Genomic DNA, 131031 nt, shown 5'->3' with positions numbered 1-131031 from the left:
TTCAAGCAGAAACACTGAACTAAGGGAACCTTCGTATACAGACAGGGAAAATTATGGCACCCTCACCTACTGCATGGATATTAAGTATGGACATCGAGACAGGTTTGCAAGAAAACAGCACATTTTAACTTGCTTAGAAGGTACAAACCCATGAATGTATTTGTTTAGAAGAAGGAACACAGTAAGTAGTTTTGGGAAGGCGTAGCATTTCTTTTTCTTTTTTTTTTCTCCCCTTGTTAATTACTTCAAGTGTGATCATCCCTCATTACTAAGTATAAAGGAGTTAGGGGAGATAGGTTTTTCAAACAGGCAGAAGAAAAAAAAAATAAAACCAACACAGAACAGAAGCTGGGGTTGCAAGAAAAAGAATAAGAGAGTTAATATTTGTGCCAAAATGACCAGACAAGCCATGACTACAGATCTGTGTCTCTGAGGGAATCTAAACAAACATAAAAATCCCCAGTAGTTTCACAGATCTCACTGTATCCAGTGAAAAAATGCAATGCTTTTCTTTCTTCTTCTTTCTCTCTCTCTCTCTCTCTTTTTTTTTTTTTTTTTTTTTTAAGAAAATCCTGGCCTTCTGTCAAGTCTAGCTGTTGTTTTTGAAACTACTTCTGTTTTGAGATTGATACTAAATCATCAGTGTGATTAAAATCAAAGGATCTGTGTTTTTTTTTCCACACCCTTGCTCATCCTCTCCCCACAAAAGCAGACTATGTCTTACAGACCTGTAAGAGCCACTGTGCCAGGTGCCTGATAGAGCCAAGCCAAATCTTGCCTAGAAGGCACTGCTGGGCTAAAAATCCCTCTGAATTGCTCAGCAGGAGGCTATTAGCATCCTGCTCTGACTCTGCATTTTGACGCATATACATTTGCCACGGTTTCGCCCACCAAATGACTTCTGTCATCCGAAGCATCTGTTGAGTTCAGGCTTTTGCTTAAACACTGTGACAAAGCTCCAGCTGGCACCATGTTTTCCGGCATGCTAACGAGGTTTATTCTGTCAATACCTGTGAATTAAGTAACAGAAGAGTGGGAACCTAATACTAAGCCCCAGACGTCAGGCAAGGGGGGAACTTTGCAGGGCTCTGTGCGGGCAGAAGGAAGCCTCCTTCCTTCAGCAGGAGTTTCCCATTATCCTGGGGAAGAACCACGCTCCTTTGCAGCGTATTTTCTCATCTCTGATCTTTCCACTTCTGATGCCAGGAAAAGCTGTTGTTCCTCCTCCCTCTCCTCCATGCAGCCCATGCCCCACTTTGGCAGCACCGTCTGTTTCCCCAGGTACTGAGAGGAAAATCATCCTGACCTCCTCACAGCCTGAACTGCTGTCACAAACATTTGCAGTTTTCCTACTATACCCTAGTGCTGAAAAGGGAAGCAGAAATCAAAATGCTGGCTTGGAAAAAGATAATATTGCATCACGGGCTTGGTAGTCCATAAAAGACAAAAGCAATTGACCGCCTTTTCTGCAAACATAGTCAAGATAAAGGAGAGATGCCTGGCAAGGAGGTGACCTGAAGTTCAATGTTCAGAGCACAAAGAGACTTCAAACCAGCTTTTGGCATTCTCAGGTGAAGTGAAAGACGTGGTCACGCATTGTAAAACAGGAGGAAAATTGTTCTCCTGACTTTTCCTTCCTTCCACTTTTTTTCAGGCCACAAAAACCCCAGCTAAAAATATTTAACTCTATTTAACTGAAAATAAATAAATCACATTTATTCTCTGGTATTTAAAGCTCAGAAGGAGATGCTTTTCAAAATGTTTATTGGCTTGTGAAAACAGTGGGTTATTTACTGAATCTGTTCTGCACCCTTAATTAGCACAAATGCCAGTAGGGAAACTTCCTGCGTGCTTTCTCCCATGCTGACCTTCTGCTTGAGAAAAATTCCCTAGTGAAAATAAATTTTAATTCCCTCCTTGAAATCAAACATCTGGCTTTCGTTAAGGAGGCACGTAACCCTGTCTTTTGTGATATTTGGATTGCAAGTGCTCTGGGGCAGGGAGTACTTTCTTTGTTATTTGCTGCTGAAACTGATAGGGCTTTCGGTTTACAGATATAATAATGACAATGCTACCACTGAAGGATGATAACATGATTAATATTGGTTTATCATTCAAAATGCCAAGTGCAAATACCAGCTCACATCATATTATATCACCCTTCATCTTTGTAATTAATTTCTAACATACTCAAAAAGGTACTGAATATTGTCCTACTCAAGAGCCAGAGCTCATGAACAGACCTAAATCCTCAAATCCCCATTGGAAGGTGGAAGTCAGCAGTGTGCCAGTCTCCTCGGTCTCCTCAGAAACATAGTACTGCTGATATCAAGTGCATCACTTTAGTGAGAGACACAAAAAATGCACGTGCACTTCTTGAAAGGTGGAAGGCGAATGAGATAGGACTGCATCCAGCACATTTTCATTTAGTTTGATGTTCTTTGCTTCTCAGAGACCTGGTGGGATGGACAGACCAGGGCCCTCTGGCAAAGTCAGAAAAGGCTCTACAATGGCCTACAAAATGTCTATGCCTTAGATGCAAAGGATTTAAGAGGGCAAAAGCTAGGCTAATGGCAACAATAAATACTTGCTTTGCCTGTATGCCTCTGATTCTGATCAAGCAACAAAGAGGAAAAACATTGGAGAGCAACGTGATTCCCTGCTTGCAAAAGATCTGTTTTTGCTAGTCCTTGTTCTTCCAGAAGCAAGAGGGACAAGAATTCCTAACACAACTTTGGGCACTGGAAATGTTCACGCGACAAGTCCCAAGGACTTATAAACAGCAGCAGATGGGCAGGCCCTTAATCAACTGCTTGAGAAAATCACCCTGATGTCACTGCTGGAATCGGATGCCTCTCCCAGGATGTGGTACATATCCTTACCAGCAAGGTGGAAACCTCATGCTGTGGGGACAGGAAAATACCCTCTCTGTGACACGTATATCTTTATGATAAACAAGGGCTCAGTAAAAAAAGCTTTTATCGTATGGTCCACAACTAAAGAATCATTCCCATGTTAAAAATGTCATGGCTGGGGTAGTTTTGCATTCTGATAAGCTGCAGTGAGTGTCAGAAAGCAGTCTAAAACTCAGCGGATTGCCTGGAGTTTTGTTTGACCCAATGGTGATGTAGACCAAGAATAGCAGGCTCTGTGTAATTCTCAGGTCCTTGGGGCAGAAGAAGGAGGAACAGTCAGTACATTTCTGCCTTTACGAAGATGCTGAAACATCTTCCAAGGGAGACACATCAAGAGGAGGTAAAGGCAATATTGATATCCCCTTTCTTTTTTTGATGTGCCAAGTACAAAAATGGAAAGTGTATCTTCTTTTTTAAAAGCAAACATCTGAATTTTGAAGAGTTGTGAGCCAACATTATGCAACAACTTAGTCCCCAACAAAATAGGCTGCTTTTCAGTCTAGAGTTGTCTAAAAATAAATGTGGGAGGACTGTTTTCCCAAAAGGGTAATGGTTATGAACACAACTCAATGTCCACTTACAAAATTCTTTTCTGCATACCTACAAACAGCACTAATTATTATCCAAGCAGAAGGGTTTATTTTAATCTCATTTACTATTAGATCCTCTTCCATCCTTCCCCTTTACATTCCTATCAGTCTGAATAGTAAATATAGATGAATGTAGTAAATACAGATGAATGTTTTTATTTTTTTCCTTGTCATCTTTGCCACTATATACATTTATTTGTGTATACATATCTGTTTATATGCACACAGCAATATATGTGCCACTACATGTATAGATAAAGACATTCACACAGGTACATGCATATGTACGTATGTGTGTATACACATACAGTGACATCCATCACAAGGGCAATTCTACTTGATTCAGCAGTGTTGATATTTAAATTAAAAAGATGGAACTGTATCAGTCTGTTGGAACATTTTTCAACCACGATTACACTCTGTAAGGATTACAATTCATACAGAAAGCAATTGTGACAAGGAAGGACCAGATTTGACAAAGGGGAAAAAAATAAAAGAAATAGAAATGATGGCTTGCATTAGTCTCTGGCAATTGTGTGCAGTCAGTGGGTAGGGGAATGGCTCCCTGCACCTTGGATTCTTGGGCTGGATTTTGTAAACACCCTGTAGAAGCTTTTATCTATCAGTTTAGTTTCAGCCTCTGTCCTTAACAAGTCTTTACTTGCACACCATAAAGGCAAGTCCCATAGCACCTTATTAACTTGTTTATTCTTTCCAGCTCTCTGCATTCAAACTAAATCACATTATGCAATTAGCTGCTATGAAAACAAATGAAACGTATTTTGTTTTTGCATGCTCGAGCATCCATTCAAAATCTGTTCTCCTCAAAAAGCATTTGGTTGATATAGGATCAATCTGATGTCTCAATTGTTTTCCCATCCTGTGAAAAGAAGCTACAGCTGAGGTTATGTTTAAAACCACTGAGATGGTGCAAAAAAATCTGTGACTCAAACAGAAGGTTTTGATGATTTGGACAACCGGATCATCTTTCCCATAGGAGAGAAAGAATTCATTATTTTTAGGAGGTAGGTATGACAGGGGTGGTCTTGACATGCCACAAGGTTTATCCTGTAGGATATTTACATTTTTTTTCTGTTGAAAAGTCTTGCCTCCAAACTCCGGTGTTCAAGTGATTCAATTATTAGCAACTTCGGGCAAAAAAAATAAATTAATCAAAAAGGCAGCACATCTCAGCTATGCTGCATGACTTTTATTTGTATGGGAAAAGGAAAGAGACAGTTACCATGTAAACAAAAGAAAAACAAGAACAAAATCTCACTTGCTCAGCTGAGCTCACCACCAGCTAAACACAATTTAGATCAGCACCAACAGCAGGATCTGCTCCGATAGATTTTACCATAAAAGGAAATTTGGGGGTTTACTGTTATCAGAGGGGCTGAACAAATGATGCAATACCAACAACAAGAAGAAACTCAAACTATTCGAAACTGTTGGTTTTAGCATGCATTTGCTTTCTAAATGTGTAATATGCCCACTGTGGCTGTCATCAGAATGACTCTGAATGATTTATTTTGTGACTTTCTTATAAAAGTCAGTTCATATAAGCCTATTTCCAGCGTTAATGTATTCCCAAAAAATGCAGAATGAGGGCATACGCTGGGTGTACCCCAGGTCATAGGAAAAAATTAACCCAAGAAGTCCAAGAAGGCTTCCTGGTTGTCTCTCTCTTATCAATGTATTTCAAGTAGGCTTACAACTTACCTTTTCAACTTACCTTTTATGTTATTGGAGGCTGAATTCAGTCACAAAAATACCACCGTCCTACAAGTCATGGCAAAAACTATTGATGTTCAGGGGTATGCAGCAGGTTACTTGCCTGAAACCTACTACAGAACTGGGTCTTTGCTTTCTTCTATCAAGCATAGTGCATGCTGGGTGTAAGAAGTTCCCAAATCATGTATACTATATTGGTAACAAAATGTCATCTAGACAAACATTAGAAAAATCCTTAGTCCTCCTTGAAGAGAAGGCAAAATATTTTTGCATGGCACGTGAAGACAGGATTGTTAAAAGGGAGTATTTAAAAACAAACTAAAATTTAAATTATATTACAATTTCAAATTCATTTTCAAATAAGTTCAAAGTAATTCCCACTGAAAATAAGTGGGATAAATTTGAGAAAACACAAGGCTGTCTTTCAGTAAATATTTATGGAAATACAGAAAGAGGAACAGAAACTTGGTCATAAATGTGCCAAGGTGTCATTAACATTTGCTCTCTCTGTATGAGCCATGGGTTCTTCCTCTTGGGGGAATCACAGTGGAAAACTGTAAACAAATTTTTCTGCACAGCATCATAAAATAAATTCCCAGTTCTGTATTCAGTGCTGGGGATATTGCCAGGCAACAGGAAATGATTGCTCTATCTTGAGAGAATGCCGCGAATTTATTATTTTTAGGTCATCCATCAGTGACACAATGAAAAGTTTTGCCTAGGTTTTATTCCAACAAGCCCATACTTGAAAGTAAACAGATGTCCAGAAACTTCAGCAGATTATAAAACAGAAATTAATTGCTGATGTTCATTAAAATCTGTAGCAATGAAGTGATATCAGTATGCAATTTAATGGGAATTAAGAGTTTGTTTATGCCCGTGCAGCATTACCCTTCAAACTGCCTCATTGAGAGCTTCAAGGAGACGTGTAAGGGTCACTTCCATGCCAAAGAGTTCCTGCATGCTCCAGACACACCATCACTGAAGCACTAGCTACAGGAACGTGCACGAGCACAGGCTACGGCACAACTTTCTGGCAGGACCCTGGTCCTGATGGCAGTGAAGCCCCCATAACCCCCAGCAACTTCCTCCAGTAGCTAATAACCATCGCTGCTAAAATAACCCTGCAGTTCTGCTTTCTGGAAGTTCAGCTTCCAGTCCTGGGAACCTGCTAGGGTGTTATTTTATTTTTTTTTTTTTGCTGTCACATTAATTACCTTTTTTGCTTAGCACATTTTCAGAGGAAACGCTCCTAATTTTTTGTTAATCAAAGAGATGATGATGGTGAAAGGATCTGGTCTTTCAGGCAAATAGGAAGGATAAAGCTCTACCAGAAGCTATAAATTCAGTATGGGGTTAATAGAAGGGTTTTATGGACTATTTGCATGCAGGCATATGCTATATGATTGAAAGAGCCCTCTTCAGCTTCAGAATTTTAAAAACCCAGAGCTCTGTGTAAGTTACAATGACAAATGACTTCATTTTCAAACACTTTCTTAAAAATGTAAATGCATTTGTCATCTTTGAACATAAATTTATTAACCATTCGGTGTCATATATGGCATTTTAAAATATTAAACACTTTTACATTCATCCTTTTTAGTGGTGTTTTGTTTTGTTTTGTTTGCCACTGGCTACAAACACGTTTCCAGCCATATTTTTCAGCTTCTCTGGCAGGAGCTAATTTGTCAAGCTCTGGTTAGCTAGAGCACTTGCAACTGCCTTCCCATACCCACCAGTTGCAGCCAACTAACATATGGAGATGCAATTAGGCTGAGCCCAGTTTTTAATTACTGTACACACAAGCAACCTCTGTTGGTACACACTTGGACAGAGGGGCTGGTCTTGGTGAAGGGGGAAATTAGGGAGAGCAAAGACAATGAGAGTGGGAAGGTAGGAGGGAAAGGACAAAGCTGCATGGTGCTTGAAATAGCATTTGCTAATTGCATATAGACTGTAATGCCTCAGAAAGCCCCAATTAAGGCAATGGAAATGCAGAAGCAGTAATGCAGGGATGAATCATCTGACCTAAAATAGAGGGAATGATGAAACATATAAGGGAAGAAAGTGTGTCATTTTAGCTTTAACAGCGAAATAATTCCACCTATAATCTTCCAAAAATGTTTGGCCAACAGAAACCACAAGGCAGGGTTGGTTACTATAGCTTTATCCAGGTACAGTGGAGAATTTACCTGTCAGAAGCTATAGCTGAAAATGGACAGCTCTGCCCTACTGCAGGTATCCGGCACAAAAGCTAGCCACCAAGCCAAGTACCACGCGTGCTGGCCAATCTCCAGTCTGTAGCGACACTGTCCATTACAGAGACAAAATAACCCAAAGATCAATTCATCAACATTAAAAAGTCAAACGTGTCATGAATTATAGAATCCCCTTTCACTTTCTCTCTTCCCGGTCAGCGTTGTACTAATAAATAAAAAAGACCACAAATTAGCTCTCATCCCAGCGTAGGTCTGCAGCAGGTGTGAAGCAATGCAGAAAAAGTTCCCAAGGCAGGGAGCCTGCACGTAGTCCTAAATTTACATCCATGATTTATATGAAAAAATGGCCAGCTGAAGGGGGGAAAGAACAAATCCAGGCAGCCGAGCAGCATGCCGGAGAGAAGAAGACAGCTCCTCTTCCACATCACACCTTCACGCAGATAGCTGGGAACAAACACAGCCCTTCGGCAACCCCAGTGTCCATTGACAAGACACTGCAGGGTCAGATTCCTCAACCACTGACGTCAGGATTTAGGAGTTGCTTTAAATCACCACAGCCAACCGCCTCCTCTAGTCTGGAGACCGCCAAACTAATCTCCTCTGCCAGCATATCAGGTATCCCATATGCTGTCCTGGCAGCAGGGCACCCTCCACCTTTTCCCACTTTAAATACCTCCATCATCCACACAAACGGGAAATCTGTGTTTTCACCTCCAACAGGGAACTTCCCTTTTGTATTTAGAGACAACCTCACTACTACTTTGTGCTACTGCAGAAATATGAGGAGACCATAAAAAGAGAAAGAATGGCCACAGACACTGAAGATGCAACAGTTAGGGCCTCCTGTGCCGCTCTGAGACTCCCAGCATTTTCTGTGCTTTAAATGAGCCACTTGGTAAGTGCCGTCATCTTCTAACGCGGTGTCAGAATATTCCTTTTACCTGCACAAGCCAAAGATTTCTCAGATCAGATACCATAGCTCAAAAAATATCTTCTCATATCTGCAGTACAGACGGTTCAGGCATACAAATAACACAATGTACAAAATTAAAAAACATTTTCAAGCAAAAATATCTCTGCATCTCTTCATCCCCTTTAGCAGGACTTCAGTTCAGTTTCCCAATTTGTGCAAAAAGAGACAGATACTCATGTCACGTGCTAGTGCATGTCGCGTGCACTTGAATGCTGAGCCTTCACTGCAGTCTGCCCAAAAGCAATTGCCTGCTGGGTAGAAGCGCACATTTTCAGCAAAATTGGCTGAATTGTGCAGTGCACGTGCATTTGCACCACCTTACAACCCTATCTCAGTCCGAGGAACTGAGGTCTTCCTTTCCACGTTCCCATCTCACTGGCTGAGTTTGTAACTCCGAGGCCAAGTGAGGCCTGGTGGTGTGAGGCCTGCCACCGAGGTAGCTGTGTAGGGAGCTCCCTTGGGTCTTCAAACTCTGATTAAAACTCTGGGTAGTTTGGCTAGGGCAAAAGTTTGAAAGGTTTTGCTTGTTTCGTTGTCTGTTTTTTAATGCCAGTGACAGCACCAGGGCAGATGTTGTAAGAAGTCATCGGGTGGTGAAGCAGCGCGATGCTTCTACAGAGAGGCAGCCGGCCTCTGTTGTCCATATATAATTGTCTCAGACATAATGAACTGCCACAGGGAAGTGGGGGAAGAGCATCACGTAGGCAGAAAAGCAGGTCATGTGAAAAGGCCTCTTCCAGAGCACCGTTTCCTATTCCCCAGCCCTCCTAGAGATGTCGGGCAGTCAGAACTGTAAAGCAACGTTTACAAATAAATCCCCTTTCTGGTTTCATCACACAAGGAATGTAATTCAATGGCACTGAACTGATGATAAGGAAATCAGCCAGTAGCGTGAACATAAAGACATCAATAATTCAGGATCTTTGCTTATTTCTGCTATGCTGCTTTAACTTTCTACTCAGCGATGAATAAATCAGTACTGCGATGACATCAACAAGGCTGCACCGGGCCATCAAATGCAAAAGCTGACAGACAGCTGTCACAGGGCTGCATTTCTGTCTTCACAGCCCGAAAGAAAGTTTCAGTTCCCGAACTCGTATCACGGTCACATCTTTACTGTGCACAGAAAGGCACTACGCTGAGTCTAAAGTTGTTAGAAATTGTTAAAAAATGTGTATTTTGTAGTCGTAGGAGCAGCAAGTAAACATCCTGTGTGAAATAGCCTAGTGACAAAACAGCTCCCTCAGGTGCAGTGAATGCTTTTAGGCTGCATAAAGTGAAAAATGCCATATAGAAAGAGCACAACTCTTCCGACGCCGTTTGATCGAGCAAACAAATGCAGGCAATTTTTCAGTAAGCCAATAGGTTTGCTTCCTGGTGTTTGTATTTTCTACATAGTGGGAAATTACCGCAAATCATTTCTAACATTCGGATACAGTCCTCTGAAGAGAAAAATAATCTACTCGTAATACCCCACTTTTTTTTTTTTTGGCATCTTAACAATGCACAAACAAAACGCACTAGCTGCAGCTCCGAAAATTGCTATCCATCTCTGCGCAATCTCTCACCCCAGAAGATTGCTGTTTGAGGCCAAACTGCTGCCGAGGAATTAAGGCATCAAGCTGACTTCTTAAATATTCCACCGCATGAGTAGCTCTTTGGTGCTCTCCGATTCACTTATAGACAGACGTAGAGAACCGAGGCTACATTCACTGTGCTCCCTGCCAAGAAATTTAATCCCTAAAGCCACGTTTACAGGAAAACAGGAGGATAAACATCACTATCATGCTAATGCAAGATTTCCCACTGTCAATCCATTTATTTTTTTCCTGAAAGTAAATTTTGCTAAACATACACAAAAGCATGAGCCCTTTTATATATTTATATATATATGTGTATATATATATAACAATCATGAAACACTTCATTTTGCTTAGCTTTTCTTTGTTTGGCATTAGTGTATGGACAGAATTATGGAAAACGCTTGCCATATCGTCTGTCTTTCCATTTGCTCTTTCCTAAATTTCCATTCGTACGCTTTGTCTAAAATAAAGAGCCAGGATGCACACATTCATTAGGAAATCAAAGCTGCTTTACAAAACTGTCTTACACATGTCCACTGTAATCAGAATACTCTGGATTTTATTTTTAGAAGACCTGAGAAGCCAAACTGCAGCCAAAGTTAACCGTAGCTGTGAAAACCGATAACATGAAATCGCTCCCTGTCTGTTGCACCGTGACAAATTTTGTATTTCAGTCGGTCTGGCAGCTTGCTTTTATCAACATACTTTTGAAAGCATCCCTGAATGGCTTACTAGTTGCAAGCGAAGATACATTATTCTTTTAAACAATAAGGGCGGTACCGTGACCAGCTGCCTGCTTAGAGAATGCATGCCTTAATATTTTGTAGCCTGCTATTCTCCGCAGCATTGTTTGACCCACGGAACTATCACCTTTTTAAGTATGCATCTGCTTACCCCTATTGAGCAGCTTTCTGTGGTAACATCTAGCTTGTCGTTATCTGGCAGCTTTTATCTGAAACTGTCCAAGCTGCTAGAATCATGCGGATTCGGAGTGGAAAATATTAACTAGATTCTGCTATTTGCAGAAGCATGAGGGTGACAGCTAAAAAAGCTCAGAACTTGGCACTACGAAACTGCAAAAACAGGGATGAAGAGGGGAGTCTTATGTTATATCGTATTATAGCTATTTTCCTGTTAAAAAATTAAAACTCCAGAGTTTTGTTTGTGTCCCATGCTTTGCATGGGTTATGGAAACACTGTTGTATTTGTAGTATTTGCGTTGCATATCTTACTGCCTGGTTGTCAGTCGGTTCCCATTCTCTGAGTGTCATATTTTTGTGATGAGCAGTGACAGCTCTACCTAGAAGGAATAAAATTTCCTTTTACCTGCTAACAGTCATGATGGGAAGTTTCATATGAACGTGCAAGAACAAAACCAAAGATAAAACACATGTTCTTTTCCATGGACAGCTGTCAGCATTGAGAAACTGGTGACAAATTGTATCTGTGTATTTTGGCAAGTCATACTTTACCTGTGTTTTGGCAGAGTATTTGGGATCAATAAAGCGAGACCTCTGGCATTTCCAGGAGCATTTGCTGCATTCTGCAGGGGCAGAGAGGAACGGGTTCATGCAGCCGTTCTCTGCATGACAGGTGACAGCGCTTCACTTCCCAGAGGTTCTGGGATTGCAGGGGAAGGGTCGGTGTGCTCCAAAGCATTAGCGCCTGCTCCACCACAAAGCCTTGGGGCCAACCGGGGGAGCTGGCACACTTGTTAGAAATTAATTAGCTCCCTCTCCAATATGTCATTGGCAATAATAATTCCAAGGGTTTTGGTGGAAACAACACATCACACGCTGGCCCCCGCAGTACTGTATTTCTGCTCTTCCAGCAGCTAGGAGAGAACTGTAGCGTTTGAGAAGCCACACTGCCTGCAAGGAGAGGATGTGGCATACACATCCACAGCACATTAAGTCCCCAAAGTACAGAACAGACAGAAGACTCAGAAAATTTACCAAAATTAAAAAAAAAAAAAATGGGTATAAAAAATACCCAGCCAAGGTTTCCCCTCCAAAATGAAGGAAAGTTAAACTGCACGACTTTCCTTCTGATGCCCTTCTTTCTTTAACCTCTCTCCTCCTCTTCCCCCAAATCAAGCTTTTCTCTACAAAACTTTATCTCAGCTGCTGATATATGGGTGCCAAAGTGTATGTGAGAAAATTCTAGAACTGTAAAATAAAATAACCTGATGTCATTGGTTTTAAATCAAAGACACAGGGTCCAAACCTTCACTGAAAAAATCTAGGGGTCTACAAATCAAAAATAACTTTGAAACTACAGATCTAGAAAAAGCCTATCTCAAGGACATGATCTTCTTCCAAATATTGTTATATTTTAAATAAGTGTTAACATTACAAAAGCAAACTGTACAGCATACACAATTTGGTCCTGTTGTAAAATACATTTACATCGTAAAAGAGTAGCTTCTTATACATACACATACAATCAAACCAAGTGTTTAAGTTTTCATATACATGCTTTCTCACCAGGTCCATATATAATCATTCATACTTCTTATATAGTTTGCTTTATGTTCATGTTTTGCAGGGGATTGTGTTTTAACAAAATTCCAGTGATTAATCTCGCTGGCAAGAGTGACCAACAGTTAATCTGAGCAGCTACTGGATACTCTGAATGTAAAGGAAACCTTACACTGATCAAACGTGCATCTGGTAATAACAGCTGCAGCCACACATATATAGAGGGAGAATGCTCCATCAAAGCATTTAAAATTAGAAATGTTTTTAAAAAAAAATCATAACCATGCTATTCTTAAGGAATGAGAAAGTATTCAAACAATTGTGAATGAACACATTTGACAAAGTTAACCTACTTAAGAGACAACTCAAACCCCAACTAGCTCTAGCACGTGAATTCCTTGCCTATGTTTCATTGCAATCAGGAAAAATCCGACTTAAGGGAACTGAAGCATCTACGCAATGTTAATAATGTCAACTAGACTCAAATATGAAATGCAGCCAGATTGAGTCTCGTGTCTCTTGAAACCACAAAACCTTTGAGAATTATCTTCAAAATTCTCTCAAATCATCTGCTTAAGGTAAGGACTACAGAGATTAATTGCTCTCTGGTACCAATATTACACAAGCCAGTACACAGGCTCTATTCAAACAGCTGCACTTTCCCTGGAGAAATTGGCAAATTAAGAGTATTGACAGTAGCTGCACAGAAAGGCATATTTCTACATGTACGCCTGTGTGTAGACCTTGAAGAACACGGTCTGTTCAGCAGGTGATTCCAGCGTGGACGTTCCCCATCTGTGACACAGGTCCTGTTGGGAGAACTGGGGATGAGAAGATTACACAAGACCCGTTTGTTTCTGCTTGGCTGATACACCACTGAGTACATATGAAAAAGGTTAGCAGGGCCTTGCGGGACTCATGATCACAGGCTGGTTTCACAAGCGCTCCGCTGGCAGTGGCAGCACATACACTGGTCTATCCTGACAGATAAAGCCCATTTCTGAGTTGCCTGCTCCCAGCAGCACGCCAGGCCCACGTGCCACGCCGGCAGCTGGCACACTCGCGGAACAGACCAGCCTGGGGACGCGATCCTGCCGAAACCAAGCGGCTCGCTCGCTTTTACGGTCCTTGATGGCGCGCTCGGGTTGTTAAATTGTTCATCGCCACGCACGTGGCTGCCGCCGTTACTACCAGCACGCCCGGGGTTTCGCGCTGGCTCACCGCACAGAAGAGACGGTGCCAGGGGAAAATTCAGGGAGGCACTCGCTGCCTTCCAACCCCCTCCACAGGCATTTTGGTGCTCTTCGCCCGCCCAGCAGCTCTCCGCTCTGACAGAACCGCGGGCACAACGCGCCCGCTTTCAACAGGCGCGCGCGGCGGAGCCGTTGATCCCCTCGCGAGCCCACCGCCCTTGCCTCAGTTTCCCTCCCGCGCGCGGGCGGCCGTTAACGGCCGCGGGCACGCGCGCCGCGGGGCGGGGCGGCGTGTGGAGGGGGGGGGGGGGAGGGAGGGGGGGGATCCCCTCGTCCCCGTGCCCGCCTCGCCTCGCCTCGCTCCCCCCCCCCCCCCCCCTCCTTCCACCCCCCCCCCGCCGCTTTCCAGGCTCGGGCGGGCGGACCAATGGGAGCGCCGCGCACGTGACGAGCGCTCCCCGCGATGACCTCATCCCTGGTGTGGGATGACGTCAAATTCAAGATGGATGGAATCACGGCGGCGGCAGCGGCGGCGGCGGCGGGGGAGCCGTGAGCGGGGCCGCCGCGGGGGGCTGAGGCGGGGAGCGGGTGAGTAACGGCCGCGTCTCGCGCCCCCCGGCCCGCAGCGTGAGGGGGACAGGGGAGGGGGGGGAGCCGAGCAGGCGCGGGCGAAGCCCCCCCCCCCTTCCTCCTCCTCCTCCTCCTCCGCCCCCCACGGTGTACCAGAGGCGTCTTTTCCTGACGTAACTCCGAGGCGTTTTTATTTTTTTATTTTTTTAATTTTTTTTTTTAGCCTTTCCCCTCCTTCTCTCTCTCTCTCTCCTTCTCCTTCTTTCCACCCCAGCGGCGGAGCGCGCCTGCGCCGGTTACGAAACGCGTCGTCGCCGCCGCGCCTCGCGGCACGCAGCCGCCACATCGCCCCGCCGCTCTCCCCCCCACCCCCAACCCAACCCCCCCACCTCAACGCCCTCCGGCCCTGCGCTGTGCGCATGCGCCGCGCCCGCGCCCCTCCTCCTCCTCCTCCTCCGGCGGGCGAACCGCGGAACTGCGCCTGCGCGGAGTGGGGGGGGTGGCGCGCGCCTGCGCTGGGCGGTGGGAAGCCCCGCCCCGCCCCCTGCGCGTGGCCGCGGCTGAGGGGGCGGTTGGCGGCCCCGTGAGGGGGGGCGCGGTTGTGAGGGGCGGAGGCGGCCCCGCCGAGTCCCGGCCGCTCGCAGGTGTTAAACGAGGCGGGAGCTGCTCGCCTCAGCCCTCTCCGGTCACGCTGAGCCCTTGAGGAGGGAGAAGTAGTGTGTAGTGGAAAAGCGCCCCGGTTGCCCACCGGTGACATTACGGAAGGCTGTGCCATATCGACCCCGTTAGAGCTGTCCGGGTTCTGCCTCAGTGCCCCTCAAGTTTCAACTCCAAACTCTTCTCACGTACCCAGCCTGGTTTTTGCTCACACAAAATCCCAGAAACGCTTCGTCTAAAGCAGTCGTTTTCATGAGGCAGGACCTCATCACATACTGAGCGAGCGCTTCTCAAGAATTAAATTACATTTATCTAAAAACTGTTTCTAAAAACTTTTTTTTTTTTTTTTGTCTAAAAGCAGTTTTTGCTGTTGGAAGTACAGCAGCACTAATAGGCTGTAGGTACAAGATTATGTTGGACCACACAACCTCAATTTTTTTCAAGTACAGCAACCGTTTAGTCGTTAACAGTTAAGATACCACGAATATTTTTATCCTTAGGATAATGTCAACACAGAAGCAGAGTTTCTTTCCAAACACGTTTTTATACAACCAATTTTTAATTTTTAATACCGAATTGGGAGCAGTAAATCCGTTTTACAGGTAGAGCGGGTACTGCTCTGTATTTGTGTCGCCCGAGCACTGCCAGTTACAGCCCTCTCTTCTGACTTTGCTCAAACGGACGAACCGACTGCCTTGACTAAAATTTTCCACCAGCCCTGTGCTGATGTTCTTGGGGGGGAAAGTTTTGAGCAAACCGTAGCTACTGTTTTTATAAAAACTGTTTGCAGAAAACAAATGATGTGGCCAGCTCTTGAGTGGATGAGGATCTCACATCCTTTTCTGTCTGAAGCTTTTCTTGCACTCGTGGTACAGAGTTGTCCTCTCAGAAGAACCTACCTGTAGAAAATCCACCGAGTGTGGCTGGATTGTGACCGCTGAAAGAATTTACAAATACACGTTCTCAGTAGGGACTTGCAGGGAGGTGTCACAGATGATAGCTTGTGGGGTCCTCAGCTATGACGGCGTGTGTCGGAAGAGGATTTATTGGGGTTTTCTCCAGCTTTGAGCTCCCCAGAGCCTGCTGGAGCTACGATCCCATTGCAGATGAGAACTGAGTGGGTGACTGTGTCTCATTTTCAGTGGTAGTCCTCCTCTGATTTGATCACATTCAGCATTGCCTGTGATCCCAACTGTGGGATCAAAGTCATAATGAGCTGGATGTGTTTTTAAACACCTACAGTGACTTATTATTTAGTATTTATTAGCAATTTAACTTCATGTGAAAAGCAGCAATAGCATATAAGAAGTTCCATGAGTCCTGTTTGCTCTGTACGTTTAATTGTACACAAAGACCATAAGGGAGACCACATGCCCTCACTTTTCCTCCTGTGCAGATCTCCAGAAGCTGGCTGTCTCTAAGACACAAGGGTTCTGAGCTCATCTTTCTCCTGTGTGTGCGATGCCAGAGAATACTGGTGCTCAGAGAATCGGACAGCTGGTGCCATGATCATCTGCATAGGAATGGCCGGCTAAGCTTTCCTTAGGGTTTGAGTGGACAACTTCACGGAAAGCCGTGAGCTGCCATGGTGTACTGAAGCTGTTTATTTTTGAACTTCGGTGACTGTCAAGCAGTCAGCGTTAAAAACATCAAGGAGTTGCCATTTTTAGTTCTCAAGGTTCTGAAAGTTGTTTTGTCTGCACGGCAGTGATAACTCTGGTCTATAAACAAGCGTGGCCTTACTGGGGAGAGGAAGGAGGAGCCGGGGAGAGGAAACGGGGCTGCAACCACCCTATAGCTCGTACTGCGCTCAGAGGTGCTGTGCTGTGAGTCACACGCTACAGTTGCAGCTGCTTCCAGCGCTCATTAAAAGAAATTCTCAGCTTTAGAGCAAGTGAACTGCTTCGTAGTGAACGCTGCTACATTGAATGGTCAGAGATCCTCAGAAAAAGGGGAAAGAAAAAGTCTTGATGCTGCACAATCCTCTGTTGTAAAGGGAAAGATCGGAAGAAGCAGTACTTTAAAATAGACATTCTGTGCAGAGGGAGTCGCTTTCCTCAAATATTTATACTGTAGATTCAATATTATTTAATGTTTAACTTTTCCTTTTTTTCTTTAGCAATAATATTTAAGACAGCAATTCTATTACATCTTTCATTTGGCAGTGAAATAAAACAACAAAAAAGCTGTTGCTGTCGTTCACCAGCTACTTCAGGTGTTACGCTGCTCTCCAATAGTGCAGGTGTGTGTTACGAACAAAACAATAAAGAGCTGAACAACTTCTCTACCTTCCTAAACTCATTCTAACCCCCCCCCCCCCACACACACACACACTACCATCAGCTCTAAAAATCTCGCATTCCATGAAAAAATAGTTTTAAAATCAATCAGTCCTGATTGTCAGCTTTTTTTCGTCTTCCCCTCTTTGCTATGCAAAATCTTCCGTGCAATCTGTAATAAAAAGGCATTAAAAGTCCTTTGCCCAAATAATTTCAAAAATAGATGAGTTGCAAAACTTGTCCTTTCACAGTAATTCATCTACGATCAAATTCCTTTCTTTGGGAAAGGAAGAAATACTTTTTCCCTTTTTCCTCAGAGCACCAGCCTCCGTGCCCGTGGTTTATCGCACATCAGCGCCTAGCAGCGTGAGTAACCCCTGGGTTGTGATTCATTCCCCGTCGTCCCCTCTCTAAGTTGTGGTTAGCTCAGGGGCACCTCTCGCTCTGAGGTCAGCCCAGGTCCCCATCACCCCCCCCCTCATTTCCTTCCAGGAAAGGCAGGCACCGAGCCTGATGCCCCAATAGATTAGGAGCTGGGGAAGTAGCAGTAGCACCCACCAGGTAACAAACGTGAGGGCTGCTTTGGCTCCAGCTGGTTGACTTCCTGGTCTGAATATGTTTGTGAGCATCTTAGGAGGGTTTTGCAGCAATAGTGTCCTTGTCCAGCCAATACGCCTCACAGGAATCCTTTTAAAGTAAGTTAGGAAACACGGGAGGAAAAGCAGCAGAATTACAGCGGTTGCCAACCACTCTTTGCTGCAGCCAGGTCCGTCTGACCCAACTAGAAGGAATTTGTCTTGTGCCAGGACCGAACTCTGGGTGCAGCCCTGCAGCTATTGAGGTCAGCAGCCAAATTGCCCGTAAATTTAGCAAGAAGAGGAGCAGCTCCTTCCTTGTGCGTTCTTCAGAGGTGTAACAAAAAGCTACAGTGTTCTTGGTCGCTAGTGCAAGTGGAGGAGGAGGTTTGCTTAATAAATGAATGAACAAAGCTGAGACGCCCAGCTCCAAGTGCACGGGGACTTGGAGCTGGAGATCTTCCACGTGCTTTTTGTGACCCTGTAAGTCTCCTGCTTGACTCACGTCCAGTTGCTGTTGCCTCCCCACTCTTACAGTGTGCTCTTAGCGATGGCTGCGTGGACTTTTCTTTAGATCCCTCCAGGGGGTAGAAGACACCTGCGCTCCCCAAATCCTGCAAACTGCCGAGTTGCTCACTCGGCGAGTTTTTAGGCTCAGCCCACATTCCAGCTTTTATAAAAGTTCTTTTTTTTGCGTTAAAATTAAGTATGTGACTTTTGCCCCCGTCCCCCTTATTCTTGTGCAAACCTTAGCGTAAAAATTGTGTTGGTAGGAAATCATCTTACGTGGGTATTATTAGCTTCTCTTCCCACCCAAAATTCACCATTCCCATAAAAAAAAAAACTCTATATTAATGGGCATATTGCCATCATTAGGGTTTGTCATTTTCACTATGCCAGCAAACTTAAAAGCAGAACGTAAATACGGTTTTGTTGTGAATTGGGCCAGTTAAACAAAACGAGAGCGGCTCATGTAGCAAAGCAGGTGACTGGAGGATTATCCAGCTTGCTAAGCATTATCTCAGCCTTGCCAATAAAATAATAAACCCAGCCCGCAGCGGGCGCGCAGCCATACACATCTGGTGTGCAGCTCCCCTCCGCTTTCGTGATTTCACGCGTCTCTTATCAAAAAGTCCAATGAAATATTTCTGGGGATCATTCATCAAGTGTTTAAACTGCACGCTCTACCACTGGGTCGCTGGGGCTTGTCCCATTGGAGATTTTAGTGGCAGTGTTACAAAACTCAGAGGAATGAAAACCGAAGGCTTCCTTAGGGAAAAGGATTTGAAAACTTCTTAGTCTCTTGATTTTTATTACAGCAATTTGGATGTCAAGTCACACACTTCTCGGTCGACGTGTTGAGGCCAGGACCAACATTTTATCAAACCGCTTTTCATGTGTTTAAATCTTCCAAGAAGGATGAGAGAAGCTGTTCCTGCCCTCTCCCTTCCATCCAGTGGTTGTGCAATCCCCCCGTGAGCTGGGTCAGTTTTCTGGTCTGACGGGGAGCTGGGGAGCTCGTCCTTCCTTGCAGGGGGAGGAGGCACGCGCTGATCCTCGCCCGAGCAATCCCCGATTAGGCAGGGCTGGGAATGAGGTGAAATCACAGCCTTTGCTGCTCGCTCCTGAGCAGGGGTGTGAAGGGCAAGCGGAGCCTTGTGGTGGTGGTCTGGGGTTTTGTAGAGTGCTGCGGGTCAGGAGGAGCTGTGCTGAGTGTCAGTGGGCAAAACTGCGGGTATGGTCTGCGTGTGGAAAGTGGTTTTTAATTTCTAATTGGATGTCTGGTCTGCGACAGGACAACTGCTGGTTATCTCTCTGTGGTAGAAGGCAAAAGACTGCACAATGTTGGAGAATTTCTTCTTTGCCTGTCGTTAAATTTCTTTGTATGCCTGTGGGTTAAATAGTTGGAAAATAGTATACCGATGTCACACATTAACAAACGCATTACTTATCTGACTTTACGCCCATCGTCATACCAGTAAAGCTCTGCTGCTGCTGACCTACTGGAAGTGAAATGTATTTGTCATCCTGGAGAAAGTTTTCAGCGTTGTCTGCAGTGAAAAACACAGCAATAGCAGCTGAAATCACATTTTACAAAACCCAGAAAGACAAAATCCCCAAACCTGCAGCAGGAGATCGCTCAAATGCGTAGTTAGAAGAAGATGCCAGAAGTGCAAACCACCTTGCTCTCTCTGCAGGTTCAAAGCTTGTGGTTCTGCATCTAAGAAAAGGCATTTGATAAGCTGTGGTCAAGCTCAAATAATAAAATCCAGCACAGGATGCTCGAGCAGAAGTTCAAGCAGTGTCGGTTGCTTCTGCATCTGGACTCTTGATGGAGAAGGAGACTTTTTTTCCCCCGGTGTCTGAAACAGCACAAGAGCAAGCAGAGCCATCGCAGCCCCTGCAGGCGCTTACAGCTGAGCTCTTACAACTTGCCCGCGCTCACCTGGGAACCGCAGGGAGCCCCTGGTGTTTCTCAGCCGGGTCCCCCAGTCCGTGCTCCTCTGGGTTTTGGTGGGTTCCCCCCCACCACGGTTACGTGTGCATTTCCCTGTTAAAACCACCCTTAACCCCCGCTTGTTGCCTGCCCCCTCTGCGTGCACCCCTTCCTCTTCCCTTGCGTTTTCTGGTCCTGCCTGTGGTTTCTCTCAGCCCTGGCGCCTCTTTGCTGCAGCGCTGCATCCCCTTACGTGTCTCAGGGCACAGCCTGTCCCACTGCCACCCCCAACACGCCAGTAACATTCAGCTGACAGCTACGTGGCTGTAACGGGTGTCAGCAGGCAACATCGACATCTTATTTTAGTCGCTTATGTACACGCAGGTGTAAGCTGTTATGTGTAAACTTCTCACAAGTCGGCCTGGTTCTGGTTGTAAAGTTCCAGCGCTGGGGACTTCTTTGCTTCTGAAAGTGATGTTTCAGAGCAGCAAGGCTGATGGAGCGACTTGCTGACAAAGAATGAGCAGTTTCATGGCTTCTCTTGCGGCAGCTCTGAGGCGTCTGACCTCTCAGTGAGCTGATTAATCTTCTAACCTTATAAAAGAGCAAGCTTCTAAAAGGCTGGGTTGATTTTTTTTTTTTCTTTTTCCTGCTTCATTTTAGGGAGCTGAATCAACTTACTTGGAGGTCAAACGGGCAGCAGAGCTGGTAAAAGGAAGAGGAGGGTCCCAGAGGGCTGGGAGCAGGAGGCAGGAGCGTGAGGGACAGAGGAACAGAAGGGGATCTAACACTGCGAGGGCAGGTAGCTGCTGAAGATAATGAACTGCTGAGCCAAAGAGAAAGCTTTTTCATCCTTTGCTTGTGAAGAGCTTTCAAGAGTAGAGCCTTCCTTTTTGCAGAAAGTCATTTTGAAGTAGTAGAGGTGTCTTTTTCTGCCCTTGTTCAATATATATATATATATATACACAATGATAATCATCTGGCCGAACGTGGTACTCCGGTCTCCGAAGCCTGATATCGGTAAGGGGCTGTCGAAGGCTGACAGCACAATTTCTTCCCAACCTCTCAAAGGAAGGCTGCAGCCACTTCTGCTGCACTTACCTCTGCTGGGCCTGGAGTCTCGCTGTCACTGTGCCTCCTGCAGACCCGCAGCTGCTGTAGCAGCTGAACACAGACGGTGGGAGATCTTTCGGTGTGCTCCGTTTCCTTGATGTCACCCCAACACCAGGGAAGAAAATAGGAAGTAGCTTTGTTTCCAGTCAGTAGTGAAGATGGCTGGGAAAAACGGTTGGAGAGAGTAGAAGGTGATTATCTGGAGGCTGACAGGAAAGGGCTTAGGCAAAATAATCTTCAGCTGAGGAATTATAATTCCTCAAAAACCTGGAATCAGATCTAGAGGCTGGCATAGCTCTGTTACCTGCACAATGCTAGGCATGCCGTTTGTATCGGGGTGGAGTGCCAGCAGCCTTACATCAGCTTTAGTGGAAAGTTGTTGTAAGGAGTTCTTGTCTTCCTAAAGCTGCTGCGCTGCCACCGTTTGCTGCCTCTTCGGTTGTGCCAGAGCAATTGTTTCTGAGATGGTGCTTTACTGTGAGCACTGACCGGCATTTGAAAAGAAACATTTGTTTTCTATTTATTGCCTAACCTGGCCTGTGATGCAGGCTGGCAAATATTTGTATGAGTGTGGAGATTTTACGCAGCTGGGCAGCTGAACTCCACCACAGCTGCTCTCTCACTCCCCCTCCTCAAAGGAAAAGGGGGAAAAATACAATGGAAAGAGCTTAAGGGTTGAGATAAGGACAGGGAGATCCCTCAACAATTACCGTCACAGGCAAAACAGAGTCAGCATAGGGAGATCAATATAATTTCATGCCTATCACTAGCAGACTCGAGCAGTGAGAAATTAAAGCACACTAAAAACACCTTCCATCCACCCACCATCTCTTACGTCCTCCCCCCAAGCAGTGCAGGGGATTGGGGAATGGGGGCTGTGGTCAGTCCCTGATGCTTGGTCTCCACCGCTCCCTCAGGGTCCCTCCCTGTCCCTGCTCCCTGTGGGGTCCCTGCCATGGGATGCCGTCCTTCTCGAACTGAGCCTGTGGGGGCTGCCCACAGGCAGCAGCTCCTCAAGCACTGCTCCCACACGGCTCCATCCCACGGGGTCCATCCCCCAGGAGCAAACTGCTCCAGCACGGGTCCCCCATGGGTGGACGGCAGCTCCCCCCAGACCCCCTGCTCCTGCGGGGGCTCTCCATGGGCCGCAGCCTCCTCCAGGCCACATCCACCTGCTCCACGGGGGCTCCTCCACCCATGGGGGGGCTGCAGCATGGAGATCTGCTCCATGTGGGACCCATGGGCTGCAGGGGGACAGCCTGCTCCACCAGGGGCCTCTGCACAGGCTGCAGGGGAACTGCTGCTGCCTGCCTGGAGCACCTCCTGCCCTCCTGCTGCACTCACCTGGGGGCTGCAGGGCTGGGTCTCTCAGTGCTCTCTCTCTCCTCTCCCAGCTGCTGTTGCATGGCATTTTTCCTCTTCCTTATCTCTGCTCTCCCAGAGGCCCACCCAGCATCACCCCCTGGCTCAGCTCTGGCCAGCAGTGGGTCCCTCTTGCAGCTGGCTGGAGCTAGCGCTGCTCTGGCATGGGGCAGCTGCTGGGCTTTGTTCACAGAGGCCACCCCTGCAGCCCCCCTGCTACCAAAACCTTGCCACATAAACCCAAGACAACCAGCACAGCTGCAGAAGGTGTGAACTGTGGTGTGCAGATAGGATGAACCAAAGGGAGCAGGAGTGTTTTGGATCAACTTTATTACTGCCTAGTGTTCATGCAGTGAAACTTTAATACAGCGTACATTTACACTAGTAATCTTTGTGGGGGTTTTGGTTTCTTTTTAAATCTGTCTTAAGGCTTTCTGGTAGTCTGTGTAAATGTGTTGAAATGGTTCTGCATGACCAGTTCTGGTTTTGTTTCTTAATGCATCATGTAACTTGTTTTATTTCTGACTGTTGCATTTAAAGGCTGTTAAGCTGAAAGTCAAGCACTTGAATTGGGCAAGTCCGGGATTAAAGCTGCCTTTGCAGGATTAATTCGGTCCCTCGCTAGTTGTAGATGTCGCAGCCTTGGTTACTCTTAAAGGGACAGAGTTGGGTTACGTCAGAGCTCTGCCTCCTTCAGAGCACACGAGCTGTGCTTGGAGAATGAAACGGGGGATTGTACTAGCATAATTATCTCTGTCTCATGTAATGGAATAAATTGAAGGTGTTCTACGAATAAAAAGGGGAATGCAGGAGGAAAAATGGGGGACTGTTGGGTGCTGCTTGAGATGTGTCACTTTTACCCCCGTCTGTACTAACAGCATGACTGTGTTATGGTGAACAAATGAACACACAGTAATTAATTGCACGTTTATTTTGCAAATGTCTTACGGAAGACACAGGGCCTGGGTAAAGCAGATTAAAATGAAAGATTTGAAAATATTTCAAAACACTTGGCTGTCTCCTTCCCAGAGCATCCTTGAAGTATGGGTTCAGCAGCAGCTTCCAGTGGGTGTCTGTACAGTGATGCGTTTGGTTCAAGTTTCCTTCCTAAATACATCATTCGTTTATTTCTCTACACTATGCTGCAGCTTGTATCACAGATAAATCACTTGAGCATGTAAACTCAGTTTCTTTAAGGTGAAACCAAAGGAAGAGATGCATTCCTGGAGCACATCCTAATAACACTGCAGGTGTTACTGAGTGCACAGGCCTGGAGACCGGACAGTCAGACCCCGGCACTTCAACTGGCAGAGGTGTCCCGAAAGTAGCTCACGCCCCAGACAGTACTTTTACATAAAACATAGAAAGCAGAACAAGACAGATGGGTTTCTCACATTCATAGAAGCCTCACAGTTCTGCTTTTTTAGAGGGAGGTGTGGGGGAATTAAGGATAAGTGACTGTGGATGAAGCAACGCTGCAAGGCACTGAAACTCTCAGTTAAGAGATCTGGTGAGGAAACAGAATTCAGCCGCTGCTGTTGCCATGATGCTGTTCCTTCTTTCGGTAGGCTCAGAGGTAGCTCAGTCCTGTGGCATGACCAGTGCTCTGAGAAACTGTATCCCACGCCCTTGAAGTCATCTCAGTAATACCAGTTCAGACTTGGATCACCTCTTTCTAGCCACTGGTTGTAAGATTTCCCATTCCCGTTTATTAATTACAGGGTTGTGATTTCTTATTTTTTGATGTATTATTTTTTTAGCTTTGCTTGTAAGTTGATGAACGGTTGTGCTGGCTCTGGCTGGGATGGTACCTTTCCCTGCAGCAGCCCACGCAGTGCTGTGCTCTGCACTTGGAGCTGGAACAGCAGCGTTATCACCCCAGTGTTGTGTCTGCTGCTGAGCAGTGCTGGCACCACACCAGGGCTCCCTCCAACCCTCCTAGGGGGTGGGCAAAACGTGAGGAGAGAAACATCACTAGGGCAGCTGACCTAACCCAACCAAAGGGCTATTCCATACCATGTGGTGTCACGCTCAGCAATAAAAGGGAAACAGGAAGAAGAGGGAAGGGGTGGGCTCCCGTGAAAACATCGGTCCTCCTCCCGAACACCGGCTGCGTGCGTTGAGGCCCTGCTGCAAGGACGTGATCAAGCATCGCTCATTTGTGGGAAGTAGAGAGTCATTTCTTTCCTCTGCACTTCCACACAGCCTTCATTTGTTTTGTTTTGATTTGTTTTCTCCTCTCCCTCTCCCTTTTCCGCTTTCCTTTTTTTTTTTTTTTCCTTTAGTTAAATTGATTAGTTAATAATAATCTTTCCTTAATAATTATTGTTTGTTTTGTTTTGTTTTGTTTTTCCCTTTAATTAAATTATCCTTATCTCAACCCGTGAGATGTTCTCTACTTCACTTCTTCCCCTCCTCATCTAAGGAGGGGGAGTGAGAGAGCGGTTGTGGTGTTAAGCTGCCTGGCACGGTAAAACCACCACAGCAGCGAAACCTTTGTGGTATAATAGCATACACCTTATGTAAATATCTTTCAAACAGTTTCTTAAATCAACTGCAAAAAGAATAGAACTGCTTCTAACAGACACATCATTGACTTGTTCTACATCGCCATAGAGGAAGATGGTGTAAAATTCCTACTTACAGGGTAACGAATTATAATAGTAACATCTGGGGATAACTGTTCCTCTAGCATCTAGGTGGTGGGCAGAAACTGCTTTTATGCTGATAAATAAGATGGGGCGTTCAGCTCACTGATAATTTTTAAGCTAGAACAAAGCCCTGCTGGGATGCTTCAAGCAAAATCATGAAATTTCCAAGAAACCAGATTGTGACAGAGCAGCGTAAGAAGTGACACATGTATCGTAGCTAGAAGGGTATGTTAACAGCACTCGCTAAATATAAGTGAACATGATGAATTAATCTAGATTACAGACACTAATCCTGCTTCTGTCTCCCTCCCCAGTATTATTGTCCTTTCCATCCTATTAAAAATAACAAAAACCCTTTAATTTGCTCCGTCAGCAGGAGGCTGTCGGGGTTGCCTAACTTTAGAAGGTGACTTGGCATCATTAAGTGTCCTCATTTCAGCCGGGACGGAGTTAATTTTCTTCATAGCTGCAAGTACAGTGTTTTGGACTTACAGTGGAGACAGGGGCGATAACACGCCGATGTTTTAGCTGTAGCAGAGCAGCACTTGCACAGAGCCAAGGACTTTCCAGTTCCTCGTGCTGCCCTGCCAGTGAGGGGCTGGGGGTGCTGCAGGAGCTGCGGGGGGCACAGCCAGGACAGCTGGCCCGGGCTGGCCCGAGGGATGTCCCACACCACAGGCGTCGTGCTCAGCAATAAAACCGGGGTGTTGGCCGAGGCGGGGGGGCTGCTGCTGTCTGGGGACTGGCTGGGCATCAGCCAGCGTGTGCTGAGCTGCTGTGCTGTGCATCAAGTGCTTTTTACCTTTCTTTTGTTCCTCCATTCCTCTGTTCTTTCATTCTTTCTTCCGTTCTTCCTTTTGTCCTTTCCCTCTCTCGTTCTTTCCTCCGTCTGTTCTCATTAAACTGCCTCAACCCACAAGTTCTTGCACTTTTACTTTTTTTTCGGTTCTCCCCCACCTCTCTGTGGGGGAGTGAGCGAGTGTCTGGGAGGCACCTCGCTGCCTGCTAGGTTAAACCACAGCACTATCTGATTCAGAAGTTCATCGCTGCAGTTGCCAAGGTAGATCTTCATAAAGCTAAAGCTGAGAAAAAGGTGATCAGGGGAAACAATTAAATGGCACTCCTTCATGTGGACGGGTATACTGCAGGTAGAGAATACAGCCCCTTCACACCCCTCTAATCAGTTCAATGTAATAATCTGTGTAAGAGCATTGTACGATCAACTATTAAGGTATGTTTGAAAGTGTTTTTTAACATGAGTTGGTTCTTCTCGTGCCTGTGCATCTGCTGGGGCCAACAATATTAATTCCCGGAGCTGTCCTCCAAACTAGCTGTTTGCTTCAGCAATATTGATGGCCTTTTAGCCTGTTTATGAAGGGCAGACAGATTAGCTATGTTCACATTACCTCCGAGAACTGTTTGCATAAAGCAACCTGCGACTTTTTTCTTGTTGTTCTCTTTCAGAAACATCCGAATCATGGAGGGGCTCTTGCATTACATAAATCCGGCACATGCCATTTCACTTCTGAGTGCACTGAATGAGGAGCGTCTAAAGGGACAGCTGTGTGATGTCGTTCTGATAGTAGGAGACCAGAAATTTCGAGCTCATAAAAACGTTCTGGCTGCCAGCAGTGAGTACTTCCAGACTCTGTTCACAAATAAGGAGAATGAGTCTCAGTCGGTGTTTCAGCTCGACTTTTGCGAACCAGATGCTTTTGATAATGTGTTGAACTACATCTATTCCTCATCCTTGTTCATTGAGAAAGGCAGTCTGGCAGCTGTGCAAGAACTGGGCTACAGCCTTGGGATATCCTTTCTTACAAACATTGTTTCTAAGAGCCCTCAAGCTCCTTTTCCAGCTTGCCCCGTTAAGAAGATACTGTATCAAGACGAAGAGGAAAGTAGTTCTCAGAAGAGAAGTGTCATTGTCTGTCAGAACAGAATTGAAGCACAAGGGAAGAGTATAAATCAAACACAACATGACTTAAGCCATACTTCTAAACCTTTACCCTCTGTTGCTGTCAAAACTAGCATTAGACCGCAAGCAGCAAAACCCACCGAAACCCTTCACAATTTATCACTGACTGAAAGGAGATGGCTGAAAGACAACCCTGTGAGCTACACCAAGCTTCATGAAACTTCTGGAACTGTAGAGGATCAGAGCAGATGTGGCTTGGTGAAAAGGAACACAGTACTGCCTCAAAAGCCCTTAGCAGAGAAAGAAATTGCAAGTGATGAACCTGGAAGCAGCGGCCAGCTCTTGAGAGGAAAGGCTGCAGAGGTGTCATTAAAGAGGCCGCGTCCTCCGGTCTTGTCTCTGCGGGGCTCGTCGGAATCTACGTTTTTGTTGCGAGAGGCAGGAAAAGGAAATGGCCAAGGTGAAGACAGGAATTTGCTATACTACTCCAAGTTAGGGCTGGTAATCCCGTCTAGTGGATCTGGTCCTGAAAACCAAAGTATTGACCGAAGTGGGCCACTTGTAAAAAGCCTCCTTCGAAGGTCACTGTCCATGGACAGTCAGGTTCCTATGTATTCACCTTCTGTTGACCTAAAGCCTTCACAGGTATCATCCTCCTCCTCACCGGGAACTAACGATTCCCAGAAGACGTTTAACGTCGCATCTCAGAAGTCGTGTTTGAAGGAGTCGTCAGAGAAGTTAGTCTTAGACGAAAAGCCACAGGTAATGCACCCACATCGCCTTAGGTCTTTCAGTGCCTCTCAGTCAACCGACAGGGAGGTGGCTTCCCCTCTCACAGAGGTGCGAATAAAAACTGAACCCAGCAGTCCACTTTCAGATCCTTCCGAAATAATTAGAGTCACGGTGGGCGACGCATCAGTGTCTACGAATAAAGACTTTGCTTTCAAAACCGAGGATGATCATAAGGAGCCAAGCAGACTGCCTGCGAAGAGGAGATTTCAAGCGGATAGGAGGCTGCCGTTTAAGAAACTGAAGGTGAATGAGCAAGGTTCCCCTGAGTCAGAAGAAAACTTTGAGGAAGGCTCGAGCCCCACGCACCTTGATGCTGACTTTGCTGATTCCGACGTCAGCAAGGATGAATACAGTGAGATGGAAGAAGCAAGACCAAATAAAAAATTTAAATGCAAGCACTGCCTTAAAATTTTCAGATCAACAGCGGGTCTTCACCGTCACGTTAACATGTATCATAATCCAGAGAAGCCCTATGCTTGTGACATATGCCACAAGAGGTTTCACACCAATTTCAAAGTGTGGACGCACTGCCAGACGCAGCATGGAATCGTGAAGAATCCCTCGCCTGCTTCCAGCTCGCATGCGGTTTTGGATGAAAAATTCCAAAGAAAACTGATCGATATAGTGAGAGAGAGAGAAATTAAGAAAGCTCTCATAGTTAAACTGCGACGCGGCAAGCAGGGTTTTCAGGGACAGTCTGCTTCACAAGCACAACAAGTCATCAAAAGGAATTTAAGGTCGAGAACGAAAGGAGCCTATATCTGTGTCTACTGTGGGAAGGCTTACCGTTTCCTCTCTCAATTCAAACAGCACATAAAAATGCACCCAGGGGAGAAACCAATCGGAGGAAACAAGGCTCCCAAGCAGAAAGACCACGCTCACATTGAAAGTCCGGTGGAGAACAAAGAAGTTTATCAGTGCCGTCTCTGTAACGCTAAGCTGTCTTCGCTTATCGAGCAGGGGAATCACGAGCGACTCTGTAGAAACGCTACTGTCTGTCCGTACTGCAGCCTTAGATTTTCCTCCCCGGAGCTGAAGCATGAGCACGAAAGCAAGTGTGAATACAAGAAGCTCACCTGTCTGGAGTGCATGCGCACCTTTAAGTCGTCCTTCAGCATCTGGCGTCATCAGGTGGAAGTCCACAACCAGAACACCATGTCTCCCACAGAGAACTTTTATTTGCCTATCCTGGATCACAACGGAGAAGTAACGAGCTCGTCGAGGTTGCCTTCCCAGCCGGAGTCCAATAAAGCGAACAATTTTGCCGCAAAGGAGGATGGAGTATTCAGTGACTCGTCAGAACAGATCAACTTCGACTCTGAAGACTCCTCGTGCCTGCCCGAAGACTTAAGCGTTTCCAAGCAGTTTAAAATCCAAATCAAGGAGGAGCCCACGGACGACGTAGAGGAAGAGGCCAGTGAAACGAGCAGAGAACCCAAGGAAGTGGTCTCCAACAAAGACGCCGGCCTGTGGCCCTGTGAGAAGTGCGGGAAGATTTTCACGGTGCGCAAGCAGCTGGAGCGTCACCAAGAGCTCCTGTGCTCCGTCAAGCCGTTCATTTGCCACGTGTGCAACAAGGCCTTCCGAACCAATTTCCGGCTCTGGAGTCACTTCCAGTCCCACATGTCCCAGGCCACAGAGGAGTCCTCGAACAAGGAGCCCGAGATATGCCCGCCCGCTAATTCCCCGTCACCGCCACCTTTACCTCCGCCCCCACCGCTGCCCAAAATCCAGCCTTTGGAGCCCGATAGCCCAACCGGCTTGTCCGAAAGCTCCGCTACTACTGAAAAATTGTTTGTCCCGCAGGAGTCAGACACGCTCTTCTATCATGCTCCACCGCTCTCGGCAATCACGTTCAAAAGACAATACATGTGTAAACTCTGTCACAGGACTTTCAAGACAGCTTTTAGTCTTTGGAGCCATGAACAGACACACAATTAGCTTTAACAGATACCTTAAAGAGCTGGCTCAGTGGAGGCTATTTTCAGGATCTCGGACGTCTGCCATATAAACCAGAAAACGAAGAGGATCAAAGCAATGGCGACAGGAGATTGGGAATTTGTGATGCTGCTTGGATTTGAAGATTAAGGTAAACTAACTTGGTTAGTAGATAGCAAGCCGAGTAATTTAAAATACTGTGGTCTGGGATCTAATAGCAACAGAATATTTTGATTTCATTTAACACTGAAATGCGATCGCATCTGGATTGTATGCATGGATCTTCATCCTGTGATGTTGGTGTGCGCGTGTGTATTATATATAAAGTTATATATTAAATGAAAGAGCAACAACCATGTGGATTCTAACTGTGAGTTTATAGTAGTGAAATACTGTAACCAACTTCACTGATTTTATTTTTATTTTTCATTTTCTCCTTTTAAAGAAACCAACACACAAGCTCCATATAAATAGCTGCCGTGCACGTGCAGTTAGGGAGGAAGTGGATGGAGTGTCTTGCTGTATCGACTTGGGTCTTAGAGATCTTTAGCAATAACAAATAAACCTCAAGTTTCAGTAATCCTGGTATTATTGGATACGAATGTTTGATACTTTAAGGGAAGAGAGAATTGTTTGTTGTTATATGGAACTTGTACAAATTAAAATAGAATCTAAAGTCAGCAATATTAGTACTGAGATTTTATATTTAAAAAAAAAAAAAAACAGCAGCAAGCCTGCTTTCAGCCATTTAATTATAAGTTTCTAAGAAAAATTGGGGGAGGGGGTACATCGCTTTATATAATGTCCCAAAGAATAATTTACTATAGATATTTCGGTAGCTGAAGTTGTATTAACAACCATTATAACTCAAATGGTACTGTTTATAACATGAAGTGAGATTGAATAGATGTCAGACAAGTTTCAAAATTTTGTTTCCACTGTTTGTACAACTGTTTGTAATTCTAACTACAAAGGAATGTATAACTATTAAAGCAAAACAAGAGAGCTCGTTGAGGGATAGAAGAATAGTTGTGTTCCTACACACAGTAATAAGCTTGGCCATGAGTACAAAGATATGTTTTATCAAAAACGAAAAATGTAAATATTTATATAGACACCTGTATAAATGAAGAAGTATGTATTTGAGATTCGTATTAAGCGTACATATCCAGCGCAGAGCAGAGGAGAAGACATCACACTACAATCACTGTATTTTAGGAGTACAATGCATAGAGTATTTCTTTCTGCCGCTTTCTATCATTTGTGGTACTGTGTTGCAGTTTTCTAATTTGTTAAAAATCATGGGTGTAATGGGCTGCAGATGCTTCGTGTGGTTCCATTATTTTACTGCAAATCACAACTGGAGCGTTTAGCGTAAGCAGGATCGTAGAAGCTATAGCACGGGTCCAAAATTACTCTGCAAGTAAAGGAAATACTTACCCAGAAGCAGTGGTAAATTAACAGGGAGAAGATTTTCCGCTAGAATTTACACCTAAAGGAGTGGTGCTGGATTGAAGTGAGCAGCAAGGATATAAGAGACTCAGACAGTGCTTATGGCCCTGACCGACGAGCCCAGGAGGCTGGGAGATGGGGACCGCACCGCACACTACCTAGCCAGAGCCCAGCCCGTGTCCATGGAGAGCAGCAGGAGGCCGGTGCCGATGTCACTGGGAGCAGCAGCGAGGCTTTAATCCTCTCTGGTTCTAATCACGCGTTTGTTTCAGCATCCCAAACTCCAAACGAATTGCACACTGATCCCAGGATCTGAGGATGTACATCCTCGGTTAGGCACGCACAGGGAGAGGTTTTTTCTCCCAAGTGTGCCACTGTTAGTTTTTTTCCTAACAGAATTTTTTAGTGTTTTTTCCTGCAATTTAAGTTTAAAAGTGTTGGCTCAGTATGGACCACTGACTTTGTTCAGCTACCAAAAAAAGGTAATGCCATTTTCAAGCCTCTTCTTTCATTTTTTGATGAAAATCTAAAATTGTTACTATACATGCTAGTAGTAACACTTTATCCTTTTTGTTCGCTTCCAAGCAAACTGCATCTGAATGTGGTAAACTGTAAGAATATCAAATTCTTTACATGAAATTGCAATTGAAACAAAATTCTTACATACTCATTAGGTGGAATAGAAAATGTCACTATCAAATAAGACTAAATTTCCTTCTCACAAGAAAAAAACAATAAATGAAACGCTTAATACACTTAACCTGATTTAACAAAATGGGAAAGACATGAAGACTTGCTGAATACGCTTTAAATGTGCTTAAGAAATCTGTGCATAGAAAATAGCAACATGTCAACTGGTACCTAAGTTCTCACCAATGATTCTTCTTCACATACACTTACAATAGTTTCTATCCAACCTTTTAAAAATCAGTGTGCTTTCTAAGGGAAAGTGGCAACTAGTTCATCAACGCTACAGTCATCTACCTTCCAACTGGGTTCTGCTGTATGGTATGATGATAAATACGGCACATTTAAAATCAAAAGCTCATACAGTGTCTTTCAAGAAACCTTGACCTTCTTCCTAGTACACTATGTATTATATTTAACAAACAAACAAACAAAAATATTTCTGGTCTAAATAGCCTCCTTCTAAGCTTTTCTGCAGAATTTTTTAAGTTTTGTTTTTAACTTTGAGCGTGTTCTGTGTTTTGTTTTGTTTTTTTTTAAATTCGGTTCCTGCTTAGTAAAGGAATTCAGGATCTCTGAAGTTTAAATATGAGATGTTTATATAGTAGTTCTGGTTTTCTATTAGCTTTTTATACAGTATCTTTAAAAGCCCTTGATAGAAGTGTTTATTTTGGAGGATACGGAATAAATATGCTTCCACTTATATAACTTTAATATATGTTTTAAAAGTTAAATTATGGAGAAAAAAAAATGTTAGTTGCTTGTTTATAAATAAAGGTCTTCTGAAGAGTGTCTAGCTTGGCCACAGCCAAAATAAAAGGCAAATTTATTGACACAAAAACCTGTCCTCATCATATTTTGTTTAATTTTGTAACTGTGTACTGAGGTGATGCAAAGTTAGAGCTCTTGTTAAATACAAAAACTGTTGGTTTTTTTTTTTCTTCTTAAAATTTGTGACAGGAATGTGCAGATGTTTTAATATATAGATTAGAATCTTTAATTCTTTCTTTTGGGGTTATTTTTATAATCTGTCCAATGAATCTCAGAGAACTAAACTGCTTCAGTGGAAGTCCAGCGAAAACTTCCATTGCATTTACGAGGAGCAGGGTTGAGCCATGAAATGTATTTTGTTTGGGGACTTCTCTTCCTTTCGGGCACTGTGTTGGCAAAGGTTTAAGCATATGCTTAAGTTCCATGGAGATCAGTCTTAACTTTTTTTTTTAAATACATGCTTAAGGTTTTTCATATTTTGGGACCATGATCACCCACTGAAAGTGAGAAATGGCAGAAAAAAAGACATATGGATACAGTATTTAAGTTCTAGAACCAAAAGTTAAGTTGAATTTTCCCCTACATAAAAACTGCATGCACAGCTAAAGCTTCCGCAGTTTTACAGAAACAAAGGTCATCAACCAGTAATCATTTAGGTGGACTTCTGTAAGGCCTTTGGTGTGATCCCCCACGACATTCTTGCCGCCTCGTTGAAGGGATGTGGGTTTGATGGATGGACTGTTAGACGGAGAGAGAATTGGCTGGAGGGCCACGTCCAAAGAGTTTTAGTCAACAGCTCAGTGTCTGAGTGTAAAGACAAGGGGTGTCCCTCCAGGGTCTGTGCTGGGACTAATACTATTGAATATCTTCATCAGGGACAGTGGGATTAAGCTTGTGGGTGACACGAAGCTACTCAGCTCGTGCATCGGTAGAGCAGAGGGAAGGGATGCCATCCGGAGGGACCCTGGCAGGCTTGAGGTGCGCGCCCCCTCGTGAAGTTCAGCAAGGCCAAGAACAAGGACTGGGTGAGGAATGGACCGAGAGCAGCCCTGCAGAGGACTTGGGGATATGAAAAATGGGATGTGAGCCAGCAATGTGTGCCTGCAGCCCAGAAAACCAGCCCTATCCTGGGCTGCATCAAAAGCAGCGTGGCTAGCAGAGCAAGGGAGGGGATTCTGCCCCTCTGCTCTGCTCTCCTCAGACCCCACTTGAAGTGCTGCCTTCAGCTCTGGGCCCCCAGCACAAGAAGGATGTAGAATTATTAGAAAGAGTCCAGAGGAGGGCCGCAAAGATGCTCAGAGGGATGAAGCTCCTCTCCTGTGAAGACAGGCTGAGGGAGCTGGGGTTGTTCAGCCTGGAGAAGGCTCAGGGGAGACCTTACAGTGGCCTTCCAGTACCTAAAGGGGCCTGCAGGAAGGCTGGGGAGGGGCTCGGTCAGGGAGCACAGTAATAGCACAAGGAGTAATGGCTTTAAATTAAAGGAGGGTAGGTTTAGATTAGGTATAAGAAAGAAATTCTTCACTTTGAGGGTGTTGAGGCGCTGGCACAGGCTGCCCAGAGAAGCTGTGGGTGCCCCATCCCTGGGGGTGCTCAAGGCCAGGCTGGATGGGGCTTTGGGCAGCCTGGCCTGGTGGGAGGTGTCCCTGCCCATGGCAGGGGGTGGAACCAGGTGGTCTTTAAGGTCCCTTCCAACACAAACTGTTCTATGATAATACTGTCTCTACTTCATGTATATATATATATTTTTTTTTCCATAAGGGGGAATGAAACACCCGGACAGTTGACTGAGCAGATAACCTGCTGAAGCAGTGGGTGACACTAGAGTTTGTCTTATGTCCTTCAGAATGGAGATGTAGCCTTATCTGTGAACCAAAACACACAGCCATGACTTGTTCCTGCATTTCCTATTTAGGCAAGCATTCTAGTGGCATCCAGTAGATTTTTTATTATTTTTTTTTTGGTGGTGGTGGTGGTTGGTTTTTTTGTTTGTTTGTTTTTATCCCCCAAGTAGGATGTGCGGGTTTGGTCTGAAGCTACACGTACTCTGTTTTTGTTCCAAGCTTCCAGTGGTAAAACTAGAAGTTCCTCATATGGGACAAGGACAGACTATGCCTAACTTCTTGGCACTAACAGTGAGGGTGCAAATATCTGGCATGAGCCTGTAATCTGGCATGTGCCTATACTGTTCAATAAAATTGTTTACATTTTCCTACCAGAAGATTTAGATAAAAATCAAAGTAAGGTTAGCTTTTTTTAACGTTGCTGTTAATGAATCAGTGTTAATTTTTATTTTTTTTTTTGGTTGAACACAGCCTGATAGTATTTTTTAATGTCATTGATTCTTGTTTATTTAAAATGACTTGTGAAAAATTGTACTATAAGTGTTGTACATAAGGGGACACTATCAAGAGAAAGGTTGTATACTGTAAAAGTGCTTATCTGTATTAACAATACTTGATATGAATAAAATCAGTTTCAAGACATGAATTGACTCACAACACTTGAGCTGCTTAGGCATGAGAATGCCTACTAAAGGCATCCGCAGTTGTTTCAAGGATGCCTGTAAATTGTATCTGAATTCTGTGGGCTGAGCTTATCTTTCATTTTGCTTTTTCTCTAACTGTTCCAGAATAAAGGACCTGATCTGTTTTTTCCTTTTTTGATTTTTCAGTGATACACCGTACCTTCCAAAGATACAAGCTTCCCACTACTGCAGCCACATGTTCAATTAAAACATGTATGTAAAGGCAGAAAGAAAAAAAAAAAAAACTTTTTGCAAAATAACTTCACAAAAGATGTACAAAATATTCATTTTAAAGCTTCTTCTTGACAGTGTCCCTTTTTAAAAAACAGGAAAATGGAATCACTTGTAGTATTTGGGTGCAGGGGAACAGTTTCCTACAGTTTCTACAAGCTGGAATTATCCAATATATTTGCTATAGAATTTTCCAATTCGTTACGTAAAATCACTTGTCATTTTAAAGCATTATAGAGGTAAGACAAAAGAAGCCGGTTTTATAATCCTGTATACCTTACAGTCATTGTATATCAATTCAATACACCAGTGCTGAATTTTAATTAAGAATGGGTTTTTACTTTTTTTAGGACTGAGACTTACTAGCTTAGGGTAACTTTTTTTCTTTAATGTAATGTAAATCCATTGCTGCTTTGTACAACTTTTTCTACTGTGTGTTTTCTTTACTTAGATCTTGACTAAGAAATGTTGGCGTCCAATAAACTTACACTTTGTTTCTTTTGAATTATCGTGTTTTATACTGGATTCTCTTGGCAAATTGAGATGTTATTGTACATGCCATTGTGCCTGTGGGACTGGAATTTTGTTTACAAAAAGACTTCTTTTGATCTAGTTGTTGAATGCAAATGACAGTTTTTACTTTACTAAAATAATGACTTTTTGTGTGCTTTAGTAAGTGTCTCAGCAAACTTTTTGCTGGAAAATACAAGAAAACTGACTGCTGTAGAAAATCTGATGAAAACTTGAGCTGTGCCCAAATTCTGCTTCCTCTGCAATCAATGATTAAAACAACTTTGTGGAAGCAAGGTTACATTGACTGAGTATCTCTTTCATCTAAAGCTGGATTGAACCAGATGTTTGAAAATACACCGTCAGGAACGGTTATGGTGTTTTGCAGTGCTCTCATCAAAAGCTGTTTTGCAGCATATATTTCCATCTCCAAAAGCCTGTGGGTGAGAATGCAGTGTGTGCGTTCTCATGATGCAGAAAATTTCCTCTATCTTTTGGGAAGGGGGTTTCCTAGGTTACTTTCTTGAAAGCAGATAAGTCACCTGTCTGTGAAAACTAGAGCTGTTTTCTGACTTTTCTGCACTCCACATCTGCCATCCTTTTCCATTTTCCATTGGTTGAACCCACCAACCAATTTCAATCACATTTAATAAGAGGAGCCAAGGCCTCAAAGGAATTAATCTCCAACAAGTTTCATAAAAACCGCTGATGTGGAAGCATAGAAGGGCCTTAGTGGGAAGGGTAGATTAGCAGTGAGAGCATGTGCTTAAGTTACCTGTCCTTTTTACACGTGCGTGCGTGTGTGTGGTGTCTTGTTAGAGTGGGGGAGGCCTGAGGTCAGGTGGAACATACTGGCAGAGCTGAAGTACCACCAAGCATCCAAAATGAAGGGTTGAAAGGGTACTCCAAGGTCAAGAGGATTTGTGCCTTTGATAATCCCTAAATCTCTGTGAAAACAGGGACAAAGGGCACCTGGCCTGTCCCTCCATGGAGCATCCCTGCGTGTCAGAAGATAAGCGAGCTGTAGAAAAAGTGGGGAGAGCTGCTCACTGATCCCCTCACAGAGTGGTAAGTCACCACAAGTTTGGCTCCCTCTTTCTGCTTTCAGCACAAGGAAATAACCTCTACTTCTTTCTGCATCCAGTCAAGATCTACATACAGTTTTCCATCTGTTAATTGTTAAAGAGCATTTGCTCGTTAACATTTGCTTAAATATTTAATATCTGATCTAGAGACCATACAATCTGTATTTGACATAAAAAAATTTTGACATTGGAATTTGACATTGAAGGCAAAGCTAGTTGCTGCTAATAAAGGATCTGCTTTACATTACTTCTGCAGTTATGATACAACCTTTAACAATTTCTTAATGTTAGGTCATCCAGGACCTAGGATGGATACAGCTGGATGTCATGGAGTCCTGGCTGCTGTCATTAACTTAAGCTGATGTTTGAGGGCAACATGCATCTCTCCAATGAAGAGAGATCACTGCTTGTTAAACACGAAGCAGTGATGAGGCAGCATGACCTGCTGGGATTACTAGCATCCAGCGACGCTTCTGCTATAAAGAAGAGACCATGCTGAGTTTTGTAAACTCCACAGGCAGGTGGAGCATTCCTTAATGAACGGCTTGGAGCCCCTGGGGTTTGACACCTTCCAACCCTTTTTGGCTGACAAGAAGCTGCATCCGTTCCTCTATGCTATGAAGACTATCAAATAGTTTAGGGGAAGAAAGATGTCCCTGACACAGCTGATCCTGCAAGGGGAAAGCTAAAGCCTTCCTCCTCTTCACTCATCAATCAACTGAGCAGCCAGGTGCCACCAGAAGGAAACTTAAATTTGTTAGCTTGCATTCAGATTACTTGGTTTCATCAGCAGAAATCTGATAGAAGCATGTCACTGATTTTTTTAAAGATAGAAATGTGAAAAAGCAAGCTCACCATGAGTAAGTATAGAGAAAAATCACTGATAATAAAAAATGAGTTTTAAAGTTGTGTAGTTTTTTTAGGAAGTACTAATGCAGCTCAGAAGGCTTGGGAGAAGAATTACATCAAGCCTGAGATGTAATTAACTCTGTGGAGTTTATGGAGATGATCCTAGAATTTATTATGTGCCTCTAACACTTTGTATGGGCACTAGGAGGAGCCAGAAACAAAGGACTGCATGGTACCATCCACCTGAAAAGCCCCACGTGAATGCACCACACAGACAGGGAACCTCTCCCTCTGTATGTATGTGTGTGTGTCTGCATATAAAAATGTGTGTTTAAAATTGACTCTGTTTTGTGGCAGTTTCTGAGTTTGGAGAAAAATTCCTGTTTAGTCAAAGGCACATTATCTATGCTTTCATCTAAAACCTCTCTTCTGCTTCAGTATTTATTCCTTCCACCAACCAGTATGTTTTCTGCCTGACCACTGAGAGGGGAGAGATGATGTGCATCTCCGGATTCTTTAGTCTTGGCCTCCCTCTTGGGACTTCCAAGGATGCCAGCTTGTCCCAATGGTTTCTGCAGCGCAGACAGTTGTCTGAGAAAATACAAGAGGGTTAACTGTGATTTAACACTAATTATGATAACTTACAGTCAATATAATTGAACATAAGGTGAATTCATGACTGAGGAGTTTAAACTTTTTGGCCATAGAATCAGAGAATCACAGGATATCCTGAGTTGGAAGGGACCCACAATGATCATTGGGCTTTAAGTCCTGGCTCCGCACAGCACCACCCAAAAATCAGACCCTATGGCTGAGAGCACTGTCCAAACATTTCTTGAACTCTGTCAGGCTCGGTGCCATGACCACCTCCCTGGGGAGCCTGTCCCAGTGCCCGACCCCCCTCTGGGTGCAGACCCTCTCCCTAACCCCCAGCCTGACCCTCCCCTGTCCCAGCTCCATGCCGTCCCCTCGGGTCCTGTCGCTGTCCCCAGAGAGCAGAGCTCAGCGCCTGCCCCTCCGCTCCCCTCGTGAGGGAGCTGCAGGCCACCATGAGGCCTCCCCTCAGCCTGCTCTGCTCGGGGCTGAGCAAACCAAGGGACCTCAGCCGATCCTCATACATCGTGCCCTCCAGACCCTTCACCATCTTTGTAGCGCTCCTTTGGACACTCTAATAGTTTTATGTCCTTTTAGTGTGGTGCCCAAAACTGCACACAGTACTCAAGGTGAGGCCACAGCAGCGCAGAGCAGCGCAGGACAACCCTTCCCTTTGCCCACACCATAACACCCTGCCTTCTCCCCCGTCCCTCAAGCAGGCCGCTCAAGCACCACACGCTGCTGCCTCTCCATGCCAGCCCCATGGACTGAGGCTTCCTGGCGCTCTCTGCTGGGGAGAATACAGCTGGCTCCAGCAGGTGAACATCAAGGAGGAAAGAAGAAGCTTGTGTCATGTTTTCCTTTCTAAAAGCTCACGGCGCTTTGCTGAACTCTAGTAAATATCTTTTGGAAGGGTTGCTGTAACAGAAAAACAATACTCTCAAACATACTTCTCCTTCTTTTATTGCATTGCCAGATACAAGTAGTAAAAGGAAGGATCAGCAATTCAAGACACGTGTCATTAACCTTTGTCTCTTTCACAAAGTCGTGACCACTCAGGAAGAGATTATTTACCCAGATATTGTAGCATGGGAAGAGCGCAACCCTACAGAAAAAAGAAAGTAGTTACAATACAACAAAATGTTAAGAAACTTCTAAGATTAATCAATAAAATACTGAGATTTCAATGAATACAAATGTGACAGTACCATTATTTGTGTGGTTGTTGTTTTTTTTCCACATTGTTGTTTGTTTGTTTGTTTGTTTTCTTTTTCTGGATGTATTTTTGGTGCGTGAATAGTTTCAGAAGAAACTACAAGTACCCGAGGTGTACCAAGTTCCTTCCAAGGTAGAACTGAAACGTGGCATTATAGTTGTGCTTTATATCCAACTATGTAATTTGAAATTAATTATGATCAGTCAAAATAAAACACTGTGACCAACTTCTTTTGAACCTTAGCCAATTTGTCAACAATCATATTTATGGTGCATGGCTGTTTTTCAAGATTTTTATTTTCAGGACCATGCCTGTGTATTAATAACATATATAATAACAAAGCTATAAGAGCAATTTCCTGATCTAATGAAAAACTCAGCTCCTGGCAGTGTGCCCTCTTAAGCTCTTAGGAGATGTAGACCTTTGGGCAAAGGAGAACTAAACAACCTAAATGAAATGAAGTCTTTCTACTGATGTCACTATGCAAATACTACCTTTTTTTTTTTTTTCCCAACAGAGATTGGTGCTTGGATAGATCAGATGTCTCCTGATTTTGCAAAAGAACCAAAAATAAGAATAATTAGTCAAATTGAAGGTCCAATGATGTCATCGCCTCAGCATTTTTGTATGTAGTTGAACTCCCTTATTAAGAAGATATTCTCTGGTGGGAGGAGCTGTTCCTGATCAAGAGCCTGCGCTGTGCTAGCCTCATTGCCCCATGCTAGCTCCTAGGTATTAAAGCCTGTTTAGTGGCAACTCCTCTGGTCTCAGGCTGCCGACCTACTTCCAGCAATGCTTCTCTGGGTATCCCACCTGGTCCTTGCTCCAGCCCTTTGCTCTCTTTCTCAGACAGACATCAACGAGTAGGGGACAATGTTTCTGGTATGTCAAGTCATGTGAGACAAGAAGGGTCACAGGTGCCAAATCGCAGCTAGAAAGGAGTTACAGAAAACAGACCAGAGAGTACATGAAAGAGCAGGACAAAATGCAGAAACACATCTTCTGGCTTTAGGATTGTTCCTCTCCCTGCCCCACTACCCCTGAGCAGACTTGCCAGGGTCAGCAGGTAGAAGGATGTGCCTGTTTCCTGCCTCTGGCACTGAGGGTAGAACAGTGGGAACGAGGTTCAAGTGCTATATGTGAAAGTGATAATGGTCCGCACATATATGGGACCAAGTAATGTGCTAAGAGGTCCCGTTTCATGTGTGGAGATTTACAGGTCTGCCCCTTGTTTTGTTTTGTTTTGTTTGTTTTGGTTGGTTTTGTTTTGGTTCTACTTAACAGATTTAGAAATGTAACTGATGACATAACTATGATCTCATCTGACCCTTTTGCCTGCATCTGTACCATGGGACTCAGGGTCACTTTCCAGGTCCTAGGTTTGAGCTCTGCTGTGTCCCAGCCCAAGGCAGGACAGGACCCTGGCACACACCATTCCCCCATTTGCCTGTGCTAAGCCCTAGCCACTGTCCCATCCTCAGGCAACAGATCTGGACATTTCAAACAAATTATTGAGGTCCTAAAATTCTGCCCCCGTTCTGTCTGCAGGAGAACAAGAGCATCTCCAGAAACTTGGATGTATGATGAATCTGGCAGCACTGGTTAACAGGTGAGATATTTTATTTCTGTTCATCTGTCTAGGGTAGCTCTAACAGGAAACCATTCTAGTATAGACCAGGTCATAGCAAGCTACGTGTCTGCAGTTTTCATCTTGCCTTTCTAACACAGCGAGCGAAACAGTTTACAAAATTCAGGCTTCAAAAGACCAAAACGTGGAGGTGTGAGAAAACTGCAATAAATGATGCATTTAAAACTCCCTTGTTCCAGAATCCTTGTGAGATCAACTCTGTACCATTTTCTCTCACTTCACCTTATTTCAATCTTGCTTTGCAGCCATCACTGGTATAGATACATACTTGCTAAGTAAAAAGAAAGCTGAGATTGGGAAATACAAAGGTTCTTTAATAGAAATACAGTGGAGAGCCTAGCAGAAAAGTCAGAATCACACTTCCCAGCTTCAAAGAACGTGGAATTATGAACAACTAATTACTTTACTAATCTCATCCCCAGAGCTATACTTTGATGGGCTAGATCCTGAATGCTCTGAGAGGGCTATTCCAAGTTCACAAGCATATGAAAAGGGAAAGTAATTAAATATTAGCTGCCATATATTTTTGTTATACTTTAAAAGTAAAAACATAGAATATTTATAGTAACAAACTAGTTGATAAAATTCCAGAAAGGGAAACTGTTCTTAATATTTCAGTGTAATCTTTTACATCTTTTTTTCATTTCGTATTCAGTAATGAGTCTCACAACACTCGTGCCAGTTAAAGAAAATTGTCTAGATGGCATATGTGGGGAACTGAAACATGGGACAAGCTAAGGGCACGTTTGTCTGTCATCCTGTAGTACTGTGTTATAAATCCCTGAGCTATCCGCAAACCAGGTGGTACAGCAAAGTGCAATACAAGCAAAGACACCAGGTTTGATCTTAAACTGAACGTTCCCAGCTAATAAATCTGATCTCTCAGCAGGGTCAATTAACCCACGTACGGTGCTGTGCTAATGTAGCAATTGGTTGGATCTCTGGAGATCTCAGCAGCTTGCTCCTTGGTATCCTGTAGGTACACTCTAAATCTCCTGCCAGGAGCCAGGCAGGCAGAAGGCAGCAGGTCAGTAAATGGAGTGTGAGGTTTCCCAGTTCACCAGCAACATGCCATCATGGCAAAGACCACCAAACGGTATCCTGGGCTGCATTAGGAGGAATGTTACCAGCAGGAGTAGGGAGATGATCCTTCCTTACACTCAGCACCAGTGAGGCCAGTGGTGAGGCGGAGTGCTGGGTCCAGTTCTGTGCTCCCCAGTACAAGAGACAGGGACGTGGTGGAGAGAGGGTCCAGCCACAAGGATGATTAAGGGTCTGGAGCATCTCTTAAATGAAGAAAGGAGATGGAGCCAGGCTCTTTGCAGTGGTGTCCAGCACCCCAACAAGAGGCAATGGGCACACAAATAACATGAGGCTCCCTCTGAGCAGCAGGCAGCACTTCAGGAGCCCTGGCACAGGCTGCCCAGAGAGCTGTGGGGGCTCCTTGGGGATCTCCAGAAGCCGCCTGGGCCTGGCCCTGGGCAGCCTGTTCTGGGTGGCCCTGCTTGGGCAGGGCTTGGAGCAGGTGGCCTCCAGGGGTTCCTTCTCACCTCAGCCACTTGGTGACTCTGTAATGTACTCACTTATGTACTCACTTCCTTTTTTTTTTTTTTTTTTAACCTTTGCTTCTAGCTATGAATCAGCCTGAAAGCGTCCAGCACACAAGCATTTGCAGTGTGGTCTGCGAGCCTGCACAACTTCTGCACCTCAACATCTGCCACCCTTGGGCTCCCCCGACAGAGCCCTGTCGATTTCCCTCTGTGGCCCACGGCACACACCCAGAGATCTGGAACCCCAGTTTCCAGCTAAGAAAGGGCATTTCTGCCCTGTAAAGCAACAGTCTGAACTTGAGTGGTGCAAGAAGTTAAAGCGGTGTTTCAGTGCCAGCCTCAGTGACTTCACCACGGGTTGTTTTTGGGCATGGCTTGGGCAAAATAACACACACAGGTGAGAGGTTCCCTGCCTAGGAGTAGGTCAGTGTGAGACAGAGGGCGAGCAGGCACAGCAAAGCAGAACAAAACCGAGGACACAGCGATAGGGCAGCGCCCCAAAACACCCCAAAAATGGGGGAAACTCGCGTCTACACGAAGCGGGGAGGGGGCACGCAGCGCCTGGATGGCGGCAGCAGGGGCCGGGCCCGGCCTCCCTCCCCTCAGCGCCCCGGCGGCGGGGGCGGGCGCTGCGGGCGCCGAGGGCGGTGCCGGGCGGGTCCCGGGGCCGCCGCCGGCCGCTGGGTGCGGGGGGGACGGGGACACAGGGACACGGGGACGGGCTCGGGCTCGGGCTGCGGCGTGGTGGTGGCGGTGGGGGCTGGTATCGCGGCTCCCATTATGGTCAGCCATGGCGGGGCTGGCGGGCGGGCTGGGCGAGCTGCGCTGGTACGCGCTGGTCGCCCTCTTCGTGGCGGCGCTGGCCACGCTGGCCGTCTACCTGGTGCAGTACGCGCTGCTGGCCCTGCGCGGGTGGCGGCGGCGGAGGACCCCCAAACAGCAGCAGGAGCAGCAGCAGCACCACCACCACCATCAGCAGCAGCAGGAGGAGCAGCAGCAGCAGTCCCAGCAGCAGCAGCAGCCCCCGTGGCGGCCTCGGGACGAGCTGCTGGAGGAGGGCGGCTCGGTGCTGGGCTGGGCGCTGTCGCTGGGCAGCTGGCGGCGGCAGTGGCGGCGGGCATGGGTGGCGGCGCTGCGCGACGAGGCGGCGGCCAGGGCGGTGAGTGCCGGCCGGGGAGCTGCGGGGAGGAGGTGGGGGGGGGACGGCACGGGGCGAAACCCGGACCCGGGCCCTCCGCGCTCAAACACCGCCCCGCCGGCCGCCTGCGGGGCTCCCGGGTGCCTGCGGTGCAGGGCGGCGGAGGGGAGAGCCCTCGGTGGGGCAGCGGGGGTTGGGGGGGGGGTGGCTGTGCAGCGAGGTTTAGGGCAGCAAATGTCCCAGTTGTGGGGACTGCGAGCTGGCTGCTTTAGTGGAAAGGGCTGGGGATGAACGAGCCGGTGCTGCTGCGTGGCGTAAGCCTGGGAAGGAGCCTGCCCGCAGCACTCCTGGTGCCGGCAGGGCTCCGTGTGGCCGGGCAGCAGCGAGCCGGGGCTTGCCGTGCACGGTGGGGGAGGCTGGGGCAGGAGGAAGAGCCGGGCAACATGTGTGCCTGGGAGATAAGGAGAGCAGCGCGGCGTGCGGGAGGAAAATACGGCGTCCTCCGGGCTTGCACGGCTCGGAGAGACTGGGTTAAGACGCGAGGGTTTGCTGCTGGAAGGGGAGAGCCGAAAGGATTTGGGAACAGGTGCTGGGAAGCGGAACGGAGAGGCCAGCAGCAGCGTCCTGTCCCCAGCCAGAGAGCGAAGCCGCCGAGCCGGGCGTGCAGCTGGAGAGCCAGCAGCTGGAGCGGTGTCTTGCGATGAGTTCACCGCCTGGCACTGCAGCACCGCGCTGCTCCCCAGCACCACGCAGCTCGCCAAATCCCTGCCGGCCTCTGCGCTGCTGCGCCGGCATGCGCACCGCCTGGGGAATGCGATAGCTGCTGCCCCAGGAGCGTGACCTCACCGCCAAAACCTGCGCCTGCTGCCCTGCTGCTGCTGCCAACGCCGAGTAGCTGTCAGCGCTGCCGCTTCCACGCACCAGCAAGGCCTGGGGAAGGGCTCGTCCCTCACCTCTGCAAGCTGGGCGTTGGGTTTTCTTAGTTTTGGTGTAGACTTGAGCAGCTGCATGACCTCCCTCCCCCCCCCCAAAAAAAAAAATATATATTTTATTGCTAGGCCAAACCAAAAACGCTCGTGGAGCATAACTCTGGTTAATCCTTATCAGGAAGAGCAGTTTCGCTGAGCTCTGTCGCTGCGCATGGGCTTCACCCTGCAGCATGTTGTATACCTTCATATTCTGTACAGTGAAAGATGATTAGGCCTGTATGTATGTCCTAAGTATAGGTTTTCAGGCTCTACCTTGTATTACATGGTGAGCTGTCACACAATTAAAACACGTGAGTTTTGACATAGGCTTGCAGTTCTGTCGCTGGTTCTTCCAGGATCTTTACAGGCCATGAATTTTCATCACCCCTTTTCAAGTGATGGGTTTGTCAGCTAATCATGCTTCTCTTCTTCTTTCTTAGGATTCACAATTGCTGACATTTGAGGAAGATGACCGACCAGAACCACTTGAGCTAGCAGTTAAACAAGTTGTTAGTGTGGTAAAGTCAGCTCAAGAGAAGGTAAACTTAATTTTTGTTTTGTTTCAGTTTACTTTTTAGCAAGAAGTATAACTTTTTGTATGAGTGTCAGCAGGAGTTTGATTTCTCAGTACTTTGAGCATTTGACCTGATGAGTTTGTGGAGGCTGGTAAGGGACTGCCTCTCTAATGAGCCTGTGCAAACTCTTTGCATTGATTCACTTCTTGTGCAAGTCATGAACAGCGTGCTCCAGGGCTTCTACCAAATGAACAATAACTAGAGCTATGCCAAGTTTATAGAAACACCTTTTGTCACCTCCTACAGCAGCCTTCTCCCACCCCCCGTCATTACGGCTCCCCATCTTATTGTTGAAGCGTGGGGTGGGGAATTCATGAAGAAGGAAAGGGACACTTCTCCTCTGGGACAGGAAAGCATCTTTGTCTGCCTCTTGCTTGCTGTTTGTGTGGCTGATTACAGGTTTGTTTCATGAGTCCCAGCCAGATAAGGATCAGTGGGGCAGGTGCAGAGTCCTCAGGGTGACATTGTGGCTACCGAATCCTATATTCAGTGAGGAAGGGATTGTTTGCTTCTTCCTCGCCCACCCCCCCAGCACCTACCAGGAAGTGTTTTTTCCCACACTTAGTGCACACAATATTAAAATAAGGCAGAATGTGGCTCTTAAAATAGTGTACAGATGCCTTAAAAGGAAAAAAACGGTTGTGTGCTTATTAGCAACGACAACTTTTGCGTTTTCATCCTAGTTACTGTAACTACTAGTCAACATGCACTGATGCTTCAGGCACCTGAATCAGTTTAGCTTAATACTTCTAGTTCTGCTTTGTTGTTTTTGTTTGCTTGTCTGATTTAAATGTTAAGCAGCTATACTGTGATTCCTTTAAAAACTATGCATGCTCATCTGTCTGATACTCAACTTAAAGTCACACCCTGATTGATCAGTGGCAGCTGGGGGTTGCCGGTGTGTAAAGACATTTGTGCACTTGCTCTCTAGCCTTGATTCAATTTTTTTTATTTTTTTTTTCCTACCAGTGCTCCCTGCCCCAGCAGTTAGGGCTAGCGAGATTGAAGCTCTCTCCCCCCTTGGCAAAGTTGTGATGTTTCAGTAGCGTTGGCCCCACAGTGGCCTGAGGCGGGTGAGCTGCTGTGGCGTTGCATAAAGCCATGCTGTGGGGCTGCTCTCTCGCCCTGTTCTACCTGGAGCTTTGTGCTGTTGCCTGCAGTCCCCTGGTCCTTGTCTGACCTTGGGTTGAGCCATTTCAGGATGCTAATGGAGCTGTTAATATTGCAACCAGCAATCTAATGGGGTTTCATAGCAGCTTGAAGCAATATAAGCACTTTTTAAAATGTATTGGATTAAGACAGTTTTGCTTATGTAAATTGGGTTGTTCTGAATTGCGCCAAAACCTGTTTCCATAATCGTGTGCGTAGCTGGTAGAAAAATTGCTCTGAACTATTCGTACGCCTTCAGTTAAGGTATAACCTGAATAATTTATTTGGATTTCAGTATGTAATAGCCTTGGAATTGCACTCGGGTGCTACTTTCACTCCTTCACTAAATTTGTACCTTTCTCTAAACACCTCAGGAGTTTTCTCATGTGATAATTCTCTCTCTTATGTACTCTTCAGGAAATACCAAAGGTCCAAAGTTTTGGATTTATTTTTTTTTTTCCCCTGCTCTTCAAACCCTTAATCTTTGCAAGCATTACCAGAAAACACAACATGAAATTGAAATCTCTCTTGGCAGCTTGTCCAGGCTCAGGCCTCTGGTCTGACTGGCTCTGAATGTGGCTTGTGACCATATGCTGCTTGTTTATCAATGCTGTAGCGTCCCACAGAGCTCTGCACTTGCCTGGGGCATAAGCTGGCACAGGACTGCTTTCCTGTAACTGGTTCAGCATGCTGCTTTACTTGTGATCTGGGTAGCGAGAGCGTATAGGAGCCTTGGTCAGCAGCCAGGGCTTGATTTATTGCACGTCGTTTCTAAATAGGTATTTTGAAGACTTTGCATCAGAGAGGCTGTGGTCATCAAAGGAAACAGAGGAATGAGGGTGAGAGTTCAAAATCTGTAACCGTGGGATGCAGAGGTGTGGCGATGGATCCCCGTGGCACACTTCTCTTTTGTGGTGGATAGTTTTATCCTCTTGAGTGCTGGGCCATGGAGCACACCAGAGGAGGGTCCTGCATGGTGCTGGGTGCGAGCCTCGTGCCTGGCAAGGCTCGCCTGCGCTCACGCCAAATCAATACAGGATTGCCAGACAGGCTGTCACTGTTATATTACCGCTGACAGCCCTGTTTATGAGCAGGACGCGCTCCGACACGTGCTGTCCTGAGGTGCATGCGGCTGTCCTTGCCTTGAAGGAGCTCGAGGCTGTAAAAGCGGCGTGTGTTGGCCGATGCGAATGGTGTCAGGGAAGCTGCTGGCTATGAACTTGGCAAACGCCACTGTGATCGTGATGGAGCTGCTCCGTGGAGGAAGGTTACACCGCGCTGCCTCTCGACAAAGCCTCTATTTATACGTAGCTGTCGCTCCAGATTTGGGCCAGAGCCTAAACATATAGAACGAAGAGGCCTGTTTTCATTGTGTGGTGTTGGCTGTTTTGTTTCAATAAAGTAAACATTAGCAATATTCTCAGCTGATCCTGCCAACCTTTCCATTACTGCAGTCTATTTTCAGAGGCTTTGAACTTCCCAGAAACAATAAAAGGCTACAGGGAAGACAATTCTCTTGTTGCGAGCTTGGCACGGAAGGGTTTAGGCAGAGCAAACTTCCAAGTCTGTTCCCTAACCGTAAAACTGGAGCAAAAATCCCCTCCTTTTCAAGCTTAAACAGAGCTGAGAAATGCCTTCAGAGGGCCCACTGCTCACTTTTCCTTTCACAAGTGGTTCGTGAGAAGTTGCTGTAAGAGGAGTGAATGCCCCACATCGCGTTAGGCATTAGCAAATAGAAAAGCTAACGGGAAGCCTTGATATGATGGATCTCATTGGGAGAAGTCGTGGAGGGGAAGGAGGGCTACTCTGCAGGCTGACAAAAAGGCCTCGTTCAACCGCGTGGCTGTTGCAGCTTCATCCTCGTCTCCCTTTGCTTCCAGCTGGCAGCCCGTGCTGGCATCCTGCCGCAGCTCACCCACCTCCACTCGCTCCAGAGCAAGTGAAGGCATTGCGAAGCAAAGGCTGTTTTCCACCGCAGGAGAGGCTGTTTTCTCGTCCTGAATGCTACAGCATTACCTGGGATTCGTCCCTGGTTGTGTACATGTGTTTATCGACGATTAGTGTTGGTGGGCTGAACCGCCCTGACCACCACGTGCCATCTCTGTTGTCCTTTAACTCCTTCTTGTGCTTCGGAAGGTGTCCTGGAGATTTGCTCTTTTAATTATTGTTTGCTTGTTTTGTATTTATTATTTTTTTTTTACAACCTTAAGAGGAATCATAGCCTATGCAGCTATTTTTTGTATATTTTTTTTTTCCTGTACTAGCATAATCCTTTATCCTGACGGTATTTACTTTTTTTTCCCCTGGTGCTTTCTGTCACTAAGTACATTATGGAGGAGTTACGTTTCCTTCCAGCCTTTGTTTGGCTTGGGTAAATAAGGTGTTCCTCAAGTCTCCTTTCGCAGTGCTGGTTTGCCAGTCACGCCTTTGCGTCCGGTCTCTGCAGCCGCTCCAGTTGGATTCGTGTTCCTTGAACGTGGTGGCTAAAGTGAAGCACAGCACAACAAGGTCTCCCTGTGTGTTGAGATTGACTGCTTCCCTGTGCCTCCGACAGCTCTTCCCAATGCATTTAAGGCTTCTCATCTGCCTCTCCTGCGGCTGCCTCACACCGTGGTTGACTTGATACATCCAGGTTTCTCTTACTTTGGTTTTCTCCTAGTGATACTGCCTCTATAGAGTGGAGCTTATTTCTTGATTCTGGCACACATGCTCTGAATTTGGTGTTACATTTCTCTTCTAGTCATCAAGGTTTTTCAGCTTTTCTGTGTAATGTCCTTATCTCCCTTTATATTGCTGCCTCCCAGCTTTCTTTCCTCAGTTCATATTTTCTTTCAGTTTTCTGCTGACGAGTTTTGGACATAGGTTCCTTGTTAAAACAGGCAAGACAGCATAATAGATCTAACCTACCTAGGAACTGAGTTTCTTGTCAAAGGAAGACATCCAGGCTGGGATTTGTTTGCTTCAGTGGCGATAATGCTGGTTTTGGCACTGTTAGGCAGCTGCAGGTGCTCGTGGTCCTCCTGCAGGTTTGTGCCACATCTGCCAGCAAGTGCCAGGGGTACCCTAGCACCCCAGTGCCTTTCTCCAAGTTACGGTAGGACAAGCTGGCAAACCTTTCTTGCATTTTTTGTCTTCCATTTGTATCAGTGTCTTCAGCTATGCCACCTTCTAAGTTGCTTGTTTAACATGCATGTTAGTGAGGCCAAACTACCCGGTCTATTTCTGGTGTTTATTTTCCACCTTCTTAAATATAGGTACTGCTTCTTGTCCTCCCACCAGCTCATGATCGCTTGGCCTGATAGGCTGATTGAAAAGTCTACCTCTCGTGTCTGCTTCTACTCCCTGATTGTTGTTTTTAACCACCCTTCCCCCTGCCCTTTTTTCCACTGCTTTGAATTTGTCTGCCTGTCAGACACAAAGGAATGGATAAATTCGCTTGGTGTATCAGTTTTTGTTTTGCTTCTGTTGCTCCTGTGGTGTCTCCTCCTCCTGTGCACTCATTCCGTCATTCACCCTGCCTTCATCCCTGTGCTTATTGTCACTTTGGAAAACTGATCTGAGGTTTTCTCATTATATTTGCAGGCAGACTTGCTTTGATACCAGCTTCTTAAAATCAGCTACTAGCTGTGCCTGGGTTAGACATTGCGTTTGTGTTCTGTCCTTGATTTTGTCTGTCACATTTAATGAGCTGCTCGAGTGAAGATGGAATGGCGTAGAAGCTACAGAAAGCCCCTCAAGAAGTTGATGTACAGGCTCGCTTAGCCAAGGAAGGTGGTGTAATTCTCCTCTCAAACAGCTGAGCGTAATGACTGTGAAAAGGCAGAAGTTTCTGACTGGAAAAGTTTCCTGTGGGGAGGTTTTAAGCTGAGCACGCAAACCATCTTTGTGGCCGTGGACAAGATAACATGTCTGTGACAGAATGAGGGCCTTCTCTTTCTCAGAGCGGTAATCCAGAACCAAAATTGGAAATTGTGGGGCTCCTAAATCTCATAGCATCCCGATACCTGCAGTTGAGATGAAAACAGCATTCACTGCGTTGCTGCCTCAGGGTATACTTGTTTCTTGTGCAAACTTTTAAAGATTTTTATTGCTTACATGGTACTGATACATGTTTCTTGGCCTCGAGTAACTTGTTCTTTCTTGAAGTAGATGCTAAACGCAGTAAAACTGATTTCTGTCCAGAGGAAAACCAATCAGGCCCGTAACATCGGGAGTTTTACACATGCACACGATACAGTCAGGCTTGGGGAAGGTGGAGAAGAACTTCTTCTGCTGGACTGTATGAACTTCCTTCTGAAATCATGGCCATTCATCATCCCTTTTACCACAGGAGGGGCTCTCCTGTCTCGCACAGAGAGATGGGGAAGAAGGGCTGATCTGGAGGAGTAACAGCAAGTCTGTGTGTGAAGCACAAATCTGTGTGGTGACAGGAACAATACTGAAACATCTCAAGGCAAGAGGACAGCCTGAGTGACAAGGAGAGGCATCCTGATTCTCCTTGAACTGAAGTAGCTTTTGCTGAAAGGAGAGAAGCTGAAATTCTGCAGCTCTGTCCAGAGGAACTGCAGAGTCAAGATAGAGAGGGGAAAGGCAGAGCAGGAGGGCAGGACTTTGGTAGCTATGAGCACACATGTTCGGGCACTTCAGTTACTTGGAAAAATATTTGTCTTACTCTGACTGTAATGTTTCTTCAGTCTTGTTCCTTCTTGTTTGCCTCGAACAGTGTTTTAGGGTAATTTTACTAATAACTTTAGAGGAAGGGCTGGGAGCCACTGCTGGATAGAAGATCCTCAAAGTGCACAGAGAGATGCCTTGCTGGTGGTGGAGTGTCTGTCCATGGGGAGATGCTGGTGTGATAAGGCACTTTGGTCTTGCTGGTGGAAGAGTCCTGGTGTCTTTGTGCCACTGCTTCACCTTACCCTTCTACTGCAAGAGTACGAGGTCTTGCTTGTCCAGCTACAAGATAGCGAAGGCGAAGAGCTGGAGCATAACCCCTCTGGGAATCCAGAGTTAGCCAGCCACAGCTGCTGTGCAGTGGTACAAGGTCTTCATTTTAAAAGAAATTTTGTTATAGAAACTACAGGTTTTCTAGCCTCCATTGAAAGTGAAAGGTTGGTGACCAGGCATGTCCTTTGTGTGGAAGGGTGGGAAAGGGAAATGAGGAAGATAAGTGAAGTTGGAGAGCAATTTACCAGTCCAGATGCTACTATTTTCTCATGAAAATCTACTCTCCCTCTTTTTCTGTTAACCAGACGGGTGCTTTGCCTGACCTTCCCTTTACCTGCTGGCAAATGCATTTTGTCTCTAGCTAGAGCTTTGCAGGATATGAATGAGCTGGGGTTTTTGGTGGTTGCTCTTCACTGGCTCAGAGAAAGGGAATTTGAGGAAGCAGGCTGGATGGGGCCATGGTGGAAGAAGAACACAGCACAGGAAGCTTCGGTATTTTTATTTATGTTGCTATTCTGGAGCAAATGGCCTATATATTTCTGCTCAGGTCTATCAAAAGAATCTGCTACATTTCTAAAGAAATGTCACTTGCGAAGAGAAGTGGCAGTTGCGGTCTCTTGCTAGTAGGCAGCATCTTAGATGAAAACAGAACCTCTTTCTCTTCAAGTTTTTACCAAGAATTCTACTTTCTCGGTGTTCTTACTCTGTAAACCATCGTGCTGCTCCAGGTACTCCAGTTTTTGTGTGATATATGTAATTTTCTGTCAACAAACAGGGAAACACTCCTTTTTGTGATTGGACTCAAACAGGCTCCTGTGCCTGAAGACCACAGTTTCTTTCTCAAAAGTAAGGAGAGAAAGGGAATATTTGCTGGGTGACATTGGCAGAAAATAAAAAGCCCAAATGCTAGCAGTACGTGCTCCTAAGCTACTGGTACAAATATTAGCAGATGATTTTGGCATATCTCAACAGGGTAGAGAAAGAAAAGTAGAAGTTCCGCCACTTGGATCATGTTTCCATCTTCTACTTGAAAGTGAAAACAAAAGCAAAAAGTTGCACATGAACACATCTACGCATTCTTCTACCACGCTTTTGTTTGTTTTATTTAAAGCAGTAATCAGCTGTGTACCTGGTAACCCTGTCTCTTAGATGTCCAGAAGCTCCAGACGAATGGCCCTGCACCACATGTGCAGCAGGTCCAACTTGTTCTGAAGGCATGAACTTCCCATGCATGTGTGGGTCAGATGTGTATGGGTGGTAAACCGCCGTGCTTAGGATATGCAAGTGTCAGCAGTATTTGCATCAGACCTGTCCTTTTTCTCTTCTCTGCTCTCCATAAAGAGGAAGGACCTGTCATTTTCTGTCATCTTTAAGGAAAAAAACATGCTAATCCATCCTCATTGTGAATGAATTGAGTGATTCTGTGTTTTGACTCAACTACAAGTAAAATGAGCAGTTAGGGGTTTTGGTCTTGTTAGCTATAAAAAACGCTTAAAACTCTTTTCTGTTATGTCCTAATTGTGGCTGCTTATGGTGATTATATGGGATTAAGGGACATAAATCAGCTTTGAGGGAATTTAGGTTTTGGGAAAGAAGAGAGGTGAGGGAAGCAGATTTTTCCCACTTCCCACCTAGAGTTTGCAGAAGACAAACCTGAAAAGGCAAATCTCGATGCTCATGGGTGTGGTTGTGATAGTTATTTGTCCTGTCCACTCCCTCCCCCTGCTCCTTTGTAATTTCTCCCTTAATAGATGTGCTCAGAAGCCCTTGATGGTGCTCTGGTGCTTCTTACAATGTATCCAATAGAGCCCTGGGAAATGGGCTGTGTATTTAAGGAGAGACTGATAAGAATCTTCCTTAGGTACATGATTCATTTTAAACCTTCAGCTTTAGTTCCAGTGCTTGTAAGTGCAGCAGTAAGTGCACAAACATAATTCACTGGCGTATGTGCAGAGTCTCCCTCAAACAAATCTTGCAGCAAATGATTTGTGCATCGCATTAACCTGGTTAACTTGGCCTGAATCCATCCGAGGAGCATTTAACTCACCTTTCCAGTGGTGGAGCTGTGGGACAGTAACCACAGAGGAACTGTGATGAGCAGCTGTCTTCAACCAGCAGAGGCTGCAACTTTGCAAAGTGAACTTCTCTCCCTGGCTTAATGCATGACTTTTGACTTCTGTACCTGGGGGCTTCCTCTGCTGCCAGGTGCTTTCTGCATGTTCGTGGGACTTTGAGCACCAGCTCAAAACCTCAGTTACTTTCAAGAGGAAGAGGGAAAAACGACAACAAAAAACCATTCTGTGTTTGTAAACTCACTGTGATAACAGGTTAAATTGCTGCTTATAAAGCTCAGGGCGTGTACTTAAGTAAGTGTATGGCATACAGGCTTGTCCCACACATTTAGCTTTACCACCAACGCTCAGTGCCTTTCTTGGTTTGGTCAAAGACTCAAACTTTTAAAGGCTTCTGCCCATCACCACCCCAGTGGTGGAATTACTCAATCCTCTCAGCAGCAGCATTATGCCAAAGTTTCACGTTTGTAGGATACCGCTAAAATAAATCTTGCCCAGTTCATTGTAATGGGTTGAATGTTTGGTAAAAACAGCCATCCTATGATAGGATGCCTGGTTCTGGGTAGGAAAGGAGGGAGAACAAACTTGTTTGCATCCACAGTACAAAATTTAGATCTTAGAGATTCTAACGTATAGGTCTGTGAAACACAAGGAGTCTTCGTCAGGTGAAGAGTTATCTTGTGTTATATAACACAAAAGAAATTTTGGAAAATGCCAGAATTCTCAGGTATTAATCCAGAAGTGCATGTTTGAACTGCAGTGTTTGGAACTGAATGTGTAGAAGGAGGTAGGGATGTTAATGAAATTGCCTGGAAATCTTCCAGCTGCAGAACGTAGCATAATTCTGGTAGCCTAAAATCCCTCATTTTCTGAGTTGCTTTCTTGCTTTCACCATTCTTCCGAAGACTAAATTATTTTTCTCTTCCTTTGCCTCTTCCCCCTTTAATTTCTTTAGGTGGTTTCTTGTAATGTTGTGGGAGATTCCATTACGTTTGTTTTCAGTGTCTCATGTACTTCACCTGAAGCTGCAGAAAGCCAGTCATACAGTGTGAAACTGTCTCCAGTTTACTTGCAGGTAAGGCATTAAGTATTATTCTCTTTTTTTTTTTTTTTTTTTTATTCTCTTGTTACATCTTATCTCCCAGTTCAGCTGAAAGATCTGAAAGATGGTATCAGGTTTTCACCTCCTGTTTGAAAAATTCATGTAAGCTCATCTGAACTCCAGTAAAACATTTAATAATGTTACAGTTCTATCTGGGGTGAGTTATAAATTCATGAATTAAGCCTCTTCTTTAGGACAACTGGATAAATAAAGCTTTGGGTAGATTGTTGAGATATGTAGAACAAAATTACCATTTATAACTGGCATATGCTCTCAAGTAACTTTTGGTTTCTTAGACTGTCACTTGGGCACATGCTGACTCAGCAACAGGTATTCTTCCTTTGGTGAGCATCAGCGTGGAGCTTGACTTAAAATTTCTTTAAATGTTACCAGAACCCTCTCCGATAACTTCTTTCCTATCCACAGCTTCAGCTCTACGTGAAAGACAAAGGAGATGATGTCAAAGTTGAGTGGGTCCTCATTAATACCGATGAAACCAACTTTGAAATCCAGCCAACAGGGCAGGAGGTCAGTCAGTAAGTTTTATTTGTTGCAACAAATGCAAAGGTGCACTTCAGACGTGGAGGGACCTTAGACAACCTCTGCCAAATCTGCCCCAGGTGGTCACTCTGTCCCTCTGCTCAAGGAGGCAGAAAAGATGGGTCTCCAACCCTCTAATGCTTTAAATTAGCAGTAATGGTGGCTAGGGCTAAGCTATCACGTAAGGTTGGAACAACTGAAGTAAAAGTGCCTGTTCCTTTCTGCTGGCCACATTCAGCAGAAGAATGGGGCAGTTATCTATTGACAATGGTATTCTTAAACTGCTTCAGTGAAACTTGCCATGGCTCATCCATCAAAACCCCGCGTCTGTGAAATCTGAGAGCGTCTCTCAGGATCACTGAAGCATTAAAGATAAACCTGCATTTGACAGACAAGTGACCTGGCAAACATTTTTCAGCCAAATTCAAAGGTGTGAAGAATGTCTGTTACTAAATGCCTTCTTTTAGAGCACTTGTAAAATAATGAAAAAAATGTAATGATGTTCCCATCAAAGTAATTAAAAAATTGCCACTTCTTTAACTTAAATAGTTTTGGAATCCGGTAACTCTGGTTCAGATACAGCTCTGAAAAAATTAAAAAAAAAAAAAAAAAAAAAAGGAAATGATGGGTTATCTAGAAATATCTTGAGGCTTTCTGAATTGCACCTTATCTTAGTATATAAATTCTGGTTTTTGACACGTCCTGAAAGAGATTCTTCTGCCTTTGAATCTTCATAATTTTGGGTGGTGGCGGGGGTCACAAACATGGTGACTTTTACACCTTTCCTACACCAGTGGGTGTGTGGTTGCTTGTGTATTACGAGCTTGGTTTTCTGATTGAAAGCCTTGCTAAAGATTAAGGTTAGTGTATAGCAGAGCTGCTTCTGAAGACCTGTACTAAGTGACCCAGAATCATAATTTATTACCATAGCTTTTGTACACAAGAATGTTAAGCTCATAACTAAAGAGAAGCAAGTCTTTTGAAGTGTGTTTTAATGGGGATTTTACTGTGCATCTGGCAGTGTAAATGATCACTTTTTGAACAAGCATTAAGTACTTAACACGTGCGAATAACTTTGGCCCTGTCACTGACCTTCACTGGACTTCAAAACCTGCTTTTGGAGAGGTGCCTAAGTCCAGAGTTACAAAGTGGTTGCAGCGTGCTTTGCCTGTGTTTTTTAAATGAGCCTGTTAAGTTCTTACTACTTAAGGGCTTTTTTTCCCCTTTGAAGTTTCTGTTAGCGTTTGTGGAGATGGCAACAAAGGAAGAGCTATTTAATGTATATAACAAAGAGCAACCTACCCCTTGGAAGTGCCTTCAGCTCTTAAACTTTAATGTTGGCTTCTGTGTCTCTTTTTCTTTTCCTCTTTCGGAAGAGATACTTTGTGTACAAATAAAGATCTGTAATTGCTGATGATTATCTACACAATAGTTCTGTCATCAGTCAAAAGAAGTGGATATAACGACCTATTTTCTGCTGATAAAAGCTGGATGAGCCGGAGCTACCTTTGGCAACCTGTCTGACTTGCGGGGCTTGGGTTGCTCGCGGTTCCGCTACCTTGACCTTGTGTACTGCCTGGCCTCGAGCTAGCCACAGCAGCTCGCTGTCAGCCCCTAGCCTGTGTCAATCCCACAGTAAAACGTGTTGGATTGAACCTTTTTGCTTGGCAGTTAAGTCACTGTGACTTTGCAGGGTATGGTGTGATAGAGCATCGCTTTCCAAATAAAGATGGCTTAAAAAAAAAAGGTTGGCTGGAAAGGAAGCTCTTTAACCAAATTGTGTTGCAAATAACTATGGAAAAAAAAAACACACACACACACACAGGAAATATCTACTAGTGGTATTCCAATGACAGTTGTTGCTGTTATTATTACTAAATAACAAATACCAGGTTAGGTTGGTGGCAAAGTGAGAATTGGCTGGAATTTTACTACTTGGCAACATTCTTCGTCGAACAATGTGTAGGTAAGGGTAGGGGTGGCAAATCACCCCCAAAACAGTAAAAACAGCAAAAACAGCCAACAGTTTATCTGCTTATTAAAATACCCCTCAAAATAAAAATTAGTGAAACTGAGGCTTTCATCAGCCTAATTTTACTTCTTTCATATTTTTAAAAGTAAAAGTATTACCTGCATCTGCAGGAGTACGCTGCTGCCTCTTTCTTTGGCAGTTGTTTTGGGTACCACAGCGTGAGCAAGGCAACGCTGCAGAGGAATTAGCTGGTGCTCTTGTGGGTTTTGAACAGTAGCTGGATGTCATCAGGGGGTGGGTACGTAAGGAGGTGATGAAACAGGATTTCTGTACGCAACATTCCCGGGATTTTTATGAAACGCCCTGGATGTTTCTGTAACACTTGGGTAATTGGGAAAGGGGTGTTACTCCTGATTGGCTTGACCTGTTGTATAAGCTGCAAGCATCCCTTTAGGAGATCAGAAGTAACTCTGTGTGTGTTTTCCTACTTTTAAAAAAGGGCTGAAGGTTTTAAGTGACAGACCATCACTTGACAAAGCTGGGCCTGCTTTGTTGGTGCTGCTTGCTGTGAATCGGTCACGGCATGCTTGCTGTAGGTGTGCTCCCTTCTGCCAGCAGCATGTGGAAGGGCACCTTTTTTTCTTTTTCTGCTTTGTATACTTATTGCATTGCCCATCTATTCTGTATCTTCACCTGTAAGGTGCTTCCCTTTCTTTTAAAGCCTTGCTCTGCAGTAACACAGTCTCTCAATGTGGTACCATGTAAGAAGAGACAGATGAGTCCTCAGATCTTTGTCTTCAACTTCAATCTTTTCTTTAGAAAACAAGCCTCATGGAGATTTCTCCTGGGCTGCCTTCAGAGCAGAGGTAGCATCATACTGCCCTTTACGTGACAGCTTCATTTGAAGATTTGCTCCCTTGTAGATAACTGAGCAGAAGAAAGCTTCCAAGTAGCGTTGACGCTGAAAGCAGGCTTCTACGTGGGCACAGGGGGAGGAGGGATGGTTCACTGTCTAAAGAAACCTACAATTACTCCAGTGAAGCTACACGTGTAAGCAAAATTGGTGACGTGTTCTGATGCTTCAGAGAGGAAGTGTGGAAGCAGGTGATGTTAAATGCAGGTGGCCATGAGGTTTTTGAGTAGGCAAACATATGAGTCAGTCCCATGGAGTGCCATGACTGCCTGTCCATACAGCATGCTTTTTTTCAGCAAAGTTAAAGACCTGCAAGAGATGCTAAAATAACTTTCCAGTGCAGCCCAGGATTAGCACGTTCTCATCTGTCGCAAGCTGGCGTAACTCCCATTAAATCAGTGGCACAGTGCCTATCTGCTTATCCCGTGGCCTGATCCGCTCTCCCCACAGAGTGCAAAGCAGTACAGAAACTTTAAAGCAGCATCATAAGATACAGACTGTCAATGAAACTTCTGTTTTTGTGGCTAATAGCTTTGCCTTCTTAACTCTCAGAACAGAGTGTGGCTTCATTAGCTTACATTTCTAGTTTTTCTTTAATGCTTAGTGTAGAAATTGAACTAATTATCTGCACGATCTCCTGGTACATTTTGTTATTGGCAACAGAAACCATCTCTCTCTCTCATAAAGCTAATTTTCAGTAGCTTCGGTAGTTTAAATATACCAAGTGATATTATTTTCTTTTTTGCCTTAACTTGTATTCTTCTGAATTTTGAACAGCACGATTGTTTGTTTCTCTTTAGGGACAGGGAGCAGGGACATGTGCAATATCTGAAACGCTCAGAGATGTTTTGAAGAACCTCTTTAGCTCAGTTTCTCCATCTGTAGTGTTGAGTACAAGGCCTACAGACATAAAGGAGATTCAGGTAAGTCCTATTCCTATCTGAATCTTTTGAGAAGTCTATTTCTGCATAGTGCTTTTATTTACCTATTCATGACCCACAAACAAGTAAGTTTAACACCACTCAGTGATCAGAAACTGCAATGCTTGCTTTTAAACAACATAGCCTTTGGCAGTGGAGGCTTTGTGATTATAACTCCCATGTGGCTACTTGTAGATGTTACACCACATCACGTCTAATTCCCTATATTAATGTGACAGAAGCTGAACGCGTTTGCATATGCACAATCCCTCTTCTTTTGCTTGCTTTTCACAGAATGTACAGAACACGAGTGTTCTCCCTCAGGGCACTAGTCCGCCTAAACCTCCAAGGGCTCACGAACTGAAACTGCTGGTAAAGAACATTGCAGTAAACCTAGCTGATCACAGTGCTGCAGGTAACGTAGCCCAGAGGATGTTGCGCATTTTTAAGTAGGGTGTTTGTTTTGTTTATTTCTGTGTTTGTTTTCTTCTGGCTGAAATCATTGGAAAGTTCTAGTTTACAAGCTTTGCTCAAAACAAGACGTAAGAAATTGCTGTGCTCTGAGAAACGGGCTTAGTCATGCTTGTACAAAACTGTGTTTTAGACTGGCTGATTATTTAGACACCTTAATCTTCATGGAGACAAATTCATCATGTTTGAAAACAAATTAAAATGAACATATTTGTAGAGCTGGTTGTTTATTTTTGGGAGTTACTTTTTATTTCTAAATAAACACACTTAGGGTGTGTACAAGGTAGTGGGGGAGGGCTCAGACCCAACTCTTCATTAATTCTTAGCAGTGGCATTGGGTTAGTTCAATATGACCTTGTTTTTACATCTGCTTTTCTTTACTTCTGAGCAATTTACTGATTTATGTAAAACTCTCCTCTTTTATGCAAACTTTCTGCAAAGGAGAGGGTTTTTTTTTCGTGGTGGTGGTGTTTTTTTTTGTTTTGTTTTGTTTTTTTCCAATACGGTACTTCTGTGGGGAGGGGAGGGGGGTACCTCTTGCAGATGGAGAATGAAACCAAAAGATCACTGCCTAGTGAAGTTGCACTGTTGGTTTAAGAAAAAAACACTGAGCCTGTCTAACAAGTATTCAAACTACTTCAAGTGCAAGCATGCTTGCATCACTGCTTGAGGCATGAGTGAGCATATTTGGGATTTTGTCAGAGGAAATGCAGACATGAGGCCCTATGATTTATGGTCGCTAACAATTCCGTAACAATCTTTTTAATGGAAGCTTGTGGCTGCTAAATTGGGAAAGGTACTAATTTTGGATAAATATATCCTGCTTGCTTTACTCCTTTTTTCAGTTAGATGTAGCAAGTTTCTGCCCCAGACTGTTGCATAATGCTGCTTTGCTCATCCTGGTTGGAAGCGACTCCTCTAAAACTTTCTGCAGGCTGTTTTTTTAAATATATATGTATATATATAGCGGTTCTGGAACTCTTTGCAGTGAAATGTCCTCTATAAATAAAGCTGTGCTGGAAACTGTAGAGTGCAGCAGGAAAACTCATTCAGAATTCATTGTTACTCTACAGTTTTGTAATGCAAGCTAAGCATTTTCGTAGAGCTGATCATTTTGGCTGCTGTTAAAAAGTCATGAGATGAGATGCCTTTATTAGCACAGAGCACATGCTGCAAAGGATTCATTGCTGTGGGAAGGCTCGCTGAACCCTCCATGAAAAGGAGAGGAAGAGGGGACAATTAATGCACTCTTCTTTAGGAAACTAGATACTGAGAACCAAAAATCACCGCTTGCTCTTCTAAGAGGAGATGGAGGAAATCTTGGTGGTTCCCTAGCAACTCTTGGAGCTCAGATGCTTTGGAGCTGAGAAATAAAGTTTCACAGTGGGGTTTAGCTGGTCACTTTAAATCCAGTGAAAATACTGCACAGCTGGGTAGATGCTGGCTTCTGGACATAGCTTGCTGCCATTTGGTTATTGTTCCCTTCCCTCTTCCTGGCCTTGTCTTGGAACAATAATTAACCATCCTGTTGCAACTCTGAGACTCCCTAGGAGCATGCACTATTGCAGGCTCACCACCGCAGATACATACTGGGTTGGGGAGGGGAGAGGAGGGTTTGTCCATCCTGACCATTAAGCTCAAACATGGGTTGCCAGCAAGGTTTATAGGAGCTTGTGGCTTTCCTATGGATGTGTGAGTTCAGCCGGTGAGTAACCAGCAACAGAACTGGCCTCTGCTTATGGGCTGCATTTGGTTTTGTCTCCTTAATTTGTGCACGTAATCAAACGCTGTCCTAGATTGGTGCTTTATGGCCCACAGTGCATCATCAAGGGTAAAAGGGACTTCTCCTGTTAAGGAAAAAAAAAATCATTAGCTGTGAACAGCAGAGAGCACGGGGCGGAGCTGTTAAAATACCCCGCTGCAGTGTCAGTCCCTGGGTGGCTCCAGTGCAGAGCTGTTTGCACTTTTCTGCACCAGGCTGCTCAGCTCTGCTGGCAGCATGAGCAGGCAGCAGGGACATATGGCTGCTATAACACAAAACTGCCCTGGGTTCATTAACTCAGGCTCAGCGTGCTGGGAAAGCAGCTAAACTACTTACTCCGGGGTTAGCTTGGATCCCAAATAAGCTGCGTGTACGTAGTGCTTTGTCTCCTCTGATAACCTTGTCAGGCCCAAGCTGCTTCTCTGCTTGAGACGGGGCTTCTCCACAGCCCAGCCACACCACCAGTGGACAACTGAGAGCTGGTGGTGATGAATGTAAACCTGGGTTCTTCCAGAGGGCTGGAGGCAGCATATCTTCTGTTTGCTTTGCACAAAGTCATTACTGAGCTTTTCGCTGCTGCCCTTGCTATAGGGGAACCCCAAGACTGAAATGATTTCTAAGGCTGTGGAAGCCAAACAGAAGAAGTTGTTTTAAGAGTGACATGTTGAGCAAATTATTTGCACTTGGATTAGCAAATAGAAAAAAAACTACTCTGGTACACCAGTTAGTCACTGGAGTGAATTCCAAGATCAAGGTGTAGTAACTCTGCACCAGTACTCTGAAATGCCATGAACTTGTTAGAAACTGCAATTCATAAAGCCATCATTAATTAACATGACTGTGATTGTTCCCTTGCTAGCAGAAGAAAGTTTATTTGGTGTCCAAAGAAACCGTGTGACTCTGGCCACTAGGAACTTTGGTCTGTTTTTGTAGAGCAGCTCAAAGCAACTTTACTTCCCCACCCACACCACCACCTCCTTGTTATTCACTCTGCATCCACATCCTTTCTTTTTATCTTTCTGTGCCTGCACTTCCTTGCTTCATGACAGAATTTAAAATGGGTCACCATGTTTCACACTGTATAGAAGAGCGTGTTGGACAACGATGACCCGGTCTCAACCAGTGCCATTATTGCACATGGTTTACAAACCGAGGGGAGAAATTTATTCCGTGAGTGGGTAAGAAAGTGTTTCCAAATGGTCTGTTCAAAAGTTCAATATGTAAGGAAGGGAATTCTTCACTTTCTTTTGAGTAAGTATATCTCCTGGTGATGGAGTATTAATAACTTTTTTTTCCCCCCCTTACAGGCAGCACAAACCTTGTGTGTATAGTTCAGTTGAATGACCCTATGCAGAAGTTTTCCAGCTCTGTAGCCAAAAATGCTGCAAATCCCTTTTGGAAGGAAGAGTTTGTCTTGTAAGTAACTTACCTACAGAGAACATTTCATAGTTTTTTGTTTTGTTTTGTTTTGTTTTTTACTGGCACTATGTGAAGTTTCAAGGGAAGAACAATGTTTTGAAATATGTCCTGTCAGGTGGCCTCGGAAAAATCTGGAGCTGGTAGGGACTGCTGGATATCTAATTACCCTCTGCGTGGATATGAGATCAAATAGGTCTCTAGATCTCCCTGGCAGATATCTGGCTGTAGTTAATGACAGCAATAACAGGCAAAACAGATCACCCTGTACTCCAATTCAGTGTCAAAAAAAAAAAAATGTTAGCAAGGTTTTTAAGTCACTTTACCTTGAAAACTGCATCTGAGGAAATCTGATGTCTCTCCCTTCCCTCTCCCCCAACTGGGACATGTAAATGTGCAGACAGGTTGACTGTCTAAAAGAATTATGGCTATTATACAAAGCAGAGTGTAAAACTAGATAGTAACTAACTAGGTTGTTGTTTTTTTTATGTAGAACATAAATGGGAATTTGGGGCAGCCTGCACAGTATTGTGTGATTTATGCAGCTTCTGTAAATAGGGTCAAAAGTGAGCAGTTCTGAAACTGTTTTAATTTCCACTTTCTGGTGGCAGAGCAGAAAATATCTGGTTGCTTCTGTGTTGTTTGAGGAGAGGAGTGGGGAGCCACAGATACGGTGATGAGTTATAGATGTGTTTCTCTAGTGGCTTTAGACAAGCACACAGGCAGAAGCAGCTTTCCAGGGAAATGGGGTAGTGATGCTGCCATGCAACATACTACAGGTGCTGCTTTTTTTTTTTTTTTTTTTTTCCTTCTACTGGATTATTAACGTGAGAGGCACTTGGTATGTGGTAGACTATCCATGGTTCTCTATGTAGCTTTCCTTTCCCACTTCAGTTCTTCCATTCATAGAATCATCTAGGGTGGAAAAGACCTTTAAGATCATAGACATAAACTTGGGTTGAAAGGGAACCTTAAAGACTATCTAGTTCCAAACCATGGGCAGGGATGCCACCCACTAGATAAGGTTGTCCAGGGCCTCATCCAGTCTGGCCTTGAACATCTCCAGGGATGGGGCATCCACAACCTCTCTCGGCAACCCGTGCCAGTGCCTCACTGCCCTCTGAATGAAGAATTTCCTCCTAACCTCTAATTTAAGTTTCCCCTCTTTTAGTTTAAAACCGTTCACCCTTGTCCTGTCTATCTGATTGAGCAAAAAGTTGCTCTCCATCTTTTTTATAAGCGCTCTCTAAGTATTGAGAGGCTGCATTGAGGTCTCCCCAGTCTTCCCTTCCTGAAGCTGAACATCCCCAGCTCTCTCAGCCTTTCTTCACAGGAGAGGTGCTCCAGCCCTCTGAGCATCTTTGTGGCCCTCCTCTGGACCTGCTCTACCAGCCCCACATCCTTCTGGTGCTGGGGGCCCCAGACCTGGACGCAGCACTCCGAGTGGGGCCTCACAAGGGCAGAGCAGAGGGGCACAATCCCCTCCCTCCACCCGCTGGCCACCCCTCTGCTGATGCAGTTCAGGATGCAGCTGGCCTTCTGGGCTGCAAGCACACACTGCTGGTGATCATCAAGAACAAGTCCACCTGTTTTTCTTTGATGTTTTTCATCACTATCTAGTCACAGCGTGGCATTCACCATACTCATTCTTTCTCTTGTGAAGCAGAACCTCACCTTGCAAAGGTCTGAGTGAGCATTCAGCCCTGTGCCTGTCAGTGCTGAGTGCTGCCTTCCTTGAGGAGTGCTGTGCACTTCTGTGTGTTTCTCCTCAACTTCCAGGGGACATAAGTGCGCAGATCTTTTCCTGCCTCCCCATTGCAGTTTTACTGGGCCGTGCCTACCTACTTTATGGGAGCGTGCTCTGCAAAAGCAGGAGTGTCGAGGGGAAAAGCAATACGGGTTGCTTGAAATAAAGGAAGGCACTGGGACTGGTTGTCAGAAGCTGTGCAGGACTTTGAGAACACTTGACTCCTCTGAATGCGTGCAGAAGGTGAGATGATAAGAAGTCACTGAGGTCAGCAAATTCAAATGGATGTTGCAGAACAACACTGAGAAGTCCCATCTTTCTGTGTGGCTTGGTGGAGAAATATGCCTCGTGTCTCCTCCTGCTGGCAAGCGGAGAACCAGCTAGGAAGCTCTCTTCCTACAATTCGATGACTTCATGTCTTACAGAGCCTGATTTCAGTTACGAGGATCTACAGCTTTTGTGGGAAGCCAGAGCAGGCTGCATTGTTCCCATCGCAGCTTAAGGATTAGTGTGATGCAGCTTCTTCTCCACAGTAGGAGAAACAATGCACTTCGTTAGCAGCTTTCTTTTCTGGCGTATCTCAAAGTGCTTCACTCCCTAGGTTTGTGAATCACGTCAGCCATCTGTTGGTGGAGCAGCATGTGCTCAGTGTTGTCGAACAGACACACGCCCAGCGCTTTCAGACAGGAAGTTTATAAGAATAATGACCTTTCCAACTGAAAGTGCAGAGGGAGGGCAGGCAGGATGTGATTAAGTTGACTGGAATTTGGCCTTGATGCTAGGGATAATGCTGGGTTTTCCACGATGTTTGCTATTTTTTGGAAGGGCATGAGGTAAGCTTGGGGACTTTTAAAGATAAGTGATCAGGATTTGAGTGTATACTTTCTTTCACATTCATTCCCCCCTGACTTTTTTAATTCAGAAACAAAAATACCCACCAGCTTGAAGACCAGTGTCCTGACCACCATGTCAGGCCTTGATTTAGCTTTGTGAGAAGAGCAGCAACAGGTAGCCTCAAGGTGCTTTTTCTCAGGTTTTGGAGGTGCAGGAGGGGATGGTAGAGGCAGGGAGAAGGTTAAAGCCTGCTGCGTAGGTTATGTCCTGGAGCATCTGATGGAGCTGGAGTATCTGCAACCAAGATCACGCCAGCCTGAAGTGGAGACATGGAAAAATAAAATACATGCATGTGTTCCCTCGAGGTTTTTGGCAGAACACTTGCCAAAATGGGCGTAAAATCAAGTTTTACTACAAGACTCCTCAGTAGCTACCCAGTTCACTGTTTCACTGGAGGGAAGTTTTTGTTGTTGTTGTTTTTTTAAATCTCTTGTCTGGTACATCTTACAGAGTTCTACAAATGCCAGTAGTTCTGCTAATAGTACACATTAGTTCTGTCACAGAGAAACTATTTCTTCTTATCTTGCAACATCCTTCAGTCTTATTTTGGAAAAGTCATACTGACTTTTCTCACTTGAGCCTGTTGACTATTTCCTCGCTTCTCTCTTGCTTTGCAGGACGCTTTCCTGCTTTGACAAGATAATGCACAGCTTTGAATAGGCAGTTGATTGGACCTATTCCAGCATCTTAACTTAAAAATTTCAGCAATGCTCACTTCTGAACCTGCCAGGAAAAAAAAATGGCTTTCTTAGTGCTGCTGCATAGCAGTTGGACTAGGGACTATCAGCCTGAAAGGCAGTGCTGGGGAGAAGAAAAGCCTCTGACAGTTTAGGCAGTTGAACTTCTGAACCATGCTGGAGGGAACCAAACCCTGTTTTTCTGGCTGAGATTCCTTTAGTCATTCTTACTGAGGTCAAAAAGAAGCCACGCACACTGCCTGCCCGGCACCCGGGTGGGTTGGCCGTGTGGGGCTGTGCTTGGTGCAAGGCAAGGAGCTGGGGACCAGAAAGAGACAGGGAATATCTACATGGGAAGGAGAATGTTTTGCATACAAAAAACTAACATAGTTTCATTTATTTTGCAGTGAACTAAGTGCCAAATCAAAAACATTGCAACTGCAAATAGTAGAAGATGGAAAGTTGGATAGTAAGTATTAAAACTGAGGCGTTTTGCATGATCACCTCATGAGCATTGCTAAATGTTGACATGAATCCTCCTTTAGTTCCACCTGGCTGTATAGCCAATATAAGAAACTGATTTGTGAACCTGTGTAGAAGTTCAGGTGTCTTATGCTGACTCGTCCTGACTGTCCCGTCAGCTGTACTTTCTGTAATGTAGAGAGCCCTGGAGGAGAAAACAACAGCAAAAGGGAGATCAGCTGAAAAGAGCTAGCCAAGTTTATACAAAACAGACATGTTGAGGAAGATGTTTAAGCTAAGTTTATGTTTTAAAACTCAGTAAGCCTGTCCTCAAATGTAGGTCCTAGAGTCGAAATCCACAGAAAACTGCAGAGTTCTTGGGTCCACCTGGGTCAGCCGCTGTCTAGGGACTTTCTTACTTCCACCAGTAAGCCTGGACAGAAGAGAAATAAACTGTTAAAAAGTATCTGTCCTCCTCAGGACAGATTTAAGGTTGCAAATGAATCTTGAATCAGCCTTTGTTTCTAGGCTGTCAATAGCTGTTGGTAATCCTAATTATTTACCCTTCTAAAGTTTTAACAGTTTCTCTGTAAGTATTTTTTGTTTCAAGTTAATCTTTCCCCTTCTTTCTCTGACTGAAGGGTAATTGTTCATCCTAACTCCTTCCTTTTCAAGCCCAAAAGACTGCCCAGCCAGTACCAAGTATAAAATGCACTAATTCTGGTTGCATTGGATTAAATATAAAACTTATGGAATGAAATATTTTTGATTCTATTGTTACAGTTTACAATTAGTTTTCAGTGGCAGAGAAAAACTCACCACCAAACTATTGCACAGTGTTTATTCAGAGAAGTATTCCCTTCCAAGTGCTGAGGGTAAGGGATGGGTAGGTTTTGAGACCAGGGAGCATGTTGAGCTGTTTGCATGAGCTTTGTAAAGTTGCTCCAAAAATACGTTGCTTACCTGAGCTTTATTGAAGTGATGCCACAAGTTCATAAATTCTTCTCATAGGTACTGCTTGTCCTTTTGCTGATACACTTCTGCTTTAACTAGAAGTAGCAACTGTATTTCACCTCTTGAATCCATTTGCTTTTTCCTTCTTACACCGTGTTTCAGATATAAAACAAACAGGCAACAAATGACTATTTGTTGAAGGATTATTTGAAGGATGGGAAGTCAAATGTAAGCAAATGATTTTAAAAAAACCTCTGATGTGGATGCTGTTTTTCTGTTTGAGAGAGAGAGGGGAGATCTATATAATCAGCAAATGCATATTGTTTCTTATATAAAGTCTAGTCGTCAAGCATCTTTTGTAATGGGTCTTTCAAACAATACCAGTAGTATACCACATCCTTCTGAGAGTGTAAATATCAACCTGGTTTTAAAACAAAAAAGTCCCAGTTGATTACAATGACAGTTGTCTTTCTTCTCCCCTGGCTCCACCACTGCCTTAGCTGTTCTTCTCCCAAAAATCTGAATGGAAAACTCAGAGTAGAATCATGAGAGTGGGTAATGGGAGTATAATGTAGATCTCTGTGCCCTTGGATTTTGCATAAAACTAGGATTTCATCCCTGAAATCATGCAGTAATTTTGCTAATGGTTTGCTCCAGTCTAATGTAGCTAACAAAGGGGAGGAATAAGAGAACCGACACTGAAGATCAAATTAAGAAACAATATTCTTGATGATACACCAGTTTACTAGGAACCCAAGGAGGTGTTCTCTGAAAAGAAAGATGGAAGTAACCCATTAAGGAGATTGTTCAAGAACGTAATATTACTATTTCTAACTGTTTTTTTTTTTTTCCTCTAAGCATTCTGCTTATACAGGGGGGGAAATGGCCAGAAATAGTGGCAAGCAGGTCATGTTTCATGTATCCATTCTTTGTTGCTCAGTATTAGGCCAGACTGGGGAACAGTTGAAAAATGCAAAGAAAGCTCTGAACAAGGCACTCACTGTCCCGTGGTGTAGAAACAGTTCTTGTAATTAGCTGCTGCTCTTCCTCCTTTCCTGTCTCCTCATCCTTAAATATACTGACAGCTCAGATGAGTGCTGATTTATTATTATTTTTTTAAAATTTATTTCTTCTAGGTTCTTTGTCCTCAAAGGCAACTGTACCTCTAGATTTGTTCAGGAAGCAACCTTCTGGCCAACAAAGCTTTGCACTGAACAGCACGGCCGGTGAGAGCAGTCCAGAGCTGGGGCCTCGGCTGGGATCCATTAGTGCAGAGGTATGGCCCGGGGATATTTTTAGGGTGGATCTTTGACTTCTGGAGGGCCTTGTAAATGCTCATCTTGTGCTGTGGACTGTCCTTCACAGTGCAGTGCAATGTGTGGCCCAATTCGAGTAGCACATTCATATTCTATGGCAACACGTCACACTGTATGTGTGCATATCAAAAGTAATAGCTGGCTATTGAATGTTCTTAGAAATGTTAAAGGAGCACTAGCTAGGAATGTTAATGTCCTTCTTGCTTATCTGCACCACTAAGGTGAAATATCTTTTCTCTTCCTAGTTCTTCTTTATAGAACCTAATGAGCTAAAGACCTGGCAAGTTTCTTCTCCAGTGTCGAGCACTAAGATAGAAAAGGATCGAACTGTGATGCCCTGTGGGACTGTGGTCACTACTGTAACTGCTGTGAAAACCAAACCTCGACTAGAAGGGAGATCATCTCCTCTGAGCACAGGTGAGGAAGTCCAATTATTTTTATGTTTGCCATTAGGACTGTCGGTTGGGAGCAGGAGAATTCGGTGCAAGGAGAGAGTGGGTTGAAAGGGAAGGTGCTGGTGTCCAGATTTCTCTGATGTGTTGGTGGTGGGGGGCATTTTTTGTATTCTTCAAAATCAGGTTTTTCATTTTCATGAAGCCTTGTTCTTACAAGAGGAGAGGTTGGTGCTCCTTTTAGTACACGCTTTAAAGCTTTATGCTGGAGTAATAATGTAGAAGAACTTTGTGGGTGTTTTTCCCATGTGACAAAAGTGTCAGTCTCTGAGTGCTTGCTAGTGACAGTCTTGTTGCTGTGCCTTCTAACCTCGGTGTGTATTATAATCTGTGGTGAGGATTGGTGTGTCATTCTCTGACAAACTTTTTTCAGAATACTTTTGAGGAGCAGACTCAATTCTTCTTGGGATATATATGAAAATAAAATCTCTAAACAGTCTTTGTTTGAAGTCTCACAAAGAGCTGCAGTCTCTTCAGTTCTCAAAGCAGATCTTTTGCTTAAATGTATATTGTCTAGTATATTACAGAAAATGCTTAAAATAAATTCCTATACTTCACAGGTCTTTAGGGGGTCACACTAACATAGAGAGCATGCATTGAGACTGCTTTCTCAAACACTTATGTTTTGAACAAGCTTTTAAATTGGTATAATTTACTCTTATTATTTTCATAGTAAGTGTCTCAAATAGTTTAAATAACCAAGAAATTTGGTCTTCAGATTCTCCTGTGAAAACTCCAGTTAAGGTCAAGATGATTGAAAAGGATTTCTCTGTTCAAGCTACCCATTCTCATGGTGCTACAGTCAGCAAAACTTTATCATCTTCAGATACAGGTAATAGAAACTTTCGAGGCTTATAATCAGAGCACGTCTCTCTAGGCTGCACATGGGATTAATGTAATCCTGTTAAAATAACAACAAACCCACATGGCTACTGCCTTTCAACAGGCACTGAGTTGTTTATGTTAGCAAGTGCTGTGGTTAGGGATATAGCAGTCTTGCAATAGAAGCCTGTTTTTAATTGGAGATTTAAATTACTAATTTTGAAAAAATAACAATGAGCTGTGGTTTGGAGAGGGGAGATGACTGCAAAAAAAAAAAAAAAAAAAAAAAAAGCCAGGCTGGCTTTTCTCTTACTTCTGAATGAAAGGCTCCTCCTTTATAAAGGCATGAGGGATACTGCACAAAATGAAAAACGTCCAAAACTTAACTCTAAGGCCATTCTGAATTCCCCTCTCTGAATAGAAGGCTTCAGGCTGGCTTGATGTAAAGCAGACCGGAACAGCAGGAACACTGAATTCTCTTCCAAACTCTGCCACTGTTGTTTTGTTTGGTGCTAATGCAAATACATAATCTTGCTGTGCCAGTTTGTTCACTTTCCTAAGTCATCTGGCGTGTAGTTGAAGAGCCATTAGGTTCTTCAGAGCATCAGGTAGCATTGACGATATCTTTAATTACAAATTCACCTTGAATTCAACTCGATTTTGACTCTGTGCCCTGTGTTTTCGGGGTACAACTGTGAATCGTCAGCATATTTTTCAGGCCTTTGTGTTGTCACCATTCATTCTTCAGCTCTGTAGGCAGCAGTGATGAAAGATGTGGTCCAGTATAGCTGTAAATGGCACGTGATGTGGAGTTCAGTTTTCTTTGTACATATTTGAGCACACATGGGACAATCTGGAGACGATCTAGGCTGCACCTGGAACAGTCAGAAGGCTTGTTCAGAGATAGAGATGTACAGGCAAAAAGTCAAAAATTTGGGAAGGACTGCAAACTATGGGTTAATAACACTTGAATTTTTCCCTGTCTTTAGACAAATGTTACCACAAAGCAGGATGGTATTTACTAAGCCAATCTGGGAAGCCTTAGACTTCCAAGTTTTCTCTCATAACTTATTTTGATCTCAAAGATAAAAAGCACTTACTGGAAAACCTGTGAATGCAGCTTAGGGCACATTGAGAATGGGCAGTGTTTTTCTTTTTATGGGAGTTCAGGGGAATTTCTGTGAAATATTAATACACCACAACAGGAAGAATTACTCATTAGATCAAAAGCTCAAGGAAAATGAAAGGAATACAAAGGAGCATTCAGTATGGCAATAACTTAGGTAGTATTTATTACAAACATGAAGCCATAATAGCTACAAGCTCTATGGAAAAGACGCTGTGTCCTTGCCATAGTTCTAAATAATGACAACAATAAGAGTCGGTAAGTGCTTCTGATGCTGTCCTGAGCACTCAGCTCTTCCAAGGGGCTTTGCAGTGGTTATGAAGGTGGAAAAGCAGGGGTTTGTATCAAATGTGCAGGCGTGCGTGGGTGTGCATTCCACTTGTGCACACCTACTGTTAAATTTCAGAGGTATCTGAGGTACTTAGTGTGGTATTATTATTTAGGCCTCATTTTTTTGTGCCTTAATGTCACAATAACAAAGAGACACCACTCAGTTTAATCAATGCTATTCCTGACTGTATCCTTTTGTTTTTAAATCTCTTATTAAAGAGCCCACCTCCAATAATTAAATCTGTGGGTTGCTTTTTTTTTGCTTCATTAACTTTATTAGATTTGTTTGTTTCAAAGCTTGATGAATTTGATTAGTTTATATTTGCTTGTGCCCAAAGTTACTGCAGTGTAACGTGTTGAAATAATTAGCTGCTTTGCCTAGGTTTCTAAAACCTTCTGTGTGTTCAAGGCACAGGTTTGTAAGTGCAACTTTTGTACCTTTTCTCAGAACAATGGGTAACATAGACTGAGAAGAATGGAAAGACGAGACCCTGTAGCTGGGTGGTGGATTGGAAAATGTTTTGTTATTCATGGTGTTTATACTATTTCTGCTAATTTCTTTGAATTTTAAATTAAGAACAATATCTTGCTCCGATACTTCCTTTTTTTTTTTTCTTCTTTCTGAAATAATTCTTTTGTTTCAGAACTGTTGGTATTGAATGGCACCGATCCTGTTGCAGAAGCAGCCATTCGACAGTTAAGCGAGTCTGCAAAGCAGAAGCTGAAGTCTCCTAGGAAGAAAAGCACCATTATCATATCAGGGGTGTCCAAGGTAGAGCAGAAAGCAACACGTTTAATTCTTAGTCTCTAGACTGTAAAGTCTTTGCTCCACTGAGTACTACATGAATGTGCTTTCTGTTGTCTCCCATTCAGCAGTCTCTGCAGGATCTAGGTCTGTTCTTTTCTTACTGAAGAATTTTGAATTGAAGAAGTTTCTAATTTGTTTCAAGCTGAGCCAAATACAAGTGGGTTTACTGCAGAGTGGGTTGGTTTTTCATTCTTAATTTGACAGCCTGATTAAAACATATGGTGTCCTTGGACAGGAGTGGGATGATTAGGAATTTGGGAAAGCCAGTTTAGGTGAGGACAAAAGATTAGTCCTTGCCTGTGTTTTGGATTTGTGAATTTGTATTTATCTGATATAGCTGTCAAGAAGTCCTTCTACAAGATGAAATACATTGATACCTATGTTCTTAATAATTAAATAATAAGATTATAAATAATAAGATTATTTTCTACGCAAGCTGATACATTGTTACAGCAGCACATGTAGGAAAGTGTCCCATTACTTACAGTGGGGCCAGTGACAGGAGTGAGGCATGTACTTAAGTCTTTTTTTTTTTTTCAGTCACTTGGCTTTATCAAGGCAATGTTTAGGTGAATATGGTCACCTAAATGGTCACCTGAATATGTATTCTTACTAGAATTTGACTATATGTTCCTCTCCTTTAGTGGAGATAAAGAAGCCTCACGATGGCTTTCTGATAGGCCTGAGCACTGCAGATGAAAGTGTAAAGCAGAGAGAAGAAAAGAACTTTTGCAGGGATGCTTGTTGTTGTTTGTTTTGGTTTGTTTTTTTCTCTGGCAGAGCATCTTGTGTCAGTGTTGTCTCTTTATTTATTTTTTTTTCTTTCACTGGGCAGACCTCTTTATCTCAGGACAGTGAAGCTGCACTGATGATGGACTATGCTGCAGCCATGGACAGCTCCTGCAAAGAAGCAGATCCAGCACCTACTGGAGAGGAGGCTATTGCAAAAGTCACCTCTGATGAAAAGCTGTCATTAGGTGCTTCAGAAACAGTACCTGATACTGACCCTCAGCAAAGTGCCCATAAGGCTTGGGGCTTGGAGAATGGCAGTCAGCAGTGGAACTCCAACACGCTCTTAGACCAGACCTGTGAAGAAATATCTGGGAGCTCATTAAGTGTTTCAGAAACTGGGAGCATGAAAAAGTCTAAAGGTATGTGAGCCTTACCTCTCCTTCAGTGAACGACTGCTTTTTTGTACATAAGTGACAGCGTTGTGCAACACTGTATATAGTAGGTTATCTTGTACTGATTTTTCTTCTGTAACTCCATGCAGTTGTGATGTTGATGGAAGCTGTCTTACTAGCAGCTATAAAGAGTGCAGACCTCCTGCTCCCAGAGGTACGGCAGGCTCTCTGACGTTCTCCTCCATCTGGAAGCTAGAAGGGCTCACCCTTACAAGCTGCAAGGCAGACCACTAAGCCTGACTCAGTATCTGGGAGGGAGATAACTGACCACATTGTCAGTTCCTCAGTGAGAAATGTGTTCTTGTAAACAAGGACTTGTGCTGTGTTAGGAGTCCCATTACTGATGTGAAATGGCAAGGTCCTGTGGTTGCTTCCTGGTAGGTTGCTTGTCTTCCTTTTTTCTTCCTTGCTTCTCTGAGCACAAGCTTCCCTGCCTTCACTAAAATATGTGCTCAGTCAGCACCAGTGGCTAAGCCAGAAGTTTTTCTGTTTTCATTAATACATAGGTTTCTATAAACTGTAATAAAGTATAATTTAATAAGTAAATAAAGGGTCAGATCATTTTGCTCATGTAGTTACATGCCTGGATAGCTGCAATTTAGAAATGTCTTAGGATTCGTTGTGTTTCCTTTGACCAATGACCTCTTAGGCTGTTGTGCTGTCTTGTGGCTATGTGGTAGACACAGGTGGCTGTTAGAAAGTCTGAAAGAAGAGTGACTTCAGTGGACTTTCACCTGTGCCTTGAACAGGCAGCACACCAGCCTCAGGGGATGCGCATACAAGTTGCAAAAATGGCAGTTTCTCACCCGTATTCATCCCTCTTTTGCTTTATTTTATCTTCTTTCCTTATCCTGAGATAGTGTGAAATGGCTTTCTACAAAACCTCAGTATAGTACTAGATTATTGTAATGTGCCCCACATAAGGTGTATCTGTAAGGCCTCTTTGTCAAAGTTCTCCTTTAGGACATTGAGGTCTTGTCTTTTCACAGCACTTTTTTTATTTTTTTTTTCATCTGATAGTTTAGAATGGCACAGCAACAATCAGTTCGGCATTAGAAAATTTTGGGTGTGTTTGGGGTGGGGTTAGGCAGCTAAGCATGAAGTGAACATTTGTCTTTTTTGGAGCCTGGTGAGATTTACAAAGCTGTATGAGATTTTGCAAAAACCTCTGAACTCCTCTTTAATGTGTTATTCAAAACACGCGATTGGAAGTTTGTTTGTGAACTGTTGTCTCATTTTTTTTTCCCTGTGCAGTATGTTGCAAAGAGATCAGACTTCTGAAAATTCTCTTTGCACAGTGTAGGGTGGGACTGCTAAAAAAGGGCAAGTTATCTCTAATATTTGAGACAGTTGTCTCAGCTGAAAAAGATCTCTAAAAACAGTCTAAAATCCCTTTCCTTATGCACAGATCTTTGTGTGGAAATCTTGAATCTCTGCTTTGTCACAGCCAAAGAACTTTTATAGAGTGAGATAGGGAAAGGAGGTAGAAATGTTTTCCTGAGTTAGGTTTGAATAGTTCAAGGGGTTTTTTGTTAAACACCTTCCCTTCTAAAAAACAAGAACAGCAACAGCAAAAAACAGCCTTCTTCTTTAAAAAGCCTTGTGTATGGTATTAATGTCTTAAAGTTAGCGTTGTCTTTCTCTCTATTTTTTTAGTCTTGCATATTTTTGTTCTTTACCTTTCTGACTTCCTGTTTCTTACCCATTCCCTTTTATAAACTTAAGAGGACCACTATGCCAGCCAGAATTAATTACCTACACAGTAAGTTACTTTTGTCTTACTTTTTAAAGAAAATGTAGCTTTACAATGGTACTCTCATTGTAAAAACCAAAGCAAAATGTAGTTTGGCACCTGTCTTCTTCTCCCCCCATCCATTTCTTTCCCCCCTCCAAAATGGCCTTCCTGTGCTCGGATGCCCTTGCAGACTAGTCTGCCGTAACAAATTCCTGGTGGGTGTGCTGTCCAGGTGGGTCACGCGGAGTGGGCTGCAGGGAAGGCTTGGAGGGGTGCTCTGTGCTCCCGATCTCTGTCCACCATGCCCATTCCTGTCCTATCTGGTTATCGGTCAAACATCTGCTCATGCAAACCATGTGTGACCCCATACTGGATATGCATACACAGAATGCTTATTTTAAAAGCTGCTGCTTACAGTTTTCTAGATCTCTTTTCTAGCCAAACTCCTTGAGCTACAAGTTCCTCAGCAGCTATTTACAGTCACTTGGATTAAAACTGTTTTGGAGTTGGGAAGGAATGGAAAGAAGCATCTCTATTCGTTTCCTAGTAGATGTAGAAGGGAATCTGAATCTAATTTCTGTTATCGACCAAAGTGATCCTAGCCCCACAAGCCTGTGCTCAGGAGCCTGTGAAGACCTGAGTCTGGACAGTGCTCTTGAGACTCTCTCTGCTTATCTCCTGGTGTTAGGGGCAAAGTTGGCATGCGGATCCTGTCGAACTCGAGAAGTAAGCATGCAAACAGCACGAGCATCACCAAGCTTGTGATTTGCCCTGTACCCGATCTCCTCGGTTGGGGTGCATGCCTCCACAGCAGCTAGAGCCACCCTCAGGCAGCACGTGCCAGGCTGGCTGGAGACTGATGGGTGGCAGTGGGGATGTGGCAAGCTTCCAGGTACCAGTGACCTCAGTACCTCTGAAAACACAAGCTTTCATGCCAAGGGGCTCCTGCTTTTGCTGAGGCCGTGCTGTTCTCAGGGAAGTGCTGCCTGCAGCTTTTTCAGCTGTAGCAAGTTGTCCTGGGCCACCAGCACAGGTTTTGCATCATTCTTTGTTTGGTTCTGTTCCCTAGGATGGAAAATCGGTCTGAATGGATAGGACTAAGTATCTGTTTACAGATAAACTCTTCTGTCCTGTACCTCCCATTGGCACAACTTCTGCTGCAGCTGCCAAGTCTGCTGGGCAGAACAGCTGAGTGCTAAAACAAAAGCCGCACAGCAGCAGGGCCTCAGCAACCTCCCCCAGCCCCGGCATATTAACAACTGTCAGTGTCACGGGGTAAAACACTGCTTCTTTTATGCTGTTGACAAGAGCTTGAAGTGGTACTGCCTTGCCAAAGTGATCAGTCAGGGGGTGATGGGAGAGCAGTCGAGAGTCAAATCCGTGAGTTGCAGTTGCTTTCAGCCGACTTCTGCTTCAATCCCGTTGTGCCTGGTGAGCTAAGTCTCGGCCTCAGCCAGACAAAACGTGCTGGAATATCCTCCCGGATGCTGAGTGCCTAGTCCATAAAATAAAAAGTAATAATGCCAAGCACACATTTGTAAGTGTTCCGGTCTGAACAAAGCATCTGGCTGCGTGGAGCAGGGCTGCCATGAATTGCCTATTCGGCAGCTGCTGCTGTGCGAAATGCCACGCAGCCCGCCTTGAGTCCTTTGATAATGATGTAATCCTAGTTGTTGGACATGGTCACATGCAGGAATTAGTCTGAGCATTGCTTTTTGCATCCGTTTGCAATGGGAGGAAAAGCAGAATGGAGACTGCGTGGTGACACGATTTAATGGTTGATTTGAGAAGGAGTAAGGAAACCTGGTTGTGGTAGGGGAGCAGGCTGCGGAAGCTTTGCCGGGGAGGTGACTGTCCTCATGCACGTACCCACCCGACTGCCAGAAACCTCCTGTGTTGGCTTGCTACCTGGGTCCTCCTCCGTTCAAATTGGCTTGTGCCACTGGGGCGACGACAGTGCCCAGTTCTGCACAAAATGATCGCTGTGTTAATGCTGGGCTGATGTGCTGGCACCTGGCTGAGTGCTGCTGGTAGCATCCCTGCCAGCTGCCACCGGGCTGCCTTACACATCAGGAATGCATGTGGAAAGGGAAGGTGGAATTTGGCACAATGCTGGCTGCAGAAACAGCCAGGGCTTGCAAAGAAGGAAAACTGCTGGTGTCTGGTGTTGCCAGCACGAAGCCCTGGTGAGACGATAGCTGCAATTGCCTTGGCTGCACAGCAGGTTTGACATGGGATCAAGAGGAGGAGTACTACAAAAATAAAGGAACCCGGACTAATTTACCACAAGAAGGGATTTGGGCAAATTTCTGAATCTATTGGCAGCAGGTGTGATATTATTTTTAATCTGTTTGAGGTGAATTGTTATTTCTAGCAGGATTTTCAAACAGCAAACGCTTGATGATGGCTACTCTAGGTGATGGTGCTGACCTCTTGTAGAATACGTGCAGCCTGGCTTGTTCCAGTCTGCTGCATGCGGGCTGGCTGCCAGGTGCTGAGCTCAGGCACCAACCGCGTCCTGCACTTCAGATTAAAATGCCACCTTCACTTTGTGCATAACGGGGTCATCTTTTTGTTTCAGCTCCTTTTACTGCTGAAACAACAGAAAGTAGCATTTCTTTCTCTATTTCATTCTTTCTGTGAAATACGCCGTACTTTTATTGCATTAGAAAGGTTGCATATGCCTGTTTGACGTTTGAGAACCCAGTGTGCAACCCACACTAAACGCTGTGCATGTGTATGTTTGAACACTATCATAGTTTTCAGAAGAACACTTGAAACAAAGTGTAAGGAAGGCAACTTGCCCAAGATGCGTGGATTGACTTCAGAAGTTGAAATCAGAGGATTAATACTTGATTGCTTGTAGATAGATTGCACGGTAGCTTTCCTTCCTTTTCAACTGCATCAGTTCGGAGAGAACTGAAGGAAAAACTACTCTTTCTGTAGTGCTCCTCCAGCAATGCGTGCGAGCTCTTCTCTCCTGAACTTACCTGCTGACTGTAAGAGCGTGTGGATATGCATAGTTGTAGAGCTACCACAGTCTGTCTCGAATCTAAGTGATTCAGTTTGCATGATACCTGCATGGAACGAGGAGAAGCAGAGAAATACATAATTTCATGGAGCCTGAATTTCTTCGTGGTGTTTGTCTGGGTCGAGTGGGGGAAGGTGGATTCAGTAGCATGTAGTGTACATATGTGCGCCTCTGGCTGACAGCACAGCGACTGCTCATGTTTGCCAGTATCCAAAATCACTTGTTCCAATGCGGGACTCGTGCTCCTATGTCCCATCAGTTACAAGCCATCAATATTGCTGATTTAGATGCACCACTCTCTTAGCTTTCTAACATTGAATTGTTAAGAGGGTTGTGCTCAAACTGGAGATGTTGAGACCCAGGCTGTTTTTTAGTAGTGGTGCAGTTAAAGGTAAAGCTGTGGTCCAAGAGGAAAGCAGCCTGTTCTGTCTAAAGTGTCCTGTGCCTCTGCTCTCTGCTTCTGCAGGTGGGATTTTGAAAAAAAGCGCGAAGCTCTTCTTCCGTCGGCGACACCATCAGAAGGACCCGGGAATGAGCCAGTCACACAACGATCTTGTCTACCTGCAGCAGCCCCTGTCGGAGGAGACACGCAAGAAGGGAGGCACGCTTTCACGTCTTCTTAACAGAAAGCTGCTTTCCAAGAACAAAAGCAAGAGCAAACTGAACGGTGCTTCGGCAGAACCATATGTATAAGAGCGGACGCTCTCTGGTGGGATATTGCACATCAGTTGTTTACAGAGCAGTACTAAAGAATACGAATGAGGCTGATGACTTGCATAAAATGATGTTCGCTAATGCAGTGGTCAAGGAATAAACAGAAGGCTTGTCTTTTTTGTTTATTCTTCCAGAACGTTTTTCTCTCTGGTTATCGAGTTGTTCCTCCGAATACAGGCAGCGCTAATTGCATCGTGACAGCTTTTGGAGGATTGAGTGGGTTATTGTACAAACTGAGGGAGGACAGGGAATGGTGCAGGTGGAGAGGACCTGCACGTGAGCACCTAGTTTACATTAGTGGGGAGCTGAGAACTGAAAAACCATGCCTGCTCTATGGCTGAACCACTATCAAGAGAGAAGATGCCACTGTGCTTCCTTGCTGCAGCATGGAGTAATAGCAACACAAGTCTCAGTTTGTGTTTCTGGTCAGGCTGAAAGGGAAAAGAGAGACCCAGATCCAGTTTGTATTGTAATTTGGAAACGGGTAAGTTTTCAGAAGCAGACCTAAAATGCTGATTAAGATAGCCTACTGTAATATCTGTAGCCTGCTATAATAACTGCTCAGTCCATGTAGGTGGAGAGATGCCTTTTATATTAGCCATAAAATCAATAAATTATGCAAACACTTATACTAGCATATTGTTTAATGTTCTGTGCATAGGTTATACTCTAAAAAAAAAAAAACAGAACTTTTTTAAAAGTCTACTTGAGTCTACTTGCAAGCAAAACAGTTAAGTCTTCTCCTCTGTAGCTTTTCTTCCCTGTGTGAGAAGCTGTGCTGCTAATGCAAAAACCTATCTTAGGGGCTCTAATTCCTTCTACCAAGTACTTGTTAGACAAGGATATAAACCATCATATCAAATGCAAAGCTAGGAGCAATAAGTGTCGAACAGAGCATATTTAACCCTATATAAACTTCTCATTAGACAGCTTGTTTTACTTGCCAAATACTTACTGAGATCTTAGAAAACACAGTTGTGAAGAGAACTCTTAAAAAAAAAAAATAATGATCACAGTTCCCTCGGTCTTTCAGTTTCTCGATCTACCAGTGTTGCTATGGGGTGAGCGTTCAGTTGGCTTTCTGACTTTTTTCCCCTCATTAAATATTGCAGCTGGCTCCTTTAACTCCTTTAAGTTGAAAGGAAAAACTGGTGAAAGTAAAGGCATAGTTCTTGTTTCAGCTATTTAAGAGGGTAAAAGGCAGTGTTTCACAGGTACCACCTTTCATGCATACCTATAGCTTTCCATTGTATACATTCCTGCTGAGGACAAAGGACCAAGCCTGTTCTCTTTCTCCAATAAAAACATCCATTCCATCAAAACTACTGACACAAATGGAAGACAGATTGTGCCTGCTTTGCCAACAGGGTTTCCCCTTCCTGCCCCTTAAAATTCATCCAAGGCTTTGGCAGATATTTCAGCTTTCAACTTAAACCATTCTTCAAAAATAGAAAGTCGCTGAAGAACAGAAACACGTATCAAAACTTCCAATGGACTCTAGGTTCCTTGGTATTTTCTTTTTCAAAGATAAAAATAACTTTTTTTTTTTTTTAACCAGCAAAATAGTAGAAGAAATGAATTGTCAAAATATTTTAACTGAGTCTACTGCTTAAAAGTACCATTTATGTGTAACCTAGTAAAATCACTGTAGTACAACAGTCCGGACTATCAGATGGCTGTATGTTTAAGCATGCTGCTTATTATGAAAACACTTGAAGGCATTTTAATATTCTGTGTTTTGATAATTTGTTACACATGAGTGTCCTGGAGCTGTAATGTGCTTAAAAATCCCAGTTTAGTAATATGGGTTTGTCCTGCTTGAGTGTGTGTGAACACTTTTGTTTGTAGTTATTTTAACACAAAGTAGAAGTTAGGATTCATTCATTCATTCTACAGCAGACCACGATCTGAGCATCCGAAAACCTAAAGTTAAGTTTCTTAAACGTGCACTTTTCCCCTCGACTTTGCTAGGAACTCTTTGCGTGCTGGGGCAGGGTGGGTGATGAAATCCATCACAAATTTTAAATGTTCGGTTTTGTTTGCTGAAAGAGGAAGACTAACCACCAAGTTGAAGAAACCAAAGCGAGACAGCTCTGCGGATAGCACCCCGTACACTAAGAGCTGGAGAATTGGGAATGTAGAGGGAGTATGTAACACTACTTGGAGTCTGTTTAAATTACTGAACTGGGATTTTAATTTACAAAAGCTTTATCATTTACTGTAGGATGAAGTGGAAATAACACTGAATAATGTGCAGAATACAGAAGGGTTTGCTTGTATCTTACCCCAAAGAACAGACACACCCTGAGGCATTTTTGGTGTTTTTTGTTTTTTGGTTTTTTTTTTTGGGTTGATCTTTCCAAAAGTCTTGGTAGTTGCCTAAATGTGTGTCTTAAATGGTGGGAACTGCAATGTGTGTATATATATATATATATACTGCAAACTGTGTGAAGATTTCGGCTCACGTATATTGAAAGAGAATTAATTATGAAGATGAGGAAAGCAAGGCATTTGGGGTTAAAAGGGAATCACGGGAATCTTGTTTTTTAATTGCCTTCACTCCTCAGGAAAATAAACATCATTTGGTTTGATATTTGACCTTTGCATCTGGCTGGCGTGTGTTCCTCACCTCTTCCAAAAAATGATTTTTGTCATATTGTAAAAACAAGATAAATATTTCTGTCCATAATTGAACCTTCTTAGTCTGTGTTTGTGATTTGCTTTTGCTTTATAACATTTAAGCATTTCGTTTTTATGACATGACGACCTGCATCCCTACCTAGCCAAGATTTGTCTTGGCTTTTCTGGGAATTTTAACTGAACAAGAAGTACAAGAATTAAAAATTTCTTTGTAAATTAAAGTGATAAAGCTGCTTAATATCTCACATGTGAATACAAGCTAGGTAACTTTGTTAATGTTCACTTAAAGATCACTTTAAAAGTCACTTTGAAGAGGAGGGGCTCCTTTATCCCTAAGGCACTGTGTTTCACATTCAATTCACCCCAGGAGAAAATGTCAGTCATTTCACTCCCAACACTTCTGAAACTGAGGCTGCAGGAAGAAGGGATGTCATAATGGAAAAAAAATATATATATATATTCATTTAAAAAGCAAAATACCTTTGGCAAATTTGTTCGGCTTAATGGAGAGGTAATAAAACTGTGCAAGCATAAATTCTGGGCTTTATTCTTATGCTTTCTGTTAGATTTTCATTCCCCTGCTGACTCTTTGGCTGGGGCTCTAGGTCATACAGACCCATAGTTACTGCCTGGCTCTCAAGAGGGCTTGGTTTCCAGTCCTGCTTTTCTCAGACGATGCTGTTGCCTGCCTGTGATACCAGTTCGAGGATCAGTGAAATTGAAATGTTAGGGTTGTTTCTAGTACTGCAGCTCCTCGCTAGTCCCAGGTGGTTTTCAAATGAAAGCTCTCTGCTGTGTATTTCAAGTAATGCTTTGGTGTTTTTGATATATGAAATATCATAGGGAAAAAGTGGAATTGACTACATAAAATGTTGAATGTATGGGGGAAGAGAGCCTTGCTCTTGTTTTAATATCTCTTTTAGCTCTGGTAAATCAAGGTGTTACAAGGGGCAAGAGCTCTACAAGGTGGCAGTCACCTGGATTTTTTGTTTTAGCTCATTGCTGCATTTTACCTGTAGAGCTGAAGCTTGAGGTAAGCGCTTTTGGTACAGAAGGAAGCATACCAGAGCTCCAAAGGCATTCATTCCCCCTGTGAGCAGGCACAGCTGACCTCCTACTCCGACCTCCACAGCACCTCGGTGGATTTATTCACGTGTTTTAAGTTAGCAAATGCCTCGGCGTGTTGCTGAGCCACAGCCTTGGTGACAAACAGTCCAAGATTAATGACGTAACAGGGAGGATTGCTTGAAGTCAGGGGTGAATAATACCATTTCACTCAGGATATCCAAACTGCTACTATGCAAGGTGCTGGCACAGTGCGAAGGATCTGTGAAGGAGGGATCTGAGGTATTTCCAATACTGTAACTTTGTATTTCCCAACAATGTACTATGCTTTGATATTCCAGGGGGAGTAAAACATTTTTTCCTAGCATACAACTGTGATGGTCACTTCTGTGGTGTTTTGTTTTGTTGTTGTTGTTTTTCTGTGTGTGTATGTAAAATTAAGTTGGTGTAATTAAGAAGCCTACGATGTACAGATTTATTACATCACTAAAAAGCGCGAGGATTTTTTAAAGAAATAACTACTGCTGTACATACAATAAACGCCAGTTGACTCTGTGTTGTGTGCTGTCCTACGTACCTAGTCAGCCAACCTTAATAAGCAGTTTTCTACTCCACGAATTTGACAGGTTGTTTAATGCAGACCGTTCACCTGCTTATCCAGGGGCAGACTCCTCCACCTACTCTGTGCCGACACCGTGGGTTATTTCTGATAATCCAGGCGCACCCAGCCCTACAAGGAGCCCTCTCTTGTTCCTTAAGAATTATCTGAAACACGGACAGGGTGGGAATCTAATGGAAGGGGGAATTGTAGAATCACCATGGTTACTCATTATTTATTCTCTCAGTTTTATAGTATTATCCTGAAACCATTTGTAATTTGGGGGAGGTATTGGGAGGCAAAAGGGGTGTTAGTGCATAGGTCCTGTATGAAAGACACCAGTACTAAAATGAGCACTGCCTGCGAATGAGGTTCTCTTGCGATCTTTCTGACGAAAAGTTTGCATTCTAAATGAATGCTTCCACAAAGCCCTACCAGACTGGAGGAAAGCAAGCCAAAACATTCACATGAAAACAGACACAGCAGTGCTTTTTCTTCCCAAAAGTGAGTGTTGCACCTTCTTTTGCAAGGAAACTGTATGTTGCCATGAGAGTTACTGCCCACACCTCTCTGCCTATTTATTTCAAGTCCTTGAAGAGCTTAGCTGAAATCCCCTATTGCGCTCCTGACAAAGTTTCCTCATTTTCCTTTCTGCTCTAATCTTGGGTCTTTATTTATTTAACTTTTGTGGTGCTGTGAGGGTATGCTAGCAAAAGTGACAAGAAGCCTCCGAGCTACGGCAGGTGCCACATTCTGTCGCTTGGTTCATCGTTCCTGCACAGTGAATGAAAGGCATCCTCGTTTTTTTCATCTCTGTGCCAAGGATCAAGCCAGGTATACTGCACGAGTTCACGGCCTGATGCCAATGCTGAAAAAATACACACAGAAAGCGTGTGGGAGCTGCGGGGTGCGGGCACACACGCGTTGTAAACCCAGACTGCTTTGGCTAAGAAATGTGCGTGTAACTCCTGATCAGAGAATCATAGATGGGTTGGGTTGGAAGGGACCTTAAAGGACACCTGGATCCTGGATCCCCCCCCCTGCCACGGGCAGGGACACCTCCCCCCAGCCCAGCCTGCCCACAGCCCCATCCAGCCTGGCCTTGAGCACCTCCAGGGATGGGGCACCCACAGCTGCTCTGGGGAAAGAGCCGGACCGCTTCCACACATCGCAGAGTAATCCCCCTTAATCAAACAACCCCTGACGCTTCATTTATTTATTCATTTATTTATTTATTTATTGATGGATCCCGTTCACCCAAGCGGCAGCCGGGGAGGGAAGAGGGGGAAGGATGGGGGGGGGTGGTGGTGGTGGTGAGGACACGGCGAGGACTACATCTCCCAGCGTGCCCCGCGCCCCGGCCGCGCCGTCTTCCGCCGTCGCGTGGTTTCCGGAGCGGATCGGAACCCGGAGCCCGGATCCGATCCGGCTCGGGCCGTTCCCGGGGCAGGTAACGCCGCCGCCACGCGCCCCCCCCCCACCCCCCCTCCCCACCCCTTGCGCGCGCGCGGCCCCCCCTCCCCTCCCGGTTCCCCCCCCCCCCCTCCCTCCCCTCCCTCCCCTCCCGGGGCCGTGGCGGCGGCGGCGGGGGCGGGCTCCGGGCGCGGCGGCGGCGGCGGCGGCAGCAGCGGCGGCTCCGTCCCCTCCTCCCCGTCCTCCTCCTCCTCCTCCTCCGCCTCCACGCCGCCTGTTCTTTGTTACAGCGGCCGCGCCGCCGCGCCGGAGGGAGGGAGGGAGGGAGGGAGGGAAGGAAGGAGGGGGGCGAGCACCGCGGGTCCGAGGCAAAACCCGGCGGAGCCGCTCCCGGATCGCAGCTCGGGCCCCAGCGGGAGCCCTCCGCCGGCTCCCTGACGGGCGCCGGCCGTTAACGGCCCTTAACGGCCGTTAACGGCTGCTGGGGCGCCCGCCCGCTCTGAGGGCACGGGAGGGTGTCCCCCCCCGGGTGCGTTTCCACCTGGGTTGTGGCCGCCTGGCCACCGCTGCCCCTTTGTGTGGAAATTATATATATATATATATATAAAAAATCTTATTTTATTTTTTTTTTAATGTGAAAAATATAGAGAGAGTGACACATATTGACGTGGAAAATAAAAAGGGAGTTTTCTCGCCGGCTTTGGTTTTTCCCCCGTGCAAGGCTGGGTGGTTCGGTGCGGTGGGACGGGTGGCTTCACGTAACGCTTTTCTGACAGAAATGCTTCAAAATAATTAAGAAAAAAAAAAAAAAAGCCCTGAATAAAAAATATATATAGCCCAGAGTGAACAGGAGATAAAAGGTGAAGTGAGCCCTGCGAAGTGAGCGTGTGCCCGGTGCCGCCGCGTGATGACATCATGGCACCAGGCTCAAAAGCCCCTGGGGTTTGTGAAGGGTTTTGAAGGGTTTTGAAGCCCGCAGGTGAGAGCTTGTGTATCTGCACATCAGCATCCTTAAACCCACTTCTGGCGTCCTTCCTTCCTTATATTTCTAATAAATTATGAACGGGAAGACAACGCCTCAGGAGCTTGTAGCAGTGCAAGGGCTGATAGTGCAAGGCAGTCAGTGCTCCTCCTGCACCTGCACGCAGGGACGCGGGTGGGTTTGACACCTAATGCCCGTTCCTGTTGTGTTTTGATTTTTTTTCAGAGCACAGCAGGTCACTGTGCTGAGCGCAGGAAAGATGGAGGCTGACTCAGAAAGTTTGCTCTGTGGAAAAGGAAAACGCTCGCTACAAAACTGAAAATTAAGCTAGTGCAGATGATAGCTGAAATATAGAGTCCGATCAATTAAGTGAGGTACGTGTGAGGGACCTCAGCAGTTTCTCTCCATCACCTTGACTGGTATTTATGCCACTATGATTTCTCCCCCCCCACTTTATTGCTATTCTGATCTTAGGGCTGCTAGAGCAAGATCGACCTTGGTGCTCTGGTAACGCTGCCGGTCATCAGTCTGCTGTTTGGGAAGGGTGACACAGGAAAGCAGGCGCGCCTTTGAAGAGCGGGTTGCACAGCAGTAGTGCTGATCGTGCTGCACCGCGTCCCCTGTGTATCTGAACCACTGACCGAGGAGAGTAGTTGTTAATTCAGCCGTATTTAGGATGAAAGCCTTGTCAGGACACAAACTGTCTAAAAATAACTGGACATACACTTCTTGAAATAGTGCGGAGCATCCACAGAGCATCTTGGTTAGGAAGCAAACCATTCTTGCCATCAGCCTGTGGTTCACTTTCTATGGCTTGTTTTGTACTAGTGCACCCCAGGTGCACTAAATACCTGTTGCGTTGCCTATCTGCTTTCGGGAAGATAGCTTTGGGGAATTTCCCTGAATTGCTGCTGCTTCCCAGCACCAGACTTCTGTATAAACGTGTAAATGTCTTGTTACGTGTGTTTATTCCCCAGGAGCCATAAACGGCTGGTGCTGCGTTGGCAGCGATAGCCCCTTACGAGGCAGCAGGGGTTAGGAAGGGCCGTGCTGCTGGCGAGAGGAAGGATTTGGGAGGGCTGTGCAGGAAGGCTGGGGTGCCCAGGCTTGTGTACATCTTCGGACAGGTTTCTGTTGTTGCAGTAGCAAATTCTAGGCCTTTTTTCAAACAGGGCTCTGCCAGCCTGGTGTGTCTTTGGTCACCTTCCCTCTCCTCTGTCCTCCTCCTCCTCAAAGGTTCAGGCTCTTGCCTGTTTTCTTCTTGACCACTGTACTTGCTGTTTCTGCAGCCACATTCTCTCTTGGACTTAGGTCAGGATCTTCGTGTTGCTTTGCCTCTTGCTGGGGCATTGGGAGGATTCCTTATGCGAAGAGGAGAATTTCAAGGTTCGAAAAGGGAAAACTGTCTTCTAGAGCCCACTTGAGTGATCTTAGTCATGCATAATCACAGGCTGCTTGCCAAAAGGATTTCAGATCGTCTAGACATCGAGGAGCAATAAATAGTGCTTATGTGAGTTTTTAATACATACTGCCAAAACTGGTTTATGAAAGTGAATGTGGATTATCCTTGTTTTACAGGTGAAAGCAAATTGGTGGGTTACCATTTCATGGCAGGTCAGTGACAGAGACGGGATTTGATTTTCCGTTTCCTGATGCTTGTTACCAACCCGTACATTTCCCTTTGGAACAGATCTGTATCTGCAGAGTGTAGGCTTTTGTGTTTATTAAATCAGTAATCCAACCCTTCGCAGATGATTTTTAATCTACCGTTCAATATGATGTTGCTTGTTCTGAGGTTCCACAAGAGCTTCTAACACAGGGTGCAGAGAAATGCCTGGAGGTTGGCAGGAGGGGAGCTGCTTAAGATGGCATTGCCTAGAGAGAGGTGCCCGCGAAGCTCCATTTGGGCTTCTTGCAAGTGACTTCAGCAACGCGTGTAATGATACAGCCGTCACTGGGGGATTTTCCTTTTCTGTCCCAGCAGGAGCCAGGGGTGTGTTTGGGTGTGCTCTGGGTCAGTCAGCATCATCACTCTGTAATGGGATGTTTCACTAATATGGTGAAAGTAAAACTCATTCAGAACTAACTTCATCTCTTGTGTTTTGGCAGGCTTGAAAAATGGCTGAAGATGGCAGCGATGAGACTATGTTTATTTGTAAGTACTGGAAGGAAGATGAGTTACCTCTTGTGATGTGACTTGTCTCTGCAGAACGTTTGAAATTAAAGACTAAAACAGACTCGGTTTTTATTTATGTAAAGGAAGCTCAGACAGCTTATGGGGGAGTGGAGAGAAGGCTGCTAATTTTAAGCATACACATTTTCCTGTTTCCGTCGGCAAACAGATGAAGAGCCCTGTGGATATGACTTAGCAGAACAGCTTCTTCATGGCTGAAATAAGTGTGGTTGAAGGCTCGGGGCTTGCCAGGGACAAGTCTAAGCCCCGTGCTTGTACTGCCAGCTTTGGCAGCCAGGGCTTTGCACGGGGAGCTCTGACCTGTAGCCTCCAGCAGGAGGATGCAGGCTGGTTAATCTTTCAGGATGAGCCCAGTGTGAGATGTGCTGCCTGAACAGGGGCACAGCGGGCTGCAGCCTGTGCTTGGTGGACCTCAGCTGTGGGCTTGCTTCCCAGCCTAACCCCTCTGTTTGTCACCTGGTGATAGGAATCCGCAGTCTTTCGCTCTCGATGGCTCCACAGCTGTGCATTGATTTTATGGTAGCTAACTCTTCCCTCTACAACATATGTACTGGGGTTCCTTAAAAAACAGTGATGACTTGGTGGGAATTTTTGTTGAGTTGCAGATACCAGTGGTGAGATTACGGTGACTTCTTTTTCGTAAAAAGACCCTGGTAGATGCCGACAAGGATGGGGATGTGGTATCATTCCCTAATTTTAGATTGATGGTGTCACACGGCCTTTTTTCATCTTCCAGTGGAGGCAGAAGTCACTAAATTTCTTGAGCTTTCTTGTGCTCTGTGTAAGTTTTTCCCGTGGAATATGGGGAGTGCTCAAGCTCAGGAAAAGCGAGTTGTTATGAGTGATACTGTGCACTCCCACAGTTAATGCCACTGAATATGTATTTCGTAGACATAAGAGAGTTTAGGAAAATTTTTCATAAAACTTTGTGAACTTGCCCTCCCCAGGGTATTTTGGCATTTAGGCTAAATGCTTAATTTCTCTTGGTTTTGTATTTCTCCCGTGGCCGTAATCTCTTGAAAGCGTCCCATATGGCGAGTGAACCAGCCGTGGGGGTTGTCTGCTCCAAGGCATCCCTCAGATTTTGAGACGTGCCACCCCGTGTCAGTCTCTTGTTCCCTCTGCTTTGATCATTCATCCATGCAGCAGCGAGAGGCACCTATCTCCTTCCTGCCTGTACTTTTGGACAGTGCTCATTGAACCAGTGCAGTGGCTATTTTTGCAGGAGTGAAGGCCGCTTCGGTGTCGCCAAAAGATAAGGGGAAGAGCAAACGAAGTGCTTCCTTTCCTTTGGCAGCAAAGCCAGCTGAAGAAGCTGTCATTCCGGCTATTCCTTCCAGTCCCTGTCGGTGGTGACAACCCATCCCGGGTGATAATCCGGTTCTTTTCAGCAGTCTGCTTTACACATTCCTCCGTGGCTCCTCCACCCTAGTTGGTGTTGGAAATTTACATTTAACCCGGATTATATTAGAATATTAAGTGCAGTGCGAGCTACAGGTAGCTGAGTTTGCCACACAGAAGAGTGGGATGGTGGGATGGTAAACTGCCACTGCCAGCGTGGCAAACTGGGCTGAGAAATTCCTTCTGCTGAAAAATGAACTGATGGGCACAGGATGGTTGTTTTGTGACAGAGTTCACCAGCAGGCACCACAAAGAGCTGTGCAGGAAGCAGTGGCTGGGCTTGGGGCTTGCGTGAGCTGGTACTGCCATTTGTGAAGTGTCTGTGGATTTTCACTGCTAAGCTCTTGTGTTTTTTTGCCAGGAGAAAAAGAAAAACAGCACAACCAACAGGGAGCTGTGTTGTGTAGTTTGGGATCCCTTTTCCCCGTCTTAGATGAGATCCTGTTGTTAGTTCAGTGAGACAAACTGGGAGGGAGAGGTGTCCAGTTAGGAGTACAGTTTATCTTCACCAGAGGGAGCGTGCCCTGGGACAAAACTGCTTTTCTCTTGTTCTCATCCCAGACAAAGTGTAGCCACCCTCTGCTTTGCAGCCTTGCTGGGGTTGCCTGACCTGCCCTTGTGAATGGGGAGCGCTAAGAAGATAACCCCTGTGTGATCATCCCCTGTGCTGCGTCAGCAGCTGCCCGGGCAGCGCAATTTGACAGCTGGTTTTCACAGTGAAGCAGTGTATGAGCGTTTGAAATCCTGCTAAGTTAGCTTATTTTGCAAAGTTTCAAATCATCCCAGTCTGAAAATTATTTCTTAGGAGCCTTTCAGGTCTGAGTAATTTGCACTTAAACTAGAAGTTAACTGAGGTGAGCTGAAAGTGAGCTAAGGAGTAGCCTCGGTGCGTTGCTTAGTCAGCCGGCTTGTTTGGGAAGGCACCAGAAGCTGTCTCTGAGCTCTGCTAACTCGCTGCCAGACGCTGCCTCTGCCCTGCCTGAGGAGTGTGAGCACATCAGGTGCTCGGCTCCTGCTCCACCTCCGTGCCTTGTGCAGGTTCTGCTACTGGCACCAGGGATTTGCATCTCTTCTTTCTAAAACAACCGTGCTACTCAAGCTGTTTCTAAAAGCCTGGAGTAAGGCAGTTTTGGAATAATGCAGCCTGGAGTAATGCAGTTTTCTCAGGCTGCTAGACATCGTGGCACTTTATCTGAAGAATAATCCCATCTTTAAGCAGAATATTTCTTGTGCATGTATGGTAATTAGTTTCCTCAGAGAGAAGATTTAAACAATTGTGTTCTGATAGTACTGATCATAATGTATATTATCTCACCTACGTGGGTGCTCACCTCAGTGTTCTGTTATACGTATTCTTTTAATCAATATAAATAAAACACTGTTTTATAAGTATTTTGCTTTGTGCTAGATTTTGCATTTGGCTCTCGAAAGAGGCAGCTGTACTACAGCAGCACTTTCCATGAACTTTGCTGTCTGCTTCCTTGCAGGGTGTGAGGACTGTGGGCAGTACCATGATTCAGAGTGTCCTGAGCTGGGCCCAGTGGTGACAGTCAAAGACTCCTTTGTGCTGAGCAGGGCCAGGTAAGGAGCGTTTGTGTCAGTGCTGGCTAACCAAAGCTCACGTTAGTGCCTCAAGTCAGATTTGTTTGTTAATGGGTTGTTAACGCTGACAGCTGAGAAGTGAACTCCCAGTCTATGAAAAGGACACAGCCTTCACAGAGAAGGAGAAAAAATGATGCAGAAACTTAAGTGCTCGACTGAACTGAAGCCAAAAAATAACTTGCTGCTCATCAGGACTTGGCTTCTTTGCTTAAGTTTCTGGCAAAAAGTGAGATAGCGCCAGATGGGGTGATGTCTTGGTCGAGTACCTGCAGCTCATTCCTCTCCTCAGATGTACCGTACAGGTTTCAGACAAGCACAGAAGGATTTCCCAGTGCTGTGAATGGTTGTATCCTCCTGCTTGGTATAACCTCTGTAATTCCTCCACTGAGAAGCAAAACAAGTTGTTCTCATTATTGTGAGCCTGTATGAATGATTATGGATAATACTCCTGTCAGTAAGCCTACAACAGCACAGCAGAAACAGTCATGCTTGCCAAAAGAAACAAAGGGGCTAAATGCAGTAGGAGAAAACAACAGTGAGTAGTGTATTTTTTACAGAGAAAAGAAATCTGGCGTTGTAAGCAAAATTCACATCAACGTGTAAAATGTGGGACTTTTGCTAAGGAGGAGAAACAACTATCATGAAGATGTGGCACAGATCCCAGAAAGGGAAGTGAGTTCAATGGGCTTCACGAGCTTTATGAAGCTTTGTATTTCTTGGGAAGCCACAGACAGAAACAATGGGCATGTGGGCAGCAAGTCTGACACGTCCTGGCTGTGCAAGCCATACCGTGTGTTCCCAGGATCATTTTGTAACAAACATCTGCCGTGCGTGTACCATGACGCCTCTCTGCACGGGCAGGGTGCTCTTTGTGGCCCAGGGTGCACGTTTGCTGGATGTACGCATGAGCAGTAGCCATTTCTCTGAGCCTTCAGGAAGTCCAGCAGCCCCGTGTAAGTTCCTGATAGACGTCAGTTTCTATGGCTGCAAATCCTCAAATAACAAACTTAGGCAGCCAGTGTTCATGGGGGCTACTGTTTGAACAGCCCCGACAGTAGAGGTGCTTTGGACGTGAGGGTAATTTTGAAATGCCTGAAGGAATGGTATAAACTGGTGATGGGGGTGCTTTTCTAAAAACAGGGCCCAGACTGGGCGGTGTGGTAACTCCAACCTATATTAAGCAGATTCAACAACAAGTTAAACTACTATCTCATACCTTTAATGGTTGGGCTTTTTGTTGTTGTTGCCTTGCGATTTAATACTCTTGTTTCTTCATGTGGTGGAGGACTGCAGTAGTGTCCAGATGTTCCAGTTGTGAATCCTTGTGAATGTGGTGTGTGCACTGGTTTTCAGCCTTTTTGAACATAGAGGTGCTTAGGTGTTCCTTAGTGGAAGCATTGGCTGCTGGCTTTAAAAGCAGGATTTTAAAATGACCATGATACAGAAAAATGTATTTATTTTTGAAGAGTTTACAGCTGAAAACCAGTAGGATAAGAAAGGGAAACAAGAAATGTAATTGAAACAAGATGTAACTTATTTTACATCTGGGGAACAGTATCTGAGAGAGTGATTTGTCTGAGGTTGAGGGCAAGTTTAACCACAAACTGGATATGAATCTCTTAACACCCTGTCTAGTTGCATAACCACATGGTGGTTGTTTTCCTCTGTCCCGCTGGAAAGATAAAATAAATGCTCAATGGTTAGAAAAATGGCATTAAGAAACGTCTCCTGAACTTCACCGACCCTAACGTTGCATATTCTGTTACTAAAACTGAAAGCAGGTTTTTTCAGTTGATTTGCTTATCACCAAGATTGTAATCTTTCTGTATTTCTCTTCATCTAGATAGGAAAGCAGATCAGCCAGTGTCAACTTTTATCCAGTAGCCTGTCTGGTTATATTTAGGTTTTCATTCGCTAGCACAGAACTGAAAAATCAAGGCTGTATTGGGTGTTTGACCATAACATCCCAACTTGGATACAATAACATGGTCAGAGATCGTGTTGAAAGCCTTGCTAAAGTCAAGGGAAATGACATCCACTGCTCTGCCTTCATCCATAAACGGGTCATTTTATCCTGGATGACAAATGGTTTGTCAGGTATGGATTTCACTTAACCGATGCACATTCGTCATGTGCCCATGAATACCTCCCAAAGTGTCTTGTTCCATGATTTTCCTAGGGACTGCAGCAAGGCTGATTGACCTCTAGTTCCTTTTGCTCTTTTTTGAAGAAGAGTGCAACATTTTTCTTTCTCTAATCACCAGGGACCTCCCCTGATGTCCAGGGTCTTTCTTTCAAAGGTGACACAGAGCAGCTTCACTGTGGTACTGGATCACTCCCTTGCACCCTCAGGTGCACCCTGCTGCGTTCCTGGACTTATATATTGCTTGAGCACTCTCGAGTAATTGCTGATTTGGCCCTCCTCCACCACTGGTAGTTTTTCTCCTCTGTTTATAAATCCTTACAGAAATCAGGGTATTTTGACAGAAAACTATTTTCTGTCTCTAGAGACTGGAGAAATAGATGCTGACATCTTCTTTCGATGAGTTCCTGCAGTCTTATCCCATATATAACTCAATTCTCTCTTCAATCTTAGATCATCTCTGCCTTCTAATTTGGAGATAAGACAATTGGAAGATGGGACTGAAGGAGTATTTGCTTTGACACAGCTAGTGAAACGTACGCAGTTTGGCCCATTTGAATCCAAGAGAGTTGCCAAGCTTGAAAAAGAATCAGTTTTCCCACTGAAGGTAAGATATGGCATGTGTAAAGCAATTGAAGTGAGTCTGTTTTACCCACGAGGATTTTATGCTATCTACTACTATGGAAAAAAATGTGGTGGCAGTTATTTGGGACATCTTTTAGGCATGCCCTATACCAGTCTACCTAAATGAGCATTCTCTGGGCACGATGCAGAAGAACTGATCTGGGGGCTTGTTCTGTGTGTTTGGAGTTAACGTCCTTATAGGAGATAAAGCCAGAATACTGTCAGCAAAACTGCTTGTCTGGCACCTAAACGTGATGATACAGGAAGTGTCATGCCTATGGCAGTTCATTTCTTTCTTTTTTTCTTTTTTTTTTTAATAACTGTGTTCAATTTGGTTTTGTTTGCTTAGTCAGTGGCATGTGCATTATTCTTATGGAATGTGCAATAAATGTATTTTTGTCTGGCTTGCATTTGTGTTATTTTTCTCTTTAAAAGTTTTGGTGGGAGAAATGCCCCGGTAAAAATGTAATTCAGTACTACGTGACTCAGAAGCAAAGATTTAGAGATGTGACATGGGCTGATGGGTGTTTCCCAGTGTGCTGTTTGGATTCTACGCTGTTTACCTATATACGGTCATTCAAATTTTGTGAAGAACTAGTGGCTAAAGCAAGACTTTGGGGATAGAAGTTCTCTTTGTTCCCATGCTGCCCCTGGTAGTCTGCCTTAGACTTACTCATCTGAAGATGAGACTGATACATGAGACTGAAGATGAGCCTGATGCATGCACGGGTTAAGGCTTGCTTCGTCTCTGATGTACACTGAAGGAAAGCCATTACAAAGCAGGAAGTATAAATTCTTAACTTTGCATTATTAGTTAGAGTTTTATTGCATGTGTAATTTGCTTGGTAGGTGTTCCAGAAGGATGGGCCCTTGGTTTACTTTGACACCTCAAATGAAGATGATTGCAACTGGATGATGATGGTGCGGCCAGCCACTGAGCACAAACATCAAAATTTAACTGCCTTCCAGCATGATAATGATATTTACTTCACCACCTCCCGGGACATCCCGCCAGGAACTGAGCTGCGAGTGTGGTATGCAGCTTTTTACGCCAAAAAAATGGAAAAGCCAGTGCTGAAGCAGGTCTCTAGTATTGCCAATGGTATGTGTGGGGGCCTTTCTTCCTTCCTAAGGGCCCAGTCCTGAGAGGGACTGATAGTTGTAGCTGACAGTGCTGTTTATTGAATAGGCCTTGACCCTGAACCTTTAGAGTCAGGCTAACCTGCATACATGGTTGCCTTACAAGAAGAAAGCATGGGTTCTTCACCACGGTATATCTGAGTTTTTGAAAACAGATGACTTAGTTGATGATTCAGCCTCTTCAGGCTGAACAACCTTGCTAAATAGTTCTTAACTAAAGAACTGGTATCAGAAGCAGCTCAGGGTACAAGAGCAAAGGGGCTCAGGTGTCAGTGTGTGTCTAAACATATGATGTAGATTTGTTAAAGAAGCCTTTTTTTTTTATAGTTGTAGTGAAAATGTGTTGGTTTTGCTCAGAACTGCTACACAGTTAAAAACTAATTTTACCTTATGCAGTCTCACGTGAAAGCTATTAGAAAGAAGTAAGTTCAGATGTGAGGTGCCATTCCACATCATTGCTTGTGCATTGGCAAGGAAAGGCAGCAGATTTGTTAGTCTGAATTAGAATTTATTCCTCTGCCCCCTCGGTTTTCTTCTACTTCTGCATTTCTACAGCTAAAGGGCATGATCCTTTAGCATTGCAAGGGCAATTTCTTTCTGTTGTTGAGCTGGGAATACTCCTTATACAGTGTTATCACTTTGCTGAGTGTAATTTGGGGTGACAAATATCTTGGGGAGAGGCCAATGCCAATAGCATGTTTTATGGCTGATCTTGGTGGTGAGCACAGTCTTGAATGCTGAATCGGTCCTGTTAACACATTTATAAATTCAAAGATGTTTTCAGTTGGTATTAATCGAGTGGTTTCATCTTTTTCCTATTTAGCTTAACCCATTCATGTACTTTCAACCCATTCTCATGTATACAGTGTGTGCAAATGGGTATTTAAAAATATTTAGGTAAAAAGCTTAGGTATGTCCTGCTGTCTCTCTTCAGCACTTTCATTATATACTCCATAACATCAAAGGCATTTATGCAAATCCAGGCATAAAAATGTCCTGGTTAGGATTTTACATGAGAATGAGTTTTGCAGGCCTGCTGTTAGGCAAAACTTTGTGACTCTGCGTGCTGCTGTCAGTACAGAGGAAGAGAATCAAAAGGTCTGGAAAGTAAAGAAAAGGAACTGTTTTTCCTCTCCACAGATATGTGCTTGGTAGTGATGGAATATGATAAAGAGGGGAACAAAGTCTCTTCAAAGCCTTCGACTGCTGTCTTCCCCCATAAAAAAATGAAAAAATCCAGCATACCAGTAGCTGATCCAGCAGGTATGCAAAATTATGTTATTTTTGAGAGAGAGAGAGAGAGAGAGTAGATACAGATCTAAAGAGGGTAGATAGAGATCCAAAGAGCTGCTGGGTATGCCATTTCTCTGCAGATATCATGGTTATGTAACATTCAGCAAATCCTAATGTGTAGAGGGTTTGAAAGTCTAGATTTTTCTTTTTATTTTCATGGGCACTGTGCTTAAAACACATAGGCAGGTTCAAAAAAGGCCAGAAGGGACAAAAAGACCTCCAGACAGATGATTTTCATGAAAGCCCTAACTGCTTCTGAATTTGCAGGTGGTTAAGGTTTGGCGGGGGACGTTCTAAAGAAAATCTGCAGACTTTCTTTGCAAACTGTAATAGTTCAAATGGCCAGGTGCTAGAAGAAAACATGAGATTGTGAGTGTAAGAACAGTGCTGTTTGGAAACAACAAAAATGCTGCCCATCCCTAAATTACGGTGATACCAGAAGTCTAGAAGAATTCAGACTGTATTTGCTGACAGGAACTCAGATTTATGTAAATTTATGAGCAATACAGGTACTATTGGCAAAGAACACAAGGTTAGGAAACAACTAACGGAGTCACAGAAGCTTAGTCCCCAAGATTGATCATGAAGCAATTCCTCTGTAATCTCTGATAAGAGAGCAATGAAATTAAGAAGCCGTCTAACACAGATTGCCTTGTCTTGCCTTGAAGTAAACTCAGAGTACATAGTTTGCAGATCAGGATGAAAATAAAGTATTCTGGGTCTCTTCTTTGAGAAGGTTGGTTTGCTAAGTTACTAGTATTAAAAGTAGTCAGGAGGAGAGGAGGAGATTGTTGCAGATGTGAACTTCATCAGAAGAGGTCCATACATTTTACCTGGATGCTGCCACAGCTGAAACATGAAGCTGGCTGAGCAGTTGCCTTTCAGTTCAGCATAACTGATTTTTCCTGGAAAAAAACAGTGAAGAATTTAAACAGCCCTTCCTACATCCTTTATGCTACTGTCTGAAAGGCCAACTTCAACAGAAACAAAATGTGTACTGTTACATTTCAGGAGCCTTAAAGCGTCCCCGCTGTTGTAGTGTTTTGGTGCTTACAAAACAAAATATGCCTGTTTTGATTCTGACTGCTGACCCCAAGTCCTGCAAAGCTTCTGGCAACTGACAGCTTAACCTGGAAGCCTGAAGAAGTGGGACGTGACTCTCCCTGGCAAACCAGTGCACCTAGTACCTAGGGTCTCTAGGTTTGAGGTAGATAAAAGGAGCAAGGGAAGTTCAAAAGCAGAGATCGTTTCCAAGACAGATTTCAGTTTTGCAGATGGTGGCTTTTCAGTTTTACTGGCCAGCAACATCATGATACGGATCCAATAGCTTAGCTTACATGTTGTTTACCGATTTGACTTCTAAGTTATGCAGAATTTGGGGGTTCAGGTGTGTTGTCCTTGGCCTCCTGGACAAAGCTCTCAAGATAAGAAGTTCTTTTTGTAGCCTGTGAAGAAAGAAGTTCTGTTTTTGAATCATCATTTTTTATATATTTATTACAGTGTGGATGAGGTCTGACGCATGTAGTGCAGAATGTTGAACATGTTTGTAGCAGGGAACTATCAGAGAGTCTTTTATTTTTGTTTAAGAGCCAAGAGTGAGAAGGAGGAAGTATTTTTATCATCCCATTACAGATGGGGTCCTTAGGCAGAGAGAGATTAACTGACTTGCTTACTGTCACGCAGGAAATCTGTGGCAGAAACTGAGGTACAGTCTGAATTTCTTGCACTGGCATTCACTCAATCTAATTACAGCCTCATCCTACTTTCCGGGGGATTCTTGTGTACTGTGGAATATTCAGCTTTGTGTGTCAAAAATCCTGTGAACCAGTCCAGATTTACCAGGTACTTGGCAATTTCAGACAGATCATCCGAAGAGTGAAAGTTCAGGGACTGTGAACCTTTTTTTTTTTTTTTCCCAATTCCAGATCCATTTTCCCCCTAATATCTTTATGCGTGTTTGTTGGCTGATAGTTAAAATACTGATCTGGTAGTCTGATAGAACACCCAGTTCATGAAACCACTCAAAACCAGGTTTTTATTGTTCTCACCCTTACATCTGTTAATCCAAATGCTCTTACTCTGTGATGCTCTTTGGAGAGAGCAAGGAGGATTTTTCTACTTCTGTCCTCAACTGACCCAGAAGAGTACTGGTATCTCCACTGCTAAAAATTGATTTGCATCTTGTCTTTGATCATCACTGTTCTTTAGAAAGTGATAAAGGGACCCTTGGGACTTTACAAGAGCGCCAATGTTCTCCCCTGCAGCCATTTGGATTCTATTCAGTGTTCTCATCTGTTTTGACTTTTAAAGTACTCATGTCTGGAAGATCCCAAAGTGGTCCCAGAGAATAAATCATACTTAAGTTTTCTTGTGAATTGCACGTGTTACAGGCATGTGACTACTTGTTTTGTTTGGTCTGCTGGTTGGAGTATAGCTGGGAAGCTCAAAATTAAGCAGTTGCCTCTGTGGGCCACTTATTGCTTAAATCATAGTTTGTGGTATGCAGGGAGTCACCGCAAGAGGAACAAGGCTACAGGGATTTACTGCTTCTTTTTCCCATTTTCAAACCTTTAAGTTATTTCTTCTTGTGATTTAGTGAATGCTTCAGAAAGCAGCGGAGCTGCAGAAGCAGAGTCCAGCCAGTGGACGTGTAAAGTCTGTTCTTCTGCTTTCCAAGAGCCTCAGCTGCTGACAGGTAAGGAGTGTTAGAAATTGATGCCAGAGTACTGAGGAGCGTTAGGAGAGTTCAGTTCTCCCAGAGCACAAGGCTGCAAAGCCATGTCCTCATCCATGATGCAGGTTTTATATACTCATGTAAAAATAGGTTTTATATATTTGTGTAAAAATTGTTTGCGAAAGGTAAAACAATGATGTTATTGATGTGGCAGCAGAAAATCTCTAGGCATACAGTTGTGATATTGAATCTAGAAGAAATAAAATTACTGTCTAGAAGATGACGTGAGCGTTAGGAGCATCAAGGGCAGAAAACTGCATGAATGATCTATAACATCAGACACGTCAGCTTATACTTAATGATGCTATCTGTCTGGTATTTATAGCACAGATGCAGTAAAGGTAATGAAATAGGTGGGTTCCTTTTCTCTGCATTTCATTTCCAGCTGTTTTATTCAGTCTTCTAAAGATCTTAAAATATTTAAGAGCTCCGACCGTTTGACAAATCATTTTTGAAAAGGGGACTTTGGCTGCTAAATAACTTGGATATTTGGAAAAATATACACACTGTCAGGGGCACAGCCTATTTCCCGTTATATCTATTAAAAATTGCAGTCCATGTTAGTAATTGTTTGCATGTTTAATAGACTTTATGCTTTTAGTTAGGATGGTATTGTGACTGACTGCTTCTGAAATAATTTGGAGTCCGTTAAATGAGGTTGACCTGATTGATAGGTTTCAGCTAGATTTATCCCTTGGGGAATTCCATGGCAGTTTCTTTCCTCTTTATTCTCTTGTTCTTTCCATCCATCCAGAGCACTTGCTGAGTCACCTGGAGCAAGCTAAAGGTGCTCCCCAAGCCAGCCAAAATGAGGCTGTTACAGAGAAAGCAACAGAGACTCCCCCTGCGGATCCGCCAGTGGTTTGTGATGCAGCTGGTGCCAGTACAGACTCCAGGAGGAAGGCCAGACGGGGAAGAAAGCCCAAAACAGCAAAAGCAGAAACGCCCCTCGTCGTTGTTGAAGAGAAGGATTCGGCAGGTAAGACAATGCTAAGTATGTGTTCCCCTCATATGTCTTTAGTTTTCAGAAAGGCCTACAAAGTAAAGCACAGTCAGGGTGGAGGTTTTCAGGCGGATCACTAAAACAGATGATTTACAAACCTGTGTTAGTTATCTGCAAGGTCCATGTCTACAGTAAAGGTTGCAACATCTGTGCTTAGATGACCTGCATTCTCCTGCAACAGTTTTAGGAATAGAGGGGCCCAGAGACAACTGTGTAGCATCCTGCGAGAAGAAACAGGAGAGAAAGCATCCTCCCTCTCAAGAAGAGAGAGCTTCCTCTCTCAGCCTTACATTGTATTCCTAGAAGGGGCTTTTTTCAGGGTCTTACTTCCCTTTAAGAGAAGTTCTAGTAGGAATTTGCAAGGCATGGTCACCTGTACTAGTAGGCTGGAAAGGTAAGAAATTACACCTTCGTAAGCGATGTTAGCTCCAGCTTACTTGTGATTCAGTAGCCCCTTTCTCTGTCTTCAAAGTTCTACCTACTCATTTGCAATCAGTTACTTGTCAAGGATCCTAGTTCAGTGCCACGTGTCATTACAAAAGCAAGTTCCTGCAATTAAGGTTTTCTTTCAAGCTCTCCACGTTAACACTCTATTTTTATGATGTGTTTGCAGCGGAACGGGTAGCTAGCACTGCAACTGAAGTCCCGCCAGATGAGGTAGCCCTGCCTTCAGCTACAGAAGAGAGGATTATGGAATTGGTTTTAGGAAAGATGCCTAGCACCACAAACAGCATCAGTTCAGTCACAAAGTAAGTGTTCTGGGATGCAGAATTTCCTCTCGGGCTTAATCAAGTCAGAGTAGCATGTAACAGCTCTGCTCAAACACTGAACCCACAGATGCTGTTTTTCATTAGTGTAAAACTGCATGCTGCTGCCACTAGAAGAGCCACAAAGCTGGATCGAGCACTGTAGGATGATGCACAGTTGGTGAGAGATTTGCACTAGAAGGTTGAAATATAAACCACGGGAATTTAATTTTCTGACATGTTAATGGTTTCATTCAGTGTGATACCAAAGCCTCTTCCAGTTGCACAGTGAAATATTACTCTTGTTGAATGTTGGTGATAAAGCAGGCAAAAAGTTTTTGGCTTTAAAAAAAACAACAACACATTATTATTCAGTCTGGTTTGTATCTTAACTCATAAATGACTTCATACTGATTCATGTTCATGATACTTCAGACTTGGAGCAGTAAGAAGGGAAAATTTATGTATACCAGAACCTCAGGGAGACTGCTAAATATCATTGACTGATTTAAAATCTTCTGTGTTTTTCCGGCTTGATAAAACTGTCTTTTTGAATGATTTTTTTTCTTTTTCTTTCATTTTTTTTTGGTATAATAAATTAATTGGTGTTTCAAAATTAGCTAGTAATGCTATATGCTAAAGTCCTGAGCAGACGGAGAACCATCAAAATGCATTCCAGCGGGTGGCTGTGCTGGGAAATAGAACAGGACCGCTTCTTGGTGCCCTGCTGCCTTCTTGTCATACACGCTTTTTGCATGAAAACAGGTTTCTAAGCCGAAGTACTGCTAAAGTTTTTAGAGAGTAAGCAGAACAGATCCTTTATGCTGCTCTGAGAGGCCTTAAAAGACGATCTCTGGGGCTGGTGGCTGCTGCTTTTTTTCTTTTTTGTCCTGGGTGAAGTTAATTTGGAGCGAGCTGCTTTCTGACATCTGCTGCTACCAGTGGGTGGCCGGGAGGTCATCTTCTCAAGGATGAAGCTCCAGCACTCCCTCTCCTGCCAGAAGCTGAGCGTAACACTCTTCTAGCTTTTGCCAGCTCTTGGGACTTCCTTGCAACCTGTGGGATACCTTTCAGTCCCTGCCTTTCTTTCTCTGATCCAGTAGGTTTGCTCATCACCAAAACACCATGTCCCTCAAAAGAAGTTTAATTCTCTCCAGTAGACATGGTATACGGCGGAAGCTGATAAAACAACTCGGGGAGCACAAACGTGTCTATCAATGCAGTATCTGCAGTAAGATCTTCCAGAACAGCAGCAACCTCAGCAGGCACATCCGTTCTCATGGTGGGTTTGCTTTCTGTCTCGCTTGCATACTGCTTCTGTCTCTCGTTGGTTCCACCTTTGAGTAAAGCATTTAAACTATTCTTAATATTGCTGTGCATAATCTTAATAGAGTTGCTTTTTAAAAAAAAAAAAAACTTTCTCTAATGACCTCTTTAATTTTTTCAGTCCAAAGCATGAGAAGATAAAGTTGGGAGTTGAAATTTGAGTATTTAGAATCTGAATGTAGGTACATATTATAAGCAACGGCAAGGATGTGATGGCTTTTCCACAACTGTTCCAAAACTGTTCATCGCTTTACATACACACAGTCCCCCATCTTCACAGGCTCATGGTCAACATTGATGTGTAAATACCAGCTGAGTGCTTTTTGACCTGTGATCTGCAGTTCCAGGGGGTGCATGACCTGCTTCTAAGGATTCTGTGAAAAATAACAATTTCAAAAGGGTGGGGGGAACCAAACGTAATTCTTGTCAGTAGGTAAACTGCACTAAAATGGAGAAGGTCAAAATCCATTATCTGCGTCTCCTGAATTACTTAAACTTCTCATCACTAGCCTGTTTATTTGCAGTTGCTTGTCCTTTGGTTTCCCCTGTCTTGCCTAGAGTTGATTATTATCAGTCTCTGACTTTTCTTTTTTTTTTTTTTTTTTTAATCTTGATTGATCCCCTCAGGTGACAAACTATTTAAATGTGAGGAATGCGCAAAGCTGTTCAGCCGTAAAGAGAGCTTGAAGCAGCATGTTTCCTACAAGCACAGCAGGAACGAAGTGAGTGGAAATGACTAGCGGGCTTCTTCTGAGGTTAGGTGAAAATGCATCCAGGTGCTAGCGGGGGAGTTTGGGTCAATTACATTTGAGTAGATACCTGTGAATTTCTTATAAGTGAGACAAGACTGAGGGAGAGGTAATATTTTCTGTTACAACAACGGATTAGTTTGGAAAGTGGACACGCTTTGGAGCATGGAAGTCTCTTTTCATGTCTGAATTTTCTGTAGAAAATTGTTTTCAGGCATCTGTTACAGCAAGAGAAACTGGAGATAGCTGGACCTGCATGACCTAGAAGTGAGATCTGAATTCAGTTTATTGTACTAAAAAGGACTATTCTAGTCTTGTTTGCCTGTCCTGGTTTATCTATCACCACCTGTAGCATCATTTAGTGGGTGAACTCTGGGTGAAGGCTGTGTCAGTAAGGGCTGTGATCAGATGTGTAAATGTGTGGTGCTTATAGTAGCAGTGCTGTGCCTGCTATGAGGGCCTTTCAGTGCTGCTGACATATAAATACTTAACACACCTGTGGTAGAGCCTTATCAGTGAATATTTCTGTTCTTGCTGGGCATCAAGGTCCTAAGCTCTCAGACTCCTGGCATCTGCTTCGGAGCTAGAGGATGAGTCAGATTACATCTCGCTTTTCAAACATTCTGTCTCCACATCGGACTGGGAGGTTATTGGGAAGACTGTTACAAGCACACAGATGCATTGTCTGTTCTTTTTGTTTTGTATAGAGGTCATATGTAGAAACATGGCATGATAATCTAGCATTAGAATTTTGTATCTGTGTATTTAAGCGTCCTGTTGAAGGAAGAAAAATTAGGAAAGGCAGAAAAAGTAATTGAGATTCAGAATTTCTCTGTCAGATGTGAGTTGGCTTTTTCCCCTCGTAAACACTGTTTGCAATCCTCAGGTTGACAGTGAGTACAGATACAAGTGTACAACATGTGAAAAGGCCTTTCGGATAGAGAGTGCGTTGGAATTCCATAACTGCAGGACAGGTGAGAATGGCTAATGGTTCAGCTTCCTCTCATCTTTACTCAGTTTTGTGGGTGTGTCTACAGATCTATCTCAGTATAGTAACTGCAAAGGGGAAGTAGGCATTTGGATTTTTTCATCACCACAAGCAACCTGCCCCCTTCTTTCCCCCTTTTCTCACAAAACCTGAAAAAAAAAGTAAAAACGAACAAACAAACAAAAAAGATAAAAAAAAAAAAAAAAAGTGAAAACAGTAATCTGTAGAGGAACACATCCACTTTTGTATTGCATTTAGTATTTCCTGCTCAACTATATAAAAGCCTAACTAATATTTCAATCGTATGTTCACAGCTACCCTGTCACCATCTGTTTAACTTTCTTTCCTGAAACTAAGTTTAGCCTCTTCTCTCTGAGATAGGGGAACTGGAAAAGGAGCCAGTACTATCAATAGTTTGTAGTTCTCTGGGATTATAGTTTTTGTGGTTTTGTGGTTCCGGGCAGCCTGCTCTAGTGGTTGGCAACCCTGCCTAGACCAGGGGAGTTGAAACTAGATGATCTTTAAGATCGTTTTCAACCCAGGCCATTCAATGCTGCTTTTTCATGCTTTGTTTATACTTGCAGTAGTCTCTACAGATGCTTCTTTCTTGGTATCACTAGAACTTGTCCTTTTCTTCCACAGCCATCCCTTGTGGTTACTCATATTAGTTGCACTGAGTGATCTTATGCTTAGAAAATGACATCCCAATTACTTTTACAGACCCATGATAACTCTCGGTTTAAAATCACTTGGGCTATTGCCCCTTCCACACCATCCTAAGTAGGTTCTCTCATTTCCTTTCAGAGGAAAAAAAACTCAGCCATATGTAGAATGGAAAATAATGCTGAGTGACCTCACTCTTGTGTTCATTCAAGGACAGCAGCATACTTTCTGTCTCTTGAGTTGACTGTTAGCAAAATGAGCAGCAGTTTTTGCTCTACTGTTTAACAAACCAAGCTGTTACTTCATTGTGATTACTTTAGCATTGGCAAATTCCACCTACAGCACCAGGCTGTCATGTTTTGACAAAAGTCTCAACTGCTGAATATCAAGTGAATTTCCCGTAGGCCTATTATCGTATAATGGTTTGCTTTTTGAGATTTTATACTTTGTTCTGGAGTATACCGTACTGGCATGTATTACACAGTCAACTCAAAACATAATTTTAATGTATGCTAGACCACAATGGAGATAGCCAGGTTGAGGAAGTTATGATGCTAGAGCCAGTGTTCAAATTAACATAATATATTTCTATTGCTTTTGAAAAAAATATGTTCCAGTGCATTCCAGTGATACTTTCACATACTTTTTTACTACCTATTTCATAGGTAGCAAAATTAAATGTGATATGTTGTTTGATGTTTATTATACCTTTAATGGGAAGACAAATTTTGAAGAAAAAGAAGAATACATGCTTCTGCATTTCCCTTCTCAATCCATATAATGATGTATTTTATGTTAAAATTCAGGTCTAACAAAAGAACTACATGTCCCACAAACACGCACAACCTGCTTTCCTCTGTAAAGACCTGCATGGTTTCTCTTACAGATGACAAGACATTCCAGTGTGAGATGTGTTTCAGATTCTTTTCTACAAACAGCAATCTTTCCAAACACAAGAAAAAGCATGGAGATAAGAAGTTTGCCTGTGAAATCTGCAATAAGATGTTCTACAGGAAGGATGTCATGCTAGACCATCAAAGACGACACCTGGAAGGTAAGTATACTGCGTATGAACAGAACTGTTATGGTAGGTGTCGTTTTTAGTCAGCTTCCTGACCTAAAGTAGCAAGCTTCAGCAATATGTGATATTTATAAAAAATAATAGTAATGAATCCTTGAGGAAAGTTACCTAATTCTGTGAAACCTTTCTAGGAGCTGCACCATTTTTTTTCTTCATATGATTGGAGTCAGTGCTGCTAACAATCACATGAAAGTTGTTTGGGTTGCTATGCATTAGCTTAGACTAGCTGATTTTAACAGTTTATTTTTTTTTTAAATCTGAGTTCTATTTTTTTTTTTTCTTTAAATGTGTGGTAACTTGAAAATTTGAGGGCAGAGAATTAACTTGCAATGTAGGATTGAAAGTGACTACTGTATATATTTATTTTTAAAGTCTGCTACCTGGCCAGTATAATATAAATAGAATGCTGTGTGATGTTAATCTTCTGAAATCTGGGGAAATGTATGAAAGTAATATAAGATTTGTCTGTTTGAACTTTGAAGCATCTAAAGACCTTATAGGTACTCAGAGAGAGTGGAAAAAGTAGGGTAATGATAGATTGCTGAAGTATATATTAAAATGCCACTAGTGGTAGAGATGATAAGACCACAGGTGATTCAAAAAATTAAAAAAAAAACAGATTATCTGATTTGGTGCTTTGGGTATAGCTGATTGTCACTGGCCTCTCGTGATTCAGCCCTCTGTGTCATGAGCAGAGGACAAGGGTTAGAGTGGCAATGGCAAGAAATTTCATGTTCAACTTCCACAGAACAGCAGCAGCCCTCTTGAAAGTAGCAGAGAAAGGTCTGAAAGTTCCTTCTCTGAAAGTTCCCTCTCTCCTTAGAGATATTTGAGGAGAATTTCTAGGCCAGATAACTGATCAAAATGCCAAGGCCTACTGCATCTGCCTGTTTTCCTGTTGACAGTAAATGTCTGTTTTCAGACACAGCAGAGTTGGTGTAATGTCCAACACTTTGGATACGTCACTTTGGCAGACTGCTTCTATATTCTTAAGGCACCGTTTTAACTAAGCAATTATCCTTTTGCTAGCAATTAACGTCTGCATTGAGGCTCTTCCCAGTGTTTCACTCTTCTTTACAGTATTCACCTGAGAGGGCATGCAGATTGGAGTGGAAAACCATGGTTTATTTTTTTTGTTTTGTTTTTTTGATGGGGACTGTTCTGTTAAGGGGTGAGGCGTGTGAAACGAGAAGACTTTGAACACAGCACGGAAAACATGGTTCGCTACAAGAAGGAGCCTTCGGGATGCCCTGTGTGTGGGAAGGTAGGCTTCTTCGCCAGCGTGTGCCCCGTGAAGCTCTGTGTTGTAGCTCCAAGAACACTCCAAGGGTATGCTGTGCCTCAACCCAGCGCTTCTGAATGAATTATCGTGGCGTAGCAAGTTACCACCCATGTATTAAACCACAGTAACTGTCTACCTGAATAGACACTTAGCCTGCCAAAAGCTTTTAGGTAAATGACGTTTACTAAGGTATCTGCCAAATCAGATTACCTCGCAGCTCAGACAGGCATGCGGTCAGTTAGCAGCGAGTCCTGGGGCCCAGCCAAGGTGTTTGTTGCTCTTTCAGCTGCGTCAGCTCCATTATATGTCCAAGCACACTGTGTCTAGAGACACTGAGAGCTCTTATGGCAAAAATAAAAGCTAAAATTAAGTTCAGACTAGAATTTCTTCAGGACATGTAAGAAAACATAGAGTGTTACTTGGCCACTGTGTCTGTCAGTGAGATCCCTTGGCATACACTACTTAGCATAAAGTTTTTCTGCCAGAATGTGAACAGCTAGAATTGACTGTGTGCATTGGAAATCATTTTCTATTAGAATTCAAAGTGAACTCATTGTGTGACCATGCTGCTGTTGTGTTTGGGAGCTAGTGGTCACGATCTGAAGTCGCTGTTGTCACCAGTACGAATATTGTGGGTTTAACTAGTGATTCAATAGATGTTTAATGATTTGTGGTGCTAGATGTGCTCAAGCAACTGTTAATTTGGTCTGTAGGCCCTTATTTTGGATTATTTCAATACATGAAGCATCAATGAAGATAGATTTTTGTAAGTATCTTTTTACAGATAGAGGCAACGTTACCTTATGTAATTCTGCTCCATCTTTTTTGGAAGCCCACCTCTGACAAGCAGGCAATTTCAGTCAGTTCTTTGAAACTGTTTATGTGTATTTTGCTGTGTCGACAGTTTCTGGGGTAGTCTGCTGAGTTCCTACATGTTTCTGGCCAGAATGAATAATATGGGATAGTAAATATGTTCTGAGCAGTCCGTTGGATAACTTATAAAGAATTGTACTCCTGCTGGATGTGATACAAAAGCCCATCCTTCTTCTTTTGTCTTAGGTATTTTCATGCAGAAGCAATATGAACAAACACCTTTTAACACATGGAGACAAGAAGTACACCTGTGAAATCTGTGGGCGTAAATTTTTCAGGGTGGATGTGCTGAGAGATCATATTCACGTCCATTTTAAGGTATTGCGTTAATATTTTAGTAGGAAAGGCCTGTTATTTAGCAAGCATTAATAAGCACATCAGTAAATATGTTCAGACTGCTACAGCCACGTGTTCATACTGGCGACACAAGAGTGATTGTGTACCCTATGCAGTGATGTTTCTACGGCAGCCTAGCAAGTGTCGTGTTCTGCTTTACCCATGGCTCTGCTGTGTTCCACAGGTGGACTGCTACAGAGCACGTGGACTATCATGTTTAAAGTTATTGCAGGTACCACTGCAGAACGCTGTTCTGAACATAATGCAAATGCACTTCTTCGACCTTGGGTGAATCATAGAGGTTGCTCAGTTTAAGGCAGGGAGAATAACAACTCGTTTAAGAGGAGGACTGCTAACAGATGCATTGTTCCAGCAAACAAACCAGAAAAGTAATTGAATCATGGTGATTGTGATTCTCTTGCATATGCCAGCATAACTGGCTGTGCACTCAGTTCCTAACCTGGTTTAATCAGAATGACCCAAATCATGTTAAAATAGAAAAAAAAATAAAATAAAAACACCACTACTACTAGTGCCTAATCAGACACTGATTGTTTTGACATAACTGGGTTAGCACAAAATTGAAAGGAATTGTATCACTCATGCTTATAAAGACGCTTATTTGGTTGTAATACTGAACCAGTTGGGTATCTTTTTACATTCGAGTTCCTTTCATATACAAAAAATGGAGTACTATCTGTTCAGATAAACAGTTGTTCCTTGTTTAATCATGAACAGAGGGACTTTGTTTACCTGAACTGAGTGAAGTGGGAGGATATTTTAAATAATATTACAGCAGTTAATGTGAAGCAGTCAGGGTGGCAAAAAAGAAAAAGAGAAAAAAAGCTGTCAATCTGTTACCTTTTCACATAGGTGTTTATTAAAACAGAATATTCTTTCTTACCCTACACAGGATATAGCACTAATGGACGATCACCAGAGGGAAGAATTCATTGGTAAAATTGGAATCTCATCAGAGGAAAACGATGACAACTCTGATGAAAGTGCAGATTCTGAGCCTCACAAGTATAGCTGCAAAAGGTGCCAGGTAGCTTTAAATACATTCAAATTAATTTGATGGGCGGGAGGAGGGGGAAGGAGTGGAGATATTTATAAATTTTTCAGTTTTAAGTAACACTGAGGCCAGTTCACAGGTCTTCTCTTCTCTGTAGTGCTTGTTACCTCTATTCTAGGAAGTGATCTTATTCCGTAAGACATCAGGTGGTGTTCTGTAAGGCAAATGCTAAATACTTAAAAAGATAAATACATAAATATACACTTCCCTCTGTGTAAGGCAGCAAGCAAGCAAAACTGGAGGAAGAAACAGTAAAGGAATATTAAAATTTTATGCTATCTTTTAATTATACGCAAATTAAAGTTGTTGTGGCATTTCTGAATGACACCAACCACAATTTGATTAATTTTGACAAGATCAGATGTCCTCTAGTCGGTATCCAGTCTGGAGGATTACCACCATTGTTAATGTTCAGCATGACTGCTTATTCTTGGCCTATTCTGTTACTAACAGGATGGTTCTGCTGGCACAGACTTTACTCACTTGTCAGTGAACAGAGGAAGACTCTTTCAGTCTCTTATTGCATGGCTTTTGCCATTTAGTAAAGAAATAATGAGGAAGAATGGGATCCTTAAGCCCCATTTGGATTCTGTACAGTAACTGGGGGAGCACGCAGTGCTGAGGTGGGGGGGGATGCAAAATGAATCAGTGACAACAGCAAAACTGGGCAAACTGGCAGTGGGACAGGAGAACCTTGGTAGTTAAGCCACTGACTTGGCCTCTGGAAATCAGACTTTATGTCACAGTCTACTCTTAATGTGATGAAAGTGCTTAGGCTATCTTCGTCTCATTTTAAAAACTCAGAGATATTAATACATCATTTTTCTATACTTATCTGCAAACCGTTTTTAAATGCAAACTTATTTTAAGCTTATGTCAGTAAGCATAAGAAGATGTGGTATCACAGCAGTTAATCATGCACTTGCTTTCAATGTGGTAATTATAATGTCTGGCGCTTAATGGGTACATAAACTGCACAAAAATGTGTGCTTCTAAATGTGGGAAATTATGCCATTCAAATTAGAAAGCTCTTTCTGGAAGCTTTGTTTGTTTGTTTGTTTTCAGCACTTTTTTTAAGTGTCTGTGAAGTAAGAAACCATGTAAGGCAGTGGGAAATGAGTGTTACCTGTGATGAGATGGGGAGGCTCTTTTTGGCTGAAAATTTACACATTCTTAAGGGATTCCACATATATATAAGTGTTAGTGAAATACGCCTTCTGAGGATATCTGTCTTTATTTTTTCCTTTTCCCAAAGGACATCTTCACCAAGCTATGCAGTACTGTCAGTTATACCCTGAGTCATTCCAAAATCAGAGCAAAAGATCATGTCATGGCACTTCGCCCTGATATATGGGAGCATATGTGTATATGCAAGGTCACTTAGCCCAGGTCAAGCACCTGGCTGTCATAGCTGTAGTGCTTCCAGGGCCTGAGCTGGAATTGCTGCTCTGCAAATGCCTGGAAACATCAACTCTTCTTGCTCTGCAAAGGGAGAGCTTACTATATCTGTAGAGTCCAAAAGACATTTCTCTCCATCTCTGACGTCCTTGGTTCAACAGCTAGTGGAGGTTAGATGTGGCTCTTTTCAAGTCTGCTCGTCAGTGCACAGATAATTGCAGGTCCTCTACTTGTGCAGTGTAAGAAGCACGACTTCTGTCCAAAACTGAGCGAACTGTTCTGTTCTTCTGCACTTCTGCCCTCTGTCAGCAAGAAGCCAGAGATACCATCTCAAGCTAGTTTTCCAAGTGAGTTAACCGATGTCCTGTAGCAGCGTGCTTGTAATGGCCAAACAGGTTCAGGCCTGAATCTAGCTTTCCCAGAATTTTCACCTGGTGATACGCACGGTATTTCCGACTAGTAGCTCTGGCTTGAGATCCCAGTAACGCAGTATGAAATCATTGCTGTTCCTAAGGACATTTTTCCCCTTTCATTCACTATTGGTTCATTCCACAGTTAACTTTCGGCCGAGGGAAGGAGTACCTGAAGCATATAATGGATGTGCACAAGGAGAAAGGCTATGGCTGTAGCATTTGTAATCGACGGTTCGCTTTGAAGGCAACTTACCATGCACACATGGTCATTCATCGGGAGAACCTGCCTGATCCTAATGTGCAGAAGTAAGACGACTTATTGGACTGATACGAGGAGCTATCTTGAAGTCACAGTGGCTCTGCCATCTGACGATTTTAGAGAATTGGGTTGTACTAAAAGACCAGAAACTAATGGGTGTTATAATGTTGATCAAAAGTTCAAAATGCATTATATATCACTGCCAATTCACTTAAAATGATTAGTCAACAGTTACCCAGTTTGGGCTTTATAAACAATAAATCTATGGTTTTAATAAGAGTGTTTTAAAAATACATAATTTGAGGGCATAGCAATGCCTTCAGCAAACCTAGAGTTTCTAAGGCTCATTTTTAAAATGCATTTATGTTTCAAGGAACTTTTCTAGTAGTTAGTATTACCAAACACACTGGCAAAGATGCCTGAAAACCATCTCTGTCTCAGGAAAAGCTTGACAGTTTTGGTCTCTCTGGTTTCAGATACATCCATCCATGTGAAATCTGTGGAAGGATTTTTAACAGTATAGGGAATCTGGAAAGACATAAGCTTATACATACAGGTAAAAATGTTGTGTTTCTTTATCATTCTCAGTATTACAAAGAAATTTCTGTTGCCAATGCCTGCCTTATTTTTTTTCAGGGAGAAATAAGTTACGGGTTTTTACTGTAAGTTACAATAAGATAAATGATATATTTATGCTTTTAAGGTAGACCAGTTTTCTAAAACAGATAGTGTTAATGAAGATGTTTGGTCAAGGCACACAATCCAGATCTTAGTTAATATAATGCAGGATTCATCTGCTAAAATCCTAATTCTGTGTTCCGTTCTTCCTCAAATTCTTCTCCATGTCACCTTCTCACCATTACACAGGCTGAAAACTGCTATTGCAAAATCATTTTTAACAGCTCATTATTATTTCATGCTATGCAGTATTTTCCTACCTCAGGCTTTCTTTTTGTAGATCTCGCACAAAAAGCCAGCTTTTTTCTCTCTCTAATGTCTCCTAATTCAGTTTGGGCTACAATATGCATGAAAGATATGGCTGTCAACACAGGTGGACTGTTGCCTTCTAATTCACCAGTTTAATCAGGTTTTAGGAGATGCACATTTTTCATTAACATTTTTTTTGTTTATGTTGTCTTTTAAATTTATTTTTAAGGTGTAAAAAGTCATGCTTGTGAGCAATGTGGCAAATCATTTGCTAGGAAAGACATGTTAAAAGAACACATGCGGGTCCATGATAATATCCGAGAATACTTGTGTGCAGAATGTGGCAAAGGTATGTCTGATGCCTTGTTTTCCATTAACTGTGATACTGAATAGCAGGTGAATATCTGAATTAAAATGACTTCCATTATTCTAATGACTTAGAATATTGGGAAGGTACTCAGAATGTAAATTCTTTATTTTTGAGTGTTGGAAACTGTATTCATTAGGAGCCTTACGCGTATATTAAACACTCCTAATTTTACTATCTGGCTCCACGACCTGTAAGACACTTCTGATGTCAATGAAATTTGCCTCTGTTCTGTTAGGTTGAGGTGTGCTTGCCTGAGTGAATTCCACTGCATTTCCAGTTCCAAAGTGAATAAAAGTTGTTTTGGTTTGTTTGTTTGCTGTTTGATTTTTCATTCTAGACTGTTTTCAGACTTAAGAATTAGTAATTTCTCTTTTTAAGAGCTTTAAGAGTCAAAGTTGCTTTGAACTTTTGAATTACCTGAGCTATAACTTGAACCATAATTGAACTGGCATATTAGCGGAAGGCAGTAAGTCTGACATCCCTAAGGATGTTTTATCTTTGCTTCTCCCTGCTGTTTTGCTTCTTCCGCATGGTTCTTCAGATGTTTTTCCAGAGCTTTTGCCTGGAACTAAAATAATAATGTTAATGTGCACTGCTACCTAAACAATTAAAAACACTGAATAGCAGATACACAGCAGGTATCAACTTAGAGCTATTGGCTAACAAATGTGTTAGGTCATCCTGAGTTCCCTTCTGAAGGTGGGAGAATGGAGAAAATCATCATACTGTGCTTTTAGCTGTGTCTTTTTACCTCATAGGAATGAAGACAAAACATGCGCTTCGTCACCACATGAAGCTTCACAAAGGGATTAAAGAATACGAGTGCAAGGAATGTCACCGGAAATTTGCACAGAAAGTCAACATGCTGAAGCATTACAAAAGACACACAGGTGAGGTCCCTAAGGATGTACAAAAGCTGCACTGATTCAGCTAAATGAATTTAACATTATTAAAAGAAATATGCATGTTGTGCTTTTTGAAAAGTGAGGTTTTGGTCAGTCAAGACCACCTATTATACAGTTAAGACGTGTTTGGTTGCTTGCATCTTTCCATTTTTTAAGGGTGGTTGGTTTAGTCTAGGATAGACGTAGTGTTGCTTTTGTTTTAAATTAGTCTCTGGTTTCCTATTTCACAAATGAAAATGTTATTTTCTGATTTATTTTCTGACTGGTACGGTTGCATGGCTTAATGAAAATAGCTGGTGAAACTGGACTTCTTTTATTTGTTTGTCTGTGGGGTGGAGTGTTTTGTTAATACAAGATTCAGAATTGTCTCAGATGCCTTAGATCATTATTGCTCTTACGCTAAATGTACTCTTACAGGAATCAAAGATTTTATGTGTGAGCTCTGTGGGAAGACTTTTAGTGAGAGAAATACGATGGAGACTCATAAGCTAATTCATACAGGTAAATCCTCTAAAATACAGTAATAGAAGACTAGAGCTTAACTTTTCTCCTAGTTCTCATATGATACTCATCTTTGGGGGCTGTTGCTAACAGCTTTTCGTTCCATTTGCCACCAGTAGGAAAACAGTGGACGTGTTCAGTCTGTGATAAGAAGTATGTCACTGATTACATGCTCCAGAAGCACATACAGCTCACTCATGATAAGGTGGAAGCCCAGAGCTGTCAGCTGTGTGGGACAAAGGTTTCCACCAGAGCATCCATGAGTCGACACATGAGGCGTAAACATCCAGAGGTGAGTTAGTTTGGCAGGTAGATTATGGAATGGTTTGGTTTGTGACTTTTCTTTTTCTTTAGAAAACTTCATGACCTTCAGTGACTTGAAGGGAATTCCTCTCCCATCACCCCCACCCGCATACCTTTTTTTTTCCTGTTCTCTTTTGGTGCCACCTTTAAGGTTAAGGATAAACTAAGATCAGCTCAGGTAGTATCTGTTAAGCATGCACTTAGCCAAATCGGCTGTTTTGTTATGTTTCAGTAGTAAACGTACCTGATTGTCACTCCCTAAAAATGAAGTTCTTCTGATAACTTAAATCCCTTTTCTTTTTTTTTTTTCCCCTCAGCTTAAATGCATATTTCTTTTCATGTTTTGTCTTCATCTACTAGTGACCGTAATCGATTCTTTTTTTCCCCATTGTGTTCTCCATATTTAGAAGTGATCTGAAAGAAGTGGTGAATAGAGATGATGGCAGTATCTGCTGCTGATGTAGAATGATTCTTAGTACTAAAAGTGAATGTTGACTGCAGAGAATTTGGATTAGAGGGATGTTTTGTCTGGCCGTAATGGGGCTTTTACTTTGTTCTAAATTTATGAATAGATATTGTATTTTTTCTCAGCATTTATTGTTTAGGTTGACTAAGGCTTCTCCTCTCCCTTTGAGGTTTTATTTTACAAGCAGTTTATCATCAGCATTGCTTTGGATTGAACTATTCCTTCCCTGTCATCATGATGAAAAGTAGGCAGTCAACAAAAAGCTTTGTTTATTGATCTTTGGTTTAAAAATGCAGCAATCTAGAGGGCAATTTGTTTCTGCTCTTTGATAAGCTGAGAAGTATAGATTTTGCTGAAAATAAGGGAATAGGACACAGTTAATATATTTATAAATATATTTATAAATATGTAAGTGGTGGTCAATGGCTCTATGTCCAGTTGGAGGCCGGTGACAAGTGGTGTCCCTCAGGGGTCCGTCCTGGGACCGGGGCTGTTTAATACCTTTATTAATGGCACGGACAGTGGGATTGAGTGCAAATTCAGCAAGTTTGCAGATGACACCAAGCTGAGTGGTGCAGTCGATACAACAGAAGGAAGGGATGCCATTTAAAGGGTCCTGAACAAGGTTGAGAAGTGGGCCCACGTGAACTGAATGAGATTCAACAAGTCGAAGTACAGGGTGCTGCACCTGGGACGGGGCAATCCCAGACAGGAGCACAGACTGGGAGAAGAAAGGTGATCAAGGGGCTGGAGCACCTCTCCTATGAAGAAAGGCTGAGAGAACTGGGGATGTTCAGCCTGGAGAAGAGAAAGCTCAAGGGGAGACCTCAATGCAGCCTCTCAGTACTTAAAGGGGGCTTATAAAAAAGTTGGAGAGCAACTCTTTGTTCAGTCAGATAACGACAGGAAAGGGGGAATGGATTTAAACTAAAAGAGGGTAGGTTTACATTACATATAAGGATGAAATTCTTCTCTGTGAGGGCGGAGAGGCGCTGGCACAGGCTGCCCAGAGAAGCTGTGGATGCCCTATCCCTGGAGGTGCTCAAGGCCAGGCTGGATGGGGCTGTGGGCAGCCTGGGCTGGGGGGAGGTGTCCCTGCTCATGGCAGGGGGGTGGAACTGGATGGTCTTTAAGGTCCCTTCTGACCCAAACCAGTCTGTGGTTCTGTGCCGTATGATGAAGGCTACTTTAAAAAAAAAAAAAAAAAAAAAAAGCTGTGGGTAAATGCATTATATTAAATGGTAAGTGCAAAATGTTAGATTACACCATTTTTGCTTTGTGACAGGATTTATCAAGGCTGTGCTGTATTGTTTGGCTGTGGTCTGTTCTGCTGCTGTTCACCAGGCTGATACCTCTTTGTCCACAGATTCTTTCAGTGCGGATTGATGATTTAGAGCAGCTGCCAGAGACTACTACCATTGATGCCTCCTCAATTGGGATTGTTCAGGTAAATTGCTGAATTCGTATGGCAACAAGGTGTCAGGCCTGCTGGAGGGTGAATTGGGGATGTCAATTTTTTGTTACGTGTCATAGCCAATTGTGGGCTGGTAGGCAAGGAATATGTTTTTTAGAGAACCAGCCCCAGCTTAATCTGTGGCATGCTGTGTTATAAGACATAGCAGCATAAGCAGATGCAAGTTGTTGATTTGTTTCATTATATAATGTGCTCATAACATTGAGGTAATTAGAGCATGAGTTCTCATTCTCTGAAAACAAGTTTTTGCTAAAGTTTGATCCTTTGCTTGAGGATCGACAGTAAAACAACTTCAGGTGATAGTGTCTTACTTGGAACTTCATCAAGTCATTTTGCTTAGTGTTTTGTTTGGAAATTCATCACTCCAGCCAGAATTAGCCTTGGAACAGAGCGAACTACCAGAAGGGAAACAGCATATGAAAGCTCCTAAACGTGGCCAGAAACGGAAGCAAAAGTCAGGTGAGGAGGAGGAAGCTCAAGTGCCTGAGGACCCTGCCTTCAGTGAATACACAGAGAAGGAAGCTCAATTCACAGGAAATGTTGGAGATGAGACTAATTCAGCTGTACAGAGTATTCAGCAGGTAAAGCTCCAGTAGAAGGGTGATGGGCTGCTGGCATTGCTTAGGGGGATAAACTACTTTACTAATAGCAAACACAGAAGAGCAATCAGAACATTTAGGGGTATTTTAATAAACTGCAGTAATACAAACATAAATAAGAATTAAAAAGAAAAAAAATATCAGGCCAGACCATTCCTCATATCTATTTTTATTTCCTTTGGCGTTACCATCTCCTTGTCTGCCAGTCTGCTAACTGGCTGAAGCTGTGACTACAGGTGTGACAGCTAATTTGGCTGAAGGTTTTGAAGATTACATATGCCCTCCCCCATTATCTCCTTACTTCTACACTTGGAAGTTGTTCCATTCCAGCTTTCTATATTCCCCTCTATCTGTATGACTTCTTTTGCTGGCAGCAGCAATGTAGGAGTCCATCAGCACTCAGTTGTTTTGTTCTTCATGCCAGATATTTGACGGTCAGGTTACCTTTCTGTTTTTCCTCAGGTGGTGGTGACCCTTGGCGACCCCAGTGTCACAGCCCCGTCCAGTTCCGTCGGGCTGACAAACATCACCGTTACCCCCATTACGACGGCAGCTGGCACCCAGTTCACAAACCTCCAGCCGGTGGCAGTGGGCCACCTGGCTGCGCCCGAGCGCCAGCTGCAGCTGGACAACTCCATTCTCACCGTCACGTTCGACACCGTCAGTGGCTCCGCCATGCTGCACAACCGCCAGAATGACATTCAGATCCAGCCGCAGCCGGAGGCCGCCAACCCGCAGTCTGTGGCCCACTTTATAAACCTGACCACCTTGGTGAACTCCATTGCTCCTCTGGGGAACCAGATAACAGAACAGCATCCTCTGACGTGGAGGTCGGTGCCTCAGACTGATGTCTTGCAGCCCCAGGCGCAGCCAACGCCACAGCAGTCAGGACAGCAACAGGTTCAAACAGAGCAACAGCAACAGATGTATAGCTACTAATTTATACTTCGAGAAGGTGAAATGGACAGTACTTACAGACAAAAACTCACAGACATTTGGAAAATTTCTAATAGGATTGTTTGCTGGATACCAAACAGATGGGAAAATGTTTATACAATGAAATGTAAGCTGAAATTGGCGTAGCACCCTGCAACACCCTAATTTTGAGATTCTCGTATCGTCTCTAGACCTTGCACTGTCTTTCAAAAAAGCAAAAAAAAAAAAAAAGAAAAATCAATCTCACCATAAATTTAGCGCCCCCTTGCACTGTGTATTTTGTGCAGAAAGATTGAGATTTGACAGGAGCATCGTAATATATTCTAACCAAAGCAGGGAAATCCTAAAAAATATGGCACTGGTGATTTAGAAAACCCTTTCAGCCGTAACATGTCACTTACTTCTCTCCAGTCTGGAAATTATATATGAAGACCTTGTTGAGAGTAAGCTGGAGTGCACTTCTGGCCAGCTGGCAGAGACTGAAATGTAAACACAAATGGGCAAAACAATAATTGTTTTCTTTCTTCTTTAGGTCTTGTATCTAACAATGTTGGTAAAGTAGGTGGAGGTTGGGGGTGGGGATGAACGTGGTGTGGAAGAAAATATACCAATTTCACAAAGTGTTTTAATTTAGTGATGGGAAAAGCCCTGTACCCGTAACACAGTGTTAGTGCTACTCGAATCACATAGCTGGTCTAATGCTAAGGCAACTTTGATGGTCTTGTAGTCAAGTTTGAATCAAACCAGTTACGAACTGAGACAAGAATGTGATACAGTTTTATGTAATTATTCAAAACTGCTCTTTCAGTTTTGCTTTTAGCTACTAGGCCCGAAGAGCAATTGGTCCCCTTTGATCAAGTGCAGGATGTGAATTTTTTTCAATTAGCCTTCTTTCATCGTGTAATAAACATTTGAGAAAGCATTCTTTATATATATATACATATATATATATATATAGCCTTTGTACTTTACTGTGCATTCCTGGTGAATATTTGTGTGAAGAACATTGTTATCAATACGATGCATTAAGTTCCACATCCTCGTATTGCCCTTTCTCGCAGAAATAATGTATGGATTCTATTTCTTCAGTTTCCAAAATTCATTGCCACATCCAAGGTTGTATGAAATGCAAGACAAAAGAATATCTAACACGTATTCTGCCACGTGGAGGCAGTGTGCCCTAGTGTATAATGATGGGCAAGGTTTGCATGAATATTGGGGATATAAATAGAGGGTTGGGCCAAATACATTACTGCTGATACTACACTTTCATTCCATTCTCCATACATTGATGTGTAGTCTGGACTTTCGCATGTCAAGGAGACAGTTTCTTTCCCACAGAGCAAAAGCAGCTGCTATCAAAAAGGAATAAACTAAAAACAAACAAACAAAAAGTTGCTGCCTGGAATCCTGAAAGGCAAATTTGTCCTGCCAGCTACAGTTGAAGAACAAGTTCCCTTGGGGCTGCAAACTGAGCCACAGAACCATACTAAAGATTTCTGCTGGGTTTAACAGTGAAGATGGATGGTTGTAAAAATCCTGTCTGTGCCTATCATACTTATGAAAATGTTCTATGTATTAGCAAAACTATGAGTAGGAATGAGTTTGTCTTTGAAAGTCGGTATTAACATGGACTACCTGACCCCTAAAGAATGCCTTATAATCTCTGCAGCAAATCCTTCCAAAGTATAAATGACTGGAAATTAAAGATAACCTCCCGTGGCTTTCTTGGTGCTGGAGCAACAGCCAGAGTCTCACTATGTCTCAAAACCTAATTGCAATGGGACATGGCAATAAGAGAGGAGTTCCTGGTGAAAGATGTACCAGAGGAATAGAGCTACTTTTCTGTAAATGTCAACAAGTCCTGAACTGTCTTTATGGGAGATGCCTACATTGGAGGGAACAAGGATGTGTATCAGAAACATCTTTTACCAGTGTGGAAAAGAAATAATTTTCTGTTCCCTAGTCTCTCATTTTCCCCAGTTCTTTTCAAACAGCACTCTGTGATTCTGTAAGTTTTTTTAGCCTCCCACCGTCCCAAGAATTAGAGTTTGATGTCCCTCTATCATACAGATTATTCCACCACTGGCTTGGGCCAGATAAGTTTCTCAGCTATCCTCCCCATGAGTGCTTCCCCTTCATGTCCATTGATCAAGAGGACTCTAGGTTTTATTTATAAATCGTATTATGTACTTGAAACTTTTTACAACTTTTTTAACCTTTTTTTTTTTTCCTGTGTTCAGTGCCTAATTAATAAAGGCACGTTATATTTTGACAGGGTGACTGAAAAAAAAAATAGGAAAGCAAATGCAGAGGTCTGGGATCAAGTTACTGTGGTAAATAAGATAGCTGACATCTAAAGAAAATATGCGTATGTATACAAACAAGGAGGGTTGCAGTGCTGCAGATAGAGTTTCTGGAAGATTAGTTTTTTGTCTAGACACATGTATGTGGTGATTAACCTTTTAAGTAGGGAGGAAAAGACTTTTTGCCTCAGTTGCACATTGAGTGCATCTGCTCAATATTAATACCACGGACGTTTGCATTCAGGGTACATTGAATCAACCAGAGCCACTTTAACAACTAGTAATCGCCTGACTGTTTGATAAGAATGGTGTCTGCAGGTGATCGCCTGTTGCAGAGATCTCTCTGACAGCACGAAGCCCCTTTGTCCTGTGTGTGTGATCCTCAGGTGTTCTGTGCTCTCATGCTGACTCTCATCCCTCCTGCTCTTCCTGGCCCACAGAATCTGGCCCAAGCAAGTCAGCATCTTGCCCTTCTGATAACAATTGATCCTAACTAATTAAGTATCTAACTAATTAACTATCCCCAAAAACTTAAATGATCTGCTTCAGGAGATAAAAATGAAGCTCACTGGAAGGAAGGGCTTTGAGGAGGCCAGGCAATTGAAAGTTCTCAGAACCTGCCAGAAGGCTCCTTTTAAAAATGATCTTGACTTTCCCTGCAACCCTTGCTGTGGTGTCTCATCATCTCAGTGTGATTTTATTACTAATATTATTAACATCTCTATGAGAACAAATCTGTATCTTGGGTGTGCTGCAACACGGAAAACTCCAAAACAATTTTTTGGAGAAGCTGGAAATCGATTCCTTTTCAGACAGAACTTACCTTGGAGAACTAGTGAATGCCAGCTGCTCTCCCAGCTAAGCCTTTTTCAGACAAATACCAAAGTTATACTGATGCTGTTTCTACCTGCACAACAAATAAAAATATGTAAGGGATGTGCAATCTAGATTTCATTTGCCAATTTGTTACTAGCCTTTTCATCTATAGCATATGAAGGTTACATTTTTTCAGCCGTGTGTTGGAGATTTTGCATAACAACTGTTTGGTAACAAACTGGAAATATTTTGAGCCAAAGGAGCGATGTTGTGTAGTGTCGTGTATTGTCATTGTTTATTGCTGAGACTATTATTTAATTGAATGCTGTCTGTGGCACATGGGCTCTGAAGTAAAGGAGCTACGAGGTACAGAACTTTTCCTCTACTAGTGTTTTTATTTTTGGTTCTCAATGTATCAAACTTTTTTTTTTTTTCTTTAAATCAGGTAGACTTGCTTCAAAAGCAGTAAGATCCTGTAGTTATCCATAGAACTTTGTGCACCTCAAAATATGTGGGAATATGGGGTAGCATCCTAAAATGTTTATTCTACAGCTTGTTGCTGTACAATAACAGAAAACAGAGGAGATTGCATCCTTCTCAGCTATGGTTGAAGATGAGTTCTCTCTGGAAAACCAACTGTATTGTGCCATTACACTCTAAAATTAAACTTTTCTTTTGAGATGTGCCAGTAGCAAAAGTATTTTGCAGAAACCTACCCGTCAGTTTCCTACCTGTCTAAACAGCTAAGTATCTGTACCTTTTTTGTTGTTCCAGAAAGTGTTTGAAATTACCAGCTGGATAGCAGCTGAATTTATTTCTGGAACTGAATTTTCTGTCAGTTTGTCAGAGGAATTTACCAGAGTTCTGTACACAAAAAGATGCTTCAATTCCTCACCTGGAAGACTGAATGGAAACAATGCCACGCATCTAAACGACAGTCTTATAAAAACTGTGGGTATTACAAGAAAATGGAGAGGGAAAATAGCTTTGTAAGTGGGGTTTTGTGAATTCTTTTTCAGTAATGGTATTCCCTTGACACTGTTTAGACTATTTAAAGTAATGCTCTCTCTCCTCTTAATTACTTTAGGCCTTACATTTGTTACTGTTATAGGCATACCTGTTGGAAAATCCTTAACCCTTTGTGTTTTTGGCATGCCCATTCATGGCTGTTGTGAGTGTGCTGGCCTGATCTGGCGTAAAGGGAGGAGGAAACTTACTGGAGGAGGGTCCCACCAATCTGCACCACAACCCACAGCAAAGCTCTGCTCTCAGTAGTTTTGGACAAAGACAGTACAGCTGAGTGACTGCATCTGTGAGATTAGCTGCCAAGGTTTGTATTTACACAGGGGCTTTTGCCCTGTAGCAAATCCAAAGCATCATGTTGGCAACGGGACAACAAAAAAAAAGGCGTTTCCATCACGTTTGTCATCAACTCAGAGTGATTTTCTTCAGTGCTGAGATGCTACTACCGTGTTCACACTGTACATGGGAAGAAGCTGTCAAATTTTCTTGATTAAAACTGTTATAACACTTTTAAGAAGCCACAGTTACTTCCCAATGCAGTGCAACAGTGGTTGGAAAATACTTTTTTTTTTTTTTTTCCCTAAAAAGCTTTGAGAAAGCTGTTTTGGATTTCTTTTCCCTCCTGGGTCCCAAAGTGCTACTCTGCACGTGCAGTGCTGACAGTTGCAAAACGCAGAGGTCGACTCAAACAAATTCAGCGCACAGAGCCCTGCTGATGGCTGACACTGGATCGTTTTCTAGGAGAGGCCAAGCTCACCGCTGCTAATCTGACCTTCCTAACAGCTAAGCTGAAAGGGGCAGAAGGGGCGTCCTTTGAGAGGGGCAGGGGAAGCCAAGACTCCTCCAAGCGACCTCAGTGTCTCGCTCCTGGAGTCAGGATTTCATCAGCATTTGTAGTGTGGTGCTGTCGTCTTTCTGTCTTACCCATTTCAAGAAAAAAGATTCAAAGCTGGGGAAAAAGAGGCAACGAAATACATTGGATATACAACTTTTTTAATAATAATAATAATAAACCAAACAAGAAAAACAAAACAAAACAAAACAAAACAAACAAACAAACAAAAAAAAAAACAGAGAACACATACTTAACCTGCTATACAGAACTGTGTGGTAAGATATGGTGGATGCTGTCCTGTTAACTAAATATTAGTTATTACGTTAAGATGCTTTTTTTTTTTTTTTTTTTTTTTTTCTAGCAGAACCTATACTGTTAAGCGTAGAGGGGAAAGTGGTAGCGTGTACTTAGTTTATCATACATTAACTTCAAAGGTAAAGCACACTCAGTGCGTTATATGCAGCAACATGCGGGCCGCAAAGTGTAAGATGCACAAATGATAAGAGTGTATAGCAGGTCTACATTTCATCACTTCTGGAAAGAGCTTGTGGGCAGCATTTTCTCAAGCCTGAACGTCCTTTCTCACGCACAGAAGAGACCTGCTCCGTCCTGTACGTGCTATCTGCATGCAAGTCTGACGTAGGAGCATCACGGAGGGGATGATATTAGAATAAAGAGGGGTGCTTTACAACCAAATTGCAAAACAACAACAACAAAAAATCAAATGAGCACATTAAAGGGAAGGGTGGGGAAGTTCCTACCCCCGCTCTTTGTTGTGCCAAGGAGAGGGGGATAGAAAGGAACGGCTCTCAAATCTGCTATATGGGCTGTGCTGTGGATAGGTTAAAAAAAAAATACAGTAACTGCATATGGGAGCTTTTCTTCCACACACACACCTGTGTTAAGACCATGGTCTGAGCTTTCAAAGGAATAAAGACCTTTGCCTGCCATACAAATGGCACCTGTACCCAGGGGCCCACGTGACAACAGAGAATTCGGGATGTGTTTTCAGAGTAATTATGGATACATACGTCAGGTGTTTGGATAAAGGGGGGTTCTTCAGGGAGCTGTCTTAAAAAGTAAAGAATAGTTCCTTTATTGTCCTCCTGCGAAGTCTGAACAGAAGCAAACAGATTTTTGCTGTGGAACAGTGGAATCTGTGACAAAACACCATTTATAAAGACGGAAAAGAGAAGAGCTCAGATTGCATAATCAAAGAGGAAAAAAAAAAAAAAAAAAGAGAAACTTTGTCCTGGAGGCAAATGCACCTACTTCTCATTCACTCTCCTCCCTTTTCCACTACTTTTCCCATGAAATACATGCAAATCCCAACACGCAGCAAGTTCTCCTCCAGGCACGATATACTTGTGTGGTTATGCAAGTCAGAAGTGGGTTGAATAGCGAGAGATACGGGGCGCTCCTGGCTGAGCAGCCGTGGAGAGGAGCGCTGCTGCCTTTACCGCTGCTAGAAAATAACCCGGTCACCCCTGAGCGCGCTTCCAGTGAGAGGATCACTGCTGTTCTCATTACATGGCGTGCACATTTCCTGGTGATTTTGTTAATTTTAGTTAACTTCGTCTTCTCGCTGTATTGGCGGTGCTTCTGAGTCTACACAGTGGAGAAAATAAATGAATAAATAGATAAATAAATAAAGGGCGTGAGCGTTTTATCAGAAGGAAGAGTGGCTTCAGGGGGAGGTCAAGCACAGCGGGCGCCTGCTGTTACCGACCAGCGCCCCCAGGACATCACACACCCGGCTGCTGCCCTTCCTCACCCACTCGTGGGCTGGGGCGACCCCAAACCCGGCCCCGGCCCCGAGGGACCCTGAGGGGATCCTGAGAGGCCATGAGGGTGCCGTGACGGGACCAAATCCCCCCCCCCCGCCATCTCCACCCTAACGTGGAGGCGCCTCCTGCGCAGGCGCGCCCCGGCCCGCCTCAAGGTGGTGGCGGTTGCGGCCGTTGGGCGGGCGTGAGGCGAGCCCTGGCCGCCTATGGCGGGGGCTGAGGGGACAGCGAGAGCTCCCTGCCGGGGCTGTGCCTCGGGTCCTTCGGGCAGGGTGCTGCGGGCACCGGCCCTGGCCCGATAGAGGAACCGTCCCTGTGAGAATTTTGTGGCAGTGATGCTCATTTCAGCGTTTGGAGTAACTTTGTTGAAGTACTCGACGGTGAAATCTTGCAGGTTACTTTAACAGTGTCTACCTAACACCACAGAGTTGACGCGCTGACTCCTGCGTGTTTTTCCACTGGCACGCTCTATATTTTTAACTAGCATTACGTTACTACCTGACTTCTCAGCAGTCGACTCAGTAGCAGCAGCAGTGGGGGCACAGGCAGGCTTTTATACTGATGCTTTAGGCTATTGGAAACCATCCGTCTTCCAGATTTGTATGTGCTGATAAGGGATGATACGAACCTCCTCCCACCTGCTTGTTGCCATCCTCCTCCCAGAGTTTGACTGGGTTTTTGTCTGGAAGATGTTTTACAGTGCTTCTGTGGAGTTAAATTATGGTAGCGGATGTTTGGGACGCTGATCATAGGGCTCCAGCTGTATGGCTGTAAGGAAAATGTCACAACGGGGGGCTTCTGGCAAGGTGTAAATGTTTGCAAAATGTGGCCACAGATTCCTAAAATAAAGTGCCCAGTAATCAAAGAAAAAAAAAAATAACATTTATGTCATTCAGGAACCTGTAATCTTAACTGCCGTTTTTACAAGGGAAATCTACAAAAATGTGATACAGTAACTAAAACTTCTCTGTACTGCTAAAAATTGTAGGCGATGGCCCCTGGAAGCAAATTTAAGAACTCTGAAATGATATTGCCATGTGAATGGGAAGAATGCCTCTTTGTAGGAAAATGCATGGAGGAGTTTTGTGATCACGTTGCAGGACACTTGAAAGAGTATCTACAGCACCCCCTGGAAACAGCAGGTGACTTTTGTTTCATGTCACACAAATCGTGTTGCAGTACTGAAGATTATTTTCTAGGTTAGAAAGTAATACTGACTTCAGTTTACACAGACCTTCATAGCTTCCCAAGGACTTAGCTGCCCAAAGCCCTTAGATGAAGATTTACAGTTGCTTTTTATTTGAGATCTGATTGTCTTGGATCTTTGTTTCTATTGATAGCTGTTATTAAAATGGAAAGAGACTGGAGAGGTGATCTGGGAACTTCTGCTGTGGGTTTTTCTAAGGTTAGGTCCTCTGCAGGTGGAATTGTCTAAAACAGATTTTAGAGAATTACTTTTGAATGGCAGAGTGCTTCCCTTTCAGGCAACCGGCCTGGTGCTTCTGAATTCCAGGTTTGAAGTAGCAGTCTTATGAATCTTAATAGAAAAACAGAAACTTTTATTGTTCGTATGGTGTTTGCCTTGTTTGGTTACAAACACCAGTGCTGTTTTATGACCGGTGTTGTATTTTACATCTTTTTAATGGTACTAAGTGTACTTAAAAGGAAAACAAAAAATCTGATTCTGCAGAAAATTATAGGCAGTCCCTGTGGATGTAATAGCAATAATATACTAGACTTGTTAATATAACTATTTTGGCTCTCGTGTATCCTGCTCTTTATTCTTAACACTGTAATCAAGCGTAATTACAGGTGTAGACATTTTAATTAAAGGTGAATGAGTTTTAATTAAAGGTGAAAAAAGTAGAATTGAACCAACATTAACAATGTCTGTGTGACCTAAACCAGAGAGTACCATAGTATATACCTAAGAAAAATACAAATTTTTACAAAATTTTCCTGTTGAATCTGTTAAGCGCCTTTCTGTAAAAAGTTGTGTTTGAAGGTACAAAGCACTCGAGTAGTGCTACAGCTTTAAGATAGTGGAAAATCTGTTTGCCACTGAGATTTGTAAGTTTTCCCTACCACATTATCAGCAGATAGCAATTACCAGCATCCCTGATAAGGCTACTTACAGATGGTGGGGTTATTGCAAATGTAAGTGCTGTTGGTGTTCTCGCTGTTGCAGCAACGCCTGCAGGTTTCATGCAGAGTTGTGTAAAATGTTGTTACTTCTTTCTTGTGTTTAGAGCATTACCGGTGTTGGTGGAGAAACTGTGAATTTGGGGCAAAAGATCCCAGAGAGCTGATAACACACGTCAATTTTCACAGTTACCACACCAAACTGAAATTCGTGGGCTCTCGGTTACGGGCATTGCACCGCGACTTGCCAGCATGTTTGCTGACCAGCCGTAGCTGGCATCAGTTACCACAGACCTCGGAGGAGTTTGTCTGCAATTGGGAGAACTGTAATGTAAGTTGTGTATGTTGAGATATTACTGACTTTTCTGATTTCCTAACTTTACCTTTGGATTTGACTCACTACTAGGATTTTTTGCTCAAACTTACCTCTGTACAAGGCTTCCCACTACCCTCATAAATTAGATCTGGGGGGTATTATGGTAGCACTCACAAAAATGTAAACAAGATACTTGTATAGCATCTATGACTTCAAATTTTCTTTCTCTTTATGGTGACTAAAATTTTCGTGCTTTAAGAGCATACATGCAAAACTGTAATATACCCAGTTGAATGTTAAATTAATCAATTTGGTAGCTTCTAGAGAGGTCCAGAGAGCTTATCATTTATCTAAAGAAAAGCGTCAGAATATCTGATGTTTCCTTGGTCAGTTTGAAATGTTGTTTTTTGCTTTTGGTTGTTGTTGTTGTTTTTAATTTTTGACTGGAACAGAAATCAAATGCTTGCAATAGGCTTTTCATACAAGTCTCACATTCAAATGTGGCCAGGATTGGTTTGACCTAAAAATGGGCTGTATCTTGACCACTTTGTGGTATCCTGTACTAAAGAAAATGATTATCCATTCAGTTCCAGCTGTGCTATTTGTGCATCACATGAACCAAGATGATTAACAGCTGCTATATTATTTTTTTTTGAGAATGTTAATGTTAACATAGTGCTGCATGTGCTCTTCTGTTTCTTAGAAGTGTTTGCTCCTGATCAGAAGTGGTTTCACACGGATGTGATATTATAGGGTGATATTATAGGGAAGCACTTTTCCCTGTCCCTGTTGGACTCAGAAGCTCAGCTGTTATTCCTGGCCAGTGAGCGTTACCTTTGCATCTGTAGATGTGATGCCTTGCAGAAGAGCTTTTCATACCGCCCCCTTCTGTGTAGCTGTTGCACAAATTAGTTTTTAGACAGCTCATCTACACTACTTCTGTCTCTGAGATGAGATAAATTGCCGCTGTGTATCTATCCAATCTACATTACTTTTTGTCACGTTGTATGAGTTTTTTATTTAATTTTACTTAAATGATATAATTGAAACCAAAGTGATACTGGAGAACAAGATACACCTGAAATGAGTTGTGCCATGGGAAAAAAAAATGTAAAACTAGACAGTTTTGTAAACCTTATATGGGTAAGTCTGATGTAGGCTTAGTAACATCAAACTACAAATCCAAACAAAAACTCTGTTTTTGAAAGGCCTTTCATCCTGTTACCTTCTGTCTCCCAGGGCCCTCCAATGACGCATGGGTTATCATCCTTAAATCCTTATCTATGACTTTTTCATATCAAAGTTGTGTTAAATTTAAATTTATGACATAAATTACGCTGTTTGATGTTACAAACAAGAGCTAATGAGGATGAAAATATGTCCATGCAAGAGACTGTCAGACTGGTGGTGCTTTATATACATGCTGTATCCCTCACGTACACCACACTGTTGAATTAGAGTAAGTGTAATGTTGGAATGAAAATGTTTTTGTTTCCTGGTGGTAGTTATAGTCCATGCTTTGTTTTGCTAACCTTCTCCTTACTAAGTATAAGGTTATTTCTAGTTTCCTCTTAACGTTTCAATTTACAGATGGTTTATGCCAGAGCATATGTAAAGGGTGAGTGTCTGGTCAGGCGTATGTTATTGTTGGACAGAATGCCCAGAAATATCCATTTGGCTCTTTTGGCTTTGAGTTTAGAATACCTACACCCAAAAAATGCTTTGATATCTCTCTTTGACTTTTTTTTTTTCCTTTATATAAGGAATGACAAAATCTGCGAGCAAAGTTTATAGGGAGAGGTAATTCTGTTGTCAGTCAATCTGTGAGAAATTCTCCCTCTGTAAGTAAGCTTTTACTCACTATTGGATTAAGCATGGAAATACCCCCCGTCTCTTCTTTTCAAAGCTGTGTGCCTGAGCATATAATACAGAGCATTATTTATGATAACTTTGGGATGGTTTGCATAGTTTGATTACAAACTATTACAAACAAATGTTATTTCCGTTGTGCCTCCTAGCTTGTAGGAGTCATATTTCTAACAGTAGTTATTTTAAGGTATCAATACTTTTTAATACGTACTAATCAGCCTTTATTTGCACAATGCAACAATTGGTCCATGTACTTTAAAAAATGAAGTTAAGAAAAACTTCCAAGCCCTCTAAAGTTTGATTTTACTGCATCTGTCAGTAAACACAGTCCTTGAAAAGCACACTTAAAAAAAAGAAAAATCTTCGTGTTCATCAATTTCATGTTCTGTTTTTCGTTTCTGTAAGCGGGCGCTTGTGTCTGATGGACTCCTTTAGTCCATAGCATTTTGCTAAATCTTTTTATACATGTTTTTTCAAGTTCAAACTATGTTGTGAATTTTATTAATTAAAAGAATGTTTCCCAACTTAGTAGGCAGGCTAGACTAGACCCAGGAGGTGGGGTAGGGCGCACTGCGAAGGAGAACTGTGAGGGCAGGGAAAGCTGCTTACATTTCCCACCCTCCTGCAAATATGTTCCCACAGTTATGAATATAATTCTCTTTGAAAATCGGCTATACAGCTTCCCCCGACTGTTGCGGTGCCTCCTACCGTGTCAGATTCTGGTTCCCCAAAGGTAAAGCTCCTAATTGCGGCAACAGCCCCCAAAACTTCTCTCCTCCTCTATGTACAAATAAAGAAATGCTCAAGAAAGTTCCGGGGAAAGACTCACAGAGATGGTGCCAATAAATAACAGCGGGTTTCACCCCTCTATGGTCACTGTGATGAGGAAGTGAAGAGGCTTTCCATTGCCGTCGAGCTTAATCCCTTTAGTTGATTCACCTTAATATGCCTGCATGTTTTCATATACACAGGACCTTGGATTTCTCAGATCATGTTTCAAGCCCTTCAGAGGAAATAAGGCTTGTCTTCCCTGAGGAGCTATTGTGAAATACATTGGAGTACGAATTAAAAATGCAGCAGTTCGCCTGCATTAACTCCTCATGTGAATGCTCTGTTCTGCACAAATAACGCCTTTTAACAGCTTAGCTTAATCCACTCTCCTAAGATTAGGATCATTAAAAACATAATACTAAGTGAATAGTTTTTCATTTACATATTTTTCCTAAAAAGATAAATCTCTTTCAATCTGAATCAACTGCACATTATCTGCAGTGGCAATACCAGCATAAGGAGGGTTTTTTTCCCCCCATTTCCTCTCCCTAGCATTTAAAGCCAGATCAATTCAGATCAATCAGATTCTGTTTAATGCCAGATCTGTTTAATGCCTTGTCCCAATTCAATGTGTAGCCTCACAAAACGGGGCTAGTGCAACGGGGAGGTTAAGGGGTTACGTTATTGGGAAATGAGAGAGGGATACTTTAAGTTGCCACTGAGGACAGTCTGCAGCTGGATGATGCCCTTTGTGACTTTAAGAAGGTGCAGCATGCAGTGTGCTCTCACTGCAGGTGTGGATTTTTGTGGACTGAGGAAGAGGCTAATTAAAGTCGAGTTGCCCCTTGTCACACACACCGACTGGTGGAGCGCTCTATCTATAACACTTAATTCAGTCTAATCATCATGCAGCTTTCCTATTTCCTTCATAGCCTTCCCGTGAGCAGGTAGAAGTGAAGAATGGGTAGCATTCCCTCAATTAAGCTAGACAGGCTTCAACTACGTGATGGTAGGTCCAAATTCAGGTTTTGTGGTGGATACTGCCGAATGTTCTACATTTTTGTAATGATGTAATTTTCTTTCTGTTGGCGTGAGTTAATTAAATGTTACTGCAATATTTACTGATGTCTGGTTTCTAAAAGCACTTAATTCTATGGTCCTGTCAACTGATTTCCTGCCAAAACTGTATTAACTTCTCCGTGCTTTTTTTTTGTTGTTAGGTTGCTTTCAATAATCCAGAGTGGTTCTATCAACATGTTGCTCATCATGCCTATGCTACTGAGGAAAAAACTGTTACAGATCAGAAGAAAGCTGTTTATTGTCACTGGAAAGGTAGTTCATATAAAAACTTAATTGCAAAAAATAGTTTCT

General features: G+C 43.5%; 3 protein-coding genes across 9 annotated transcripts; all 3 read left to right on the top strand.

Annotated features, from left to right (window-relative positions):
- The first annotated feature begins 14160 nt into the window (after nt 1-14160).
- Nucleotides 14161-34087, top strand: ZBTB21 (zinc finger and BTB domain containing 21). Its single transcript, XM_032192518.1, has 2 exons — nt 14161-14275; nt 26796-34087. Exon 2 carries the CDS (start codon nt 26809-26811, stop codon nt 29980-29982), a length of 3174 nt encoding a protein of 1057 aa, XP_032048409.1. The 5' UTR covers nt 14161-14275; nt 26796-26808; the 3' UTR covers nt 29983-34087.
- Nucleotides 34088-43853: 9766 nt separating this feature from the next.
- C2CD2 (C2 calcium dependent domain containing 2) lies at nt 43854-83553 on the top strand. The gene is made up of 15 exons (XM_032207493.1): nt 43854-44029; nt 44108-44255; nt 45643-45741; nt 54901-55020; nt 55474-55575; nt 59273-59395; nt 59687-59807; nt 62933-63041; nt 66767-66828; nt 68912-69051; nt 69337-69508; nt 70262-70375; nt 72466-72593; nt 73465-73780; nt 79046-83553. The coding sequence occupies exons 1-15, from the start codon at nt 43887-43889 to the stop codon at nt 79270-79272; spliced, it is 2124 nt and encodes a 707-aa protein (XP_032063384.1). The 5' UTR covers nt 43854-43886; the 3' UTR covers nt 79273-83553.
- A 1166-nt stretch (nt 83554-84719) lies between these two features.
- On the top strand, nt 84720-118717 carry PRDM15 (PR/SET domain 15). 7 transcript variants are annotated; one of them, XM_032195332.1, is made up of 26 exons: nt 84720-84771; nt 87303-87501; nt 88101-88146; nt 91074-91167; nt 93785-93938; nt 94805-95057; nt 96236-96358; nt 98985-99083; nt 99877-100101; nt 100739-100874; nt 101972-102153; nt 102825-102919; nt 103833-103920; nt 105484-105651; nt 106848-106942; nt 108020-108151; nt 109083-109217; nt 111198-111361; nt 111791-111870; nt 112471-112590; nt 113370-113501; nt 113934-114017; nt 114134-114309; nt 116153-116233; nt 116629-116841; nt 117322-118717. In XM_032195332.1, the coding sequence occupies exons 3-26, from the start codon at nt 88110-88112 to the stop codon at nt 117796-117798; spliced, it is 3543 nt and encodes a 1180-aa protein (XP_032051223.1). In that variant the 5' UTR covers nt 84720-84771; nt 87303-87501; nt 88101-88109; the 3' UTR covers nt 117799-118717. The 7 variants fall into 7 exon arrangements, with proteins under 7 accessions (XP_032051223.1, XP_032051239.1, XP_032051247.1 ...); XM_032195348.1 differs by lacking the exons at nt 84720-84771; nt 87303-87501 and adding exons at nt 84986-85046; nt 87570-87605 and having other exon boundaries at nt 101975-102153; XM_032195356.1 differs by lacking the exons at nt 84720-84771; nt 87303-87501 and adding exons at nt 84986-85046; nt 87570-87605 and having other exon boundaries at nt 114137-114309.
- The last annotated feature ends 12314 nt before the right edge of the window (nt 118718-131031 follow it).

The sequence above is a fragment of the Aythya fuligula genome, chromosome 1, assembly GCF_009819795.1.
Source record: "Aythya fuligula isolate bAytFul2 chromosome 1, bAytFul2.pri, whole genome shotgun sequence".
Taxonomy (NCBI): Eukaryota; Metazoa; Chordata; class Aves; order Anseriformes; family Anatidae; genus Aythya; species Aythya fuligula.
This window is presented reverse-complemented; position numbering and strand designations above follow the sequence as displayed.

What these genes read in the sequence shown, in the direction of transcription:
- PRDM15 (XM_032195332.1), top strand. Translation starts at nt 88,110, where the DNA reads ATGGCTGAAGATGGCAGCGATGAGACTATGTTTATTT. An exon ending in CGATGAGACTATGTTTATTT is followed by an intron (nt 88,147 to 91,073) that starts GTAAGTACTGGA and finishes GCTTCCTTGCAG; the next exon opens with GGTGTGAGGACTGTGGGCAG. An exon ending in CTGTACAGAGTATTCAGCAG is followed by an intron (nt 116,842 to 117,321) that starts GTAAAGCTCCAG and finishes GTTTTTCCTCAG; the next exon opens with GTGGTGGTGACCCTTGGCGA.
- ZBTB21 (XM_032192518.1), top strand. Translation starts at nt 26,809, where the DNA reads ATGGAGGGGCTCTTGCATTACATAAATCCGGCACATGCCATTTCACTT.
- C2CD2 (XM_032207493.1), top strand. Translation starts at nt 43,887, where the DNA reads ATGGCGGGGCTGGCGGGCGGGCTGGGCGAGCTGCGCTGGTACGCGCTG. An exon ending in TAAAGTCAGCTCAAGAGAAG is followed by an intron (nt 45,742 to 54,900) that starts GTAAACTTAATT and finishes TAATTTCTTTAG; the next exon opens with GTGGTTTCTTGTAATGTTGT. An exon ending in GAGCATGAAAAAGTCTAAAG is followed by an intron (nt 73,781 to 79,045) that starts GTATGTGAGCCT and finishes CTGCTTCTGCAG; the next exon opens with GTGGGATTTTGAAAAAAAGC.